Source organism: Arvicanthis niloticus, chromosome 15 (genome assembly GCF_011762505.2).
Source record: "Arvicanthis niloticus isolate mArvNil1 chromosome 15, mArvNil1.pat.X, whole genome shotgun sequence".
Lineage (NCBI taxonomy): Eukaryota > Metazoa > Chordata > Mammalia > Rodentia > Muridae > Arvicanthis > Arvicanthis niloticus.
Window position 1 is genome coordinate 9,237,248 of NC_047672.1, and position 143,609 is coordinate 9,380,856.

The 143,609-nt window shown below is 47.0% G+C and overlaps 2 protein-coding genes across 8 annotated transcripts; one reads left to right on the forward strand and one right to left on the reverse strand.

Moving 5' to 3' along the window:
- Positions 1-10,556: 10,556 nt before the first annotated feature.
- Positions 10,557-58,485, forward strand: Crhr2 (corticotropin releasing hormone receptor 2). Of its 6 annotated transcripts, XR_013104007.1 has the most exons (14): positions 10,558-10,759; positions 19,817-19,907; positions 25,882-26,007; positions 38,225-38,310; positions 39,806-39,915; positions 40,223-40,340; positions 41,776-41,929; positions 42,412-42,472; positions 43,263-43,335; positions 49,539-49,624; positions 49,813-49,948; positions 50,365-50,406; positions 51,380-52,266; positions 57,101-58,485. XR_013104007.1 is itself a non-coding variant. In XM_034519102.2 (13 exons), exons 1-13 carry the CDS (start codon positions 10,688-10,690, stop codon positions 51,518-51,520), a joined length of 1,293 nt encoding a protein of 430 aa, XP_034374993.1. In that variant the 5' UTR covers positions 10,557-10,687; the 3' UTR covers positions 51,521-53,076. The 6 variants fall into 6 exon arrangements, 5 of the variants coding, with proteins under 5 accessions (XP_034374993.1, XP_034374992.1, XP_034374994.1 ...); XM_034519102.2 differs by lacking the exon at positions 57,101-58,485 and having other exon boundaries at positions 10,557-10,759; positions 39,809-39,915; positions 51,380-53,076; XM_034519101.2 differs by lacking the exon at positions 57,101-58,485 and having other exon boundaries at positions 51,380-53,076.
- Positions 58,486-62,897: 4,412 nt separating this feature from the next.
- Gars1 (glycyl-tRNA synthetase 1) lies at positions 62,898-102,645 on the reverse strand. Of its 2 annotated transcripts, none has more exons than XM_076913311.1 (17): positions 102,378-102,645; positions 95,357-95,458; positions 93,734-93,836; positions 91,411-91,552; positions 89,398-89,486; positions 88,927-89,003; positions 86,144-86,289; positions 81,441-81,590; positions 79,171-79,333; positions 76,739-76,903; positions 73,956-74,064; positions 72,636-72,780; positions 68,968-69,053; positions 66,786-66,895; positions 65,222-65,315; positions 64,455-64,645; positions 62,898-63,175 (listed from the first exon to the last, which is right to left on the reverse strand). In XM_076913311.1, exons 1-17 carry the CDS (start codon positions 102,567-102,569, stop codon positions 63,050-63,052), a joined length of 2,190 nt encoding a protein of 729 aa, XP_076769426.1. In that variant the 5' UTR covers positions 102,570-102,645; the 3' UTR covers positions 62,898-63,049. The 2 variants fall into 2 exon arrangements, with proteins under 2 accessions (XP_076769426.1, XP_076769427.1); XM_076913312.1 differs by having other exon boundaries at positions 72,636-72,776; positions 73,952-74,064.
- Positions 102,646-143,609: the final 40,964 nt, after the last annotated feature.

The window sequence follows — 143,609 nt, forward strand, 5'->3', positions numbered from 1 at the left end:
TCATAAAACAAGAATGGCAGTCCCCTTGCATGAGCCACATCTCGGAAGGCTGGACGTAGTGTCTAGGCACAGTGCTCTGTCTGCTCAGGCCTTTCTTTGAGCTCTGTCTCTGACTGACTTCAGTATTGTTGATGCCTTGGCTTGTCTTGGGAAGGTAGGCAAGGTGCATCAGGATTCATTAGCTCTACCCCTCATTACCTCCCTGTTCCCTAAATGTACTTTTCAGTAGTTTGTCCTATTTCAAGAATTCTAAGGGCCAGGGGAAGACGGGAGAAGAGTGCAAGGAAGAGTGTTCCACTCTTCTTCATTGGCAGGTGGCTCGGGTCAAGGGAATGAAGTGCAACTTCCACCAGCCAGTGGAGCATTGTGATGCTCTGTATATCTAAGAGGCCACTGGCCAGCCCCTAGCCAGAGCATGGCCAAGTGAAAACCAGAGGGACTCTGGGTATGGAGGCCAGAGCCTTGAGAACCCCAAAATTCTTCAGCCTCTTCCAGGACTCAGGGTACTACAAGGCAGGCTTTGGACAGATAAGAAATTTGAGGCCCCCTGTGGATGGAGTCACTTTCCAAGGGGTCCCAGAAAATAAACTGTCCCATGAATTGGAATCCTCCATCCAGGCCTATGCTCTAGGCCAAGTGGAACAGGCAGGGGGCAAACCTCCCAAGATGCTGGTCTTATGACTCCATTCCTAGTCTTGCTGGCTATCAGAACAGCACACTGATGTGCATTGCTAGCTCCTATCACCTCAGCACCAGACTGGGCAATTGATGATGGTCACTGACATGTCTTGGCTCTGGTAACTGGAGCATCCAAGGTTGAGAGCCTGTCTCCTGTGTTCATATACAGAAGGCATTACATGGGAGAAAGTGAGGGAACTTGAAAGATCAGATCTCTCTTCTTCTCACAAAGCCTCCAGTCCCAAGATGGAAGTCTATCCTCATGACATTGTCTAACTCTAATGACTTCCCAAAGGCTGCCCTCCAGATACCATAAACACATACATTTATGTATTGCTTTAGTGAGTATTTCTATTGCTGTGATTGAACGCTATGACCGAAAGCACCTTAAGAGCTGATTTCATCTTACAGCTTGTATGTCCATCATCCAGACAAGTGAAGGTAGGAACCTGGAGGCAGAAACTGATCCAGAGGCCTTAGAGAAAGCTACTCACTGGCTTGTCCATCATGGCTTCCTAAGTCTGCTTTCATATAGCACCCAGCCCCACATGCCCAGGGCTGGTACCACTCTCAGTGAGCTGAGCCTCCCCACATCAATCACCAGTCAAGAAAAAACCCTGCAGACTTGCCTGCACGCCAATCCTATGAAGGCATTTTCCCCAATTAAGATCCCTTGTTCCCAGATGACCCTAGCTTGTGTCAAGCTGACATGAAAATGAACCACATAATTAAGTTTCCAATGCATGAACTTTGGGGTACAGTCAACCCACAGCATGGTTTCCTATGACTCTCTTCTTGTCTTCTTGTAGTCCAAGGAGAGGGCAGCTTTCTAAACACAGGTAACTCCATTAAGAAAGGCAGCCCCTTGCTTTGCCAGAAGGATCCCACCTGCCTATAGTCTTTAATCAATGGTTTTCAATGTTCCTGGGCCCGGCCTTTGCCTAATGAAGACCAAACTGAGGCCCTAGCAGCCACACAGGACTCCCACTTCTTCTGAGCTGATGTCTCAAATTCCTACCCTCTGGGAACCCCAAATCCAAGGCCCAGTAAGTCACAACACAGCAAAAACCTGGCTCACACATGCTAAGAGCCTAAGTCAGTGAGTGAACTGCACGGCTGTGGAAGCCCCTTCCAGCTCAAGGCCCCTGGGGAGTTGCATCTGGATAAGGATTCAGGGTACCAGCAATACTAATTTACAAGGTTCATAAGAGTCTCCTTGCCTCTGGCTGATCCCAGTCTGGCCACACTCTACCATGTTCCTGTCATTCCAGCTTGGCCATGTACTTGTAAATCCAAGACTTCAGCCAGATTGCCTTATACAGTTACATGCCTCATGGACTTGACTGTGCCCGCTGCCCACTTCACTCATACTTTGGAGTGAATGTGTACTCCCCTCACCAACACCCCAGTTTACATGTAGAAGTTCCAACTATCAACACAATGGAATTACAGGTAGATTCTCTAGACGGTAAAGATATCACATAGATGGCATCCTCACAAGGGGTTCGCTGCCTCTAATGGGCACTTTATGGCTTGTCTGCATGTGAAGACACAAGAGAAACAGTCTACAAATCAAGATGTAGGTCCAGAGCCAGGATCTGCTGGAACCTTCATCTTGGCCTTCTTAGCTCTAAAACTGAGAGCTAAATAAATGTCTGTGGTTTAAGCCCAGTGGCATTTTGATTTACTGGACCAAATTGACAAAGGCAGCTGCACCCACCTATCCAGGAGGGATCCCTCTCAGGCAAACCAGTCTTGTCCTGTCTCATTGACCCCAGGGACCCATTCTTTCATCACAACATCCCTCCAACTGCCCTCCCTCACCTTCAAGGAGCAGATCTATGAAGCTGCTCCCCCACTTTCTGACCCACTGCCTGGTGATCACTCTCACTCCCTCTTGTGGTCTTAGTCTGGTAACTTGTGTCCCCAACAAGCTGCAAGTCAGTGTCTTCTTGCCCTCCCTGCATCCTGCACTTAAGAGTTAGTTACTCAATAAATGAACTAGTATTAAATTCCAATGTCGAGACACTGGAGAGATGGCTCAGTGGTTAAGAGCACTAGAGGTCCTGAGTTCTTCTAGAGGTCCTGAGTTCTTCTAGAGGTCCTGAGTTCAATTGCGGACAAGCACATGGTGGCTCACAACCTTCTGTAATGGGATCTGATGCCCTCTTCTGGAGTGCATAAAGACAGCACACACACATACACACACACACACACACACACACACACACACACACACACATGCGCATATAAAAAAATTCCAATGATGGCTGTCTTCCACTGTCCAAGCTCCTGCAGGAGTCCAGAAAAGGGGGGAGCAGAGGCCTACTATGCGATGTGCTCCTGCAGTCCCTCTGCCCCTCTGTCCCTCTGTCCCTCTGTCCCTCTGTCCCTCACTATCCATGCCTCTTCTTGCCTTGAGACTCCTATGCATTCAATACTCAGAAAACACGTGCTAAGGACATGCTGTGTTCTAGGCACCCACGGCCATACCTCGTATGTGGTCTTGAGCATAGTAATTTCTAGGGTTTACTGTTGTGAAAAGAAAAGAAGGGATAGCCCTGCACACGTATTAATGTTCTAGTCAAGTAGGAACCACGTACCAGTGCATCCCTACTGGCACTGTCGCCAATTTAGGGTACTTTGTCAGGTTAGCACAACAATAAAGTCACCTTGTCACACATCTCTGAGTATGCTCCCATCATGAAGTAACACATGACCATAAATAACTATATTCCTGCACATTTCTTAGCACAGGTTCCTCCTTGCTCCTCTTGGTACCCTCCAAGACATATTCCTTGATTACTGTAGAGGTAAAGAGGCAGGTGTAGAAAGGGGGAAGGAACAAGCTGAGCATCCCAGGGTCACAACAACCAGTGGAGCAGGGGCAGAAGCAGGCCCTATAAAGAGGATCCTGGAAGCCCTGGACAGGTCACCTCCTTCCAGGGGCCAGTAGTGACCTGCCCTGCACTGCCCTTGGGATCCCTTTCACAGGCTTCTGCCAAGCCCTGCCTTTGGGCACTGCTCCTGGGAGGAGCCTACACATGGGACAAGGGGACAACTGTGAAACCACAAACATGACAACTGGAGCCAGGCTTAAGTACCATTCCAGGACCAGAGTACAAACCAGTCCAGAAAACACAAGACCTGCAGCTATTCCCAGGCCTGAAGTCCAAGGCTTCTTTGTGAGCTGGTAAAAATAAATAAATAAATAAATACATACATACATACATACAAATAAAATAAAAACCCTCTGCCAAGGCTGAATCGATTGCTGTTAATCAAAGACAGTGATTGGTTAATCTTCAAGACAGATGTTGGCAGAATTGCACCATAACTCATGTTTAGAGCCAGTGTTCCTGATCCAGAGTCTGGGGAAAGAGAGGGTAATATTCTGTAGAATCTTTGGAGAAAAAACTAAAGATGAGCAAAACCAGTGCCCATTCTGTCATCAATGCTATAGAATTATGTCTGATATCTCACAACAAAACACCTGCATGTGAGGTTAAATCTGTGTGACTCCCACTAGCATAACCACTTCACAGAGCTGTGCATGCCTCCTGGCAGCAGGCGGGGGCAAGGTGAGGAGGACTCCTTCTCTGTGACTCAGGTTCTTTGTCTGATGTCTTGCCAGAGGTGCCAACCAGCCCATTCTCCCTCCTTCACTTCAGGCTCTACCTTCAACCCAAGGCCACCCTGCAGCCAAGGAGATGTCTGGAATACTGTCCCCCAGTCCACCCCCTGCTCCAAGACATGTGCAATCCAAAGTCCTGAAGCCACCCCCACCCCCCCGTTTTCAAAGCCATCTTTTTCTTTCATAGTCACATACAATGACCTAACCATGTCCCTATCTTCTTAACAGAAAACCTACGATACCCTAAAAGTGCAGGTTCTAAGGCCTGGGGACAGTGTATCTTAAGATCTTCCTGGGAGCCATTTATGCTGAATTCTTAAAGCATTGCTCTGCATTGCTCAGAAATCCCTGGGGGATAAGCAGCTAAAACATATACAAAACTACCCCTAGATTCAGGAGAACTCATTGGAAAGCTCCCTCACTGGGGGTGAAGCAGGAAACCAGAGGATTGAAAGCCACATGGCCCTCTCACTATCTTCTCTACTCCCCTAAGTGTGGAGAGCCACACTGATGAACTGACTGAGCAACACGGCCCCTGGTTCTGTTTATGTGTGGGGGTTGGGGGGATGCACTCTCTTTGGAGTCTCAAGGCAGGATCTCATCAGGTTAATTCAGATCAGCTGTCCAGCCCCCTACTCACCAATAGTGGGTGGTGGAGTAAAGCCATCTCGTTGATCCTAGCCAGTCAGTGCTGAGAGGACCACAGCAAGCCCTCTGCCAGTCAGATGGCATGGCTGGAAAAGAATATGCATTCCCAATGAGGAGCACAGGTTCTTGGGAGGTGGGACACCCTTAGAATTTATAATGGCCATGCCCTCTCCAAAAACCAACTGCATGTCAGATACATAGTGTATCTGTGGTGTTAAAATATCACAGGAGAAAAGCAAAGAAATAATTGTCTAAGCTGGGCATAGCATACAACCAGACAGTGCTTGGAAGGCTAAGTAAGGCAGGAGGACTGTGATATTGAGGCCAGCCTTAGTTGTTTATGTGGAAAAGCTCAGTCTTGAGGAGGAGGAGGAGGAGGAAGAGGAAGAGGAAGAGGAAGAGGAAGAGGAAGAGGAGGAGGAGGAGGGGAAATAGGAGGAAGAAGAGGAGGAGGAGGGGAAAGAGGAGGAAGAGAAAAAGATGAGGAGAAAAAAATGAAGAAGAGGAAAAAGAGGAAAAGAAAGAAGACAAAGAAGAAAAGAAAAACAAAAAAAAAGGCCCTGTCTTTGTCCACTCTCTATTGCTATAACAGAAAACCTGAGTGTGGGTAATTGATGAGGGATGGAAGTTTATTTTACTAACAGTTCCACAGTCAGGGAAGTCCCGGAGCCTGGCAGTGGCATCTGGTGAGGTCTTCCTGATGCTCCATTAAATGGCAGACAGCATCACATGAGAGTCAGGCAGTTCATAATCATGAAGCCACCTCTGACCAGGAATCCCATGCCACAAATCCACTCATGGGTTAGCTTACACCTTTCTGACCCGATCACCTCCCAGTCTCCATACTGCCACCTTCAGCACCAAACTCCACACATGAAGTTGGGATGGGGGTACAGTCAAACGACAGCAGGATCTTTATAAGAATAATCTCAAGAAAGGAGTTGTAATGGAGAACTTCCAGAAAAGCATCATTCTGGGACAAAACAATATGGAGGCCAGCCTCCTACTTCCTTCCTCTGCTGACCTCTCCCAAACTTGTGTCCACCATGATGAGCACAGTGTAGTGCTTCTCCCTGGTTCACCAAGCTCTCCCAATGCAAGCTACTGTGTATCAAGAAGTCTTCCTTTAAAATGAGGGCTAGTGAAAATCACCACTCACTCATGTGCACTGAGCATGGGCATATCCCCGTCTACCCCTCCTTGTACCTTCCATGCGACTTCAGTCCCTACTCTAACATTTTCTCCCTAGAGCACAGACCTCAGTCTACCCCTCCTTCCTTAGTCTAGTCATTTTTGTTGCTTTACTTTAGGAAGAAAGTTGAGAAAATGCGGCTAAGACTAGTCAGGAGAACCTTGAAGGTGCATGGTTGTTTGCTTGCTAGAGCTGTGACTTGCTTCATTTTAGCACATTCTACAAAGGTCAAACCCAGACCTCTCTGCTCTCTGAACACATAAGCTCCCTAGAACCATTCCCCAGATCAGAAACAAGCATTCCTGTGCAGTGGTATGTAAAGGGGGTGCTCCCAAGAAAGGCAGATAAGAGGGGTGGCCAGTCACAGTAGCCTCAAGTAGAATACCTCTGAGACAAGGAAAACTTAAGACCTCTGAGGAAAGAAGCCTTGTCTTACAGCAGATAGGAACAAATTCAGAGACCTATAACAGTACATTATACAGAGAGATCTTAGAACACACAACTTTAAAGGAGATGTCTCTGTCAAAACCCTCCCCTCAGAGGTCAGGAAACCCCCATAGAAGAGGAGGAAGAAGGAATGGGGGAAACAGAGGATACAGGGGACACCAGGAAAACAAGGTCTGTTGAAATAAATTATCAACGCTTATATGGACTCATAGAGACTGCAGCAGCAATCAGAGGGCCTACAGGGGTTCTGCACCAAGTCCTCTGCATATGCATATACTATACAGCTTTCAGTTTAGTACTTTTATGGAATTCCTGAATGTGTTAATTAGCGGGACTCTGAGTCATTCATAAACTTGGCTGTCCTGGAACCTGCCACTGGGCTGCTGTGAGGTGGTATGGATGTGAGGGAGATGTTCCCTCCTACGCGCTCCCACACCTGCAGTACTCGAGAAAGCCAGCCCTAAAGATGTGAGAGCAGGAGATCTGACTTTGCCTTATGCTGATGGTGGCATGAGCTTACCCTGGTGGTGTTGATAAAGGGCTGACATGCTGAGCAGCTCAGCTAGTACTCAGGCCCAGCTCCAGGACTCCGAGTTGGCCTACCGCAAAATCTGTATCATCTGTGAACCTTCAGAAAGGTTCTCTATGACACAGGACAACAACAGGATAACCTGGAGGAGTCCTGGTGAGGTCACAGAAGCCAGAGATCTTGATCCAGACCAATGACTCACTGCAATGAACATTTGCAAGTGAAGATGTGTGGACAGAGAGGTATACTGTGAGACACACTGTGACACACTACAACTTCCATGAGATGTCTTCTATGCTTTGGTGTGTGTGTGTGTGTGTGTGTGTGTGTGTATGCTTTATTTTGGGGGAAGGTTGCAAGGACAAAGGGTAGATATGAGAGGAGAAAGAGAAGAGCAGAGATGGGGTACATGATGTGAAATTCACAAAGAATAAAAAGTTAAAAAAATAACATTATACAGGTTGTGCTTACATTTTTAAGGATGTGTAGTGTGTGTGTGTGTGTGTGTGTGTGTGTGTGTGTGTGTGTGTAACAACAATTAATGGGAAAGAGGCCATGATTTTGAAGGAGATAAAGATGAGGTGTGTGATCAGGTTCAGAGGGAAGAAGGAGAAAGGGGAAAATATAATTGTATTATAACCTCAAAAGGATGAAAGAGAGAGAGGGAGAGAAAGAGAGAGGGGGAGGGAGGGAAAGAGAGAGAGAGACAGAGAGACAGAGAGAGAGAGAGACAGAGAGAGAGACAGAGAGAGAGACAGAGAGAAAATATATGCAGGACAGCCAACAGAAAAACCATAGACAAATCTCCAGCCTGGTCACTTAGGGAGCTCTGGAGAATCAATGACACCCCCAGACAAAGGGGGTCTTGTTAGTCAGTGACGCTAGGGCTGCCCTGGAGGCTGGAAGGACAAACTGCTGGACGCTTAGGCATTCAATCTGTTTTCCTGTTTTGTTTTGTTTTGTTTTGTTGTTAAAAGGGGAAATCTAGCTTTTTGAATGTGGTTCTTCAAAAAGGGTATGGATGTGTATTTGGAAACGCAGGAAAGCCATACACTAGAACGTCTAACAGTTGAATGTGTATGTCCCTCTCCCCACATTCATGGTTTGGCCCTACTCCAAACATTTTTGAAGTGAGATCTTTGCAGGGGTGTGGGGAGGGTTTCAGGTTAGATGACGTTGTAGGGATGTGGCCCCCAGAGAAGACTCTTACTCTTAGAAGAGCAGACCATGAGAAGATATTAGAAGGCCGTCATCTACAAATCAAGAATTCCCTCACTGAGTCTGACAGCGGTGGCAACCACACCTCAGATTCCCCAGCCCTCAGGACCGCCCTGCAGATGGCATTGTATCATGGCGGCCAGGCAACCCAGGCAAACCTGTCAGGATGGAAAGTGTATTGAGTATCAACACCAGCCTGTCTCCCACTCTCTGGGCCCACACCGTCCATACCTCAGCTAGACTCTGGCCACGCTCTAGCCATTCTGTCCTGGCCCAGCTCCTGCCTACTGCTCAACTTGAATCCTCCAAATGACTGGAGGTCTTCCCTTTTCCATTGTCCAAAACCCTTCAAAGTGTGCCTGCAACACCTGACCCAGAAAGTCCCAAACTCACCACAGGAGCTTCCCAGAGTCCCTACAACCTCCTCCCTTCATCTCTTTTCTTTTCTTGCTCACCCCTTCTCTACATACCACTCCCCTTCTTTCCTCTTCCCTCCCCGTCTGTTGCCCTTCCTTCCCTTTCCTTGCAGCCTGTAATGTTTGTCCTGAAGACACCTACTTTGACCTTGGTGCACACTGTGAGATAGGCACCAGGCATGCTCCACAAAGTGGACTCAACAAAACTGCACACTCTCCTGCTGGTCCAGTCAACTCTCTTGGAGCCTACAATTCCAAATACTGTTGAGCACTTCTCCTACAAGAGCCCTCTCTGGTCAGGACCATTTGCCTGAGTCCAGTAAAGCCACTCCCCTGCCTAGGACTTAGGAAAGAAGTTCCCTCCCCTACCCACTGTCATCTCCAAGATGAACAGGAAATCCGGGCAGTTCTTCCTCAGCTTTTCCCTTGAAGATTCCCTTGTACCAACTGTCTTATCTAGGGTTATACGGCTGTGAAGAGATATCATGACCAGGGCAACTCTTATAAAGGAAAACATTTAATTGGGGCCAGCTTATGGTTTCAGAAGCTCAGCTCATTATCATTGTGGTGGGAAACACAGTAGGGTGTGATCTGAAGGTAGCCAGGAGGAGACAGGATTTGTTTCACACTGGGTGTAGCTTGAGCATTTTAGACCTCAAAACCCGTCCTCCACAGTGTCCTCTAACATGCTTTCTCTAACAAAGCCGCACCTCCTCACAGTGCCACTCCGCATAGGCCAAGCATTTAAACTCATGAATCTATGGGGGCCAAACCTGTTAACACCACCACACCAACCATGGGGCCAAGTTTTGTGCCAAAAAGGAGGGAAAGGTGAAGGGGAGACAGGAGGAGAAGGCCACACTCATCCAGGCAGGGAAATCAGAGAACAGTTCCAATTGGTGAGCCTTGGAAGTTCCCACTGAGGCCCTGAGATTGCAGAGAAAGAGACAGAGACAAAGAGAGGCAGGGCAGCAGGAGCAGGGGAGAAAGTTGCCCAGAGAGATGGAGAAGAGGCCCCAGAAGGCTGGACATATTCTTCTGGGCAGAAAGACCTAAGGGAATGGAGCTTCTGAGTTCTCCGGAGCCTCTACTGTATGGCTGTATCTCCAGGAAAAGCCTCTACCTCTTAATCACATTCCTAGAATGCCTTCCCCTCAAAGCCAGGGGACAACCACTGCTTAAGCTTTTAACCCCTGCACAATAGGCCCGCTTGTCGCTGGAGCAATGCCTGTGTGCTCCCAAGATCTGCACGTGTCACCACTGAGAGCAGAGATGCCCAGCCCCACCTGGTTCAAGTCCCCTGGAGTTCCCTCTCCCACGTGTTCTTACTGTTTTGCTTTTCTTGTTGTTGTTTTGATATCATTTCAAATGTACAGAAAAGTTGTACATGATTGGATCACACCCACATCCCCTTTGTCCAGGCCTCTCCCATGCATGCTACACCAACATGCAGATCTCCATGCTCCTCTAGGCTTGTGGGCCGGTTTGGAGACTGACTTGGGTAACTGAGACCTTTCAAACAAGTGGGGAGTCTTGGTCCGGGTGGTCTCAGCCAACCCCCATGAATCCTCGGGTCCATTCTGCCTCTCTATTAGTGGCTCCTGGCTCTGAGGAGCTACAGCTGCAACAAGGCTGGCGGGAAGATCGTACACATTAAGCCCTGCTCTGGGAACTGGAGTTTGTCCCCTGGCCGCCTGCAGAAGTTGCTGCCCAAAGCCAGCTATAAATAACCGGGAGGCGGCCGACTGTGGGGTGGTGTCACTGCTACCCTGGGGGAGGCGGGGGAAGAATGCCCTGGTGCCCAGGGTTTTACCTTGGCTGGTAGGTCGGGCTGGGTAGGACAGGCCTGGGGGAGGGGCCCGACAGACCTCCGTTGGAAGCAGCCACTTCTGGTCCCCATCCCGAGCAGCAGGGTCTGGTGTCCCATGGAGACCCCAAGCTCGCTTCCCAGTGCACAGCTTCTCCTCTGCCTATTTTCTCTGCTCCCACTGCTTCAGGTAAGTGGCTGAGTGGGTTTGCTGGGGCGTCAGAACAGGAGCTCCCAGCTTTATGATAGAGAGAAGGAGGGGAGTCTCATGACTTGGTGGCCGAGTAGCACCAGGGATCTATGTCTCTGAAAATGAGACAGAGTCTCATACCTAGAGGGGACAGGAAAAGAAGCAAGGAGACTAACATCATAAGAGAGGAAGTCCTGTGAGGACAAGCACGGGCTCTGAGGTGACACAATCCTGTGCAGAACCTGTCCTCCACGGGTATCCATGTTCTCACAATTCTCTGTCCTCCATGGGTATCCATGTTCTCACAATTCTCTAGACATTCTCTGCTGTTAAGTCTCCCCTCCCCCCCACCCACAACTCCTTCCACCACAGCTCTCTTGGACACCCTTTCCAACAGATCAGGAGAGAGTTTCCCTCACCCACCACTGCCTATCCCCACCTCTACTAAACCCCAGTATCAAATGAGCCATGAGCAGAGAAAGCCAGGAGAAAAGCTGCCTCTACTGGTCCTCACCAGCAGCAGTCTATCTGAGGAGCTGGTATGGAGGGTGGCAGGAAGGAGAGAGAGAGAGAGAGAGAGAATGAATATCTGAGGAAGAGGGTGGCCCCCAAAAGAACAAGTGTGGAAGCAATCAACTACCAACTGTCTTTTCATTTTACATGTGGGGAAACTGAGGCCCAGAAAGCAAGGTTACCTTCCTAAGACCACACTTTTCATGAAAAAAAAAAAAAACTACATTGAAATCATCCCAAGAGACAGAGCCCTGGAGTAACCTCAGGGATAGCGTCTTAAACCTCAGTGTCCCCAGATGTGCCAGGACTCACATTAGACAGTCATTCCAGACATGCAGTGAACGTCTGCTATCTGAGGCATGATGGTTTTTGCCAGCTTGGACAGGCTCCTCAAACTTACCCAGCCTCAGTTATGTCATCAGGAAAAGAAAGATACTCCCTCAACAGGATCGTCTTGAAGAAGAACTGAGATGACACATGTCAAGCCTTGAGGCATGCTGCTTGCATGGAGAAAATTCTAGTTGTAGGTGCCAGGGGTGAGGACACAAAGACCCTGTCCTCTCTGAGGCCTGGCTAGGACCAGGAGGTGGGTACCAGACTGAGGTATGGGCCATGAGACTCAAAGTCCTTCAGGACCAGCCCAGGACCATCTCTGCCTTCTCTAAGGTCCCCAGCTTGAGACAGAAATTAGTACCTTGCCCAAAATCACCTCAACGTATCAGCAACTGGAGAGTAAATACACCTTGGTCTTTCTGACCCCCAAGCCCAACCTTCATCGCCCTGGGCTTCTTGGTAATAGGATTGATTTCTGGGTGCTTGGCCAACTATTCTGAGATTTCAGCCCCCAGGGAAATGAGAAGTCGAGAGCCAGGCAGCAGTGTGGAGGAAAAGCAGCAGGAGCATGGTGGCTCACCGCCCTCTCATTTATCCAAAGGGGACTTAACACAGAGAGTAAGGACACAGCTGTGCAAGCCCACCCTGGGTGTCAGCCTTGGATCCTCAGGCAGAAAGGGCCCTGGCAGGAAGAATAGCAAAGAAATAGCATGTGTTTATAACCTTTGTAAATTGGGTCCGAAGAAAGAGATAAAAAGGTGTGAGAGACCCCAGCAGGAAGTGAAGGATTCTGGTGGGAGGAGGCAGATCAGTGTATGAAAGGAGGGCTGGGAGAGGCCATCAGAGGCCAGGACTAGAGGCCTTGCCTGTGGAGATCTGCACCCTGAGCACATGGGGAGACCTCTAAACTGGAAGGGAGCTGGGGCTGGTTTCCAGGATAGAGGTCAGGATAGGAGAATATTCCTTCTCCAGCCCACTCCTCCAGAGCCTGGAGTGTGTAGCCAGACTTTGAACTAGGACTTCGAGGGCCTCTGAGGACCTCGGAGAAACAGTGCACCCTGCATGCCAGGTCTTGTGCTGTTTTCCCAGACTAGTGGTCCAGACAGGGTGAGCACACTAGATGGCATACTCCTAGTTCCTTAGCTTTCTAAATCTTCCATTTTGGATTTCAAATTTTGGCATTATGGATGTTCCCTTCACTTCAGCCAGTGCAATCCATGTAAATATTCCAAATTCTGGGAAAATTCCCAAATCTACAACACTTGTCGTCCTGCAAGCAAGCATGTCAAATGAAAACACTTCACCTGCCTTTCCTCTAGTCAGCTGCACCTCTGGGAAGGCTTCAGGAGTTCAGTCTCTCCCAGCCAGTTCCAGCCCCTCTCCTCAGGATGAAGAAGCTGTCTCTTGAGGTCTCAGGACAACGTCCTACAGCCCCTTGCTGATTTTCATCCAGAGAAGGTCCAGCAAAGAGAGGAGACATGGAGAAGTCTGGCTGTCTTCAAACAGCTGTAGAAAACTGGACTTTACAAGATCTACTCCATCCTGTCCCAAAATTGAGTTCCTGGCCTTTAATGCCACCCTTCTGCATACCGCCCCCCCCCACACACATACACACTACCCCTTGCCAAGAATGCAGTATACCCAGAGCCATTTCCCAGAAGCTCTGCCATCTAATGCCTTTCTACCAAAAATTTAACTCCATTCAGAGTGTTTTCTAACCTAATCAGCTAATTTAGTCTCTTTGGCTTTGCCATTTTGCCAGTGTTTAAGTATTTTTTTTTTTTTCTGAAGCAATTTGCGGGACGCTGCCTACTGAGTTCCGCAGAACTCGGATGTCCTGAATTTGCTGCTTCAGAGTGATGGCTCGGCTCAGCAGCCTCCTCATTTACTTCATCTGATTGGAACCAGTTTGTTTAGTATGACTATTCAGAATTCTAACTTCTGCAGATGGCATCTTAGATCTACAGAGTCCGGAGGATGGCCTGCTCCACATCCTGACTTTGTTTGGTTTTCTGTGTATCTGGCCTGGGCATCGAATGTAGGGAGGGCTCCAGCAAGGTGCCACATGATTCCCTGCTTGAAGCTTCAAGACAACACAAGAAACCCAGACCTTAGAACCTCCCATCTCCATCTGTCAGTTGAGGAGAGGAGGAGAGGTCAGGGTTCATGGCCACTGCTCTGGTGAAGAGCAAGGCCCTCTAAAAAAACCAGTTACCTTAACAAAATCTTGATTTTAATGTCAGGCTAATTTTAGAACATTCAGACAGTTGCTGTCCGTCAGAGGGTGACCACCACTGGGCTGAGTGGACACTAGATGAGTTGACTAATGCAGAGAATGCTTTTAGACCAAGTGACCTATGCTAAGGTCTCCTGCTGGCCAGCTCCTCCCCACAGAAGCAGGCAACTCTTCCCTCCAACCACCACTTCTGGGCTGTAGCCCAGGTGGAAAAGAGAGACAGGATGGAAGAAAAAAAAAAAACTTGCCAGCTCTCAGAGAAAAGAGCAGAGTGAGGAGGCCAGAGAGATCCCCCCGGGGTGTGTGTGTGGGGGTTACTGAGGTAGTTTTGGGACTTGAAAGGAGACATCAAGGCATCTTAGGAAGAAGGGTTCACCGAAGAGCCCACGGGAACACAGCTACAGGAGTGAGAAGCCTACCAGAGGCCTCTGATGTCTTGGGGTGCTCAAATGAGGTGCCACATCCTGTAAGCTATATTTGAGCACTGAGAGTCTCCCATTAAGGTTGCTGGCCCCCATGCTCTGGAGAGCAGCCTGTCCTGTCCAGTAGTCATTCTCAGGAGGAATAGCTCCATCACTGTCCCCACCCCTGAATCCCAGTGGGACCCAGATTGGCTTCTCTTACGGCCCCTTTCCTTCTTCTCCACATCTCCGCTTTCACTTCTTCTTCCTCCTCACTTCTCTGTCATTTGTCCCCTACCCTGTCTTCTCCCCTGATCCTTATTATTCTCTTCTCCCCTTCCTAACCCTTCCCACTCTGCCCTCCCCCACCCCCTCCTTTCCTCCTCCCTCCTTTTCTTCTTCTCTTCCCTGACCACCTCTCTGAGCAGGGTAAATGGACACACTGAATAAGGCAGATAGTGGGAGGAGCTCTCCCTCCCTGGTTCCTTTCCTGACCTTGGACAGCAGAGAGAAGAGGCAGGGAGGGGCTGGTTCCTGGTCCAGCCTAAGACTCAAGGTCCATAAATCTGCCAGGCTTAGGCAGAGGCCTAAATTTAGAGAGAACTTGTCACCAGACGCAAGAGGAGGAGTAGGTCCAGCCAGACCCCCTGGCTCCTGTGAGGTGGCACCTATGTGCCTGACTGAACCCTAGGGCACAAGCTCTGTTTGGATAGGGCCCAAGCTCGAGAGGAAGAACAGCTGGAGCCTTGGCTCTGGCCTTCTATTTCCTTCCCTGCCAGGGCTTCCTCTGCCTTCTTCAATAAGGGAACATTCTGGGGGCTAGAGACAGGAAATGGGCTCCACCCTGGCTAACCTCTTAGGGAACATCAAAGCAAAGATAATCTGAGGAACAGTGAAAATTCAGAGCTGGAGTTCCAAGAACTGGGTGGGGTGGCATTGACCTTACCTAGCCAGGGTATCAGCGCTCTCCATCCATCCATCCATCCATCCATCCATCCAATCACTCAGTCAGCAAACATTTGTTGAGTACTTGCTATGTCCCAAGCCATGGTCAGGAACTGTGGACACATAAGTGTACCCTGACCTGCAGTGGAACTCCTGTGGCAGGGGTGAGGATGAGGACAGCTGTCTGAACCCAGGCTATCCAAGGGTAGTGTAGAAGCCAAAGCTGTCCAGTCAGAAGATAGGGTGATAGCCAAAGAAAACAAAGGCTGTTTTCTGCACATTACACGTGTCTCTAGTTCCCTGGAGTCCATCTGGACTTCTGCAGTTCCACACTGCCTCTATGGAAGGGGCATGTAGCCCTCAGTGAGGGCTTAGCTGGGCCTCTCGGGGAACAGTTGACTCTACCCAGGCTCCCAGGCTTCATCTTGTGGGGAACCCAGACCCCCTGACCCTCCTTGGAGTCCAGCACTAAATGAGAAGAGCTCAAGACCTCAAGGAAACATCCAGTCGAGATACCAGCTGACATGGAAGAGAGAGGACACAGATGAAGGAAGGTGCTGAGTGAGATGAGGTGGGGTACGGTGGGGTCCCTGGCTTCACAGCCAAACTACAAGTCTCTCAATGTGTCATGGAGACTGCATCCCACAGACAAGACAGACCATTAGCACAGAGGTTACTAAGGCAATCTGTCTTAGTCGGTGCTCTGTTGCTGTGAAGAGACACCGTCAACCAAGACAACTCTTATAAAAAGAAAACATTTCATTGGGGGCTTGCTTACAGTTTCAGAGGGTTAGCCCATTATCATCATGTCAGGGAGCATTACACTGGAGCTGTAACTGAGAGCTCCATCCTGATCCACAGGCTGAGAACTGGCCTAGTACATGCTTTTGAAACCTCAAAGCTCACCCCCAGTGACACACTTCTTCCAACAAGGACGCATATTTGAATCATGTCAAAGGGTCCCATTCCTGGCAGCTAAGCGTTCAGATACATGAGCCTATAGGGACCACTCTCATTCACACCACCACCACACAGTCCCCACCCATTTCTACCTGGGAACACATCTGAAAGTTCCATGCTCCTCACCATGACTCTGGGAGCTCCGAGAGCTACCTCATTAGAAAGAAAGGACACATCTGCCACTCTGAAGATAGCAAGGGTTTCAGGAGCTCCATGTCAGTAGACCAGGGACCAAGCCCAAACAGAGACTCGGTTCTATATCCCAACATCACAATGTACATTTCCCATTTCCTTGCTTGGACCTCTGACCTGCAGGCTGCACCTGCCTCCTGTGACCCAGATCTCTGTGAGGTCTCCCCACCATCCACTCTGCTCTTATGTGGCATGTGAGGGGCTTCTGAGTGTCACCCTTGGGCTGGTGTCCTACTGGCCTCTATAGATCTTACCACATGCTTATCTAGGACCAGCCTTTTATGTGTAAGGAGACCAGTCAGTCACATGCATAGCTCATCAGATTCTCTGGGCTGGAATCTTGCCCTGGGCTCTTACCTGCTGTGTGGCCTTGGCTCCCGTGAAGTGAGGTTATCCACAGCTCTCTCAGAAGCTGTGGCAGGGAGTAAATGAGCTGTCTTCTGGTCTCACTTTAGAGCTGTGCCCAGCTCATAGCAAGCATCACACAAGAAAGTGTCTATCTCCTACTGCCTCACACCCTCTCAACAGCCCCCCCAAACCAGGTTTTGCTAGCCTGTGTGCTCCTCTCACCAGGGTCTTCCCATTCCCCCCAAAATGTCCCCAAACCAGGTTTTGCTGGCTGCCTTGAGCCTTTGTTCATTTTCTTCCTGGGGTCACTTCTCTTCTTACTGTTCACCCTGATACGTCCCTACTCATCTCCCTCTTTGAATTCGACTCTTAGTTCATGCTTCCTAGAGCCTTAAATGCCTTGACAAGACAGGACAACTATTCATTATGCACTACTAAAGGCTGAGCATGTAGGTCATGTCTGCAAAAGCTCAGTGTCCACTGAAGAGATGAGAAGACTGGCCTCCAAGAGGTTCAGTAGCTTTGCCAAGGCCACGATGTATAGAAACATGTCCCCTAGAAGGCTGAATGCAGAGCTGTCTGAGTCTCCACACATACTACTCACAATGCTGCCCTTTCCCTACCTACTCAACGTCTTAATGGACACCAGGGATTCTGCTCAAAATAGGTACCCAAAGGGCATGCCGTGAGCTTGAACTGAGTCCATTGTAATCAGGTAGAGCCTGGGTGAGTGGGTGGGTGGGTGGAGTAAAAGAAAATTCTTGGCTATGCCAACTTTTGGGTCCCATGGAAAGAGGGGTTTGGAGAGACAGAGACAGGGTATCTGAAGATTCCAAAGCCCACTCTGACCAGCTCTTCCTGGCCAAAATGGAGCAATGCTCCCCTGTACTGAGCACTGTGCATCCCTGGCAATGGCTTTGCTCAGCTAGAGCTGGCACAGCCTGGGCCCAGGCATCCACATCACCCGTGTCCTGAGAACATTGCCCCCCTCCATGGCAGCAAGTCACCAAGGTCAAGGAGGAGACATCTGGGCTCACAAATATTATGGTGGGGTCTCTGAGAAGTGTAGATGGCATCTGAGGTGCACAATCCGGCTAGCAATGGTGCAAGCCCCTGGGCTTCCACTGTCTCTGTGGTCAGGGGTTCTCTGGAAGCCTGTCCCTCCAGGAAGAACTTGCTAGCTGACCCACCTCTCTCTCTCTCTCTCTCTCTCTCTCTCTCTCTCTCTCTCTCTCTCTCTCTCTCACACACACACACACACACACACACACACACACACACTCCAATGGGATGACAAAGGGGCTGTGCACCCCTTCCTTGCCCACTCTGCTGCTTTCCCACTCATCTCCCTTTAGGACTTGGCTCTAAGTCTTGGGGTCCCTTAGCCTTGACTGCCTTTGACGAGAGGCCATGTATTCATCATGCAGTATTGAAGGCTGAGCCTAGAGAGGGATGCAGAGGTTATGTCTTCAAGAGCCCAGTGTCCATGAAGACAAGTGATGACTAAGCAGCAGAAGGTCTGACCTGAAAGCTTCCCTAGCCACTTGGTGAGCAGTCCTTCTCCTGAGCAAGCAGGGTCTTTGCGACATCTAGGAGGCTGGTGTAAAAGAGCTCCCAGCAGTGTCCAGAGCCTGTGCCCAGAACCCCTGGCTCCTTATATCTTGGAATCATAAAGCATCCGGACAGCTCAGGATGCCCCTTGGAGTATATGCATTTGTGCATGCACATGCATACACAAACGTTCCTGAGCACCCAAGGCTGCCAGCGAAGTTCCAGTGTAAGTGACATGGGCACAAGCTCAACATCTGAGTGACAGGATTATTAATCAGCAGCTCCCAGCCAGCATGGGGAGACTGAGTTTTCAGCCTCCAGATCCAGCCCAGAAAACAGACTGAATGTGATGTTTGAGGGCTTCAGCCTGTGGGGACATCCTGGGGCAAATGGACCCAGCTGTCCGGGAAAGAAACCCTGACAAGCAAGAGAAAGACACCTGCCTGTTAAGGGAGCAATGCCTTCTGCAGTCTCAGAATCCAAAGTGACAGGGCTGAGAGGAACCCCAAAGCACACAAGCAAGCACGCACGCATGCATGCATGTGGGTGTACACACAAACACACACACATGCACACACACGCACGCATGCATGCACACATGCATGCACACAGGCGCACGTGCACACATACACACCAGTGTACACATGCATGCTACTTGCAGAGTAAGAAAAGCATGGTCTTGGGAGGAGCTGTAGGCAGGATTAGGATTTTTAAGGGCTTTGCTCTAATCCAGCCTTATGTCATTTTTCTCTACTTCTTCTGCCTTTGCAGATGCTGTGATCCCCACTTAGGCAGGGACCCTTATCAGCTAAGCAGACTCTTACTCACATGTCAAAACCCATTTCATCATGTTCTTTTCCATGCCACTACTCCAGAAAATGCCCCCACCCAGGGCAGACATCCTCACATCTGTTTTATCCACTATGCCCAGCAATCACTCTGAAGACTTTCCTGAAAGATGGGGTCCTAAGATGGCTTTGCCTTTTGGGGTTGGATTTCCACTGTCACATCTTCTCCTTAGTGAGTGTCTGAGCTGGGTCAGTGGTCCTTTCTCTCTTATCCACTCATTCTTTCGTCATCATACAACTCCTCCTCTTACAGGAAGCCCTCCAAGACCTCTCCCGTGTAGCAACCTTTATGTCTCTACAATTTATCAGGGACGGGAAAGCTGCAGCCTGCCTTTCCCCCCTCTGCTCTCTCCATATGCTTAGGATACATCCACCTTGCCTGGGACACTTAAAGTTGCCAGGGGACCTAACACACAGAAGGCCATCTGTAAACATTTGCTGGGATCTTTAGTGATAGAGGGCAGGGCGCTCGGTTGGTGTATTCCATCCAGTGGGGAAAAAAGCACCTTTGGGGACTGAGGGAAGGAGTAGACTACCGCCTCAAGGGTGTCCCTTCCTCGACCACTTCTACAGCCCTTGTGGGGCTCCAGGCGAGGCAGGAGCACTGCTTTCCAAGGGGGCTTGAGTATCTCCCTGTTGAGCTGCCCTTCTCTCTGCAGGAAAGGTAATAGAAGTAAGAAATGAGACATAACTGGGTGCCTGGACAGTAACCTCGCCTCTGCTCCCATAGGTGGCCCAACCAGGCCAGGCACCCCAGGACCAGCCCCTGTGGACACTATTGGAGCAGCACTGCCACAGGACCACAACTCGCAATTTTTCAGGTATGCATGCTTGCTCACTCCCAACCCATCCGTCCTGAGACCTGAGCGCACTCCCCTCCCCCCCTCCCCCGTGAAGCTTGAACAAAGGAGCACAGTAGGATAGCACACCGCAAAGCCCTGGTCTCTTCACTGGGGTCCTTCTCCATTAGAACCGTGGGCTTTTGATCAGTGACAAGAATTTGGGCAGACAGCCTCTTCTTGTTCGCTGCCCCTTCCTGGATACCTGAAAAAAAAATCGGCTAGACTGGTGTGTTCAGGAGCCCAGTGAGAGGATGACCCTTCTGCTTTCAAACTCAGTCAAAAGGCAAGACTAGCAGAAGGTGTAAAAACATCTTTGGTTGCCGTGGCTACAGGCATCACCCCAGTATGATACTGTGAAACAGCAGCCAGGAAGGCATAAAGGAGTTAAATCCCACTGCCTGCACCTCCGCTGTGCTGCTGTCCAGAACTCAGCTCTCAAGAGTCACAGACCAATCTTGTCCCAGCTCCTCCATGTAGCAGCTGTGGGGCTTTGGGCAAGATACCTGTCTATATAAGTTCCCTAGACTACTGTGACAAAGCGCTAGACATGGGTGACTTGATGGATTCAGACTCTTCTTCTCCCTGTTCTGGAGTCCGGAAGGGCATGGCTCGGGCTTGCTCGGGTTGGCTCAGGTTGGCTCGGGCTGGCTCGAGTATGCTCGGGTTGGCTCGGGTTGGCTCGGGTTGCTTACTCCAAAGCCTCTCTCTGGCCTTTCCTGTCCTCAGGTCTTCCCTCTGAGAGGATCTGTCCCACCTCCTCCTCTTAGAAAGGCCTCTCTCGTATGGACTGGGGACCTATTGGCAAAATTACATTCATATTATTTGAATCACCTCTGTAAAGACTCCAGACTCAATTAAGACCACATTTTGAGGTATTGGGACTGTGGATTACAGCGTGAGAATTTGGAGGGGCAGCACTCAGTCTGTGTCCCTGTTTCTTCATTCATTAGAGTTAGGCTTTAAGTCTCTCTATCTAAGAGGCACACTTTGGCAGAGGGGACAGACAGCACGGGCCATGCCTAACAGACATAGATGGGACCAGAGGAGTGCCATCCCTTCCTGTACTTTGTCATTGGAGGAAACACTGCTGCTCAAAGACACCCTGGCCTCTCCCTGAACTCCCTGCCCAGCTCTCTGTTTTAAAAGGTGGCATAGATGCCCCACCCCCAACCTGAGTTGAGGGAGAAGGCCCTCCTCTTGGACACCAGCCCTCCCTGCCTAATATTTAAGGCCTCTGTCTGCTGACAAAATGCACCCGAACTATTTATACAAAGTTTGGTTGACAAATCCTTTTGACTCCTAAGATAAGAGGTCAGTGTCTCACAGCGCAGCAGTTTTGGCGCGGCCTCGTGTCCCTTAGAAGTTCATCGTCCACACAGCCTCACCTTGCTTATTTTGATTTTGAGGTCCTTTGGCTTTTCATTTTGTTTTGTTTTCACCAGAAGCGAGCTGCGATTGTGGCCACAGCTTTCTAACCTGTGCTTCTCTCTAATAATCGAGAGTGAACGTTTCCTTGTGTCATTAAATATTCATCCACGGTGTCACTGGTGATGCTGCCTAGCAGCCACTATGAGGACACAGCATCCCTCATTAGCCACGGCCCTGGGGTGGACATGGGAACTGTTTGGGTGCCTGCTGGGTGGCAGAAATTGCTTCTGTAGTCCCCACTCGGAGGCAGTCTTTTATCTCATGTCCACTAGCTAAGAGAATGCCGAGTGACTAAAAGGTGCAAAATGAAGCGAAACACGTTCAACAACATTCAGAGAATTTTCCACGGGGGCGGGGGGGGGGAAAGAGAGGAGGAGTGACAAATGCAACATTCAAGATGGTGCTTCCTCTGGGAAGGTGGTCATGGATAAATATGGGCATGACTGGTAATATCTGCTCCAGATTGGGTGGCCAGCTCATTATGGTCACTGCTGTACAAAAGCCTTCACTAAAGAAAAGACCATAAAATAAAGTTAGGCCGCGTATATATGGGCTGATGAAGACAAGGGACCCTAAATCAAAGACTATGCCCAAGCTGTGCTGTATGCCCCTATGGTCCAAATAAATGCAAACATCCACATAGTCAGGAGAGCAATTATAACTTCCAGCAAGCCTTTAATGGAATATTCCCTTTTTATTCATCACGCATGCACTTACATATATTTGAAAACTGCTAGGGAGTTATTGGGAGGTATATTACTTATTCTATTCATAGACAATATAAGGGTCTAAAGGCATCCAAGGAATTTCTTAAGTACTTTCCAGTCCAGGATGCATGGATGCTCATACACAAAGACAATCATGGGTGCTCTCACAGAGAGGTATACTTCTATTAGTTAGAGGGGCAGGGAGTCTGGCCAGGGAGACAGAACCCTGGGTTTTCCTCAGCCCTAAGACAAAGGAACTTACTTGGTTTTTTAGGCTTTTTTGTTGTTGTTTTGCTTTCCCCATGTGATGGATCCCACCTCTGAAACATTCTGATGCGTGTTGGAGACTCTGGGGGAAGTTAGTGAACAGGTTTGCCCACCCCTGGAGCCTCAGGTAGGAAGAGTTGGCTAAGTCCAGGTTGGTAGAGCTTTGGTGAGACCTAGAGCAGCCCCTATAAATAGGGAAGCATCTGGAGCAGTAGAGGCTGAAGAGGTAAGACCACAGCTGCAGGCTGGCAGGGAGAGAAAAGAGGCTGCAGAGCTGCAGGGCATTCTAAATGGTGGGCAGGGCATGGCCGATGCCCAGGGGGCTCAGCCAGCAAGAGTGGGGATGGGGGCGGGGTTCACCAAGTGTCTTCTTTACAGTGCCAAAGACACTGGCTCCACCCTGGAGGCTATGCAGAGCTAATCATGGAAGTAAGATGACATGATCACAATCGTAAAGTCTTCTCATCTTCCCTGTGAAGGACATGGGAGGCCAGCTGAGGCACTGCAGAGATGAGTACAGCTGGCAGGTGGGGCTGGGGACTGGCTCTTCCTCCTCTGCATATCCTCCTGCCCATCTGTACAGTACATGTGTGGGGAGGGATTATCACTACAGCCCTTTCCTGGTCCATTGTTAGGCATCAGGACACCATGTCACCTCCTCTGTTCTTAGACAGAGTTGGGAGAGACATGGCTTGGAGCATTCCTCGGTGTCATGGTTTGAGAGAGATGCACCACACCTCACTATAACTTCAAAAAGAAGATCTCACTGCTTGTCCTTAGCCATCCCCTAAATAGACTTCCTGTCTTCACAGTGTTATGGAGGACAGCCTCTCACAGAAGCAATGGCTATAAACCTTGTTGCCCACTTGGCACTCTTGTGGTGGGGGCGTGAATGAGAGCGTGTGTAGTTTTGACTAAGCGCAGCACTCTGACAGTAGACTCTCTGTGGTCCTCTGTGGGCCTATTTACTGACTTGGATGGGACTGTGTGGTGGATGTGTCTAAGCTGGTCTGGCACTATTCATCATCACCATAGCTGTATCAGTGGCGGCCCGAGACTTGAGACACTGAGTAGCAGAAACACATTTCTCACCCCCGGTTCCTCACGACAGAACACTCCCTGGCACCTGACACACTCCCCTGAACCTACTCTCCAGTGTTCCTGGAATCCACATATTTTTCAAATATTTGTCCTTTCATGCCTAGCTTGGGTCTGTGATAGGACTGACTGGAAGCCCCAGAAACCTACGTCCACCCACCTCTTCTTTACTAAACAAACAGCCTCCACTTTGTTCTTATAGAGCCGGATCTAATCTAAGGAAAGTGTTCATTTACCCATCTGCCAGCATTGAAGTGAACTATGAAGCCCGTTGGCTTCCCTATGTAACATCCTAAATCGTGTACCAGTTGTGCCCGTAAATATGAGATTATGAAGAAATGCTGCCACACCCTGGGATCCTAGAGATATTAGATATTCATATATTTAAGGTGCACAGTAGCCTTTGGTCCTGACACTGAATGGATCACTTTCCAGAGGAAACTGTTAAGCCAGCAAGTCACCCAGACCAATCCCTATTCTGTAGAAATCTCCATGTGAAGGGGAAGGTCACAAAGGCTCACCACCTCCTTTCTATGGTGTGTGTCTCCTGAGCCCGGGCTCTGGTCAGGAATAAAGTCACCCTTTGAGTTTGACTTGGTTTCCTTCTTCTCTGTGCTATGACAGTATATGAAGGGCCCATCCTTTGCTAGTGAAGGAGATTGCATCCCTGTGAGGAGCGACCCAGCCAGTCATGGTCTGACCTAAGGCTCTGTCAAGAATTGGACCAGGGCCCTAACTGTCCGTCCATCCAGGAGGCAGAGGACAGACCTATCTGGTAGCTCTGCATGTCTCCCTGCCAGTTGGCAGATTCTGGAGAGTCCAGGGCTCAACCTGGTCTTACTGCTCACTCACTCTCTCAGGAACTCACTCACTCTGCTTGGGAGTGACAGCACCATTAATATGGAGGCTAGGAAGATGGCACAAAGACAAGGGCCTGTTCTCTGCCTTTCTCCACCTGGAGCACTGGCCTCTTTAGGATGACTTTGGCCTTCACTAGCACCTGGTCCCCAATGGAGAGTGAAGGGGGACGGGACTGGTTCTAGAGCCTCTTACACCATATCTATAGATGTTCTGGACTGTGAAGGAACTCAGAAAACATGCCACTGATGGAGAAAACCCAGGAAGTCCCTTGCCTCAGGGAACATGGCCGAGAGGAGAGGCAAAGCAGAATCCAGACAGAGAGAAAGACACACCCAGGCAGGTTCCTCAATCTAGGCCCATCCATTTCCCAGGCATGGAGTTATAGGCTCACTCTGAGGGCTCTGAGACAGTGAGGTCTATTCGACTAATCCCGAGGGATCCCATCACGGGGTGGGGGATGGGAGCAGAATCTCTACAGGGGTGCTCACTCCTCCATTCCTGCTGGTGGAAAACACTGGCTTTTCTCCCTTCCTCAGATGGCCCTGCATAAACCAGGAGAAAGACCCGTCTTCGTCTCTCACTCTATCTGGTGCCCAGGACACCAAAACCTTCAAGTCTTCCAGATAATTTTAATTAACTTCTTCCTAGATATCCTCATCTCTCTGCTGGTGGCAAATCTGCCAGTGTGAAACCTGGTGTTGTCACAGGTTCCTGGCCCCTGCTGAGAGCCATCTACCTAGTCTATATTTTTCTCCATCTCTGTTAGACCCTCTCTGGTTACCTCTCTGCAACCTTCCGGGACCCCTTCAACCCATTTCCCTCCCCAGGGCACAAATCTGCTGCCGGGCTGACTAGTTGCCCCTATCCATCTCTAATGTCCTCCTTTAGAAGAATAAATTTCTGGGTCAAGAGCAGACCAACTTTGGCTGGCGATGGGTATAGGAGGGTGGTGTAGATCTCCTGCAGCCCCGTGGCCTGAGACTCTCGGTCCTCGGAGGGGCTATTCGGCCACCCCAGACCCGTGGATCGCCAACTCCACGGCCATTCTAGGGACCTGTTGGGTCGAGAGGGTACGGAGGGCCGCGGGCCCGACGGGGCTGGAGACAGAGCCCCGCCCCCGCCTCTGCTATTGGTCGTGGTCGAGCGGGCGGCCCCTCAGCGCCTTGAGCCCATCGGCTTCTCTTAGCCAAGGTGCTGGGTGCGATCGATAGCAGCTCCCCGAAGCTGCCCTGCTGGCCGGGGTGGGCGGGCGGGGAGGAAGCTGGACGCTGCACTCTCTGGCCGCTCCGCGTCGCGCCCGCTCCCTCGCAGCCACGCGGGGCGCGCACTCCCACTCCCTCCGCGCGCGGCTCCGGGGCGCAATGGACGCGGCGCTGCTCCTCAGCCTGCTGGAGACCAACTGCAGCCTGGCGCTGGCCGAAGAGCTGCTCCTGGACGGCTGGGGAGCGCCCCTGAACCCCGAAGGTAGGCAAGAGGCGAAAGAACTAGCCGCACGTGGGCTTGCTCCGCAGCGGTCTCCTAGCGCAGGTCTGAGTGACGCCCCGGCCACCGGCCACCCCTCTGAGCCTTTCTGTTCTCCCTCCTGTCTCCAGGTTCCTACTCCTACTGCAACACGACCTTGGACCAGATTGGGACCTGCTGGCCCCAGAGCGCGCCCGGAGCCCTAGTAGAGAGACCTTGCCCGGAATACTTCAATGGCATCAAGTACAACACGACCCGTGAGTGCCCCTCGCTTGTCGCACGCTAGCCTCTCAGAAAGGCGGTTCAGGAGGAGGGAAGGGCTTGAATCGGACACCTGCCGAGGGCCTCTGTACCCTGAAGCACTTACTTCGGGGACTCTGTAAATGCGGGGGCCCACCTTCTGCCCCTAACTCTATGGTGCTTTTAACCCAGGTTAGGCGATGGTTTGACCAGAGTTCTCATGTTACGTTTGGTAAGAGCTGAGCAAGAGAGTAGGAAATGCGTCGTCCCCTTAGGAGCAAGCTTCCTCTACATTGTTTAAGTGCCTGATGTGCGTTCATTCGGGCTTCATTTCTGTTCATACAATCCTCTCCCATCTCTAAGGCGACAAAGCATATAGATGTTAAAGCCCCAATCCCGTATCCACGTTGTGACTAAGGGGATCAGACCCTACTACTGGAGATGAGAAATCACGAGGGGAGAAGGAAACGAGATGAGCTCCTATTTTGGGGAACATACTGAGCCTAGACTCCAGGAAGCCAGAGGAGGAGTTAGGGTATCATCTTTTCCCCTAACCCCTGGGAAGACTTGCTCACTGAGCTGGTGAGTCTGGAGCCCTGGGCAGCATCACCTCTGTTCAACCTCAGGCAACTTGTGGTTTTGGATGAGGTCCACACCTCCACTTCCCAGGAAAAACAGCCTGTAGCTTCCTTCCTCCTGGAGAACCCCCTGAGAGCTACATACTACAGGGAAAAGAAGAGAGAAGCAGGGGGTGGCATGGAGGGGCATTCAATCTGGGGTTTGTGTCAACATGCACATGTTAGCACAAATGGAAGCCAGGGTATTCGAGTCAGCACTAAACTCTGAGGTTGTGGGTAGCAATGGCTCACCCACTGGACACCCTCACCTGTCCAGCCCTACATGCTAATATGGCCCCGATGAGATTCTGTGGCAAGCTCTTTGTCTACAGCCCTGACATCCTAGCAGTAGTGTCTGAATTGTGATCTATCTCTTCCATCAGCACATGCACGTGCATGTCCCAGCTCTCTGAAGGCAAGGAGACCTCCTCCTTGTAGGCACTTAAAGCGAGGCCACAGTGCTTGCAGTGGGGCCAGGCTATGCTCCCTGGGCTCGAGGAGCAGCCTGCTCTGAAAAGGCTAATACTGGATGCTCCTAATACAAAGAAAAATCTATGGAGATAGAGGAGCCACTGATGAAGGTTTTTCCACATCACCCGAGAAGCGCCTGCTAAGCATGGTTAAAACAGATCTCATTGAGAGGTAGTGAGGACCCCGGCCCAGGAGGTATGCAAGAAATGCCTTCAAGTTCCCTCCCAGGAGTAACTAATGACCTTGTATTTTTACGGTGTGACCTCTGTGAAGGTGGGCAATGGAGATCAGGTACCTAATTTAGAGGCACCGAGGCTAAGGGGCTTGCAGGGCCAAGGGGGATGACTGGGCCTGAGGAAGCTCAGAGGGAGCTCTTACCCTGTTCCCTCCAACCAGCCTGGAACCCCACCTGCCCAGGCTAGGTCCTGACTCTCTCTTCCGCAGCAGGGCTCAGCGCGGCATCATATAACCAATTGATGAACCCCTACTATGTGCCAGCCGCAGCAACTGTTCTGTATTGAGGCTCCCCTTAGCACTTGCAGTAGACAGAAGAGTACTGAGCGTTAACTGCCCTGCTTCAGGAAAATCAGGGGGGTTATGGGAAGAAGGAGAGGCAGGGACATCGCATACCAGACCCCTCCTATCAAATCAGATGAGAAGCTGAAAAAAGGGTCAGGACTCCACTGAGGTTGATAAACGTGGTGGCGATTAGCCCTTGGTATCTAATGAACAATTAGCCCTTGGTATCTAATGAACAATTTTCTTCATTTGGACCAACGTGCTGTCTGTACCTTCGCTCCTGAGGAACACTGAGCTGGGGGTGGGGTGCTGGCTCAGAGAGATCCCTGGAGCTGGGGGGTGGGGGGTGCAGTTGGTCAGCCCTGGCTGGAATAGGGCTCCTGGCAGCAATGGAAATACCTGATAGATACTCCTCCTACCTCGGGCCAGCCCAGCACCGCTGGCCTTTTTTTTTTTTTTTTTTTTTTTTTTTTTTTTTTTTTTTTTTTTTTTTTTTTTTCCTAGTGGGCTCCTTCTTTAAACAGAGAAATGCACTGGGTGAGAAGCTTGAGGGAAGAGTTTCCTAATCTCATGGTGACACAGCCACACTGTCCCCTCCCCAATCCCTGGCTTCTCAGAAAGCAGATAGCGCTTGAGGATAGGAAACACTCTGTGGAGATGGCAGTGTCTGCAGAGGGGCTTGTGGTCTGTTAACCCCTCCGAGCACAGAGGACCTGGCACAGAACCTGTACGTGCTAATCACTGCCAGGTGCCAGAGTCACCAGGAGAGCCTCGTACCCACAATTCCACTCCTGTGGCTCCCTAAAGACCCACAGTTTTCAGACCCTGGTTGCAGAGCCCAGGGGTGGAGCACAACTCTTGTGCACCAGACCAGGCAGGAAGCCAGGACCCTGGTGCAGCAGCCTCAGGGCTGCGCTATATCCAGGAGAGACAACAGTTCAGTTTGCAGGGAGGGCCTGAGAAGACTCAAGCCTCCAAGTCTGCAGGGGTGGTGAGGACTCAGCCCTCTCGGCTGCACTTATGAGGCAGGTTTGGGTCAGCAGGTGGATATAGGATAGGTAGGTGAAGGTGTTTCAGGCCAGAGAGCCCTAGGACGCTTGTGAATGGGGTGTGCTTAGTGGCTGGGCACTATGGAGTGTTGTTATTATATGGAATATAATAGGACAAAAGGTAGTAAGACCAGAGAGGGGCATGGAGGACTGAAGTTTCACAGCACTGCAAGGGGCTTTGTTTTAGCTGTAGGAGGGAGCTTGAGCAAGATTGGGAGCAAAGGGGAACTAAGTTGAGGTCCCCTCGGTCAGGGGAAGAGCGATAGGAACGCTGACAGCCCTTTGATGGAGAAGACGCTTTAGGAGCAGAGGAGGGTTTCCATGTAAGTGGCCTTGAATGCTGTAATTAACAAAGAGGAAGAGGAAATGGCAAGGGACCAGGAATTGCAGAAAATAGGGGGATATACTGGCTTGGAAGCATTAAGGGGACCTCTGAGCAGAGGCATCCAAGAAGCAGCTGTCTGGGTAGCAACAGTCCAGGAGAGCACCAGGGCACTAAGGTGGGGATGAGGTATGGGAACATGTGGCAACAGGTGTCAGAGAGCATATCAGTGCTGTCAGTAGTCTCATGCAGAGTGTATCACCAGGTGCCATGGCCAACAATGGCCAAAGGAAAGGGACTCAGGCAGGGTCACACACTCGACTCCATGGCAGAATCACCTTAGAGCCCGTGTGTCCCCTCCAGTACACTGAGCCCCTGTGCACCTGTCTTTCCAAGTTACTTCCCATGCCTAGAAATGGAGACTTGGGGTTATCCTCATGCTACACACTGGAAACAGAGGCTTCGAAGTAACATCTCCTAGAGGAGCAAGGGTCCTAAACCCAGGCCTCCAGGAAACGGCTCTGCCAGGCTAATCACAGAAGGGCTTTGTAAAAGGGATATTGGAGGGCTGGGTGTGGTGATGTGTGCTGTGACATGTGCCTTCCTCATCATGCAATACACACACACACACACACACACACACAACCACATGATTATTATAAAATTAAACACTGGACATAATGAAGCCTATTATTTTATACAGTTAATATACACTAATTAAAAACAGGAACAAAGGGTGCTGGAGGACTTCTGGAGTCACTGAATTAAGGGACTAGATTTGAGGACCCAGCCAAGAACATAGGACCCAGTGGGAAGATCCCTGCTTTCCCTAGGTGGTAGATGCCATCAGCCCTGACCACCAGCTGGCCAACGCCATTGATGCTCAGTCTGGAGCTTGTCGTAGTGGTCTCTGGAGGGAGGGGCTTTCGTCTACTTTGAAGGTAGGCAGTCTGACAAGTAGAGAACGTGGTAATTTCTGCTCGCTTGCTCAAGCTCTGACTGCCAGGAATCCTAAGACTCCAATGAGAGGTGGATCAGTCTCCCCTAGACTTCCCAAGCCTAAGTTCAAATCCCAGGCAGTTAAAACCAATCCAAGCATGTATATTGAGGCATCTGTGAGGCAGGAAGAGAGGGGATATCTGCTTTAACTAACCTAAGGAGAAGACTGAAGCCTCACTTCCCATCCCCATTTAGAACCCCGTTCTAAAATGGAAACACAACCTAAGAAGCACCCAGGCAGAGAAACCTCCCACCAGGCTGTGTCCTTGGACAGGAACCCCCTCTTCAGCATCATGGGACAAAGATATCAAGAAAAGTTGCAAAGCCTTTGGCTTCAGGAGCCCTAGACAGCTTATAAACCAGACTTGAACAAACAGTCAGAGATTGGGATCAGAGACGTAGCACAGTCTGAGCCATGCCTAGCAGGCTTCCTGGAAGGCCTCAACAGCAAGCACGTGGCACTTGTAGAGGCTGCAGGTCGGAGGGTACAAGACAGAGCCTCTGGGGCAAGGAGTTAGAAACTGAAGATCTAGGAACTGGGCTGACTCTGTCTTTGGGGACACATGGTCACCCCTAGACACTTTCATTTTCCACAAGCAGGAAGTTTCCGATGTGTGAGGACTGTTTTTCTGCTGAGAGAGAGGGAAGGTAGGATAGGTTCCCCCATCACATTAGGTGTGGAAACAGTAAAGGAGGAAGGGAGAGAGAGCAGGTGTGGAGACTCTCTGGCCACCAGTACCTACAACTGTCCACGTGCCTCCAGCATCCTTGCCCTGTCACTTCATGTAGGAAAAGACCAACCACGCTCTAACACCCATTCACTTTGTGCGGAAGGAACCCAGAAGACAGAGAAGTCTGCCCTGAGGTGAAATAGCACTGATGGCTGCCAGAGTCAATGTGAGGATGGAGGGTAAGTTGGGAAGGCTTCCTGGAGGAAGTGTTTCACTGGAACTGAAAGAACTGAGGCTGTGATGTGTCATGTAGAGAGAGGGTATGTGAGCAGGAAAGAGGGGGACCATGGAGGTGCTGACTGCCTTCATTCTTGCAAGACACAAAGATGCTGACTGGCTGTCCATAGCCCACCGGTGAGGGCCCAGGAATTCTGAAAGGATGCTGCTTGATTTTCAGCATGTACCATCTGAATTTTTGTCCAAGGTCACTGGGAACCTTGGCTTGTCCTGTTGCTTTCCAGAATCATTCCTTGTCTTCCCTTTGACTGCCACCAACAACCGCAGAAGTCTAGAGCCCAGAAGTCCTCCATAAAGGAGGACACCTACCCTCCAGCACCCCAAAGGGCCCGTTCCTAGCTTTGCTCAAGTTCAGTCACTTGGGTCCTGCTGACCACCTCCAGCCATGCCCCATGGACAGAGAGATGGTACTTCTGCAGAGGCAGGGGGATGCAAGGAGCCGGTTGAGATGTAGGAGGCAGCCTCAGTGCAGGGCTAAGGTTCCCTGGTGACCGGCCGCCTCCTGATTCTTTTGCCTTCGTTTTCTTTCCTTTTTTCATTTTATTGACTTTTATAATTTTATTATTGTGTGTGCATGACGTGGGAGGTGGGGACACACGCTAAAGCTTACATGTGGAGATCAGGGGACAACTTGATGGAATCAGTTCTTTACATGGATTCCAGAGAACAAATTAGGTAGCCAGGCTGCCCGGGCAAGTGTCTTTATGCTTCGAGCTCTCTTCCTGCTCCAGTATGTTTTCATTAGCATATGCTATTAGTGTATTAGTAGGCTTTTGTTATTGTTCTTTTGAGGATATAAAAAAGTATGTTCTGTTGTTACTGTTCCTCCTCCCTGTCCACTCTCCTGCCCCCAGCAACTCCTTCTCAATTCCACATCATACCCATCCTTCCTTGCCACCTTGGCACACACACCTTCCTCAATGTCTCCTCCTGGTCTCCTATATCACTTCACAGTCTGTGCCCACTCTCAAATTCCCTTATTTATATTCGCACGAACAATAAAAATGATCAAGTGTGACATTTTGATCTTTCTGAGGCTGGGCCACCTTATTTAATATAATGCTTTCCAGATCCATTCATTCTTCTCTGAAGCTGGTTTCATTTTCTCGCTGTTGTTGATACTGCATTCTTAGTGCTCTTATCTGTGTGAGGAGAAGGCACTGACTTCATGAAACCGTGTCAAGGTGGAGAAGGAACAGAGCTTGTGTTTCCCTGTGTTCTGCAGAGGACAGTCACCATGGGGCAGGAGGAGAGGGGAGCAGACGCTATCTGAGGCCTAGAAAGAGGTGTATCTCTGTTTTAGGCATGAGGTTGGGACACCTCACACCATGGAGGTTGTCATTCTGGGATGGTATGGTCTCTCTGCATGTTGTCTTGGAAGGAAGCACAGTGTCCATCCCACCCGAGTTTGTCTGATGTCCAGAAGCTGCTAGGAAAAGGCAGGCCTTCAGAGGGCTGCTCTGTTTCTCGGGGCTGGAGGAGGCAGGGCCTTGCAGGCACAGGTCTACTTCAGCCATTACTTTACAAGAGCCTAGGGTTGAGAACCAGGCCTAACTCTTCTCATAATGGCTACTTTTCTTTCCTCTGGCAAGCGTAGCCCCACATTGAACCTCCATCTCTATGCTTTAGGAAGGTCCCTTTCCCTTTCATTTCTTGGTTTCAGAATAGCCTGTGCTTCAAGGTCCCCAACTCACCACCTTTTTAGTCCCTTCTCAGGCTAGCATCGTGGCAGACCAACATCATGGAACACAGGCATTGCTGGGATGGCTGGAACGAGAAGCAGAGGCTAGGGCACCATGTGGGGGGCTCTCCCATAGGTTCCTCTCCTGAGGAAGCAGTGATGTCCACAGTGAAGTGGATCTCACTCACCCCTCCCCTCCTTCACGGACCTAGTGTGACCACCATCAAATCGCTCAGTGTCTTCATAACTTAGTTTCTCCGTTGTCTCCTGTGAGTACAGGCGGCTGCCCTCACTTTGCTCAGTACAAGATGGTAGAACATAATAAGTAAAAAGCCTCATGGAACTAAGAAGCTTTAGGTCCAGTGTAGACAGTTAAAATGAGGAGAGTAGAGTCCATGCAGCATAGCAGCAATGAGGTGGGCATCCTATGGCCCTAGGTGTTATGGGCAAATGACTCCAGTGAGGCTCTTTCCAACCCAGTGTCTGACTTAGGCAACGGCAGATACCCAGATCTTCAGTCTAACAACCTTTCTGACCTAGAACAAGTGTGAACAAGTGTGAACATCCCCAGCTTCCCAGTCTCTGGTCACCTGCTTCCTAAGGGCTATGATAAGACCAAGTGAGGTGTGCAAGGGATTCGAGATCCAGTCCATCCTAACTGTGATGCAGCAGCATTGGGGTGTACAGACCCCTCTCTCGGGGTGGCACACCTCATGTGGGAGTCTCAGGGAACTTTCTGTTAACATCCTGACTAAGTCCCAACCAGCCAGCTCTGGCTATGCCTCCCCAGTGGTCTCGTCAACAGTTAGCTGCATCATACATCACCCTTGCCCAGGCCAGGCTCTGGAGGCTAGGTTGGGAGACGTTGGATAGACTTTATTCTCACCAGGCAAGAAAACAAGTCAGTCAAGATATAATATTTCAGTCAAGAAATGGCTTTACCTGGAGCAGCTGGACTTCGGGTGACAGAGAGATTGGGGTGGCCTATGTGGTCCCCAAGGCATTTTCTTCTCCGAATGTGGTCACTAGGAGTCTCACAGCCTGCAGAATGGCACAGTTGGTTGCAGGGATCTTAGGTGCAGTGGGGAGGGGGGAAGCCCGAAGCCCCTTTCAGATAAACTGGCTCTATGGCATCTCGGGACATATTCCCCAGGGGAGGCCCAGCCCTGGGGAACTTTCTTTCCCTCTTTGATCCAAAATAGACCAAAAGAGGGAGAAGTTTCTTTCCCCTCTTAAATTCTCAATGAGGTGCCCACTGACTCGGTTTCTAATGTGCTCCCCTCAGAGCAGCAAAGACTGTGTCTGGGAAGTAAAAAATGCTTCCAGAGGGCTTGCCATCTGAGACTGATGCCCCCGCCCCTCCCCAGGACAGGGGCTTGGACTTTGGTGACTAAAGTTCCACCAGTAGGGTTGTCCTGTCACTGGATGTGTGAGAGATTTAGTTGCCTCCTGCGCGTACATTGCTGTGGGGTGTGGTAGGGTTCACGCATCCAAGGCTGCCAACTCTCCTTTTGGCTTGCGCTGAGTCTATCACGCTTTGAGTTCCCCAGTAACCTAGGCAACATCAGCATCCTTGGTCCATCCCTGCGTGTTCAGCAACGTTCAGCATTTAAGAAGGGGCCAAATGAGAGGGAAATGCAGTCCTTGCTTTAGGAGATCTCTGTTTGAAGACAGAGGTTCTCACTGCAGGCGGCCTGTGGGCTGGGTGAGAAAGAAGGGCCTTTTAAAACAGGAATCAGCAAGAGAACAATCCTAGCCGAACATGGACCAGCGAAAAGTGAACAGCTGGACGCTTGGGGTCACAGACAGCCGCTGTGCAAACTGCTAGAGGAACTGGACTGACCACAGACCTACGTGGCCAGGAGCTCTCCAAGGTCTTCCCACCTACGGAAATGGTGATAGGCTTTGGGTTTGCTGTCCGTGGTGCTGAATGGTCCAAGCCACTCACTGACTTCTGTAAATGTCACGACTAGCCTCTTTCTCCCTACCATTACCTGCCCTCCTTATAAGTCTTTCCAAATAGCCAGGGACAACGACTCTCCTCCTCCCGACACAACCTCACTCACTCTCCTATATCCAACCCGTCTCAGATTATTTCCCCAAATGCTCAGTCTGCTCCACATGGTCCTGATCTTATGAGTGAGGATACGAGAGATAAAGGTGGTAATAGAGGGAGTGTTTAGAAGTAGGGATACTTGGACCTATCGGGATGGTTTCATGCTCAGCATTCAGCAAACTGGAAAGGCCCACTTAGTAAATAGAGAGCTTCCTGAAGATCACAGAGGTATCGAAGGGAAGCAATGGGAATAACTTTTTTCTGGGAGGGGAAACCAAAGAAAAGGAGAAAAGACTTGGCCGTGGTCATCTAGCCCCCCAGAGACAAAATTAAAAATAAATGATAGGCTCCCATCCCGGAGTCAGGCTTCTAAATCACCTCGGGTGAGTCTCTGAATGGGAAACAATTAGCAAAGCATTGGCACCTATAATGGGGAGAGTCGGTTGCTCAATAGTTCAGTGCCACTCTGGGGATCCCCACCTGTAGCATCCAGACCCTAATGCCCCTGGAAGGACACACTGCACACCATCAGCATTGATTCTCAGCAGGTGCACCTGTGTTGCTGTGGGAACAGGTACCTACTGCACTGTATCCAGCCCCACAGTTCTTGCCTGGACATCTGAACTCAGACTGTATGTGTCCATCCATCCTCCTGTGGTTTAAGGGGAGGAGGGAGCAGGGCTCCTCCACTCTCCTGTCCAAGGCTGTGCCTGAGGGCTTGGTGCCCTCATTAGTTGTAGCAGACAGATCCCTCAAAGAACAGGCACATCTGTCTTCCAGTCTTCTGACACCCAGTGTTGATATCCAGAAACTCATCCCCAGACAGCATCAGGCCCCAGAGGGAAGTCCTCTTCACTCCCACATCCCACATCTCAGACAATGATTTTGGAGGTTTAGCAAATCTAAGTCAGTTCAATACTGTCCACATGTCCTCAAAATCTTGCTCCAGGGGGGTAGAGGGTGGCACACAATGGCCCCAATACAAACCCTGCCTACTTGTCTGTCACCAGGGGGCTTAAGTCCAGTAGCACAGGAAAGAACTAGATTCAAAGTGACAGAGCCCACCCTGAATCATTGCAAATGCTCTAATATAGATTTTTGTTTTTCAACCCACAGATTGTGTGACAATAATGGATCATGAAATCGATTTTGTGGGTCATGACTAGCGTTTACGTATGAAACAAACAGATACATTAGAACTGAGTAGAACGGAAAACATTATAGCTGTGGTCAGACTAAATTTTGCTTTGTGAAACTGGATCCAAGCGCTCACGCGCACACAAGCACATGCGTGCACACAATAATACGAAAATGCCTGTGTTAGTGGAATCCAAGGGTAGTAAAAGGTGAAGCGCTGTGTTCCGAGAAGCGAGACTCTCGAGAAGAGGTACTTAGTGGGGGAAAGAACGAGGGTGTCAGCTCTACATTGCTGAGCCGGCCCTGCGGAGGCGACGGCATCGGGCTAGGTTGAGGATGAACAGGAGTTTGCTGGAGAGCAGAAAAAACAATGCAGCGTGTCTCAGGGGCTGAAGCACCATTGATCTGGGCATCTGCTAGGCCCATTAGAGCAAATGCCAGCTGTGATTGGGAGGCTGGGCAACCATGGTGTCTAGGGTAGAGAAATCTTACTGTCATGCCTAGAGAGTTAGACTTCATTCTTGAGAGCAATAAAACGACACTTACTGTTGATGTTTTTTCAGTATGCATGGCATTTAATCATGGCCAGGACCACTTTCCTTACCAACAAGTAAGGGAGGTGTCCCCTCAACATGCCAGGTAAGAAATATATCACTGGATGAAGGAACTCTTAGGAGTCTGGCTTTTTCTGCAGAGGACATCATCTGTTTACCTTGTAAAGATTTTAGTTTATCTTATGAGTATTTTGCATGCATGTATGTCTGTACACCATGTATGTTCTTGGCCCCCAAAGAGGTCAGAGCCAGATATTTGATCGCCCTAAATCTGGACTTTGGGATGGTTGTAGGCCATCATATGGGTGTTAGGTATAGAGACTCAGGTCCTCTGCAAGAGCAGCTTATGCTTGTAACCACTGAGCCATCTCTCATCTCTTTCTGATAGGGACTGAGCCCTGGGTGCTGGGGTCTCTCGTTGAGGGCTACAATCCTTGTGAGACCCACTGGCTGACTCAGGATCCTGACAGAGTTGGGCCTCATGCTGATGGCACTGGAGGCAAAGTTTTTCAAACCCTGAATTTGAGAACTCTGTGTTCAGAGCACTAGATTAAAGAATAATTGAACTAATAGAATCTCCCCCGTTGTTTTTTGTTCTTCAAAAAGCGGTCCTTAATAATCTCTTCGTTTTGAGCTCACTGTCATCTCAACGGAAGTGAGTTTCTAAGTAACTTAATTTTTTTTCAGAACTCACTGCTTCCAAAAAACAATCTAAAGTTTCCCCTCCAGCCCTATGACTCTGTGCTCTGAGCTATTTATTTTAATTAGCTTTATATTGTATATTTAATGTGAGCCAAAAAAGAAAACCCATGAGCCAGTAAGTAGAGCCCTGGTATAAATCATCCCCAAACAATGGATCATCTGGAATTGTAATCAAAGGAGAGGTGGGCTCTCTGCTAACAGTGATGCAGAGACTTGTGAAAGGCTTTGGGGGATCTCGGGGGAAAAGGCATCCCTCCTGCCTGGAGGGTGTTGGGACGAGTTACAGAGAGAGCAGCTTTGAATCTAGACCTCCAGGGTCACAGCTCAGGTTGAAAGCTGAGTCTGAATATTCTTGGCCTCATGCTTTGCCCCTGAGGAAGCCTCAGCTTCTGTTCACTGGACATGGCTCCAAAACTGTCCTATTAGGCATCACATTCAGCTTTGGTGTGGATATGGGTTCTCCCCACACATAGAATATGTAGTGGCATGCCAAGCAGTCAGTTTCCAGGCAGCAGCACAATCCTGCACCCCCAAACTTCTGTTACCCCAGCCAGGTGACCTAGAGGTCAAGCACACAAAACACAGAGCCAAACCTTGCCATCTTGGTAACCTCGATTCTCCCTGTGCCTCAGTGTCCTCCTCTGTAGAAAAAGGATCAGAACAAAGACTGAATGGCAAGGGCATCTTGTCCATTAGACTCAGCCAGAAGAGCCACCTGGGTGGGCAGGCACACACCATGTAAGCGGCAGCTATTGTGGAAATGCAGAGGCTGCTGTCAGGGAAGAGTATGAAGTGCACACGGAAAATGACCAAAGAAGGAACAGAAATTGTTTGTTGTGCTAAAAGCAGCCAATCTTCAGCCATAACCCAAGACTCACAATTGGGTCCAGTTTTGTAGCAGAGGAATAAAAGAAAGAAGCCGCACAAAGAGCTAGTCAGAGTGTGTCTGCAATGGGCCTTTCAGCCTCTGTGTAAGATAAAGCCCTGTGTGTAATTTTCATATAAATGATTCATATTAGCTTTCAGATATGCATTGTGTTTTCAGGTCCCGGGGAGCTAAAGAGTGTGGACCTTATCCTGCAGGTACCAGGGGAGGGATTTTGCGGTGAGAGCGAGACCTGGGCGAGACCTGATTCTCAGTGGTTGGCATCTTCTCTAGGGAATGCCTACCGAGAATGCCTGGAGAATGGGACCTGGGCCTCGAGGGTCAACTACTCACACTGTGAGCCCATTTTGGATGACAAGGTGAGTGCCCTGCCTCCCCCAACCCAGGTCCTCACACAGCGTTAGGACTCAGGCTGAGCACAAAGGACCTCGTGGGCAACAGAGCCAGCCTGGGTGACACCCAGACGCCCTTCTCTGCATCCCCTACTCTTCAGAGAGTCCCCCCTTAAAGAGAGCTTGGTTGGACTGGTGGGGTGAAACACAGAAAAGGCGCCGTGTAGCCAGTGCTCCCTGCAGCTAATGGGCTCTGTGAGTACTTTCTTTTCCCTTCTTCTGGGCCTTATGTTCCCCATCTGGCATTTTGCTTCTATCATTCCATGGAGAAACAAGTACAGACTCACCAAGACCATCATCCCAACAGGAAGCTGGGCCTGCCTGAACCTTGCCACCCTGCACTGGCTCTTGCTCTGGAAGTGGATTCAGTTCTGCTGGAGATCTAGCCTCCCTTCGCCATTGCATTTAGCACTGTGATCCAACCCAGGGCCCTCATACATGTTAGGCAAACACTGTCCCTTGAGCTCCACCTCCAACAAGCTTGGCTTCATTTCTGACCCAAAATGGTGCGTCCCGACTCCACACCTCCCCTTTATTCGCCAAGGAAGCTCTCAGTTGGTCTGGAGCCCTTCCACCAATGAAGACCAAGTGTAGAGGACAGAACATTGGCCTCTCCCGAGAAGTGGAGCCACAGAATTCGAGCCCAGGTGTTCCACAGGGAGGCCTCAGGGGAGCATGAGCAGAGCTCTATAGCCTGGCTAGAAAGAAGTCCACTCTCAACAGCCCTCTGGCCTTCCTCTATGTTCTCACGGCCCTCCTGGCAGTGAGACAAGGTGGACTGACTTGTATTCCACTTGAGTGGTATTCATAAGTGTTCTGCACTATACATCCTCATTGCTATGCTCAGGGGCCAATCCCAACCTACCCCTCTGCACCTCCGATAGGTCACTGCTTCTAAGGCAAGAGGGAAGGTTGGTCCCATAGTACACATGTCATAACTAAGAGCCATCTTACCCTCGGTTACCCTGCCAGCTGGGGTCTGAGCAGAGGCTAAACCCAGACGTGGCACTGTGGAGGACCAAGTTTTTAATCTGCATCTACAACCCTAGGATATCTCAGAATAGCTCATGTCTAAAACATGCCCCTAAAATGCATGTCGGGAGGCCTGGCTACAGTTTCTGTGAATGTGTGTGCGTTGTTGAGGATTAAACCCAGAACCACACATTCTAGACAAGCTATCTCTCACGGATTCTCAGCTCCAGCCCTATTTGTTTGTGTATGTATTTATTTAGAGGTATTAAGTCATCCAGGTAGGTCCTCCTAATCTCAAGCAGCTGGATTATAGTCTGTACCCCCAGGCTTTACACATTTATAATAATAGAGCCACCAGCAGAAAGATCTAGAAGCCTGAGGATATTCAGAGATATTTTTTGTCCCAAGGTCAGGGCAGAAATAGCTGGAGTACCAACCCTACTCCCACATAGCCATGTCTCTGTCTTCCCATGCCTGTCTGTCTGTCCAGCAGAGGAAGTATGACCTTCATTACCGAATCGCCCTCATTGTCAACTACCTGGGCCACTGTGTTTCCGTGGTGGCCCTGGTGGCCGCCTTCCTGCTTTTCCTAGTCCTACGGTGAGTCCACCTCCACCCTGCTTTCTCCTTACCTTTGTCTCTACCAGACATTGCCTCTTCCGTTCTGGGGCCCGGGAACAGTGGCTGGAAGTGTGTTTAATCCAGGCCCCAGGACCATGACCACCAGCCTGTCTGAAGGGTGCAAAGCAAGCCCAGCTCGGGTCACGGCGGTGGCGGGAGGGTTGTTGAGCTGTGGTCCAGCCCCACCCTCATCCCAGGCAGTGTCTTTCCCAACTGGTCCTTATCTTGCTGACCCCCAGCCTGAGCCCCGGTTGAACCTGGCTGACCCTGACCTCGGCCTCCACAGGAGTATCCGCTGCCTGCGGAATGTGATCCACTGGAACCTCATCACCACCTTCATCCTGAGAAACATCACGTGGTTCCTGCTGCAGCTCATCGACCACGAAGTGCACGAGGGCAATGAGGTCACTTCCGGGAGCCTCAGACTCGGGGGTGCCTGTCTTGATGCCTGTCAGTTCCTAGCCTATCTCATGTAGTAACCCACCTTGGGGCAGGCCTTGGGGGTTGCTCCCAGATGAGCTAGCACCTCATTCCCTGCCCCCTGCCCCCTGCCCCCTGCCCCCTGCCCCCTGCCCCCCGCCCCCCGCCCCCTGCCCATCTTACAAATCCAGGTGCCTTAGAGGAAAGGAACTGGCACTAACCTCTATCCAGGGGTTTCTTGCTTAATCTAAAGTGTAGGACTAAAGAGATTAATTTCCCCTTCACAGATGTGGAAAGTGAAGCACAGAGAGGCAGAGGTTACATTGTTGGTGCGGTGTGTCTACTCCATAGCCCCAGAGATTAGGGGTCCACCCTCGATTTGTGTCAACTGTTGCTGCAGAGTGTCTAAGTCACTGTCAAACTGAATCTGGAAGAGGGCCAGATCCATTCTCTGACATACCTACCTCATAGAGGTCTCAGTACATTGTCTTTAGCTGGCCTGGTCCTCAACACACACACACAAACACACCTCACTTCCAACTTAGCGTCCCCACCCTACTCTGTGGCTTTTTCCTGTCACTTCAGTTTTCAGGGTTTTGTTGTTGTTGTTTCTTGTTTTGGTTTGTTTTGTTTTAGTCTTTGTTTTTTTTTTGTTTGTTTGTTTGTTTTGTTTTGTTCTATTTGGTTTGGTTTTTTGTTTTTTTGAGACAGGGTTTCTCTGTGTAGCCCTCATTGCCCTGAAACTCACGCTGTAGACCAGGCTGGCCAATCAGAGATCTGCCTGCCTCTACCTCCAGAGTCCTGGGATTAAAGGCGAGCGCTACTGTGCCAGGCTCTTCTTCTTTCTTTTTAAGTGAAAGTTCAAAGTCTATCCCTAAATGAAACGCTAGCCGAAGGGACATTGAAAACTGTTCAGCCCCAGTCAGCTGGCAAAAAGCCAACCATTGTCTCTTTCTAGACTGAAAAGAGGTATCAGATGCAGGCCTGTAATCCCAGCTACTTGGGAAACTGAGAAAGAGTTTAAGTTCTGAGTATGCCTGCGCTACATAGTGAGTTCATAACCAGCCTGGGCAATTTAGTGAGACCCTATTACAAAATAAAAATGTTTTTAAATGTCTTAAAAAGCTAGGGTGGTAGGCTCAGTGACAGAGTGCTTGCCTAGCAGGTGGGGGACCCTGGGTTCCACGCCCTATACCACATAAGCAAAAGGAGACTGAAGAGGTGGGGGAGGAGAGGAAGTCAGAGGCACACGGAAGAGAAGCTGCCCGGAAGTGAGGGTGGAAGGCTGAGCTACCCCACCAGGGGTTGGTGTTTGGAACCCTGTCCATGAATGCCAAAGTTCTAGGTCCTGTGGCTCCCTGTGGGACCTGCTCTGCAGACCCAGCAGCCTCTCACCACCCCACCCCACCCCACATGCAGGTCTGGTGCCGCTGCATCACCACCATCTTCAACTACTTTGTGGTCACCAACTTCTTCTGGATGTTCGTGGAGGGCTGCTACCTGCACACGGCCGTTGTTATGACGTACTCCACGGAGCGCCTGCGCAAGTGGCTCTTCCTCTTCATTGGATGGTGTGAGGGTCCCTGGGCAGGAGGGCCTCCTGGGAAAGGGGCACAGTTGATAATATCCACTCCCCCCTCCCTTTCATCTTGAGGCCAAGGACTGGAGCCTTGCTACTCCCATGCAACCCCCCAGCCACTGCCCCCATGCAGTCTTGACCAATGCCCGAGTACAGCGCTGCCCACCACCCCTGCGCCGTCTAAGGATGCATCTGCTTCCACCATTATGCCCCCAAACCCTCCGGAAGTCATTCCACAAAGCCTTCCTCCTACCCAAGGTGACCAGCCCAAAGATACTTGTCCACTACACCATACTCTTCTTGGAGAGGATGGCTGAGGGTTGGGGCAGGAGCTGGAACAAGCACCATAGGGATACAGGTGACCTGTAGTTGGAAGATCAGAAACAATCCCAGGCCCCTGTGATGTCCTGCCTTGACACTACAAGAGCGTGTCTGTGCATGTGTCCATCCCCTGCAGCACGTGCCTCTCCTTTCAGGCATACCCTGCCCTATCATCGTCGCCTGGGCAGTTGGCAAACTCCACTATGAGAATGAACAGTAAGTGGGACAGGGTGGCCTGGGAGTTTTGAGAGCCCAGATGACAGCAATTCCCCCATGGGGTCACTTGGGCAAGAAATGGTAACTGGCATTTGAGTAGGGTCACATCTAAGGACCTTAGCATGAGGAAAGCTTCATAGAGACAAAAGGTGTTCAGGAAGTAGAGAGATGCCTCAGTAGGTGATAAGCTTTCTCTCAAGGGTACTCAAACAGAGACCAGAAATTTTGGGTGTTCAGAGATGGCCTGCACTGGATGACCTTTGTTGAAGAGGCAGAAACTTAACCCAGCCTTCCTTTCGGGTCCCAAAGCATCTCCAGCTGTTAGTGAAACTGGCCAGGCAGTAGGTGCCTTCCCTGGTTCGCAGCTCAGCTCAAAGACCAAAGACTGAGACCCGGGCTGAAGAAGGTCCCACATCCACAGCTGCAGCTTTCTGCCATGAGTGTCTGGCACACAGCACAGGTTCTACAAACAACAGGTGGCATGGGACAGCCATCCCATACACCAGAGAAGGAGAGCCCAGGTTTTCTTTGCTTCTTGTAATTGCTGTATGCCCAGTCCTGGATGCCCCACCCCGACCCCTGCCCCAGGCAAGCCCTGATACTGGCCACAGGAGACCAGCCCCACCGGATACAACAAAAGACAGGGAAAGGCCTTACTAGGGTAGTTAGTGTGTGTAGTCTGCTACCAAGAACTGCCCTGGAGACTGGGGCTCAGGAGGTGGGTCACACAAGAGAGACCTAGTTCTTAGTTGAGAATCTGTGTCCACCTCAGCTGCCTTATCTTTTGCAGGTGCTGGTTTGGCAAGGAACCTGGTGACCTAGTGGACTACATCTACCAGGGCCCTATCATCCTCGTGCTCTTGGTATGTCCTCTGCGGATTGATGGGCTGGGGCACTAAGAGCATAGCAAGAGATCCACCCAGGCATAGGCACCATCAAAGACCTGGCCTGGGCAACACCTTGCACCTATTCTGTACTGTTTCTTGCTCTGCCCACTGATTCTTCTATGAGCTCTCCCCATGGCAGCCTGCACAAGGCACCAGACTTTCTTTGCTATTGTGTTTAGGTGGAGAAATGGTCTGTCTGGTTGGTTCTAGCACCTTCCCGGGTCATATGTTCCTTGTCAAGTCCAATGCTGTACAGGAAGGTAGCCAAGCTGGTACAAGTGAAAGGTGAACCAGCTTCTATTCAACACAGAGCTCAGGTCCTCTGCCCCCAGGAACAGCCTCTAAGCCCCGCCCACCGCCCTCAGGCTGGCAGTAGATTCCAGAATGCGGTGTAATGAGCAATTGTTCCTAGGCCAGGCTCCCCGCCTTTTGCCAAGTGTATTCGCATCTAAGATATAATTGCCACCACATCTTTAATGCACAACAAGCTTTAATTAAGATGGAGTTTAAGTAGTAGCTGCATTCTGGGGGGAAAAAAGAGCCCATTATATATCATACATTTAAAAACATACAAAAGGGCCCCATAAGAAATTGGCATTTATGTAAGATTTATTTTAGGCTTCTATGAGTACCAGCTCTCTTAAAGGGCCATGGAACCCTTCTTTCGCACATAGCAAGTGCCTATCGGGTCTACCTTTGTCTACCATGGCGACAAGTACTGTCTATCTCTTCTCTTCCATTCACTGACGCTTTCTCTCCTGTGACTGTTGGTGTCACTGGAACACATCTTTGGAGTGTCCTTGATGGACATCCGCCGAAGATGACTGGGAAGGTTTTCCACCCACCTTCAGGGCTCCACTCACTTAGGCAGAAGCTGGTCTTTGTCAGCAATGAGGGAAAGATTGTCCTTGGACCAGCAGCTGCAGTGACTCACTCACCCCTCAATGTGAATGAAAACCTCCCAGCCAGCTGCCAGGAGCTCCTGTAAAGGACTGGGGCTTTTGATAAACCTGGGATCCAGCCAAGGAAGGCTGGCCTGGATGGGAAGCACAGGCTTAGGGATGAGCTCCAGCCTAACACTGTTGTCCAGGTAGTGAGGACATCATGAAGAATAGAGGAAACATTTGGGGGTTCAGCTCCCCACCACCCAAGTATACGTACCTCCCTCTCTGACTGCACATCCGCTTCCTTTGGAGCCAGCTGCTTATACTAGCAGAGGTTTCCAGGATCCCAGCCGAGCCCTCCTTCAGGTTCTGTTCCCAGCACTTTCAGATGCTCACACCTTTGCTACATAGGAGAAATGATATTCCCCATTGCTGAGATAAACCCAAGGTTACAGGCACAATTAGCAGAGCTGAGACCCGGGGACGAGAGCCTCCTGCTCACTACCCTGCCTGCATGGCTTGCCTGCCTCTCCTGTTCTTTAGAGGGTTGTCATCATTTATTTCTGGATTCTGTGAGAAGCCTGATCACTGCCTAGTGGCTACTGGGGGGCGGGGGGAGAAAAGGATGTTCATTCATTACAACCAACACATGGCTTTATAACCAGGATTGTCGCTATGCACCAGTCTTCAAGGCAAGACTGTGGTAATCTGTCTTGGACGGGTGAGGAAGCAGGCCACAAAAATGCAGGTGAAACCATGGGGTTTGAACCTGGAGACTCATACTTAGAGCCAAAGATGGTCTCGGGACCCACAACAGGGGATTACAGAGGGGCTAGGAAAGAGAGCAAGCTCAGGGTTACCACCAGGACAAACAGCCTTGGTCTCAACCTGGCACCCTGGAAGAGCTATGTACAAAGGTCTTAGACATGTCCTTTTGAAGGTGGGGGAGCCTGTCCTATTTATCTTCCCTGGATGTTGCCTCAGGACCGCTAACTCTCTACGCCTTCAGTCTACCCTGTTCTCATGCAGAACCAGCCCTATGACACTAGAGAAGGCTCCAGGCTGAGTACTGCCCCCTGCAAGTGCTCTGGGGCCCAAAGGCCACAGGCTAGACATCTACATCATGTGACACTAAGGTGGGACTGACTGATGCTAGGCTCGGTGACTCATAAACGGTGACTCCTTACTCTACATGCTTCCCCAAAGCACCCAGAGCTTTTGGCCATACCTGTTCCCAATGTAGATGCCTGAGGCCCCAGCCCGCTCCAGCAGCATACACATGTGACAACATCCAGGGGCTACGCACATCTGGGGTCCTGAATGTAACGTCAGGTGTGCACAGCTTCTTTGGGGGATGGGAGGAAAGTGTGCTATCAGAGCTCTTGGCCTGTCCTAGTCAGCTCCCTGTATGTAGTGATGCACTATTGAGAGCCAGTCTCCAGGGGTGTCCATCCTGAAGGGTCTATGGAGAGCAGACTGGTGCGGCCCTGAAGTAGGTGTGGTGCAGCAAGCAGCAAGATGAGTGAGTGACACAAGGAAGAGACAAGTACAAAACTTGGGATGTCCTGCTCAGAACCAGGAGAGGGCAAGCTAGAGATGTCTCCAAGGCCTGGGAGGCGGGGAGGTGGGGGAGTGATGCAGCTTAAAGATGGCAGGAGCCAAGTCTGAAGCCCATAGAGAGATGAACCAAAGTCACCCATTCTGTTGTCTGATCTTCTTCCCTGTCTTCAGCTTTGTCCCCTGCCTCCCTCTCAGCCTGTGCCTACAGTGAGAATCTGGTAAGAAACAGGCTCTTTGTGAACAAGCAAGCAGGACTTACTAAGTACTTTCCCCTCCAGAAGACTCAGGAGCCGTACTTACTGAGGGAACAGAAGCCGTGGGCTGGCTTTGCAAGGCTGTTCCCTGTGTCATATGGGACAAGTGGCTGTAGCCCTCTGTATGGTGTGAACCCGAGGGAATTCTGGCTCGTACCATGCTTCATGGGGTCCGTGTGAGGACTAGGGGGCACAAATGTATGCTAGTGCCCTGGACTCTTCCTCAGCATGTCCTGGAGTACACTAAGCCTCCAGGAGACATATAATCAATGGGAGGGGACAGGGCGGCTGGATGTGAAAGAGTAGCCAGCTGCTGTCTGCCCACATTTCTTTAGCCCCTGTAGGAGCAACGTGTAGGAACTAGGAGACGGAGGCTGTTGAAGCCAGCCCTGCTGCCTTTGGCTTGGCAGATCAGTCTATTGCACCTGTGCATCTGTTAAGCATGGCTTGTGATGGGGCCTGCCAGTTAAAGAAATTGTGTCTCGAGGGATAGCTGTATAGTGCTGGGGACTGCACCCAGAATGACGTGAACACTAGCTCTTCATTGTTGAGCCCTGGGCAGGGATAGGCCTCCGGGGGCCTGTCCTGTCATAAGATAATACAGACTGAAATGCTCACACTGTGGGAGTCAAGACAAGAGCTCCTCCATGGTGGTAATGTTCCTCTCACACAGTGGCTGCCTTCATTCCCACCACCACCAGACCCAGGCCCCCTCTAGGCCTGGTACCCACTTCACTGAGCTCCTGAGGAGAAGCAGATGGAATGCAAATGTCTGAGGCACTCACTGAGCCACCAATGTTGGGAGTATGGAAAGATAAGACTTCTCCATGAGAGCTTCTTAGGGGAGCTAGCCTCACCTGTACACTCCAGTACCTTAAGAACATTCCAGGGTGGATAAGAGTGTCCTCCAAGGGAATTGTTGAAGGACTTGGGTTTTCCTATGTGGACCTCCACCCGCTGGAGCTGGTCCTGGCTCCCACAAGCAGCATTACTCTGGCCCCCACAGGGGCTGGTTCCTTCCTCCCAATACCATTCTGTCCTCTCCTGGTCTGGTCTCTTGACTGGAAGGAAGCTTTCCAGTTTCACAGCTAACGCTATCACCGGTTCTCGGATTGTTTATTTTAGTGCCATTTCTCCAGCCTTTTCTGAGTGAGTCCCTATGAAAAATGTAGTCCCTCTCCATCAGGAACTAGGCCATAGTTCTCTGTGAGCAGACACTGTGTCTGCCTGTCCACATGCCTTTCACTGATGCCCCAGCGAAGAAGCCGGCATGGAAAGGTAATTGGTTGAGCAGCTGACAAGATATAAACAGAATGGTTCATTGAGGAGCTGCTGTTTTGCTTTGGGGTGTAGGGTCGAGTCTAATATAGAGTCCTGAAGAGTTTGGTGTGGTCTGGAGTGGTCAGAGCGCTCTCTGGAGAGGGAGGAAGTTATGGATTGGGGATGACATAGACACTATAAAAGGGAAGACTGGGAAATGAGCTCAAAAAGAAAGGGTAGCTTCCAGGGGACACAAAACCAGGTGGGGGTAGCCTGTTAGTGAAAGGGTAGGGCGGGGTCTCCTAGACACTCCACATCACTTTCCTGCCATCTTCACGACAGAGGACAGGGCCCCGCAGCCAAGCGAAGCTCAGTGACTGCTGGGTACATGAGTGGGTGGATGGATGGGCAAAAACAATGGGTGGAAAATAGATTGAAGTGTTTGGTGGGGGAGGGGGGTTGGATAGATGGATGACTATTCGGCGGGTTAATGGAGAGATGAAACATTTGGGTAGCTAGTTGAATGAACCAGCTAGTAAATTGAGTGGTATTCAATGCAAGAAATATTTATAGAAACTTGGATATCATTTTATTTCAATAGTCTCTACTCCCAGAGACGCCTGAAAGACCTGGAAAACGAACAAGAACTTTGTGTTACCTTAGGCTAGGTGAGCCCAGGCTGTGAGCAGCCTCTTGCTCCTCCCAGCTGTCTGTGGGCTCACTAGGCTCTATACTAGAGATGCATGCGACAGAGCAGTGAGGTGGGAGTCGGAGTTCTCCAGCCCCTCTACCGCCCAGCTTAGGGACAGTCAGCGACAAGGCCAATACATACTGATGTCCTTTACTCCTTGCCACAAATCTATATATAGTGTGGGAGAATTAGAAGGGCTGGCTCAATCTATAGAAGCAATGGATTTTTTTCTAGACACAGACTGGGGGGCATGTGTGTGTGTGTGTGTGTGTGTGTGTGTGTGTGTCCACACAGACAGGCCAGCAAACATCTCTAGGCTAATTATGTGTCTCCTAGCCTGTGAACGCTCTCTGGGGAAAGAACCCCAACCTGCATGTACACATCATAGTCTCATTTGCCTGCACTTAGCAATACATAAAGAGGAATGCGGGCACACGGTGTTCCCCGATAGACACATACGCATGGTCGCACAAGACCCACTCTGAGACAAGCACATATGGACAGTCACACAGGGCAGCATACACAGAGGGACAGCACAGCCACAGGGACCAGCTGATCACTTTACTGACCCTTGAGATTCCCCCTCAGAGAGCAAGAGACTGAGGAGCCACAGAGACACATATCGCAGGAAGCTGACTCGGGAGCCTGCAGACCCACAGCAGAGGTGGGAGCGTCTTTGATGCTCAGGGAAAACACCAAGTGAAGATAAATTAGCCCTTTCCCAGAGCTACTGGGCAGCCCATTTATCTTCCTCACCCATGGGTGTCTGAAGGCTTAGAAGCACCTAGGAGAAGGCGTAGGAGAGACTAATAACACCATCTGGCCTGTGTCCTTCTCCCCCAGGGCAGAGTTGAAAGTACCTTTGACCAACCTAGAGCAAGTGACAATTTGAGGGCCTCTGAGATCCTCCACCAATAAGTGGGAACCATGTGACCAAGAGAGGTAGATCAGAGATCTGGGCTGTGGTTTCTGTATAGTTTTGGAGTAAGGCAGGGGTTGGAGTTCTCAGTAGTGACTCCAGAGGAGTAGCCATGTCTCTCACTCTTCTTCTTCTTCCTCTTCTTCTTCTTCTCCTTCTCCTTCTCCTTTCTCCTCCTCCTCTTCTTCCTCTTCCTCCTCCTCCCACCTCCTCCTTCTTTAAAAGATTTATTTCTTTCTTTCATGTTTGTGAGTATACTGTCGCTGTCTTCAGACACACCAAAAGAGGGCTTTGGATCCCATAACAGATGGTTGTGAGCCACCATGTGGTTGCTGGGAATTGAACTCAGGACCTCTGGAAGAGTAGTCAATGCTTTCAACCGCTGAGCCATCTCTCCAGCCCCCCACCCATCTTCTTTACAAGCTGCCTGGGCCATGTGTGGAGAGCAGGCCCTAGAGTCAATGGGATGCCTTCCTGCCCTGCTAGGAAGGAGCAGAAGTTGGGAGACCAAAGCAGGTGCCTAGGGAGTTTGTGCCTAGGAGGCAGGTGTCAGGGATTCTCAGTCCACCCTCACTACACACCTTCCCGGGTCCCCCTCTGCTTTCTTCCAGATCAATTTTGTGTTTCTGTTCAACATTGTCAGGATCCTGATGACAAAATTACGAGCATCTACCACATCCGAGACAATCCAGTACAGGTACAGCAACGCCTGGACACCTTGACCTGGCAGGCATGGAAGAAGCAAGCCCTCCTCCCCCCAGAGCCCTTGGAGTCCCCACCCTTAGAGTTGCTTGAGCAAAGCAGGGCACCCCATCTTCCCCCCTGAGTGAGTCCTGCCTATAGGTGAGCTCAGGTTTGCCCTCACCCTCTCTCTTCCCCATCCAGGAAGGCAGTGAAGGCCACCCTGGTCCTCCTCCCCCTGTTGGGCATCACCTACATGCTCTTCTTTGTCAATCCTGGAGAGGACGACCTGTCACAGATTGTGTTCATCTACTTCAACTCTTTCCTGCAGTCCTTCCAGGTAGGTACCCCAGCGGCAGCACACCTCCCAAGCCTGGATGCTAACACTGAGTCAGCACGCTAACACTGAGCCGGCAGGCTAGGATCGGTTATATGAGCACTGAAACACAAGCACTTGCACATCCAGAACCCCACTTGGCCCCAGATGCTGACCAGGCATCCCTGGTTGTATCACCCCCATCCTGAGGTTTAACTATTGTAGCACTTCTGAGAACACCTAGGACAAGCTCAGGATGTTGAGGCAAGAGATTGCACCAGCTTAGAGCAGACCCTGGTGCAACTGCATCCCTTGTCTGGGCCCAGGACTTCTGAGTCCTTGGTCCTAGGAGGTGTGCCTCAGCTATCCTGTGTCCTCCCAAACCTCTAGCTGAAATGACCCCTCAGCAGATGCCTGACATCTCCTTCCTTCCTTTCTAGGGTTTCTTTGTGTCTGTTTTCTACTGCTTCTTCAATGGAGAGGTAGGAGACAGGGCCTTTGGGGTGGTCTAGGGGCTCAGGTCTCTTAGGCTGCGCTCCCAGGTGGTCCAGTCAAGCTGCTCAGCCTTTCAGAAGAGCTTCATCACTGGCTTTTCTCAACTCCATCTGATAGGAGATGGGGCGAGGAAACCACTCGGCTTTAGGGGACCAGGACTTCTGCAGAGCCAGTTTAAAGTAACTACACAAGCCAGAAACAGCACCCCTATATTCGATGTATGGCCTCAGAGCAAGGTGCCCAGATAGCAGGGCCTGTGGAAACCAAACAGAGGGGATGATCCACAGAGGGAAGCTTTCAGAAAGATGTGAGGAGGCATATGTCATTCAAGCAGTTCTTTGTGAGCTCAGCAGAGAAGAAGCAACACCCAAAACTCACGTGGTGAAAGAAGAGAATCTACTCCTAAATGAAAGGCGACCCTCATATACATGCTGTGGTGCTCATCGCACACACACGTATGCTTGCACACACACACACACACACACACACACACACACACACACACACACACTCAGGAAGAAGCTGTTGTCTTTCATTGCAATACAAACAGAAGGGACACAGTCAAGTGTAGAAATAATGAAGCCAGGAGCTGTCCCCCAGGCAACAGTAGAGAAGGCAGGGCTGCATAGGGGAAGAGGAGAGGCTTTTCCTGATGAGGAGAAAGCTGGACCTGATGCTGAGCCGAGGGGCTGACTTACAGAGCCATAGGTGCCCAATTCATGGAGACAGGGGAACTGGAACCTTAAGCAGGCCAGTGGCCTCTCCAGGAGAGGGAAAGAGAGGATGGGTCCCTGAAGGAAACTGCAGGGCAGGCACAGGGTTTAGGGGAGGACCTTAGTTTGGGACCTCACCAGCCCCTTTGAGTGCGGGTGGCAGGCCAAGGGCCATCCCAGACAACTTTAGTAGTTTTTGAGGTGGGGATAAGGGATGGCAAAGACAGGTGGCTCTCCTTCCCTGCAGGTGCGCTCAGCCCTGAGAAAGCGGTGGCACCGCTGGCAGGACCACCACGCCCTCCGGGTGCCTGTGGCCCGGGCCATGTCCATCCCCACGTCACCCACCAGGATCAGCTTCCACAGCATCAAGCAGACAGCTGCCGTGTGATCCTCTGTCACCCATCTGCCCAGCACTCCACCACTGAGGCAGTGTCCCCATCCTTTACAGTCTTCCCCTGGGTCCTCCTTGCTACACTGACCCTTGAGGTGCAGAAGGAAGGGCATGAACTCTCCTGCCTGGAAGGAAAGGAAATCTTTGAAATGGCAGCTCTGAAGGACCAGGACCCAGTGCAGCCACACATCTCCAAGCAAGAGGGAGCAGAGGGACATCACGGGACCCTCAGAAGGGGTGCATCTCACACCATCAAGCCTCTGTGCACCAGCCTCTTTTGTGGGATCCTCACTGCAGCACCTTTTACATCTGAAGAAACTGGGTCCCAGAGCAGGCAAGGGACCTGGCCAAGTCACCCAGCTACTTGCCCCACCCACAGCACCCACAGTTGGCTCTGCTCCTTGTTTTCCATCTCCACACATAGGGGTCGCTCTCTAAGGGTGAGAGAGACAAGAATGAACTTATCTGGCTTCCTCCCAGAGACCGTCTAGCAGAGAAGACTCCCTCTTCTGTACCAGCCCTTCACCAAGCTACCCCTCTTCTCCCCAGTCCTCCTGCCCATGTGTCTCCAGGAGAAATGCTGGCTTCCAGTCTGCCATCCCTCCTGGGAGACACCCATTCAGTCTGGGCTCAGTCTGAGGACCTAGATCATGGGAAGTGAGATAGATGGACGGTCACACTCTCAGGCCAATCATCTACACAGTGCCAGATGGAAGGAGAACAGAAGTGCCAGACAAAGAAGGGTAAGGATCCCCCAGATCAGAGTATGTCTGGGAGTGATTGAAACAAGGACCTTGGTGACATCAGTCAGGCATCTGTGGAGGTGGCCACCTTCAATTCAAGCAACTAGATATTGGAGAGATAATGTGAGCCAGTGATAAAGGCAGAATGTCTTCAGGACATAGCCATGTCCCTCTTATGTCCTGGGCCCAAGCAGGCCTTCCTGTAGCCTGTGGTAAGCCTGGAGTCTTTAGGTTCAAAGGGCCTGAATTATCCTTGTCACCCCAGAGGGTGGCATCTGCTCCATCCCCAGTGTAGAGTCTGCCTGTGCCAGGGACTAATATTCTAGAACCAGGAGGGAGATGAGGCAAGACCCTCAGTCTCCGAAAGCAAGAAGAAACAGGGCTAGATTCAGGCTCCACTTCCATTCACCTGTCCCTGGAGCAGATGGGGGCTGGGAGGAGCCGACAGACTTGAAAAGGCCCCTTGTCTAGGTACCCCACAAAAATAAACTTTGAAAACGTATCCAGCCTTACACTTTTTTTTTTTTTTTTTTTTTGGTTTGGCGTTTGATTCATTTTAATGCATGGAAAGACGTGGTTTCTGACATTTGGTACAATTTGAATTTTAAAGAAAACTGTCACGGCACTTTAAAACACGTCAAATGTCACCTAGACACTGCCTGATTCCAGGGCCACTGTCACCTGTCTTCAAACACTTTGTCAGCAGGTGGTTTGTGCCACCCGTTTTCTTTTTAGCCTTCTCCTTCATCCACTGTCCCTAGGGCATTTTCTTTTTAGTCTTGTTTGACTTATCAGACTTCTCTGCCTGGCTCTTGGTTTTTTTTTTTTTTTTTTTTTTTTTTTTTTTTTTTTGGTTTTTTGAGACAGGGTTTCTCTGTGTAGCCCTGGCTGTTCTGGAACTCACTTTGTAGACCAGGCTGGCTTGAACTCAGAAATCCGCCTGCCTCTGCCTCCCAAGTGCTGGGATTAAAGGCATGCGCCACCGCCACCACTTCCTGGAGACTCTTGGGATTTTTAAAAGTCTTCTAGATTGGCCTATCACAACTTTTATTTTTTGAATTTGCTGGACAGGACCTCACTCCTTAGCTCAGGCTGGACTCATTACTTGCTGAGTAGCTCAGGCTTGCCTTGAACTTAAAATCCTGCCTCTGTCTTCTGATCGCTAGGATTATAGACATGCTTAAAAGTATTTTTAAGTATAAACAATTTATTAAAGCCGCATTGGATATTGAAAACTTTTTTAAAAAAACAAACACTTTCTTATTTCATATGGGGGGAGTGTTTGTGTGCCATTGTTTGCGTGTGGAGTCAGAGGAAAAATTTTGGAAGACAGTCTTCTCTCTTCACCATTCGTGGGTCCTTAGGATCAAACTCGGGCCGTCTTGCTTTGGGGCAAGCACCATTACCTGCTGAGCCATTTTGCCAGCCCTAGATATTGACTATTATAGACAATTTTTATAAGTAATTGCTAAACCTAGAGTGGAAATCATATTGATATCACACCTCAAACAAATGCATGGAAGCTTAATTGTTCAGGAATCCATGGATGCATTTTACAACAAGAATGGAGATCAGTTTCTTTCCTTCTCTCCATCTTTCCTTTTTTACAGCTGTATGTGCTGAGGCTTTTCAAATAAACAAGCAGCCGTGGGCACGCCACTCACATTTATATGATGCTTCTGAGATGTAGGTCCCAAATCGCACAGCGATCTACCATCCAACATGCTCTATCAGACGCCTCTTAAGCCCGTTTTATATCGACTGAAAAGAATGAGCTGAAAACGACCCTGTGACAAGCTTTGCATCCCCACACAGCGTGTATTTGGCGACTGCTCCCCGATTCGTGTATGAGATAATGGTGGGAGCTGCTGAAGAGGCGGCTCCCACTTGGCAGTGCTCTAGAGTGCTGTGGGCAAGGTTGTGGCTCTGTTTCTCTTGTCATTGGGGAGGTAGGTGGCAGAAGTGCCTAAGCTTAGGTTTCTGCAGGGACAAAAGTCATGCATGCCCCGCAAAGTCTCCCTGCCTAGTTGGAGGAGCAGTGAGGGCTGAATTCATTAGCATCTCGGATGCTCTCTTAGAGCAAAGAGGTGTGAATGGCTTGCCCCAAGAGGCTATATGAAGAGCTGTTGAGACTGGAAGAGACAGGGGACTTTATCAGAGCCGATGCCACAGAGCCTCAGTACCACCCACCCATGTTCCTCAGATGTTCTCCTTGGTACCACCCATCAGTGCTCCTCAGATGCCCTCCTTCTCAGTACCACCCATCAGTGCTCCTCAGATGCCCTCCTAAGTATCACTCATTATTACTAGAGGGTTCAGGGGTCTGTGATCTATGCTGGTTGGGGCAACGCTACCCATGCCAGCACCATGAGAAGCCTCGAGTTATAGACCAGTTGGGTAGAAATTTCGCCTCAGCCCTGCTCTGCTCCCTAGGCCCTCCCTGGTCATGGCCCTGGATGAGTGGTGTCCTCAAAATGCCACCAGAGACATTAGGCCATCTCTCTGGGTCTCCACTCATTAACCTCCCTCAACATCTGCTCCCTACAGCCCAGTCAGTCCTGATTACCATCCGGCAGTCTTCTGTGCTGTTAGTCCCTCAACGAGTGGCCTTTCTGGAAAGAGGCCTCATTATCAGACTCTGTTAGAACAACTTCCAACACCCAGATCCTGCAGGCCCTCAGGCATTTGTTTAACCCTTCCACCCACCCTACTCTAGAAAGCTGGGAAAGACTAGAGAGCATATAGGGCAAATTCCTCATCCTAATCCAATGGGCGTGAGACTTCAGCCCCAGCCCCACCCCAGCCTGAGCCCCAGTCCCAGCCCAGCCCAGCCCAGCCCCACCCCACCTCAGCCCCACCCCAGCCCCAGCCCAGCCCAGCCCAGCCCCACCCCAGCCCAGCCCCAACCTAGTTCTAAGCTGGGGGGCGCTTCCTAAAGGAGGGCCAGAAAGTGCCTGCTGGGTTTGTAAATTATAATTGTGGGGAGTAATAGAGCATCTGTGTGGCATAAGTTGGGGGATGAGGAGAGCATTTCCCAGGGTGCTTTGGTAGAAAAGCTAGCTACTGAAGGCCTAAGCCTCTGAGAGCCCCAGGATCCTGTGGAAGGTGGCTGACATGGCATGGAGAAATTAGATTCTGTTAGAGTTAAGACAGTACAAAACAAACAAACAAACAAACAAACAAACACAAATATATACTCATCCAGAGATGGGAAAACAGGTCTCTCTAGAGTGGTGTGTTTGAAGACTCAGTGGACCTGGGAACCAGAGCTAGTACGATGCTCTGTGATAGCTGTGAGTTCTGAGCATGAGCTAACAGGAAGGAGGTCATTCCAAGTCCCTTTTCCACTGTGTGTGTGTATGGATGCTATAGAAAGCCAGGGTGAGACGGGCTTCTCTGAATCCTCTAGTGGATGAGGACAGCTGTAGCAGGAGCAGAGGAGACCTGTTTAACACATGCATTTATTTGTTCATCAGTATGGACAGTATGGTTTCTAGACTCTGCCCCTGAGGTCACCCCTTGTTCTCTTGTGGGGGGGAGGGTCAGCATCACTTAAAGATGTTAATTAACATGAGGAGTGGGCGGATCTCTCCACCTTTCAGGGGCGGATCTCTCCAGGTTTTCTAGCAGATGTCATAAGCACCGTAAAGTTCTCCACACAGGGCTCAAGCACGGTGCTCATCACAGAACCACCAATGGCCTCGGCCTCTATCTGGCAAAGCCTGACCAACAGCCCCTTTCAGAGATCATTACTTCTAGTCAGACATGGGCCTCTAGGTGCCCCTACAACAGATGCTACTGCTGGGCTAAGTATCCCTGGGGACTGTGCTGTCCCTTCCTGCCTCCTAGAACTCTTTAACCATTCACTGAACATCTGTCCCTTCTTAATGTTCTTATTCTTACTGTTCCACTCACAGCTGGGTTAACCCACAGGAGTCCAGTGTTAGCAAGGCAGACCAAGGGCACAGAGAAAGCAATCAGCATTGGCAAAGGGAAAAACCTATTCTTCATTCCATCTCCATCCTGATCTCCCACTGGAGCCAAAACCCAGTTCCCAACACAGCCTCCCCTCTTTCCCACTTCACAGGAATGACAGAAATGAGGATCTGGTGGGTATTTCTGTCACATCCCAGAGAATCTTCAGCAGAGGACTCGGGGTGTAGTTCTTTGGTAGAGTGTTTTGCCTAATACCAAAGGCCCCAGGCTTGACCCACAGCACCACTAAATAAATGGCATGACCCCTTCCTGAGGATGTAGTGGATTGCAACAGCAATCTCAGCACTCCAGAGGAAGAGGTGGGCAGATATTAAGTTCAAGGCCAGCTTGGCTATGTATCAAGTTCAAAGCCACAGTGATATAGTAAGATCCTGTCTGTATCTTAGCTATCATCTCATTGGAGGACTCGAGCCCCGATGGAACCTGACTTCCCAATGGCAGCGGGTGCAGTCTGCACTTCATCGGCATCTAAGGATGCCACCAGACAAGTTTACAACTGTGTCCTGGCCCTCTCATGTGTCCTGTTTTGAACAATAAATTAAATGTTCACCCCAAATTGTCTCACTATACAAGCGAGCACCTGCACTGTACATGCGGCTGGAATAAAGGAGTGGTGACCCCTAATGTCAGCACCTGCAGCTTGGGAAGCGAGCCGGAGTATGAGGGACCTTCCCAGGCAGAGGCCTGAGTCCCATCTCAGTACCTGCTGGTTGAATCCACAAGTAAGCATAGGCAGGGGCGAGCTAATGACTCTTGATCTGGAAATAAAATTGCCCATCACTGGAAATTTTGCTGGGAAGGTGTCAAAGTAACAAATTGCTCTCAACTCACTTTGCAGGGCACTAGGTAAAGCTTCCTCTGGTTCTCCAAGGCCCAGCCTCCCATCAGCACCTCAGCATCATGGAGCCCACAGAGGATCCTCTGCCTAGGAGGGCAGAACAATTCAGACTCATCACTGTTTGCCAGTAACCTCAAGTTCCATCCTCTGAGTTCTCTGAGGAAAGCCGAGTGGGGAGCCAGGAGCATCGCTGCAGTGGCCCTTCCGTATGCACCCTGACTACCCAAGTACCTGCTACTTACAAGAATTCACACTGCCGCTTGTCTCTCCGGAATGCACTTCGTGGAGACCATGCTGTGGGTCTAAGCAAATGGACACCCAGCCCTGATGTCTTCAAATGTATTTTATTTAAAGATAGATACACTTGAGACAGACTCTAAGTGACCCTCAAGCTCTTTTTAGACTTGCATGTCTAGGTCTTTATATCTGAGAGCATGAAGCGCAGGTACTAGAGAGAGTCACCCAAGGAGACATGTCTGGTGAGAGGCTCTTCTGGGACTGGCAGGCAGATCTGAATTTCCTTTGGGCTGTGAACACCTGGGAAACGCAACACCCTCTTCAACAGAAAAGTCCAGACTTTTATAGAAATCTTTAAAGGAGCCAGGAAGCCCAGTTTAGAAAGTGCCTCCTCACACTAAGGAAAACTTAAGCCAGTGATGCTCTCGCCTGATTAGTAGGAGCGGGGGAACTTTAGTAGCAGGTGGAATCATGGGAGCTCTGAGTCCCACTCAGACCTGAACTCCACTCAGGACACGTGAACTGCACATGAGCAGGCAACAGAATGAATTTCCAGGCCCTTTGCCTGTGTCCTGTGTGCCTTCTCCTTGCTCCTCCATGTAAGTGAAGACGGAGGACCAAAGGATTTACACGAAGGCTGTGAAATTAGCATAGAGAAAATACACATCAGCAGAGCCCACTAGGACTTGCTGGAACCATTGATGCAGGCACAGGGACACTCCAGAGTCTGAAGGTGACCTGTGACTCAGAAACATGTAATGGAGCACTGTCAGGAAGCCCAGACTATACAAAAGACCCCCAGTGTCTAGGATGCTGGATGCCAAAGCTCCAACCCCATACCGCCTGGCCAGCTAAGCTTCCCATTCTCTGTCCTTCTCCTTTGGAAATGGATCTTTTTCTAACTATCTCTGCTCTGCTGCTGCTTACCAACTGCCTGCTTTAAATGCAGGCACAGCTCTCACCTCAAAATGGACGCTACAGTTTATTCTGGTGTCAAATATGAGTGACCATGGTGCAGGAACACAGATAATTCATGCTACTTCAACAGAAAAGCAGAAAAGCAACGACAAAACATGTTCCAACATGGTAACAAAGCAAAGGGAACTTATCAAGGTCTTTAAAAATTATACATTGGTGGAAATACCAGGTGAGCGGATTACAGCAAATCAGAAAAGGCTCCTTTATAGACCACAGATGCTGTCTGATGACACTCTTAGTCTTCGGTAGAAGCTATTGTACACTCCCCAAAGGATTTTATCCAATAGTCACAAGGAAGGATGTTTGGTTATACTCAGAAGTGGGCAATAAAGGGTTACGTAGGAAACCAGAGACATCATGACAGTTAGTTCCAGCTCTCCCACATCCAGCTTTCCGCGATCCATCGAACAGCCCCATGGAGTCTATAACACACGTGTGGCATAGACTTTTGTTGTTGGCTTTTGTGTTATTGTTTTGTGTTATTGTGTTATTGGCTTTTGTGTGTGTTGGGGGAGTGGTGGGTGGAGTTGGAATCAGCTGTCCAATTCCTTGTTCCTGGCCATAAGAACCGGAACACCTCTGCATGCACCCACGAAACCCCAGTATCTACCAACATCAACTGCACCAGGTGGCCCTACTTTTCCAAGTCAGAGATGACATACCTCAGGAGCCACCCTCACAGTGGACTGGAGCCATTTGCCCAACCTGGCGAGGTATTGCAGGCAGGACCGCGTATAGTCCAGCTCCGAGAAGCCAATCCTGTTAACAGATAATCTACTTTTTCTGGGGTCCTCAGGCTCAGAGTCTTCTAGTGTCCACACAGAACCTTTTCTCAGAGCACACATTTTAGAGGGTCTTACATTGATTGCCTACATTTTGTGATAATTTTAAAAAAATAGTTTCCTAGTCCCGTCATTTACTTGTCAACTGAAAAGACGGTTTACGGTTCACAATGAGCTGAAGTTTCTCCAGCTTGGGATTTCTGAGGGATTGGTTTCATTCCCCTAAAAAGTAGTCTCCACAGAATCTGATCATCTGTCTAGTGGCTTCCAGCTTCCTGCTGGCTAGAGATTTGAGGTCTAGTCAAGGTTGAGGTGTATGATATGCAAGGGGCAGTCATTTCAAAGTAAACCGACTTTAACACCAAACACTGTGTATTGCTTCTCCTTTTGAATGCTTTGGCCCTTTGGGTGAGTTCACCTCAGCAGCAGTGGTGACAGGAAAGGGGCATGAGGTTCATGGGCAGCAGGAAAGGGCCCATGGGGGTGGGGGGTGGTAGTGGGTTAGAGAGGGATAGAATACAGTGTTCCCTCCCAGAGGGAAATGAAAATCAGAGTTTAAGGGCAGAATGAAATCATTGTATTACTGTGCGTGGTGTAGACTGTGAGTGACAAGGAATTTAGACAAGTCTTTCCAATAAAACACATGGTGATGATGGTGGTGAGACAGAGGTGGCTGAGAAGGCGGTAAGAAGGCACCCAGTTTATATCTGGGGTACAGGTGGGTTAATGGTCTTCTTGAGTCATGAGAGTCAGTCCTGAGGATGGATAGGTCAATGGGACACATGAATTTGCAAGCTTGGCTCAAAACCGCAGTCCCCTAAATGTTTAGGTTAGATTTTGTCAGTGGAGCCACCACCCACCCACACACACAATTTTATTCTACTTAATCTGCCACTTAATGCACTTGGATGCAAAGCAGTGAGCTTTGATGAGCCCGGAACTGTTTTAATTAGCCTGAATTGTTTTAGTTAGCATAACCATTTTACACTCATTGTTGGTGATTGAGTTGTAAGATCTATCAAATGCAGAGGAAGATCTATACTGGCTTCCCTGTGCTGAGTCCAGGTGCGGGGAGCTGGGCTCCTCTTCCTGGCCTGAGAGGGAGGCACAAGAGTTAAGGGAGGCTGCCTTGAGGGATGCTGGGAGAGAACTGGAAAGCAGATGCTTCGGGCACAGATCCCCCTCTACTTCTCTGCTCTCTGAGTCTACCATTCCAACCCAGCAAAGATGAAGCTCCAAAAAGACTCTCAGGGAAACTAAAACCCCAGTGCTCATCCCACTCATGAAATTCAGCCTAAAAGACCTGTGGCAGGAGCTCGGCCTTCCCAAAGCAAGAAAGTCCCCTAGGGCTACAGTAGTAAGTAGCAGCTCTCTGAGGGACCTCCTCAAGCACTGGACACTCAAAATCCACCCTAGAAAAACTTCCTAGTGGGGCTCAGAAGACAGTGTTTTTCAAGTTCGAGGTGTTCCAACACTCAGCCAGGGTTGAGAATCACAATTGGAAGCAACGGAGCTCAGAAAGATGCATTCTTCAACATACCCACCTGGGGAAGGGTTTGTAGGCAGGAGGGTGAGGCTGCAGGGTGCTCCTCTCAGGCAAACCCTGCTACAGCTCTGAAGTCAGCACCCTAATTTCCTGAGAAGGCATTAGTTCCATCCACATGACTTAACACGGTTACTGCTTAGAGGCAGCCAGATAACCAAGACTTACTGGAAAGGCAACAGGAGGTGGATTTTGAGGCAAAGCACGATTATTCGTTTACTTACAGAATCTTTTAATTCAATTTCATGTCCATGTTGGCCAAATGTCCCAAACACCTTCTTAAAACAGACTTTCACCAAGGGTGCAAACTGTGTGGTAATGGTACCAATACAGCCTAAAGTAACTGGAGCCTTTCTCCAGGGCATGTGGTCCTCAGGCACACACTCTAGAGCCTCTCACTGAGATTACAGTTGTCAATGTCATCCTAAGGTATAGGATGAAGGCCTGGTGACCGTGTTCTCATCACCTAGATCTGGAAGCACCACCACCTCATGACATCAGCAAGATCGGTGTTTTCCCATCTTGGTAGCAAGTCCCTTTCTGGAATGTCTATCTATACTCAGTGCTTTGCTGCCATGGCTTGCAGGTATCGTTAAGGTGTCAGACTCCCACAGAAGGCAGACATACACTGTACACATAACTGTTAAGCTTGGCCAAGTGACCTAAGCCCAACCTAAGCTGTAAAGAAAGAACTCTTACTACTGGGTGGAGTTTCATGGAATCAGTCCGAGTCACTGCATCACTGTTAGGAAGGGAAGAATGGCTTCTGAGCCAGGTAATCTAGCTATGTTCAGCTGGCCACTTGACGCACAGGTTTGAAACAAAAATGTTTTTTAAAAATCTAAAGTCTTAAAAGAACATCAAGAAATATGTGGGCTTTAAAACACCAATGGGCATGAGCAGAAATGTGTGCAAAGGGCCTGTTCATCTAGAACACAGTGCTTTGCACGCCTGTGCTTAAGTCCAGTTGAGTAGGGTGCAAAAGCAATCAACGGTCAGAGCTGTTGTCCATGGTCTTCTCTGGGGACATCCATCTCAGAGAAGGCATAGTTCTCTGGGGAGGACTGCACACCTGCACCTAGAGGGAGGGCAGAGCAAGGGTGGCCTTGCAGATCACGCACAGACTGTAGCTCGAGATGAACGGGTCAAACAGAAGAGAGCTTTAGCTTTGGCTGGAATCCCTTTATGGTGCAAGGCACGTAAATCCCACGGTAGGTTTACTCTATTGACAAGCTCATCAGTCTGAGCTGATTGTTTTGCTATGGTGAGACGTACTGTAAAGCACATGGAAGAAGGGAGAGTGCTAGTGTATAGTATGTGAGGGGAGAGGGGGTCCCTGGACAGTGAGTTCACTTAAAGTACAGTTCATTCTAATTTAATAACAAATGCTCACAGAAGCACCAGAGAGAAAGCAAATCAGCCCTGGTACAAGGATTTCTTCCCAACAAGGTCTGTTTATAAACTCAACGCTGAGGGCTAGGGCTGAGGCTTTGTTAAAAGGCACAACACCCCAAGCTCCAGTCTCCACCCTGAGTACAAAACTAGTCCCCACTAGTCCAGGGTCTTTGCCGAGACCCTGGCACCTGCAGCACTGTGGTCAGCACAGCAAGGGTGGCTGGGGCCAGCAGTCCCAGACCTGGACAGGAAAGAGCTAGGGAGCCAGATGAGGCTTTAATTCTACAAATTCTACTTCCTTGAAGTTATTTGTTCCATGGTGTCTCAGTGTTCTACACAAAAAATGTACTAGCAGCAAAGCACACAGACAGAAGCAAAGCCCAAACTACAAACAACTGTAAGATACTGGGAACTGCTAAGGCAGACAAGCAAGCTGGGGCTCTTTTGGCCTCAAGAACTCAGTGACTTCTAGAGTACAGAGTAGACAAAAGTCCTCCAGCCTTCTCCATGCAGAGTCTTTCCCAGCAGCCACTCTCCTGGCTGGAGACAGCGGTCTCTCTGGCACAGAGGATCACCTGCTCATCGACAGGTAGCCGACTGATGGCTGCTGGGAGCTGAGGTGGCAACGGAAGCTTACGACACACGGGCATAAGAATCCTTTGGGCTGTAATACTCTAAAGATGGACTGTGGTTGTATAACTATAAGTACGTTAAATTGCATACTTAAAATAATTTGTAGCGTACGAACAATACTCCAAAAACACTGTTAATTTTAAAAGATGTACCATGCTAAACACAAGCACATCTAAACAAATGTCTGAGAAAACGTCTCGCTAAAAAAAATGGAAACACAACAGATGGATTATAAATGTGTTCAGAATTCCTTCAACTTTAATTGTGGGGGTAAAATCAAGCAGCCACTGAGGAAAACGTCCCTGGAAGCAGTCACACTGTCCTGTGTAGTGAACATGATGAGTTATTTATTAGCAGGTGGTCATGAGCTGCCAGCTGTCCTCACTCCTCTACTGTCTCCTTCTTGCCAGTCTCTTGCCCTTCAAAGAGCGGGTACCTGGCCTCCACATCAGCCCAGGTGATGTTGCCATTGGCCAGGTCACGGACCACACTGGGCAGTTCAGAGACCTGGGAAGAGAAAAGAAGTCCAAGCATTAGCCAACTTTACATTTGTGAAGAGTACTTGCCCTGAATTATATGCAGTACAGAGCAAAACACCATCTATCTATGAATATACTGCATACCATGTATATATATATATATACACATACACATGATGCTGTCCTTTATAAGCTGTGTTTGTTTCCTTACTTACGCCCACTCCCTCCCAGGCTGGGATCTTTGCCCAAGTCCACTAAGCCTATGCACTCCCCCCACAGCTCGGCTCTGCCAGAAGCTTCTCATGCCATTCTGTATCTCAAGTTATTTCACGGCTGTTACATTGAACTCCCGTATTTAATTAAGTCTATGCAGTGCAGCTGGGCCAGCTGCTGCCCAGCCATACGCAGTGACAGTGGCCTCCGGCAGTGGCTTACAAAGTCAGGTGTGGAAGAGCAGCCTAAGCAGAGCTTGTTAAGCCGTTCTGCTACCCTTCCCTGTCCCTGGCTAAAGGGTGGGCAAGTCTGGGGTGGAGGTTTTGAAACTCTAGCAAGTTCACAGGAAATGCTGATGTTGGGGCTGATCTGGAACTCACACTGAGAGGTGCAGCCACTGGGGATGGAGGCAGAGCAGCCAGGACTGCTGTATACAGACAGACAAGCCAGCCATGATTCATGAAACCCTTTCGGATAAAAGCAGTTTTTATTTCTATTTTCCTTATTATAAAACTGTATCAAGCTGAATACTAATTAGTACTCTCGATAAATACCTGTTCAAAGCTAATACATGAGCCAGGAGATTGCTAGTGACAGTGCCCCCTCCAGCCACACCCTGAACCACTCAGCCACCCTTCTGTGCTTGTCCTACCCCAGTGTTCCCTCTCTTTACATAAAACTACAGGAAGATTCCATCTCCAATGGGCTAACACTAAGTTTATACACATTTGTACGTTTCTATAGAAACATGATGATAAAGATGCTAAGTCCCCAAAGCTCGCCGGTAGAACTATGGCAACAGCCTCAGAGGATGATACTTCCCTAGCCTAATAAACAACCATGTGTAAAGACGGACTGACGGAGAAAGGAGCGTGAGCAATCCAAACGACTATACAATATTAGAGAAACGTTAATGGGAATTTTCATAATTAAACCAACAGTTCTGGGAATCTGGGCTTTGTCTGATACAAACTGATAATTAATACTACAAAAAAACAAACCCATGAATATAAATATAGCTAAGTCCAATTCAAGCCAGGAGGAAGCTGTGAACATGTCTAAGATTAAATAATGTGTCAGAGAAGATCAGTCACCTCTGCCCTTATCTGTCTCATGGAGTCTCGGTCCCTCAGAGTTGCAGTGTGTGGGGTCTTGTTCACTGTATCAAAGTCAATGGTGATGCCGAAAGCCACGCCAATCTCATCAGTTCTTGCATAGCGCCTCCCGATAGACCCAGAGGAATCATCTACTTTATGAGACACGCCGTTCCTGGTCAGAGCTTCCGCTATTGAAAACAACGTAAGCCAAGAGTGAGATACTGCAGTAACTCTCAGTTCAGTCATCTGAACGCAGGCCCGGAAGCCCAGGAAACATAAGGACCCCGAGACAAGAAAGCAGTAGGCCCAGCTACACGGGTGCTTACTAAGTCCCCTGCAGGAGCCCAGACTGCCCTGTTATCCCATCCCCTCCCGACACAGCTGCACAGGAAGGAGGCCTTAAGGTGCTGAGGTGGGATGCTGCTTTGCATCCCTGACTGCACATCCCCGAGCTGCTCATGCAGAGGTAAGGGGCCAGCACTCCTGGGCTCCTTTGTGGTGCTGTAGATCCAGCAGGGCACTGCATTCCACTAGGGTTTGGGGAAGACAGTACCACAGTCAATAAGAGCAGCAAGGAATCCTTAAGGCTGATTCCTGACTCACCAACGCCAAGACATCTGAGCAAGTAGGCTCTGTTATAAGCAGAAGCTAAAATCCCATTTATTCAGTCAATCTATGCTTTTACTCAAACAAATGATACATTCTGTAAAACTGAGAGTGCATGACAGTGTTCCCATGGAGATTACCCAACTGGATTTGCTTACATAATTCCTTGACAAATGGCATAAACTCTTGGTTCTGGCTCAGTGGAAGGACAGAACATTTGAATGGAGCAACCACAGCAGGGAAACTGAAGAACTAGATGGTTTTAAAAGAAAGAAATTCAAATGTTAGTTTATAAGTAATTATTATTGTCCCAAAGCACAGTGTAGTTATACTCAGTAGGTAACTTAGACCACTTCACTAGCAAAATACCTGTATCAGCATACAGGGAGTAAATGGTCCAGTCTCCTACGCTGTGCATGAACTCAAAATCAAGGAGAGCAGATGTTCTGCGGCAGGTAAGCCAGCTTTTTCCGGACCATTTTGGGTTGAAAATGAGAGCTGAAGGCAGTTCAGCTCAAACGGTACTTGTACAAAAGGTTCATTTGAAGGCAAGAACACACAACTTGGGAGTGAGTGGATGTGTTCATTAAATCACTGAATGACAGAGTTGAGGCTAGCTCCTGCTTAAAGCTTAATGACCACCAACGCCCCACCCCCACCCCCAACGGCAAACAATACAAATATCCCGCTACAAGGGGACCTGGTGCTTGGGCAGTGCACAGGCTACATCATAGGACATCTGGGACCCAGCTTCCTCCTTAAGCCTGGGATAATTCTATTTTACAGAATCAAGCAGGAACTTGCCTTTACAGATTTTTTTTTTAATTTCACTAGAAATGTTTTCATACCAAATTTGTAGGCAAATGGATTAAGTAAGTGGGTGCTAATAATTCAGAAACATTTTTGGCTTCCCACAGCCTAATCAAATTTCTCTTCATGGAGGGACTATGCAATTCGTAATCGGGTGACTAATTTATTCTTGTTTACCCTTTATAAAGTGTCTATTAAAGCTCTAGTTGTATCAATATTGTTCAATTAAAAAAAAAAAACAGCCAAAAGATTTTTTTCTTAAAAACTAAAAACCTTTCTATTAGAAAAATAAGCAGAAAAACATGAGGCAAAATTGACACCTAAGCAAGCCCTTCAGTTAGGCACGCCATCACTCCTCGCCATGGTTGTATCTGCTGTCTGGGCCAGGTTCTTACTATTTGCCAAACGAAGAACAGCTACTCCCTCATGTCAGGCTGAAGATGCAGCTTCAGTGCAGACATTAAAAGGGCAATAGTATTAGCTGCGTAGTATAATAGTGTGTAAGACTTTCTAGAACTCGGGCGGGCACCAAGAATTCACCAGTTCACTCTTCAACGCCTGATGTTTCACAGAGAACTGTGGGTTGATATCCACCGTTCCCTGTGTGCTCCGCTACATGTGACTGAGACTTCCTTTAACCAATAAGACAGACAACAGCTCTCTCTTTTCTGGCTAGCCTTTTGATTATCTTCCTGGAGATCTGCTAGCAGCTACAGGAGTACACCTTCCACAGACAGTAAGATGACAAAGGCTCACAAGGTGGAGGAGAGAGTGGAGGGCATGGGGCCACGAGGCAGGGTCATCAAATGAAGAGAAAACCTGAGGGTTGAAAAGCTTTTTATAAACTCCTACTGCCTCAGCACCTGAATGCCAGGAAAGCTCCACCTAAGAACTCATTCCAGGGCAGCTCACCGTTCTCTGTTCATCTCCCTCTCGGATATGGAATGTATGTTCCAATACGGTGTACATGATCCTGCCCAGGCCAAAGGAGGGCTCAATTACACTCGGAACAACTTCTTCCACTGCAAAAAAGGAAGACAATTTAGTAATACTCTGTCAAGAACCACATGATACAAGTCAGAGTCCTTAACAATCCTCGGCACTACAATTACCCTAAACCTAGAGGGGGTGTGATCTCTGTACGGCAGAAGAATACACTCAGAAGAACTATGTGCTCATAAGAAACACGATCCCTTTAAAGGGACAGTTAAGTCAAAGAATTTTTAACCTGACTGTTCACATATCATAAAAACGATGCTTGTGTCCTAGGAGCAGTCCTTCTAATCGACAAGCTATGAACAATAAAAACGGCAACACTGTGCTCTACTATCTACTGTCTTTCTAGAAAGCTAATAGACCTGGAGCTTTCATTAAAGAATTTGTGAAATCAACTACTGGGGACTGGAGAGATAGCTCAGCAGTTAAGGGAACAGCCGCTCCTTCAGAGAACTCAGGTTTTGTTTCCAGCACCCACACGAGTACTCACAACTGTTTATGACTCCAGTCCCAGGGACTCCGAAGCCCTCTCTGGTCTCCAGGCACACATGTGGTACGCACACATACATGTCCAGGCACACATGTGGTATGCACACATGCATGCAGGCAAAACACCCGCATACATAATTAACAAAGCAAGTAAACAAACAAGCAAACTCAAATACCTTAAGACAGGCCTGGTGATGCAAGCTTATAATCAGGAGGCTGAGGCAGGAGGATTGCTAGAGCAACTTTAAGGCCAGCCCTGGACAACTAGGTAAGACCGAGTTACTACCACTCTAGAATCAGGAGACACTGAAGGTAGAGTCTGCTCAGGCCAGTATCCTATCAAACATACGCCACAGTGCCCTTCAACTCTCCCTACAGGCTACACTCAGGAAATGAACTGCTAACTGACTACGTGGAGAAACACTATCCTAGGCCTTGGGGAGCTCCTTCTCTGTGAGTAATGAGATAATTAGGGCCAATGGTTCAGTTGTAAACAGTTCTTTTGCTTGACTGGTTGGCTGTGTTTTTTTTTTAAAGACAGGGTTTCTTCTCTATGTAGCCCTGGCTGTCCTAGAACTAGTTCTAGAGACGAGGCTGGCCTTGAACTCAAGAGATCCACCTGCCTCTGCCTCTCTCCTGAGTGCTGGGATTAAAGGCATGCATCATCACTGCCAGGCAGTGAGGGTGTTTCTTTTGTCTATGATAAAGGAGTCACTGTTACCACACGCTTGCAATGAAAGTGCTTTTCCTTCACATAAAATGTGCTTCTACTACGGTCTCTCCCTCCCTCATCATAAGATACATCATGCTGGCTGAGTGCCTTCTTGTCAGAGACCATCAGCACCGCCAGTATAATAAACCGTGGTGAGAGTCATGTACCAGTACAAAAAAGAAAGAAAGAAAGAAAGAAAGAAAGAAAGAAAGAAAGAAAGAAGGAAGGAAGGAAGGAAGGAAGGAAGGAAGGAAGGAAGGAAGGAAAAAAACCTAGAAGAGTACAATGTGGCTTAGGACACTTGTCCACCCAACATGAACATGGCCCAGCTCAGAGGCAAACCAATGCATCTTAGAAAGACAGTCAAGGTGCCTTGTCTCCCCACCCTCAGTATCATCTGAGGAACGGCCAGCAGAGGCTTGGGGGCAGCAGGTACACAGTGCCGCCCTGCTCTGCCTGTGCTGGCTCCTAGGCCAGCTGACCATTCATAGCCATAGCCTTCAGCAGGTTCTGGAGCCTCGCTTCAAAGCCTAGCAACCTTCACGTGTGCTCTAGAGTGTATACTGCCTAATTCAAAATCTGCCTGACCAAAACCCCCAACAATGTCGAGCAGGGGAAAGGAAACACCTTCACTCAATAAAACCACTTTTTTTTCCTGAAAGTAGTGCTGTTTTCAGAGATTTCATCCTATGTCCCCCAGGCTGTAGGAATACAAAGGCAGCTTTACTGTTCAGTCCGAGCACAGCGGCTTTAAAGAGACAGTGCCCACGTTTGTCACACCCATCAAGCTGCTTCTCTCCTCAAAACTCATGAAAAATTAATGTCACAAAACTCCTAGTTTTTTTTAAGTTCAGAAATAACGGCTGTTTTTATTTCTTTATTGTTGTAGTAAGTTACCATGCAGTGTTTTCTGGAATCTCTTCACACTGACCATGTCTTTCGTTAACTGAAATGTTTTCCCTTCAGTTTCAATAGTGAATTCCCTACAAACAGAGAAAAGAGACACAACACATTAAACAGTAGTTAGAACACATACCCCTTTTCCAGGGTGCTGAACCATTCTTCATTTTAAATGCCAACAAATCTGGTATTCTCTCCAGAAGACAACTCATGAAATGACCACCAAATTAAGTATTCCCCATACATGGGCACCAGACTGCATACCCCAGAGAGGTTCTCCAAACATGGCTTATTTTATACAACTCCTCAACTGATTTAATACCAAAGTCCTCTGATCTTGAAGTCAAGATTAAATGTACCAACTTAAAAGCAGAAAACAAAAAATAAAACTATCTTAGAGTAATCACATTTGTCCAAAATAGTTCTGCAATTAAAGTGACCACTGTTCTATATACTATCTCAGCAACTATAAACCCAAAACAAAGTAAGTGGAGATCAATAAACCAGTTTTCTGACTCTTTGCTATGTGAATACAGAACATTCTCACCATGGCTGCCAAATGTTCGTGTCCTGACACCAGTCACAGGTCACCAAGGGCACTCTACAAGGCCCTACGTTCCAGCTACTTGCTCCCATTATAAAGGCCAGCTGGCATGTCTCTGGCCTGATGGCAGCTCAGGTAGGAAACAGAGCCCTCATGTGGTTGTCTCAAAGATTTATAAGGAATCCTTGTTACCATTACATTTTGCAGGTGCCTTCCAGTCATAATCTTCTGTCTTATCTGGATGGTTTCCACTGATCTCCTGTGATAACTACTGGTTTGAAATCTGTTTGTGCATAGTGTCGTGTACTCTATGACTAGTCTAAACTGTACAGTAGAAAATACATATAGAACGATTAGCATTAGCAAGAAGACAGCTACTACTTGAGATTAAACCCAGCAAACAGTCTTGCAGAGTCATGACAGTCATTAGTAAATGATACACATACACACACACACACACACACACACACACACACACACACACACACACACAATCATGATTGCCTCAAAGTTCCCAAGTCCCTCTCCTCTGTGTCCCTACTCTCAATTACAATTAATAATCTACTTTCCATTATAAAGTGTCTTTCCTAGGCTCCTACAGTCTATGACAGGCTTGGGAGGCAACCTGTCAGTAAAAGAGAAGTCACAAAATATTTCAGGGTTTACTGAAGTAGTTTGGCCCTATGTGCTTTCTTGTATATTGGTTTTTTTGTTTTATTTTGTTTCACTTAAGTATTTTTGTTGTTTAAACCCACCTCCCTGAAAACAAAACGAAAAACAAACAAACAAACAAAAAACAAAAGAGGGAGAACGACAGTGCTCTAGTGCACTTTAGCGGCCGTTCTACACATGGCAAGAGTCAGCTACTAACAGTCTGTGTCCTGTAATTCCCACTGTGTTTGTGTGCTGCTCAGTCTGCTGATTTGCCGACAGCAGAAACCCACAGTAACTGAAGTCACCTCACTGTCTTCAGTTCTGTCATGTGTGTGTATCTTAAGTCCTGGTTTTCAGTTGTGTACTATGCAGGAATGATATGACGTCATTCATCCTTATCAAGCGCCCTTTGCTTACATAACACCCCTTTCCTGGAGTTTACTTTGATACTAAAATAGCATAAGATATTACATGTTAATATGTAATATATAAATATGTTATACATAGGAAATATTTTCTCTATATACATTTCCTTTTACTTTTAAATTTATTTCTGTATTACCACTGAAATCAGTTTGGTGCCAATGGCATGAATCAGGTCTGGAGCTTGTGAAGTGTACAGACGGACAACCAGCAGCTGCTATCCCAGCATTTACCACTTACTCATTTTATCTACTATTTTAACAACCAGACATTCTCTCTGCTCTTTGCTCATTTTCCTCTTTTCCAGTCTTCTAGGGGTGCTGTTCTGGTTGGTTTTTTTTTTTTTTTTTTTTCCTAAACTGTATTCTGTCTTTACGCTTGTACCTGGCTTGTGTGCTTTCTGTGCAGGCAACAGTTCTACAGTTTAGCCTGGGCTTCAGTACAGCTGTCACTCCATCTATTTATCACAGTGCAATCCCAATCACTGATTCTTACTTTGGTATGCATTTTACTTCCATGCATAAATTCTATAACGACGTTTTTGCTTTAAATAGTTTGTTCTGCACATGCAGGATTGTCTATGTATATTAAGGTCAGTAGTTATGTGGAATACCTTCCTTGAGCCCTGAAATCAGTAGTGCTGGGGTCACAGATGCACTGCACTACCCCTAGCTTGTACATGGGACTTGGAGATGGAAACTCACTTCCTCATGCTTGCACAGTACACAGCTGGTCCACAGAGCTATCCGCCCAGTGCGCAATCCGCTGTCTCTCTAAAGACCTTATCACAGGATTCATGCTAAGCCTGTACTCCTGTACTCTACACTTCATGGAGCTTTGGCTTTGCTTGACAGTACTGCTGAATCTAGCATGTTCGTATTCTCGGCTCTAGACAACTAAAGGCCCTAACCCAGCATTATGGCTCCTATCACTTTGATAAGAACTCTAAATTATGATTATCTTTCTTGTCTGTTATATGATGACTCTTTCTCCCCCACTGGCTGCTTTAAAGATTTTTGTCTTTATACATGGTTTTTAGCAATTTGAGTTTTATGTGCCATTTTGTGATCTGTCTCCAGCCTGCCTGGGTTCAGCTCTTAAATCTGACACTGTTTCTTCCTGCCACCTCATCAGATGTTTGCTCTATGCACTGTGACTATCACACATGTGCTTATCTGTGTGGCACTGTCCCATGGCATCCCAAGCCCCTTACTTTTGATGACCCATGGATAGCTTCCGAGGCCACATCCTTAAACTTAACCATGCCTCTGCACCGTTCAATCCACTGGTGCCCCATACTGTGAGGCAGCAACTCGAGACACCAGTTGGGGCTCGTGTTTATGCTTCCACTTCTTATGACAGTTCATGTTCTCCTTCATATTCTTTATTACAAACTTACGTATGTGAATGTATGCGACATGTGGGCAGAGAGGACCTGGAAGCAGCAGCTCTCCCTGCTGAGCCACCTCGCCAGCCCTTCTTTTACATTCATGAGTGCATAAAACACATTTATAACTATCTTACAACATTTCTGTATTTACTAGTCATGTCTGTTGTTTCTGGGTCTTCCTTTGAACTCATCATTATGAGTCACTTGATACTGCTTTTACAGAAGTACAATAATTTTCTATACTATAGCTTCTACACTATTTGGTTCTGAATTTTGTTGTATTTCTTTAAAGACTATTCTCTGTTGCTTTTATATTTATGTTTATAATTACAGAGTATTCCATGCCTCTTATTCAAAAAGTTAGATTAGTTTCTAATCTAATTTAAGACAAGTAATCTCCTCCATGAAAATCACTAGAAAAAAACCTGTTCCTGCTTGTTCTTCTGAGATGTAGGGATTAAACCCAGAATACTGTTCATAAAGATAACAAAAGGATCCTACTTGTTTCAAATATATTTCTAGGGTATAATGTCAGAATTCTAACAAGGAGAGTTGTTTAAATACAACTAAGATATAGATAGCACTTACCTGCCAAAGGCCTTCTAGACACAACTCATCGTGCCCTTGCTCTCAGAGCCTGGGAGAGGAGCTTACCCTTTCTCGTTCAGGAGCAGCTCCATCTCTGAAATGTAGCATTCATCACAGGCACTCAGGTACTCCAGCACCAGCTTTGCATCTTTCTTGTACGCCTTGCCCACAGCTCCCTTGTTGGGCTCAAACTGTACAACATTAACTGTTTTGTATGAAATAGTCAAGGAATCGAGACACAGCACAGCTTAGGATTTTGAGAAATTATCTTAAAACACTCAACCACACCAACTTAAAAGCCACCACCCCGTCCTGTCAGCATCAGCACCCCAGACTCTGTTTATTCACAAGATGAACTAGATGGGGGTGGGTCAGTGAGTAAAGTGAGTCCCCAGGAGCCTGGGGATCTGGGGTCAAATGCTCAGCATCCCAGAAGAACCAAGTGTGGCTGTCCATGCCTACGACTCCAGCACTGGGAGCAAGAGACGGCAGCACTCCGCAAAGCTGCCGCGTAACCAGTCTTGCTGAAATCAGTCATCTCCATTTTCAGTGAGGGACTATCTCAAAAAATATGGTACAGGGCAAAAGAGGAAGACATTTTATGTGGACATCTGGTGTGTGCACATATTCATGTGGGTGCACCCCCCCAGATGAATATGTACACACACCACACATGAGGAAATAACAAAGGAATATCATAAACAAAGACTTCTAAGGTTACAGTGAAATAAAGGATTTTATCTAATCTGCAATATATCTCAATCCATAGCATAAATTCATCTGGTAACACCTTTAGCCAGTGAGGTGGCTCAGTGGAAAAGGCACTTCCTTCCAAGATGATAAACTGAATTAAATCCCTAGGACCCACATGATGAGGAGGGAAGTGGTTCCTATAAGTTGTTCTCTGACCTCCACATAGCTGCTGCACCAAAAGCACAAACAATAAATTTTAAAAATCTGGTTTTGTCAGTATTCAATCCTAAGAATGGGTTCACAATCTCTGTACAAGATAGAGAAGCAAACTCCTATTTGATTTTAAAGAAATAGTGAACTAAACTATCTTAAAATGGCTCTAGGCGTTTATGAGAACAACACTTTCCAGATAACCTTTACCTGGAGGTGCATATGCAGAAAAAGGAATGTTGGAAACATCTGGAAAAAGTAGCACCCCAGCAGACATTCTGGGCATACTTCTGAACATATGTCTTTCAAGGTCTAACGCTGTGGTTATTCATTATACCTTAAATAGGGACTGGGAAAGAAGCAATGAGGAACACCAACCAACAAGTTTAAACAACCCCAAACCTCTCCAGTCATCCAAAGAACAAGGGATAAACTGGGGCTCACACATCTTTAGCCTTAATTTTGGAGTGGCCAGAAAGGATATAGGTTCTTTCAGGGGTTTCTCAGCTACTAGTGGAACTTTGGTGGCTCGAGCATGACAGGAGAGGTCATAGCAGGAACGGTCAGCACATCCCACAATCTCAATCCAGCCCTAGGAGGAGAGAAGCAACAAATTCACTTACCGCGCACACTGGCTTTGCTCATGAAAGCACGCAGACAGTAACTAATCCTTCCAGATATTCCAGGACAACTGAATTATAGAATCTTCAATTGGATTTTGTAAATTATTAAAAGGAGAATAGTTTCATACATGAAGCAGTTAACAGATCTATAAGGCACACAGAGAATTGACACTGTATGTGAAGTGGTTTTATTTTCAAGGCTGGCTTACAATGTCATATTACTATCCAGTAAGTGAATAATCTATAAGTTGATTATGAAAATTAAACAGGTATCTGACTAAAACCTATAGATTTGGCTCAAATTTATAGCCAGGACTCAAATATGACAGAAACTACTCCTTCCTCTGGATGACATGCCATCAAATGGCCACCTGAACATGGCAGGGCATGGCTGTTAAGTCCTGATGCTCAGTTAGTTCACCTGAATGAACAGAATGAAACATATAAAATATGGGTAAAGGTTCAGTCACAGAGGAACCACAGGTGTCAGAGTCCATTTCTTTTTAATACCTAGGGTACCTAATTTAAAAAACAACTGTTTTCAAGTAACATACGATGGACTGATTGCCAGTATCACACATAAACTCCTACAATGAATGGCATCCTAACTTCCAATGTGACAGCACACACGGGTGCCTTTAGGAAGTCACTAGGTCACGAGTAGAATTCTAATCGCTGGGTAAGTGTTCCTCACTAGAGAGCTCAGCAGAGCTATCTGCCGTCTTCCCATGGGGGGAGACGAAAAAATGGCAGTCATCAACCCAATAAAGAGGTCTTAACCAAACCAGAGCATACCAGATTCTGTTCCTGGACTGCTACCTTCTAGAAATGTGTTGTATTTTGTTATAAGAGCATAATCCAAGACACAACCTTACAGATGTACTATGTAAGAACAAGAACGTCTATAAAGCCTGAAAGTCAAGAACTGAAGTCAGGCCGTCTGGACTGTAGCCCAGCTCCACTACTGGCAGTGTAAGGCCTGGGAGGCCTTATCTCTAGCACTTGAGCATCCCCAGAAAGAGAAGAGATGCAGAGGACTGTATAAGATAATGCAATGCACTGAGAAGGAGCACGGCTTGTGACAGCAACAAATGTGAATGAACAAGAAAGTAAAGTGGATAAAAGGCAGGACAGGACAGGATCGGGATCTCAACTGACACCCACGTGCTCTAATGCTACTTTAAATTAAACCAACAGAATGGGGTGAAAATGAGAAAGGCAGTAATTACTCGTTACACAAAATCAAGAAATATTTTATGGTTTTATATGAAAATAAGAACATTCCAAAAAATCAGGAGTGTCGAAAGACATGTGAGGACATCTGAACTCTTAAAATAATTACTACCCATCTGGCATGTTCATGTCACTGTCTCCTCCTCCTTCAGGTCAAGCAGGCCCTCCTGGAGGGAGCCAGGAGATCCAGAGGCTCACAAAACTCACCAGAACTTAAGATAACCAGGAAGCTCAAATAACTCCTAAGACTCAGGAGATAAGTAGGTAACCCCAATAATCTCTTCAGTTTGTCTGCCCTCTCTGTGGTAAGTACGAATTTCTGTATGATTTCCCAGGAAAAGCAACACAGCAAGCAGTACATATACCAAACAAGCTTGCTAAGAACAGATTTTAATATGTCTTATCTAAGTCTGCAAAGGCAAAAAGAAATATTCAAAGCAGCATCAATAACAGCTACTACAAGTCTGTAAGCCCAGCAATTGATAGAGACAGGACAGGTCTAAGGCTAGCCTTGACTACATAGGTAATTTGAGAATAACCTGAGCTATATGAGATCCTGATTCAAACAAACAAAAAACCAAAATCCAGACACTAGATAAATGCACATTATCACACATTTATACATGCATGTTATCCACAGAAAAATTATCTAGAAACCAGGAATGCTGGAGACCTGCTTATAATTCTAGCACTGAGAAGGCTAAGGCAAGAGGTTTACAGCATATGCCAGCCTGTGCTAACATAGATGACTATATTAGAAAAGTCAAAGTTGTTTTATAAAAGTAAAACACAAAGCCAAGGACCGCATGCAAGTCTCAGACCCTGAGCTCCAGCAGCTTCTCTCTATCGTGAAGACGGCTGTCCAACATACAGCAGGAAGGCCAGGCACGCAGGCCTGTGCTCAGCTGCCTCCTGAGACCCTACCCACATAGAGAGAGAGCCAACTACATCTTGCTGCTTTTCATTCCGAAACATGGGGAACGGAGCTCATGTAGAGGAATGGAAGGACACGACGGGGACACGGCGGGGGTCATCTAGAGATCTCTGGATTTTATCAAATACGAAGAGAGAAAGAGACCAGAATCTATGTCCTAAATGTACCAAATAGTTCTCTAAGCGGAAATGTTTTTAAGCCTATCACCACTGCCAGTGTCTGCAAGATGCCTGTCAGGAGGCTGGCCCGTCTCAGCTCCAGTGGGGAATACTACCGCACCCAGGAACAGACACCTGGGCCACCCCACCATCACCCTTCCCTCCCTACCTAAGGCAGCAATCTCTGTCTCCCAAGGGTCTTCCAACACACAGGCTGCCCATCTTTACAAGTCAGCTGTTGTCTGGTTAGTTTCTTTGGTCCGCTCTGGCATGGACAGCAGTAAGCAATGGCATAGAGCATCACTGCAGGCTACTCACATAGGACGTTTTGGACTCGGCATCCCAGCAGTCGCAGGCATAATGGGCCATCTCATTCTCCATATGCTGTCGGAAGCGGAGTTTATCAGGAGATATTCCAACCTTCGTGAGGTAGAGGTAGATTCGGCCAATGAAATAGCCTAATACTGAGTTGTTAATCACACCCTGAACAAACAGAAGTGCAGCAAGGAAGAAAGTACACGTTAATACTGCTGAAGCCTTAAGTGCTCTCTGTCTACCTGCATATCTACCTATTTCAGTCTACTGAAAACAGGACACACAAAGTAAACCTTCTTCCTGCTGAAAGACAATTTAAAATACCCACAAGGTGATCTTGGTTATTTCTTAAATGTCAAGGTAACAAGTTAATAATAAAGTTGTTCAAAATATATCTAAGACGTTGGGTTCCAACACTTGGGAGGCAGAAAGAGGCAGATCTCTGTGTGTTCCATAGTGAGCTCCAGGACAGCCAGGAATAAACAGTGAGACTTTGCCTTGGACAAACAACCAATATGTCTAACATATCTGTCCAACTGACTCAGCCTTATACACTCCCTAAATCCAGTTATAAATAAGCCCATTTAAATTAACAGACTAAAGAGATATATTGAGGTTGTTTTGTTTGCTCTAAAAAACTATATTCTTGCCCACTGAAGCTCATCTGCTCCATATAGAGCGTATCAACTTACAGCTTTAGTCCGGGGCCTTAGAAACCATCTCGATACCTCCATCACTGCGAGGACGTCTGCTGGTTAGTTTTATCAACTTGACACAAACCTAGGTATCCCTGAGAAGGAATCTCAACTGAGGAACTGCCTTCAGCACACGGGCCACTGGGTATTTTCTTGATTGCTGTCTAAGGCATGTAAGTCCTTGTGCTCACAGACAAGCTCGACGGAACCAGGGCCACTCATAGGTAGGTTGTCTTTTCAAAGGGAGAGATGTAGAGCCTGCTTTCTACCCAGAAGACTGAACAGAGAAAGCTGGGAACAGACTAGCTAATAGCTGGTGTCCTCTGTGCTGTGTGGCCAGGCCACATCTGATCCTCCTAGACTCTTATCTTGGGCTTCTTTGTCTCAGTCAATCTATGGCGCTATCCTGTCCCAGACCTTTCTCTTGAGCCTGTTTCCTCAGTTAATCCTTATGGAAGATGTAGTCGTGTCTCAAGCCTTGTTGTGCACATAGGATTGAGTTAATTGTCACCAGGAAGCTTTTTTTTTTCCCTCAAATTGTGGTATGCTTAAATCTGCCTTGTGGTCAGACAATGTTTGAGCCAATACTGACTACGGAGTCATACTGAGCTGAACTTATCTCTTGAGGACAGTTACTCTGCTGGCTGTGGTGGACACAGGGATATGTCACACAATATGTTAACTCATATTGGAGAGCCCAGTCCACCACAGGTGATGCCATCCCTGGGAACTAGGCCTGAGGTGTGTAAGAATGGTTGCTTAGAGAGCCAAGAGCAGCAAGCCAGTAACCAGCATTTCTCTACTGGCTTCTGCTTCAAGCTCCTACCCTGGCTTCCCTCAGTGATGGACTATAGCCTATAAATAAGTGTCTAAAATAAACCCTTCCCAAGTTCCTCTGCTTATGATATTTAGCACAGCAGATTATTTCTGCATTTTTGCATACTTCTAAAGTCGGATGGCTAAGTGCTTCTCCAGGCAAGTCACTCACTACTGGGAAGCAGCTAATGAGGATACTCACTCACTCATTTCTCCAGGCAGATATTTAAAGAAATTCAGAAATATACAAGGCCTATAAGCCCATGCTGTGGGCAAACAAAGGGGCTTGGATCCAGAGTGTTTGCTTTTCCTGAGTAAAACTCTGTCTCTTCCAAAGTTGCAAAATGTTAAAGTAGAATCGGTTAGATACAGGACAGTTCAAACTAAGACCATTTTTTTAAGTGTTCTGCTCAACAATGATTTTGATTTTAAATTTATGTGTGTGGATAGAGGACAACTTGCAGGAGTTGGTCCTCTCCTTCCACCACGTGGGTCCTGGAATCAAACTCAAGTCATCAGACTTCACAGCCTGTGAGACTGCTGAGTCACCTCCCAGACCCACCTGCGAAACGTTTTAATGTGAGATCCTGGGCCAGAATTGGTGGTTCAGATAATTTTCTCTTGATACTAATACCATAAAGTAAATTCTATATAAAACAAATACTATATGGGGACTGGAACTGTAGCTTAGAGCTAGGTCACTTGATCAGCAAGGACCTAGGTTTTGCTCACCGGTACCACAAAGACAAAAACTGTCAGGGCTGAGAATACAGTCCATGCACTTGCTTGACCTACACTGCTGCAAAATAAATAAACAAAAATATTGCCAAAGTCAAATCTTTCATCACTCAGTGCACAACCAAGTTGCTGAGTCCTGCCACTGCTGACTGGGCATCATCCACACCAGCTCCCCCCAAATCTTACCTGTTCAACAGCATCTCCCAGACGCATCTTCCGAGCAGACTGTCCAGTGACCTGGGCTTTTGCTGAGTACAAATAGAGGCAGAGGTCAGCCACACTCTGGAACTTGGGATGCTCTTTCTCAGTGGGATCTACAAAGTGCTCAATCTCTGCCATTGTGAATTCCCTGAGGGAAAAAACAAGAACAAAATCCGCATGCGTAAATATAAAACTAAGTCAGTCGACAAGGCTCCCATTTCCGGCTGCTCACTCCTCCAGATAAAGGGCCTAAACCACAGGCTTTCCCTATCACCGGCTTCCTAAGGAAATTACCCAAAGGTTTCTGGATTAGGTTTGTGTAGGAGATTGCTCTTTTAAGAAACATCAATAACTGGCCTAGGATACAACTTGTGGTAGGAAGCACGCTCTGGCATGCTCAAGGCCTCGGGTGTGAGCCCTAATAACGAAATAACCACCACAACAAAAATAATAACTCCTTTCAAATATCATTCCCTTCTATATAGCTATACTCAAGTACCAGCTATAAATAAAAGTAATTTTTAAAATCAGATTAATACATCCTTTAAAATAGGAAACCAGCAAAGGCCACATACAAGAGAAACAAGATGCTAAATAGTAACATCCACATAAAACGATTCTGCTTAAAGTGTCAGGTCTCTGCATAAATATGTCCCAAAGAAAGCCACAGACATTTACTTTTTGAAGAATAGGAAATTAGAAGTGAACTGAAATGGTTCTACAGGTTTTAAAGCAGGTTGATTGACTGTGTTTTATAGCTCCAAACAAGTAAATGACTGATAATGGCACCAAACAGATGGTCTCCTTAGAGTAAGAGCTTTTAAATAAAGCGTTATTCCAGGCAAAGGACGCTGGGCATGAACTGAACAAGCCACTATCAAGCTCAGCAGATAATGACAAAATGAATATGCACAAAGCAATGGCTTTCCAAAGAGATTTCTCTGAATTGCAATTTAGTAGCTATTACAGGGGAAGGGAGAGTGTTTTAAGTTAATTTTATGAGTCAAAATCTTTTTTAAAAATGGACACAATCTCACTGGTGTGCTCTCAGGATTATCACAGATGCTTTAGAAGCCACACACAATTACACAGATTGGCCCTAAACACACGACATGTACTGCCAAGAGCTCCGGGTTTTTAATTTTACTCGTTAATGGCACTTTTTTTTCTTGGTCCCAGAGCACTAAGTCTTAATTATCTTTCAACAACTATAAATGTGTCTGTGCACATGAAAATGCAGGTGAATATGGTGCTGTGTCCTCATAGAACTTATACAAGGGCTAACAGAAATCAACTTTTACTGTGCAGAGAAGACAGATTAAAGGTCCTACCCAGAATCCCAAGTGGTGCTGCCAAAGTCTTCCCCTGTGTTCTATAGAAACCTTCATGTTAGCTGCAGTTAATAATGCAATAGTAATATTATCACCTCAGTACCTGCTGAAAGGATTAAGGTTGTGACCTCCAGAGTAACAACTGAAAGGCAACGATCTAAAAAAACAGATTGGTTAAAAGCTTGCCTTTGGGCATCAGTCCAGGATGTCTGTATGGCTGCACTACCTATTTTTGTATAGAATATATTACTTAGAATGATGACGTCAAAAAGAAATGTGGAAATCATAAACTTAAATCATGATAAGCTTCTAGAGAAAGAGACTAGCCAGTGCCAGGATGCCTCTCACACATGCCTGGACACACCAAACAGAGCAGGACATCAGACAGGCAGGTGTCTGAACTCAGCAGTGTTGGCTAGCCACCTGCCCAGTCTTAAACCCATATGAATGCACAGGCTGCATCGAGGACACACCCTCCAGCAATCAACAATGCCACCTGCCCAGAACACTTCCCCCCCTTTGTAAAACACACAACAGAGAGAGAGAGAGAGAGAGAGAGAGAGAGAGAGAGAGAGACAGACAGACAGACAGACAGACAGACAGACAGAGACAGAGAGAGAGAGTGTGTCAGACAGACAGAGGGAGGACCTGTAACTCCATAGCACTGACATAAATGCACTGGTTTTAACATCAAGATCAGTATCACGATCTCTACATCCTCAAGAGGTGGTGAGCAAAGAAAAGAATTTGGACCAAGTGGGAACCATAAACGTCTATGCTCTTTCCTTTCCTTTATAAATCACTCCTCAATCAAAAATGCCACCTTCACCCGAGGTTAGACTTGGAAAAACCAGAAACAAGCTGTGACCAAGGTTAAGCACAAGTGTGGCGGTTTCCATCTCCAACCCAACGCCAAGTTAGTACCTGACTCGGATCAGTCCAGACCGCGGGGAGATCTCATTTCTAAAGGAGTTTCCAATCTGGGCAGCAGCAAAAGGCAATTTCCCTTGGTTGAATTCCAAAAGTCGTTTGAAATTCAGGAAAATTCCCTGTGCAGTTTCTGGTCTCAGATATCTAAAAAATTAAATAAACCAGTCTGTTACAAATAAGAAAATGTGCTTTCCACTAAGACAAAGTCTGTTACAAGTAAAGTACCACATCTATCTTTTCCACAGCAAAGCTATGCTTAAGACCCAAAATAAAAGATTTTAAAAGGAAGAGATCCTGTCCTAAATACCAAACACTCCCACAGAACCATGGGGACAGACTAAGAACTTGGGATGGCCAAAGTGCCATCGAAACTGTCCTTATTTCTTTACTCCAGGTCAACTTCTCTGAGTGTCGCTATGGCGGTTTGAATGAGAATGGCCCATTCACTCCTAAGTTTGGATACTTGGTACCCAGTTGATGGGACCATTTGGGGGAAGTATTGGAAAGCATGGCCTTGTTGGAGGAACTGTGTCACAGGGGATAGACTTTGAGGTTTCAGAAGACTCATGTTATTCCCAGAGTGCTCTCTGCCTCTTGTGGTTGGAGTGTGAGCCCTCAGCTGTTCCTGTCAGCATGCCTTCATTTCAGCATCAGACTCTAGACCTCTGAAACCTTAAGTAGCTGCATACTCTCTTTCATAAGCTTCCTTGGCCGGCTGTCTCTCCCACATTCCCTCACTTGTTCTCTCTCCCATCTCCATTCTAGTTCCCCCTTTCTCTCTCCAAAAACACTACTTCCCCACCCTTCTGTGACTACTTGGATTACAGTGTATAATTATCAAAATACTAGCATCCACATATAAGGGAAAAACATGCAATATTTGTCTTTTTGGGTCTGGGTTACTTTACTCAGAATATTTTTTTTTCTGATTCCATCCATTATCCATTTACCTACAAATTTTTCTTTCTTTCTTTTTTTTTTGGGGGGGGGGGGTGTTGGGTTGAGACAGGGTCTCTCTACAAAGTCCTGGCTGTCCCGGAACTCAGTGATCCATTTACCTCTGCCTCCTAAGAGCTGGGACTAAAAGCCTGTACCTTAATGTCCAGTAAGTCCATTTATCATAACAGCTGACTGACATTCCATTGTGTAAATGTAGCAGGTCTAAGATCTATTTGGAGTTGTTTCATGAGGGTGATACATAGGGATCTATCCGCATTTTGCACCATGCAGCCATCTGGCTTGACCACCTGCATGCTGCACCATGCAGCCATCTGGCTTGACCAGCACTGTTATTGAAGACACTGCCTTTCGTCCAGCGTGTATTTTTGGTTTCTTTGTCAAAAATCAGGTGTCCATAGGTGTGTTGACTTGTGCCTGGGTCTTCAACTGGATTCCATTGATCAGTGTGTCCTTTTTAATGGGGATTGCATTGAATTTGTATAGTGGTAGGACAGCCATTTTCACAATATTATCCTACCGAACAAGGGAGGTCTTTCCATCTTCTAGAAGTTTTTATTATACAAGTCTCTCACCTGGTTGGTTATCCCAAGACTGGTTTTTTGAGGCTACTGTGAAAGGTACTGCTTCCTTGGTGACTTCTCAGCATGCTTGTTATTTGTATAAAAAAGCTGTCAACTTCTGGGTACTAACTGTATCCTGCTTTTTTGTTGAAAGTGTAGAGATTTCCTGGTGAAAGATCCTAGGATCTTTTGGGGCACTAACACTAAAGGCCTTTTGAAGAGGCATATGGTGACCCACTACTGTAGAAGCTTCCTTTAAAAGAAAAAGTCAACATATAATGGGAGAGGCAGTAACTAAGGAGACATCTTACACTACCAGTGTCTGGAATGGGTTATATCTGGTCATTGGCCAAAGGGTCTCGTGGGCCTCCCCAAATATCACAAGCTATTGGCTGCTCTCAACAACCTTACCGTAAGGTCCTATGCTCAAGACACAACTTACTTATGTCATCAAGCATGGAGAAATTGAAACTCCAATATAAGGCCTACGTCATGAAATGGAAGAATACTTGATACTGCTAACGTGGCCAACAGCCAAAACTACACAGGTAATAGGCCTAGGGGAGACTTAATACTATTACTAAATGACAGCTAATGACACACTGCTACACCTAGACATCAGAGCACTCAGCCCACACTAGAGACGCTTCTTTCAGAGGATGGTAATTATTAACGTGGAGACCACAACTAGACAATGTGCAGACTGAGACACTCTGGAGCACTCAGTCCTAAGTTTCATTACAACCCTCCCCTTCGCAGCTCAGACATCTGTGTGGGAAAGGAGGTGGAGAGATTAAAAGAGCCAGAGGTGGCAGGTAACTCCCAGGAGACAGTATCTTACAGAGACAACAGGGCTGCTGCACACGGGAACTCGGAGACCATGGTAGCATGTACAAGGTCTGTCTGTACAGGTTCAGGCCACACCGAGTCCCAGCACCGAGAAGGGGAAGAGGGCACAGAGTCCCACCCCTAACCAAGAAGCTATTTCCAACTGATACCTACCAGAAAAAAGAAAATTAGTTTTTTGCAATGGAGTGAGTGTCACTGGGTCTATCAACCACACTCCAGGGAAGGTCACATGCCCAGGAGTAGCTGTGTGTGTGTGTGTTGGGGAGCTTTTTGTTATCTTAGTAGATTTTGTTTTGATTTTCGGTGCATGTTTCTGTTTTGAAAGAGTAAGAACATGAAGTTAGGTGGCAGAGAGGTAAGGATGACCTGGGCGGGAGGTGTCAGGGGAGGAGAGAAACACGATAGAAATATAGTGTATTAAAAGTCTTCTTACTTAACAAAATGTTGCCCTTTTCATGGTCTCTTACTACAGCAATAGAAAAGTAGCTTAAATAGCCGGTAGGGCCTCTCAACAACCACTACATGGAGGCAGACTCCAAACTTCGTCCCTTTTAAAAATAAAACTTTTGCCTAAGCATATTTTTAAATTTATTTTTGAAATGTTGACACACAAAATAATGGTTTTCATGACGGCGTCTTCATGCACACGGTCCTGTCTGTCTGTCTGTCCCCTCCGTCTGCGTCTTCATGCACACGGCCCTGTCTGTCTGTCTGTCCCCTCCGTCTGCGTCTTCATGCACACGACCCTGTCTGTCCCCTCCGTCTGCGTCTTCATGCACACGGCCCTGTCTGTCCCCTCCGTCTGCGTCTTCATGCACACGACCCTGTCTGTCCCCTCCGTCTGCGTCTTCATGCACACGGTCCTGTCTGTCCCCTCCGTCCACTGCTCTTCTCTACCCCCCCCCCCCCCCCGCCGTCGGTCCCTCTCGGGACCCACTCAGCCCCACCTCTTCCGCACTCTTCCACACTTTCCCTGCCCATTTCCCTAAGATATTTTCCTCCATCATGGCTAAGTGCCCCCTCCTCTTTTTTTAAAAAAGATTTGTTTATTTTATGTGCTTGAATATTTTGTCTGCATGTATGTGCGCCACATACATGCAGTGTCTTCAGAGAAGAGGGCATCCAGTTCCCTAGGACTGGAATTACAGAGAGTTGTTAACTGTCATGTGGGTGCGCACCAAACCCAGGCCCCCTGCAGGAGCAGCCAGTGTGCAGTCACCAACCGCGTCAGGTCTCTCTCTCACATCTGTGTTCTCCGCATTGTCCTGTCCACCAATGTTTCTGTCCTTCTCTATCTTAAAGATAAAGCCAAGCGAATACGGCTGCCTTAGTTACTGCTGTAGGGCTGTGAGGAGACACTATGACCAGGACAATTCACAGGAGAAAAGCATGTGATGGGGGCCTGCTGACAGTTTTAGAAGGTCCATCCCTGACCACCATGGGGGGGGGGATGGGTGGCAGCAAGAGGGCATGGTGCTGGAGCACTAGCTGAGAATCTACATCCAGATCTACAGGAAACCTTGAATCCCACAGAGCGACATGCTTCCTCCAACAAGGACACACCTACACCAAGGATCCTTTCCAACAGTTCATCCGCTGGGGGCTAAGTATGCAAATCTGTAAGACCTAGGGGATGTACTCACCCAAACCACAACAGTGTTATAGCCAGTGCTGTCTGTCTCTCTAACTTCACAGAAAAGACTGCAAAATACTCACTTAAAAAGTGTTCCTAGAGGCTTACTTCAAATAGTAAAACAAATTTAAAACCAAGAAAAAGAACCCTAGCCAGGTAGTGGTGGTGCACGCCTTTAATCTCAGCACTTGCGGGGCAGGGCAGAGGCAGGTGGATTTCTGAGATCAAGGCCAGCCTGGTCTACGGAGTGAGTTCCAGGACAGCCAGGGCTACACAGAGAAACCCTCAAAAAAAAAAAAAAAAACAAAAAACAAAAAACAAAAAACAAACCAAAGAAAAAGAAACCCTAAAGTTTGCTGTTTTTCATTCTAACAAACCAAATAGTCATTTTTATGGCCCTTTCCAGGTTTCATTAATATATAAGTGCAGCTACAGGGCATATTCTCAATCATTTCTAAATATAGCGTATAAACAATGATATTAAAAAAAACCAAAAACCTCTCTGCCCCTCCCATCCTATAAAGCTTACTGGAAGGTCTGATGATCACAGACTTTTGCAAACACAAAACCCCACCCTGCTTTAGCTTATGAATGTGTGAATGTGCAGCCTTCCTCCTTGGCTGAGTTTCACCTTTTGTCACAGGCAATTTTAGTAAGTGTGTTACATAAACAAATAAATGAAAAGCAATACATACCCAGGCATATTTCCTCCAGGCCCGATGAAGGTCTGGAACATTAAGTTAAAAGGTACTGGAGGGGACAGGTCATTGCCAGTGGTGGGAGATTTTACATTATAGTTCACAAAAAGATCTGCAAGTTCTTGCTGTCCGTAGTTATCAAGCTAGAGGGCACATAAAGAAGATAATTAGTACAGTCGTCACAGAACAGGGCGCATGATCAAGTACTATCTACAGCTGTATCCCTCCACTGTGCCAGCCACACTAAGTGCAGGTCACCAGCCCAACATGTGACCAATAAAAATCCACTAACAAGGACAAGGTCTGCTTAGAAAAAATGGCTGACTCCAGGTCTGAGACATGAAGCAAACACAATGAGCCTAAAAGTATCTTGTCACATCAGTGAGCAGGAAAGTTACTGAGAAGTGCTACGGTGCGTCTCAGCAGACATTCCTGCAGCTCAGTCCAGACAGTCCAGCCATCAGGAAGTGTGATTGACAGCTACCACTGATGGAAAAGCACCAGTCTTTAACTCCTAAATCAGAACCATGAACAGCACGAAACCCTCAGACGTCCATTTGGGCTTTATGAAAATGATGGCTTGTGCATTTGGACAGTAAGGATCAAACCAATCAGTTAAAACAAGACAGAGGCATGGATCAAAGACAGAGTCTCTATTTTCTTTATAGCTGGCAAGAGACGCTTTCCCAGTTTCTTTAGTCAAAAATTCAAGCGCAGAGGACAAAATCACATTGAAACGCTCATCATTCAATGGGCCTGCCCCATGTCACAGTGACTGCCCATGGAGATGATCACAGAGAATCAGAAAAGCATTTACCAAATGTCTAAACTCTAATAATGACACAGACAAAGATGAACACTCAGGACAATGTGAATAGTGACTACATTTTTTCTCTTATATTTATTCATATTCCATAAAGTTAGAAAATTAATTTCAAGGAATTTTAAAGGATTTTTTTTACCTTTCAAGTATATTTTCTAATTTTATATTTTTTACTTTTTTTGCAAAAAAAGGCTTAAAACTTATTTTACAAGTTTCTATATGCAGAGAAAGGTCAACAAAGACTGGGGGGTTGGGGAAGCAGGGGGAGTAAGTAGTCACAGTTGAGAACACATAGACACAGACAGGGGAACAAGGAAAGCAAGTTTCAATGGTTGAGTCTTCCTACTGAAGGGTGGACCTGCACTTCAGAGGAGCGCCCGCCCACAAACCCACAGTGGCACTGGAATCACTGACATGAACTAGTGTGGCTTTGCCATGACATGGCTCCATATCAGCTCGGCTTTGAGCCGTGAAGCTACAGAGAACATTTCTGAGAACTGCGTCAGCTCCCACCCCTCACTCTACACTGAGGTTTTCTATATAACAACAGTAACGAAATTCATGCCCTGAATATGAAAGCCTTGCGTTCAAACTGCAATCACAGCTCCCCAGGCCGGCCACCCCCAGTTCTCAAAGTTGACTTTACTTGGAAATGAAAGCAACAGGTAAGATCAAAGACACTCCAAGGCATATATATGGCAATATCCTTAGTAATCCTGAATGGAAAATAAGAAATCGGTGGGGTAGGGGCGGAGGCAGGCATAGTGGTACACAGCTTTAATCCCAGCACTGGGGAGGCAGAGGCAGGCCAGTCTTGAGGCCAGCCTGGTCTACATAGTGAGCCAGGACAGCCAGAGCTACATAGTTAAACCTGTCTCCAAAAATAAAAAAATAAAACAAAATAAATCAAGGGCAATTAGAGGCATCTCTCATTTCCCTTTAATAAATGTGAAGCCTTTGGAAAAGGAAGAAAATCAAATGGACTCGTGGGACCGAGGCCACAGTTCCACAGTTCCACTCCCGGCACTGGAAAGAACATGCAACTGTAGTAGAATTGTAATTAAAACATAATAATAATAACTTTCTAAACTTAACATTAGCATGACAAGCTTCAGGAAAGGGTCAAACTATGCCCCACAGGGACTGACACTGTTGGATGGGTGAACAAGCAGACGAACACGGTTTTCCATTTAAATGAAGAAAACGTCACAGCTGATGCTGGAAGGCAAAGCTACCCACCACAGAGAAGAATGTGCTTAAGAGAAAAGCAGGCGAAGGGTGCAGAGTCTGCCAATTTCCATGAAGAAAAAAAGCAAAATGTTAAAAGTAAGCATGGTGCAAAGGCGAAGAGGAATCCCAATTCAAGAAGATTTTAAAACAAAACAAAGCGAACAAACAAAAAACCCAAAATGGGGCAGGTGGGACGGTTCACTGGGAAAGGGTATTTGCCACCAAGCCCGACGGCGTGAGTTCAAGCCCAGGGATCTCCGTAGTGGAAGGAGAGACCCAAACTGAGTCCTCCGGCTGTCTGGCCTCCACACTCCGCCTCAGCAGGAGCCCCTCCTTCCTCACAAGCTCAGCACAGAACCCGGTTACAAAGCTCTCTACCCGGGTTTACATAGAGCAATGGAAGAAATGGGTTTAGGCTAGGCGTGACAGCTCAATGCTTGTAATCCCAACAACTGAGAGGCTGAGACAGGAGGATCACTTCAAGCTGGAGGCCAGCTTGGGCTACATCGTGAGATCTAGACTACTTTGAGCTAGACAGAAACTTTGATGAAAACCACAGGAAAAAAAGAAGTTAGGAACACAACTGTCTTTAGCCACAGAAGAAAATGTGAGGTACGCTCAAGGGACTTCACGACTGACATGGAGTAAGAAAAACTGTAAATGCACTCTGCTTAGGCGGAACTCCCAACAGATGAGGGTGGCTCTGATGTGTCTCCCAACTTCTCACCTGGGCCAAGACACTTTCCATCTCGGATTTCTTCTCAGCAGAGCACTTCTTATCCGACATCAGTTTCTGTAAATGAGCTGGAAGAACGGTGCTGGTGAGCGACAGTTTCCAGCAAGGAAAAGGGGGCACATTCTGAGCACCAATGCCAGGCGGTTAAGACAAATAGGACGCCAGTGTTCCTATCTTCTATTTGTTCACTGACAGTTTAGCAGGGCGGCCTGGATGCTACCTAGGTTGCCCAGGACTAACATGCTAAGCCGTCTACCCCTGAGCTACAGTCCCGGCCCATAATAATGTCTTCATCACTTGCTGATTAGGAAAGTTATTATCTGAATATAACTAAATCTGTAAATGACTGTAACATAGACTTGAAAGGTACATTTAATTTGAATATATTAAAACCAATGCAAAAACTTGAGAACTAAGTTCAACCTTGTTTTGATCAAGCACAAGCAAGATGCAGACACATACCTTTCAACAGGTGGTCCGCGCGGAAGCACTCTCCGTTCTTCACGTCCTTCACCATGAAGTCAGCAAATTTGTCTACATGGCCAGAGGTCCTAAGTGAACAAGTAAACCCACAAGTGAACACAAGATGTCATCTCAGAAGAGATCCCCTATGGAAACTTCTAGTTCTTTGCAAAATTAGTTACAAAATTAGTTACGTCAAATGATGTTTTGCTGGGGCACACAAGTGAGGGGATGTCTTGCTAGAGCAAACACGTGAAAGACTGGTTTCCTGAAGCAGACACAGGTGAAAGGACACTTGATAAATATGATCCCACAGACAGTGGGGGATGAGCACTGAGCCTTGGTTAGGTTTGCTCCACCTCACTATTCTTTGCTAATGACAGGCAAGGGTTGGTTCCCCTTACATTGCGTTGCTGAGCTCAACTTGTGATAACTCCGACATTGAGAGAAGCTTGCCCAAGAACTGCTCCTGAGATTCCTGCAGAAGCTTTCAGCTTCTGCTGCCTCATCTCAGGCTGGTTGGAGAGACTGGCGGTTTCTTCAGGATTGAACTACAGTTGCCTGCTGAAAGGACTGGACCAAAGCTGTTGGTTCGAGCCTGATGTCTGCCTGCCTAGAGGACTGGTCTGCAGCTGCTGAGTCATATTTGGTGCTTGTTACAGAACTGAACTGCTGCCAAAGAAGACCAAGCTCACCCCCAAAGGACTACTGCTGACCTTCCACTTCCCCCACATCCTAATAACTTTTCTCTTCCACTACCTCTGCTGGGTGGTGGGTTAGAGGAGAGATTGAACCCTTATTAAAAGTAGGTGCAAAAAATGTATGACTACAAGTATGTTTACCCAGAGTTTAGATCCATGTATGTCAAGACGGAAACTACAACTAGACTAACAATATACGGCAGACAGAGACACACACCCTGAGAAGACTCCGCTCTTATCCCCTCTCAAGTATTTCTCTGCCATGGAAAAAGAGATGAGCTAGATTACACACATTTACAAACTGTCTTAAGGCTGTATGACATTTCAGGATAAGTCAAGTTTAGCCAAGGCCAAAGTCATCAGGAACTGGATGAGCTAAGGATCCCAGCTCAGCAGATCCTCACCTACGCTGACATTAGTGTTTAGTTACTGTAAGTGGGACAAATAGCTCAATGGATTTATCCAGATCTTCCAGACTCACCAACAGGGACGCCTCTCATCTTAATTGGCTGTGATTATTAAGAGAACCTCAATGAGGATAATAATAAAAACTGGCCCTTCTCAGACAACATTAAACAGTAATAAGGGGGAGACACAAAGTGGTAAGAATCCCTCTTGCACGGTTACAGAAACCCTACCCTACCTGCAATAACCTTGAATCTTAACCTTTGCATTGGGTGAGAATGCCTATTATACTAGCAATTTACACCATGGAGATAAACAACCCAGGGAATATCCACAGTGTAGCTATGCAAACACAAATTCAGAAATACTTTAACTTAAATCCCTATGATAACACACTAAACTATGTTATATTCATAAATATAACATATGTAAAATACAACACTATGCTGTCATCAAAAAATGCTTTTTAAAATTAAAATGACTCATTCACTGTGTGTCCGTATGTGGGTGTATGTGGCAAGGTCAGAGGGCGAGCTGTAGGAGTCAGTCTACCCTCTATACCATGTAGTGCTAGCGAATTAAACTAAGGTTATCAGCTCTGGCAGCAAATCTTTTACCTGCAGAACCATCCCAATGGCTCCAAGAATGCTGGCGACAGATTGAAGTCCATAAGTAAACGCTCACTTACATTGCATGGAACAATGCAATGTGTTGGTCATGTTCAGATAGACCGGGACACACAGAGAACGGAAGGACAGACAGCAATTCCAACCTGGCCATCTGTGAGCAGCAGGCATATACTGCTTCTGTTTGTTCTTCACTAATCTTCTAAATGAGCACAAAGGTTTGTAATCAAACAGTTAACTATTAACGTTTAAAGACCCTCTCCCATCCAAGCGATGCTCACTTTAAAACTGGCTCAGGGGTGAGCATGGTGCAGTCGATTTCCAGGATCTGCTCCTCTTGGATAAAGTGCTGCCGCCAGGTCTGGATGATATTGTTCTTCAAAGCACAGCCTACCGGCCCAAAGTCATACAATCCACTGACCCCTGTGAGGAAGAGACACAAACATTGTTTTTCCCATTACTCTCACACACAGACACCGCCCACAGAGCAAGCCCTCTGTGCTAAAGAGTGTGACTTACAGCTGGCTGTCCAAAGGAAACCTGAAAGCTCCCTCCACTCACTATCGGTGCTGTAATTTCATGGAGGGGCAGCCCCAACTTACACAGAATGAAGCACCGATACAGGCACAGGATGAAAAGGCAGACTGCAATGTGTATGGAGAAGCAGCCACACAGGCAGGGAACAATGGCCTAAGGGCCAGCACTGTATTCTCTGATTTACTGTGGGCACCTGGACTGTGAGTTAAACCTCAAGAGGTAAAACATTCAAAGACGGGCTTAGCAAATCCAGGCAACACACAGTGACAACGTACTACAGGCTGGCTGGAAAAAACGTGTGTCATCTTTCTGCCTGAAGAATACTTCCCTGACCAATGCCCACAAAGAATAAACCAAGGTCCACGTATGACAGCAGTCTGTGAGGAGGGGAGCCAGGCATCAGAGCTACAACAGTGCTCTACACACTGGGGCACTTGCAGGCCTTAGTAAGAATGCATCAATATATACACGGCCATAGCAAACGCCTGATGTCTGAGCCTGTAATCCCTACCCACTAAGCGAAAAAGAGCTCCAAGAATTCTCAGATGGAGTGGGCGACCTTGACACACTCAGCCTTTTCCCTCCCCTCAGGTCTCAGGGAACTTTGCAGAAAAGGAGGCAGAAAGAGTGTAAGACCAGAGGGGAGGGAGGAAACCAAGGAAACCAGGCCCTCTGAACAACAGGAGCAGCACCTATATGAACTCAGAGACCGAGGCAGCGTGTACAGGGCCTGCATGCAGACAGGGTCCTAGAGCTGAAAGAAGCAGACACGAGTCCCCATCCCTAACCCAGAAGTTTCCAACTGATAGCCACTTGCAAATGAAACTTTAGTTCTCTCCAAGGGAGTCTCACTGGGATACAGAAAGGGAGCTCAAAGGTCTCTTTGGAGGCTCCTTGTCTCATAATGTCATGCCAGGGTGTTTTCTTTTTCCTTTTGAAGATTTCTTTCATTTTTTAATTCTTTTCATTTCTTTCTTTCCATCCTAAGAGTCCTCTGTGCACATATTATGGCTTCCAGTCTTGTGTTCTTATGGGATTCCTGAGTGTGGGTGAGCGTGTCTCTGTGTCTATATCTGCTTCTTGGGTTCTTCTCCTTCTGTTTGCTTCACTTCATTCCAATCTGTTTGGTGTTTATTCCTCTCTTATTACATTTTATTTTATTAACCTTTGGCTGTCTGTTAGTTTTCCAGGGAGAGGTTGAAAGAGGGTAGACGGGAGGAGAAGTGAGGACAAACTGGGAGGAATAGAGGGAAGGAAAACTGTAGTTAGGATGTATTGTATAGGAAACAATCCATTTAAAACAAACAAACAAACAAACAAACAAACAAAGCTGATGGAGGTGGCACAGATCTTTAATCCCAGCACTCAGGAGACAGAAGCAAGAGGACCTCTGAGTTTGAGGCCAGCCTGGTCTACAGAGTTCCAGGACAGGGCAGCCATGGCTATACAAAGAAACTGTCTCAGAAAAAAATAAGTAAGTAAGTAAGTAAGTAAATAAATAAATAACAAAGAAATAAATGTTAAAAGGAGAGGTAATTAACAGAGCGGGGAGTACTAAGAGTGGGTGTTAAGCCAGATATTAACTCTTGAACAACAAAAATGCAAAACATGACCTCTCTCCTTTATGGATCTGACACAACTGAATTGCTAACATTAGTTAGCAAGCCAAGCTCTTCACTAAGCATAGTGTGGTTTGGATAGGTCTGGGCCCCACAGACCCACATTTGAAAGCTTGGCCTTATTGGAGGAAGTGTGGGGATGGGCTTGAGGTTTCCCATGCTCAGACTCTTAGCGTGGAGAGACCCTCCTCCTAGATGCTTGCAGAAGACAGTCTCCTGGCTGCCTTCTAATCAAGATATAGAACTCAGCTCTTCTCCAGCACCATGTCTGCCTAGATGCTGCCACGTTTCCCACCATGATGATAATGGACTGAACCTCTGAAAGCCAACCCCAATTAAACGTTTTCTTTATAAGAGCTGCCTTGGTCATGGTGTCTCTTCACACCAGTGAAACTCTAAATAAGACACATGGTAAGACCACATCATTGTGGCTTCATTCACCCCTTACCTCCATAAATAGCAAACGCTTGATCGTAGAAAAACCTCCTCTTCAGCGTATCCTCCATTTTTGCTCTATCTACTATGTCATCTTTGGGCTGCAATGCCAGCTCCTGTAAGAGTAAGCAAGAAGAGAGGTAAGTGGAGTTCTAACATTATCTGAATTTGGTAGAATCGAGTATAAAATGCCAGAGACACGAGACATTGAGGAGCTGAACTGGAGGCCTCAGTCCCCACAAACACTTTGAGGGACAGAAAAGAAGCTGTTATAGTTTGGACCTTAAAGTCCCTAGTAGCTCTTTGTTGAAGGCTCATTTGCTCTTCTCTCTCTCTCTCTCTCTCTCTCTCTCTCTCTCTCTCTTTCTCTCTCTCTCTCTCTCTGTGTGTGTGTGTGTGTGTGTGTGTGTGTGTCTTGAGGCAACCAACTGTGTTCTTCCCCCATGTCATTTGCACCACAGGTCTAAGCAAACAGGCTGAATATAGACAATCAGCCTGACACCCTAGCCAAATAAGCCTTTGGTTCCTCTCAGGTGTGTCCCTCACAGCACTGAGAAGCTAAACAATGCAGACCCTTCTACTTGTGTAGCAAAGAGTATAGTTACTTAAGATTGGAGAGACTAAGCATGGTGGCCCATGCCTACAATCCCAGAATTGAGTTATTGAGCCAGGAGTTTAAGGCCAAACTGGCTACAGTAAGTCTTGGTCTCAAGAAAACTAAAAATACACAGGTCTACTACACTTCCCCAAATGCAAATGCTGTGAAGTAATTTAAGCAAAATCTCAGTTTTTAATGTATTACATAAGATATCACTTTAAAACCCCAGATTCAAGGCTCAGAAGACAGCACAGCAGGTAAGTGCTTTTGACTAACAGAGGCCTGAATTCAGCAGCACCTCAGCACAGTGCGGTGGCATGGATCCTGTAACCCCAGTATTGAGGAGATGGAGTCAGAGAATCCCAGGAGCTCACTGGCTAGCTAGTCTTGCCAAACTGATAAACTCCAGGATCAGTGAGAGACATTTGTCTCAAAAAATAAAAGGGACAGCAAGAAGGGACCCAACAGGGACCTCTGGCACAGATGTTCAAACACAGAGACACCCCTCCCCCAATCCAAAACAAAACAAAACAAAACAACCTCTCAGATATTTAAATTTGACATTAGGAGGTTTACAGGATCTGGAGTTAAATATAAGATGGATTATAATACAACTATTAAATCTAATCCCAGGCGAATTCTTACAGAGGAGCAATGTCTTCTGGGAAATTCATGTATTTTATTATGTCTAGGATTTGGGGGGACAGTGAGAATGTGGGTTCAGGAAGTGGGGAAGCTTTAGAGAAAATGTGGCACTGTAAGCTGCACTTCATTCTTGAAGTACTAGGAGTCAAACCCAGGGCCTAATGCATTAGGTAAATGCTCCACCACTGAGCAACATAGCCCTGAGCTGCTCTCAGAGAAGATAAGACGTTGGTCAGGTAGAGGAGGAAAAGACACACCGAATTTAAAAAAATGAGAACAAATGGCACTTGTTCAGAAAGTTTTCAAGATCTTTCCTACATGAAGAGATTTTAAAAAAGAAGAAGAAGCCGCCTTCAACTACTGCCGGTTCTGTCTCAGCATCCTAAGACTTACCTTTGCTTCCAGGACCCTCTTCCGGGCCTTGAGCTCAGCGACTGCTCTGTCCACATCCACCTGTGGGGCTTTATCTTCTTTTAACTTCCGCACAAAGTCTCCCTGGCCAACAGACAAGCTACAATCAGGATTGGCTTCAGGAATCAGGAAGCACTAGTTCTCTATCTATGTTTAAACATGCACTTAACGAGTATTTGTACACCAATGACAATTTCACATGTTTATTCTCTAAGTCTGAATAACTGAAGGCCTGCGTGCGTCTGCAGCATGCACAGTCCAGAAGAATGCAAAGAATGCGTTCACATGGTGAATTTGTGGGGAGAGAACAGAGCTCACCTTGATATGAACTACTGACACTGAATGTTCAGACTGGTTACCAGCATATCAGACACAGCTAATTAGTGACCTAAGAGACAGACTAAAGAAATCGCCTAAAACAGTTCAGAAAGCCAGAGTTTAAACCCTCGGGATAGTAAAGAGTGATAGTCTAAAACATTCAACTATAATGTATAAGAAAGGAAAAAAAACTTTTAAGAGGCAAAATTTGGGAAGATGGTTGACTATAAAATGTCACCAATTAACAGATCAGCACAAGAAAATCCAAAATACACACATAAGATGCAACACCCGGACAAGCCACAGTAAAGGAGGCTGGGGTTGAAAGACTCAGCTTTCACTTCCTAACCTGTGAAGCCTGGAACTGAACGTCTCTCTAGACTCCTGAGTACAGTAGAGCCCTGCATTCTCACCCCTACCTCCTGGGCAATTACAGAAAACCAGGTATTGCAATAGTTCCCAATAATAGTGCAAGATGAGTGCAAAATGGCTGACAGCTTTTGTTCTGCTGACAGGTACCTCAACCTAACTGTGGCCACAGATGCTTCAAGCCAAGTCTGTTTCCCACTGAATCCTTTTCTCTCTCTCTCTCAGGAAACATCAAACTCTGCTTCCTTAGCTCCAACACCTGACTGATTTCACTTCCCTATCTAACCTCTCCCCCTCAGACGAGATGCCAGCTTGTCCTATCTCAAATCATCTAACACTGACATGAAACTAGTCCCAAATACCCTGAACTTAAGCCAGTCTCATTGTCAACCTTTACTTTATGAACATAAACTGTCCTTAGCTTGGTAACTGTCCCTACCTTGTGCTCAGTGTGCATCTTCCTACCATTGTGTTTCCCCTAGCTTAGCAACAGCCAACCATATTTCCAAATACTCCAACCTGGCTGCCTCCAAAGCTATCCCGGGGAGAAGCACCTTTTCCTAACATATACAAAGGGCTGAGACGGTAGCCATGTTTTCTTTACTTTACTAACAGTTAAGCACTGTGTATTTCAGCGTGTAAATTCTGGGTCTGTCTCCTGGGAGCTGTAATGAAGTAAGCAGATGCTTAAGCCACTGCCCAGATTTACCCTGCTGCAGTTCCTGTTCACGTGCTCTGGTAAAGGCATCATGTGTTCCTTGCTTAGATACTGGCAGCATCGCTTTTTTTTTTTTTTTTTTTTTTGGTTTTTTCGAGACAGGGTTTCTCTGTGTAGCCTGGGCTATCCTGGAACTCACTCTGTAGACCAGGCTGGCCTCAAACTCAGAAATCCACCTGTCTCTGCCTCCCTAGTGCTGGGATTAAAGGCGTGCACCACCACCGCCCGGCTAGCATTGCCATTGCTAATGCTTGTTTTTTTCCAAACATTTAACAACTTTTTCTCAGTCAACAAATACTTTATAAAAATTACCCACAACATAAGGTATGGTCTTTATGTCACATTTTACTGTGCTAACTCCTAGAAAATGTACTAGGAGATTCTGAAGGACAGAAGTAGCCGGCATTCGGTTCTGGTGTGTGTTGTTGCTTCTTGTTTTGTTTGCACTTTCTGACTGGAATATTCTAGAGAACACTGGTTCTAGAAGAGACTGTCATGAATGAAGGGAGATGCGTGGACTTGGCAAGCCAGAGGAGAATGCTCAGGATCCCTCCAGGGCCTAGGATCTCAGGAGGGAAAAAAGTAAAGAAGTAAAACTTTGGTTTTAAACCAAAAAGAATCATAGCGATGCCTTAGACTCAAGGATTCCTACTAGCTATTTTTCTTCAGCACCCGACTTCATCTGGGGGCTTCTGTGAACACAGTGAATGAAACTAACCTGCACTGCAGCAAGACCTTGTTCCCTGGTGGAAGTTTACAACACACACACACACACACACACACACACACACACACTAATGCTCAGTGTGACACAGAAAACTTCATTCCAAGGGACCACATCCTCATTGCTCCTTCTGGGAGACGCCCAAGTCATACTCAGCAGCCCAAGAAAAACACAGCACCATTTCCTCACCGCTGGAGAGTGCCTGGCTTCACATGTGGCTAGCAGGTTCTCGCTAAGGTCAATGAGTCCATCTTAGATTTCCAAATGTTTTATAACGACTAAAAAAAACTTCATAAACTTTTCATTTGTCCTTTGTAGGTTAGACAAGAAGTTTAAATCACTCTTGACTCAGAAAATCAAAGCCAAGAAAGACTCAAGTCTCCCCACAACTAAGAAGCAGGTTTCAGGGTCCCTCACCCATTAGAGTGACAGAGCCAAGAAGGAAATTTTGAAAGGTCTTTCTGTCACCTTCTCAAATTTAGAAGACATTAATTTTCACGCATGGGTTCACAATGCTATCAGACTAAGAATCTAAGAAAACACGTAAGCTTTCCAGGCCAACAGCAGCTTGGAACCCGTGTTCCGCTGGCTAGTAGTCCACAAGGACGCACTTGGTAAGACGTACTGTGTGCTGGGGCAGGAGGTGCAATACTTTACATGAACCCATTGTCATGTTTAAAACTTTTCTGTACAATAGATAAAAATGTTCAGCTACTGAGGGCTAACTAGTCACTTGCCTAAAAGCGAAGCTATAAAAAAGCAAAGTCGCAGTCTCAACTTCAGAGACGGTATTCGGAATGACAAGGTTATGTTGCTACCACAGTTTAATCTTTAAAATGACCCCCCCACACGCACTCGCGCGCGCACACACACACACACACACACACACACACACACACACGGGGGCGGGGATAAAAAGGCCTGCCTAGCAACTCTTCAAAGCTTTGTTATATGGACAATGGTTAGGTTCCACCTTAGCCTTTAAATTAAAAAAAAAAAAAAAAGCCTCCACTACAACTTCTCTGTTGTAGCTTCAAGCCACACCCACACCCTCAAGTTTAGAGAGTAACAGCAAAACCTCATTAAACTGTTCCACCAGTACCTATAACCTCTAGACCAGGCCAGTCACCTCCAAAGATCCTGCTTGTACCAACAAGTATGAAGATCCACAAGACAGCAACCATGTAACCCTGAATCACTGTTTCGACAGAATCCTTCCTTTCATGCTCTTGGGTTTTTTGTTTGTTTGTTTGTTTGTTTGTTGTCTTTCCCCCTCTCCCCAACCCACACACCCAAGAAAGGGTCCCTATGTAGCCCTGGCTGTCCAGGAACCTGACTTTGTGGACCAGGCTGGCCTAGAACTCAGAGATCCACCTGCCTCAGTGCTGGCATTAAAGGTGTGTCCTACCATGCCTAGTTTTTTTTTTGTTTGTTTCTGGTTGTTGTTTTCAAATGAGAAAAGCAACCTTGGTAACAAGGAACAGGACAAAGCTGAATGCTGGAACAGGAAGTGAGCACAAAGCTGCAAGGCTGGTGGTGGACGCCAGGCCGAGTGCAGTGGACAGAGTGGGGAAAGCAGGATGTGAAGACAGCACTCCAAACCTAAGACACAACTTCTAAAGCCTGTGGACTCAGGGCCCCCAGGGTACCCTGAGGAGTGGGGCTCCATCTGCGCCACCCTTCCAGCTCTGGAATCATACAAATGCTTTTTTCATGGACGCTGAAGATCGTACTCAGGTGCCTATGACTACATAGCAAGCTCAGTACTGACTGAGCCATCTCTCCATCCTTAGGGCTCCTCTTTAACCATCAGAAGTCACAAGAATAAGAGCTTCTCTGTGAGCTTTTTGCTGAACAGCCAGGACCTGACTTAAGCTTTAACTTACACTGTTTTCATCTTGGTAGAAACCGTGCTTTAAATGTTGAGGTTCTACTGTTTCTCAGACCGGAGATATACAGGATACTCTTGGGATGCCGGGTGGCAGCAGCAAGCTGTAGGTAGCTCGCAGTCAGCTAACAGATCAGAAGGGTAAACAAGACACTCCACAATCACCTGGCTGCTAAGCTGGGGTTCTTAGGTAACTTAGGTGTTGTTTATCAGGCAGTTTCAACTTATCCTATTTACAATACACAAAGAGTTTACCAGTCTACATTGTGGGTAGAGGAATACTTGTATTACAAAATAAAATGGAAACTGGGAAATTTTAAAACTTTTAAAAATTATTTAAAATAAAAAGCCAATATAACACGAACATCGTTCTGAAAATAGTTATTTTCTAAAGCAAAATAAAAAGTTTTATGATGATTTGCTAATCTCTTACCTTCTAATTTGTCACACATATTACTATATATGTTATATATTATGACATACAGTATTAAGTATTTGAAAGTACTTTTGAGGTAAACTCTATTAAAGAAATCATACATAGCAGAATTCTAAGTCTTTTCTGGTAACTGTGAAATCCGTTGATCAAATCTCTGACAAACAGCAGTTTCTTACAAGTGATTTCAAAAGGTCCAGTAAGATGGCTCAACCAGTAAGAGCATAGGCTGACAAGACTGACAGCCTGGGTTTGATTCCCTGGGACGCCATGTCGTAAGAAAAGAACATATTCCTGCAAAACTTCCACATACAGTAACATTAAAGAAAAAGAAAGAAAGAAAGAAAGAAAGAAAGAGAAAAGAAAAGAGAGAGAAATGATACCCTGAAGATTTGTCTTTTGATCTCCAAATGAGTGTGTAGCATGCATGTGTACATACATACAGAAAATAAATAAAAATATATGAAAATATTTTTCAAGTAATTTCAAAGGACTAGAGACAGCTCAGTGGTGTCTGCTTGCCTGGCATGCAGAAACCTTGAGGTTCGATCCCAGCCCCTCTGGAGGTGGAAGCTGGAAGTTCAAGGTCATCCTCCACTACATGCCGTCTTTGGGGACACCTTGGGATACAAGAAACCCTGTCTCTGAGAAAAGAATCTCAAGTTTGAGGCCACAGAGTAGGACTTATCTCAAAAAAGAAACAAAGTTATTTTAACTCAGAAACCACAGCACTGAACTTTTTATCCTCGGTTACATAAACCCAGGAATGTATTTTAGGACTCTGAAAAAAAAAAAAAAAATCTTTTCCAATGCCCGTTTTCATCACACTGTGTCCTGGTCATCTGGAGCTTCATTTATCATAATATACTTTAAAAAAAAATTTGTTTGCTAATATCACTACTTATCTCATAAAAAAATTCTTGAGGCACTGTGAATCTGTCAAGCTCAGACTTAAACAGAAACCAGTTTTCCAAAACTTTAGTTTTGAAAAAGCTTGAATTTTATTTTGGGGCCCAGCTACTGTTAACACCCTTCAAAATACATGCCACTGTTAAGAACAATCCTTTAATATCGTCCAAACGACACTTTAGTAAGTCTTCAATTGCACAAGCTTCACAATGAAAACTTGTGAAATGGACAGACTGTATTCCATTTTTCCATACCTGTCCCAGTGACACTGGACTCAGTATGACTCAAAATTTCCAGGCAACTAATCAATGTATATGTACTTCTGGAAACTTAGAAAAAGAATCCAAACTAACTTAAATAAATCAATTCAACTATTCAAAAAATATCCCAAAGTTAAAAAAAAAAAAACCTATCAAACAGACACACAAAACCAAAAAACAAGCCAAAACAAACAACTTAACAAAGGACACAAATGTCACAAGTAGTAGAGGAAACCTCTCCATGATCAATGCGTCCTGAAGTTAACTAGATCCAGTCTTACTACAGATGGATACTATGTACTGCAGTTCCAGGCTAACGTGGCAGAGGGAGGGGTTTGCAGTGTGTGCTTTTCTTCCCCAAAATTAGATGTATTGTTCCAAAAGAGGGAGATTTTAAGTTACAACACGAAAACAAAGGAATTATACATAATTTTATGTGGGGAGTGGAAGGTGGATGGAAGGAGACTGAATGTACAGAACATATAATTAAAAAAAAAAAAATAAAGCCCATAGTGAAATTCAAAATGAAAGCCTATTAACTGAGTCAGGCTCAAACGAGAGCAAAGTGGCAGAATCCCTCGAAGCTGCAGCAGCTCAGCTCCAATGAATTCTCTTTAAAACAGGATTCCACCGTCCTTAGCAAGACAAACGATTGCATCAGGCGCTAGAGCAGGAGCAACCCGACCGGTGTTTACAGCTAGTAGGTCATGGATGCCCGGCCCTACTCAAAGCTCTGGGCTCTCACTGGGTGTGGGTATCATCCGAAATACTTTTCTCCTTTCCCTCTCTTAAGTCTGATCACCACCACTCAGTGCTACAGGAAAAAGAAGGTCTGCATTAAGTCCCCAGATTCTCCAGCTAAAAAAACCTCCCTTCCCTTCTGCAAAATGACATTTTCAGGTGTTCCACCCTAAGACTGGATGACTTCACTCAGTGGCTCAGTCAGTCCACCTACAATTTCCAGCTTGATCCGAAAGCTCGCTGGTTTCCAGACACCCTCTTCAGAAGGCAGGAAGATGACAAGAGAGAGGGATCATGAATTCGCATCAGTATTGGAGAGTGGGGGGTTCGACACCTCCCCACAGCCACGTTTCAACCGTATCTTTGAGCCAGTCCTGAGGCTGAATACAGAAGCAAGGAAGGTGAAGAGAAGGGGGAAGGCTTCCCAAAGCATCCCCCAAGACTAAAGAAAAGAAGCGCGCAGCATCAGCTAGCCGCTAGCCGCTGAACCGGGCCACCCGGGTGCTCAAAGAGGGAGGCGAAGCCTACGGGTGTGCAGCGAGGGCACGAGGCCCAAGGATCACCGACGCCGACGCAGCGCGTGGACAGGGAAAGGACGGGCGGGCGAGGGGTGCCGCGCGCGGATGCGGGCGAGGGTCGGTACCTGCTGGCGCACGGCTAGCCGCAGAGGGGCCAGCAGCTCCTCGGCGCTGTCCATGCTGCTCCGGGAGGCGGCGGGCTGCGCGGGAGCGCTGAGGAGCCGCTGAGACGCGGACGCTGCGACCACTCGGGGCGGCGACAGTAGCGGCAGCGCGGCGCGGGTGGCTCTGAGCAGCGCGGGGAGCAGACAGGGCATGAGCACGCCGCCTAGGCGGTGCGCAGGGCGGCTACGGAAGGGGCGCGCGGCCCGCCCGGTGAATGATGAAATAGCGCAGTCAGGCCGCAGGCGCGCGCAGCCGCACTTCCCGCAGGCGCGAGCAGCCGCCGCGTCTGCAACCGCAGATTCGACAGGGAACCCGGAAGGGCATCTACTTGCTCCAGACTGTGTGAGGAGGACACTCCAGACAAATGCACAGAAGGATATGACTTCTAAGAGTGCAGACCTAACCTAGATAGATGCCCGAGCACCTTCAGATCATCGGCTTCTCCATTGTCCCAGACGCTCGAATCGCCCCACTGGAACACACATACTTCTGCTTCTTCCTCAGCTAAGAAGAGTATTTAAAGTCACATGAAATAGGGACCTACAGTTGATCTCAAGCAGGCATGGTGATGCACGTCCGTGATCCCAGCACTTGGGAAGATGAGGCAGGAGGATCGTAATCAAGACCAGCCTAAAATACACAGTGAGCCCCTGTCTTTAAGAAACCACCACCAACAACAAAAATGCTCAAGATCCAATGTTCCTCAGACTATTAATAGGAATCAGGGTTGCTGTTCTTCGCAGGGCATGACAGTTAATTTGAAAGACACGGTATGGAGGCAAAGAGAAGGTGACTTTACTTGGGAAGCCAGCTCATGGAGAAGCCAGGGGAACTCTCGTCTCAAAGTTCTTACAGAAAGCTGACTTAGGAGGTATTATATAGGTTGGATGCTCCCAAACTTGTGAACACCTCCCAGCCAGTCAGCCAGATAGTGGGCCAAATGAAGTACGTCTTCTCCCTATGGCCCAATCAGTTGATACTACCTTCCGGTTCCACAAATATCAAGAAAACCATCCTTATCCTTGTGCTATTGTTGTTATTGGTTAGCTATATTTTACACAATGGACAGTCTAGAGGGGAATGAACCTAGCCCAAGGCCCTCTTTCAGATAGCCAAACTCTGTGCAGTGAGAAACCACACGTTCTCAACTCCCCAAAATCTTTGATGCTGGTTTGTAGGGTGAAGAACCAGGCACAATGTCGTTACTAGTTTACCCAGGGTGCCCAAGACAAAAACTGAGCAAGAGGAGGAGGTTTGTGAAACTCTTCATTGGCTTCGAAGTAGCTTTTACTACCAATTTTAGGGATCACGTGAATTTATATTAGCTTTCCTGAAAATAGCACCTGGGGCACCATGGCAATCCTTGTGTTTTTCAGGAACTGAAAGGTGTAAACCAGTTTAAGTGACTGGTCCTTTCCTGTGGCCTGCACAGATATCTACGGGTGACCTTTTGAGGTTAAAATTTTCACACTCAGAATATGCTAATGCCACCATTGTTTAAAAACATATATCCTGTGAAGTGGTTGGTTCTGACAGATCACTGATGCGCCCTTAATCCTCACCTACAACCACCTTTCTGACACCTCAGACAGTCCTGCTTCTTTGTCTATATATAACCCCAAACCCTAGTCTCCAGGAGTCAGGTCTGAAATTCGTTCTCATCCTCACATGCTTGGCAGTCTCTCATGCATAATTTTTTTTCCAGGGGCTGGCATGATATGGGCCTGTTTGAGCAAGCCAGGAGCAAGTCCAGACAAACCTTTACCCATGGTTTAACAGCTCACAGTGTGGGGGAACCCACAGACTAACCCAAGCACTAACCAGACCACTTGTCCCAGGGACATAGCCCATTGCTGCATCATCTCCCAGCACTGAGTGTATGGAGACAAATGGATTCCAAGGGCTTGCTAGCCTGCCAGTCTAGCTGAAACAGTAAATACCAGGTTAAATGAGAAGTCCTATGTCAAAAAGTAAAATGCAGAATGATAGAGGAAGACCCTCAACATTGATCTCTGGCTTCCACAGGCACAGACACGTACACCTCCCCCGTGACACGAACACACATTCATACATCACAAACAAAAATGAAAAACAGAGAAAGAAAATGAAGAAGCCAGCTATAAGAGACCAAGGCCCATTACAGTGTTCAGGCCAGAGAAAAGACATGTCCTATGTGGTAAAGATGGCTTGAAACACACCTTCCTGCCCATGGTCTCTTGTCCTTCTTCCTGTCCCTCCTTATAAATCCTTTTGTTTTTCTGAATCCCAAGACAGTGCTTTGAGGAAGAGCCTTAAAGCCCAGTTAGAGGAAAAGCCCAGTTCCACTGTCAGCCAGTGTGGCCAGTGGCCCAGTGGCTCACGTGAAAGTGTCAGGAAAAGAAAGAGCTTCACCAGCACCTACCCAGGGGGCAGGGGATAGGAGGATGGGGATCACAGGGAGGGGGTGGGAGGATGGGGATCACGGGGAGGGGGTGGGAGGATGGAGATCACGGGGAGGGGGTGGGAGGATGGGGATCACGGGGAGGGGGTGGGAGGATGGGGATCACGGGGAGGGGGTGGGAGGATGGGGATCACGGGGAGGGGGTGGGAGGATGGGGATCACGGGGAGGGGGTGGGAGGATGGGGATCACGGGGAGGGGGTGGGAGGATGGGGATCACGGGGAGGGGGTGGGAGGATGAGGATCATGGTGTTTGTTGGGGGGGGGGCTTCCAGCTAGATTCCATCTTGCCAGAGCCATACGTGCAAAAGCTTGTGTGGCGCTCTGGGGGAGCCTAATTGCAGCTATGTCCAGGAAGATGGTGAGATGGTCATTAATCCTTGTGGCAATCAAGTCTCTTGGTGCAGTTTTGATGCTGTCCACAAGTGTTCCCGTAAGACCAGAAAGATGACTAGTTAGGTTGTGTGACTGGTTGACATTTTCCCTAATCTTAATTTCAGGTCAAGCTGAGTATTGGCTAATTATTTGGGGAGTGAGGTATAGGAAAATGAGACAAAGCAAAAACCCATGCCAAATAGACTTGTTGGTGCCAAGAGGGCTTAGTTTGGGTTTCATTGTTGTGAAGAGACACCATGACCAAGGCAATTCTTATAAAGGAAAACATTTAATTGGGGCTGACAGTCTCAGAGGTTTAGCCCATTATCATTATGTCAGGAAACATGGCAGAGTGCAAGCGGACATGGTGCTGGAGGAGCTGAGAGTTCTACATTCTGATCCATAGGCAACAGGAAATATCTTCCACACTTGGCAGAGATTGAGCATAGGAGCCGCCAAAGCCTGCCCCCACAGTGACACACTTCCTCTTACAAGGCCACACCCACTCCAACTAGGCCACACCCACTCCAACTAGGCCACACCCACTCCAACTAGGCCATACCTCCTAATAGTGCCACTCCCCATGGGCCAAGCATTCCAACATATAAGTCTATGGGAGTCATACCTATTCAAACCACAAGTACCTTAACCCGTTTGCCAGTTCAGTGATGACAGGAGAATACTGAGCCACTCGCAAGCTTCAGTGATGCTAGGAGCATCTTAACCCATAGCTCCAAAGGTAAAGGATCACTTTAATCCAGCCATTAGTTTCACCCCTATAAAATCTAAAAATCATCTAAACCCTCGAATGAATCTACTTCTTCCCTGCCAACTCTTGAATAGTCTCTGAGCACTAGGCAAACCACTCAATTCCATTAACAGATAGAGACCTGGAGGTTGGCAGATAGTGGGAGCTGATACGGAGTAGAAGAACCAAGAGATTCACAATGTTGGGTTTATCTAGGATGTAAGAATAGCTTTCTAGAGCAGTCTAGGGTGGAGAAGTGCCCAGAGGAACAGAGATGAGCTGTCCCTGAGGGAGGAGATTAAAGGCAAAAGGCTTCTTGGACAGAGTCAGCATTCGGTTTAAGTAGTTAAAATACTTCTCAACACCAGAGAGAGAGCGTCTGTGTTTTAGACTTGCAAAGCTTGTTTCCGCTGCCTCCACTGCGCAGGTGCAATTGCCTCAAGGTGGAGCCGCTGAACTCCACTCTCATTTGCCTCTTGTTTAAAGAGTCTGGAATTCGCCAAACTGGGACGTTAATGGGGGTGCTGGGAAGTGCTTGCTGACGGGAGCCTGATACGTCTCCTGAGAGGCTCTGCCAGAGCCTAACAAATACAGAGGCACATGCTCACAGCCAACCTTTGGACTGAGCGCGTGGTCTCCGATGGAAGAGTTGGAGAAGGGACTGAAGGAGCTGAGGTGGGTTTGCAGCCCTTTGGGGGGGGAACAACAGTGTCAAATGGCCAGACTCCCCCCCTCCCAACTCCCAGGGAATGGACCGGACCACCAACAAGAGTACACATGGAAGGACCCATAGCTCTGGCCGCATGTGTGGCAGAGGATGGCCTTCTTGGACATCAGTGGGAGGAGAGGCACTTTGGTCCTGTGGGTGTTCCATGCCCCAGTGTAGGGGAATGCCAGGGCGGGAAGGCGGAGTCGGTGGGTGGGTGGGGGAGCACCCTCATAAAGACGGGGGAGGGGCAATGGGATAGGGGTTTACGGAGGGGAGACCTGGAAAGGGGATGACATTTGAAATGTAAATAAAGACAATATCCAATAAAAGAAAATTATGGAAAAAAAAGACTCTGGAATTCTTGGAGCACTAACAAGAATCACAAGAATCACGATATGGCCTCCATATCTACCAAATTTAAAAGCAAGTCAGTCCTCAGTTGTTTTGTGGCTAATGTATGGCTCAAGTACCTGTCAGGCACTTACAGGAGAATGGATAAGTGAAGTGAGCCAGACTCAGAAAGACAATTGTCCTGTGTTTTCTTTGATGTGTGGAATCTCAACTTAAATTTGTGTGTGTGTGTGTGTGTGTGTGTGTGTGTTTATATATGTCTGTAGGTCATGAAACTAGAAAAGGGCTCCTGAGAGCAAAGGAGGAGCTCGTACGGGAAGTAGATCTCCTCATCCTGTGTGACTCTGTCCCAGAAACCTGAGTAGGGTAAAGAAGACAGTTTGGACCAGGTATGTTGTGCACACCTGGTGTGGTGTGGTACACACCTGTGGAGTGGTACCAACTGTGCAGCCACGTGCCCCCCCCCCCATGTTTACTGTGTTCAGAAGAGAGGGAGGAGTTAACTCACTTTGGGAGGTGTCTGTAGGTGAGTGGTTGCAGATTGTAAGTAACTGGTAGGAGGAGGCTGTAGTAGTTAAGTGTAGGAGGAGCTAAGGTGGGAGGAAGAAAGAGGAAGAGGAGGAGGAAGGAGAGGAAGAGAAGAAGGAATAGGAGGAGCTAGGAGAGAGACAGAACGAGAGAGGGGAACATGGAGGCTGATGTTCACTTGTCTGTAGCAGTCAAAGGTAGTTGGTATATCTAGGTTGGGTATTGGCTTACACTTCTGATTGTATAGGCATCTTGTTATTGATCATTACCAAATATATAAGCCTTTGGATAATCTAAGCATTAGAGTCTCATCTGTACCGAGCCTGTGTGGTTGTCGGGATAGTCTGGTCAATGCCCATGCTGGCGTCTCATGGGTGGCAGGGCTGGCTATTTCTAGCTGCAGTGCACACGTGCCTCTGGCCACCAAACATGGTGGCAGAGCCAGGCAGAGCCAATGCAGCTTAGATAGTCGGCTTTATCAGTGGCTGTTTTTTAAATAATTACTACAACAGTTAGGGGTTTTTGCACACACTAATCACTCATTCCTAAACACTCATACGCCTCCACACTGCCAACACTAACACATGCACCAGAAAAAGGCTTTGTCATCCCTCTGAGTCTGATTCTGACAGAAAAGCTTTGCTGATTTCTTATGGGTCTAAGGCCTTGGTCCTTGACAAAGCCAGCTCATATCAAACAATGCACATTCCCCTAGAATTTCACTAGCTCAGGACTTCATCTGTTTCCTACAGGTAGGAAATAGGACACTGGAATACAAGTACTTGGAAAGCCGAAAATGGCTCTGACTGGGAAATGGAAGGAAACAAGCTAAAGGCAAGAAGGAGACATGGACAGACAATAGGTGTTGGGAGCCAACTCATAGCAGAAAGCGGCTATCAGCTTTGCAGCCATCTCAAGCCATATACCCTGACGTGAGACTTGTTTTTCAACAGCCTACAGCAGCTGAGCACACTCTGATAAATATCTTGTTTATCCCACATATCTTGTTTTGCTGTTTAGTGCCCCCAGCTGCAAGGCGCACGTGGTATCCATGCCTGCAAGGCATTCGGGTCACGCGCTATCCACATGCTATCCATGACATATATGCCTGCAAGGCGCACTGTGCACATGCTATCCATGCTATAGACGCCTGTAAGGCTTATGTCATATCCACACCTGCAAGGCATGTGGTATCCACGTGCCTACAAGGCACGTGGCAAAAGCGTATAAACATCCCAGATTTCCCTTCAATAAAAGAGACTTGATCAGAACCTCTGTCTTGTCTCCATTCTTCGTGTCTCTTCCCCTTTATCCCTTCTCTCTCTCTCACTAGATCCTGACCCGCAGACCGAAGAGGCAGAACGGTCCGGGACATTTTGGCCCCCAATCGTGGAGCCAGAGAAGGCCACAACATTTTGGCCGCCCAAAGTGAGGCTCCTTCATGGTTCTCAACAAATAGGGAAAGAAACAATATAAAAACAAACTGTAATAACTCAGATACATGAAGATGCCATGACGAAACCCATTAAAAAAATACGCAAACCTGTCAGTGAGGTTGTCACAGCAAAGAGCCAGTGACACCTGAAGGAGAGATCATTGGCGGTCATCAGCCACCTGAAATGCCTCTCAGGCCAGGTTCCACCCTGAGGTTAACTTGGGTGCGGTCCATTCACCTCTAAAGGTGACATTGTGAACACACACACACCCCACAATCTCTTTTTATCAAAGAGTTGCACTTCAAACTGCCTTTGTCACCCAAGAAAAACAGAGTCCTTCTTACAGGTTCTTAGTCTTGAAATAGAAGGTTTTAAGAAAGGAGTCAGAAAGAAACTGAAGGATAGTTTTACTGCAGAGTTAAGAGAAAAATAACAGGGCGGTCAGCTGCCAGGAAGAAAGAGAGGGCAAGAGAAAAGTTCTGCTTCCAGAGATAGAGACCAAAAGCAGGCAACTCAGCAATGAGAGACTTCTAGCAGCGGCATGGAAAGGCTTCCTCTATGAGGAAGGAATGCCCGTGTCAGGGCAAACAGGATGAAGATTTGGGTTAGCGTTCAGAAAAGGACAATGGAAAGAAGGGAACAAAGTTCTGAGTTCTAACACAGAAAGCAGCGGGCTTAGCAGTGACAATCTGCACGCAACTTCCTGAAGTGGGGATATTTATATGGGATCTAGTTGGGGGCTGCTCCTCCCTTTTTCTGGTCATGTCTTCAGGTGTATCATGCTTCATTTTACCCCTGGCTTCAGGCTGATTTCCTCCTATGGCAGAGGGTATCCAGCATTGTCTGGGCCTGGGAGGCATTCGTTGTTTATATCAAAAAAGTATTTCCAGCCGTTGACCGAGCAAGTCAGCTGTAAAGGGGACCGCTGACCGTTAGCCATCCTACACACCTCCAAGGCAGCTGGCATATTGATATTCATGTCTCAAATGGCACCTGGAAAGTAGATGCCAACAGTGAATGGTTAGTCTTTCCTATCTTGCTGTCACTCTCCCTATGTCATGCCATAGCGGTGGGAGAGCCCTGGTGTTCCAGTCTCATTCAAAGGTTTTGTCACTGTGGCAAACATCCAGGAGAAGTGGTTTAAAGGAAGGAAGATTCCTTTTATCTCACTGCTTCTGAGGGGTCAACCCATGGTCACCTGGGTCTGAGGTAAGGTTGAGCATCCTGGTGTCACTAGTCTGTGAAGTAGAAGGCTGTGCACCCCCATGGCAGCCAGGAACCAAAGAGTATGACTTAGAGAAGGAGAGAAAAGAAAGGGTACATTCTTCAAAGGGATGCCCTGGTTAGCTACTTCCTCCAGCCAGTGCCTACCCACTGATATCAAATGGAGAATCTATCAATGGGTTAACTCATTGGTGAGGTTGGAACACTCCTGACCCAGTGACAAAAGCATCCCTCAACACTAGGGCTTCAACACATGGGCCTTGCGCCGCAGGGCACACATCATGTCCAAACCAGTGTCTTTCCCTTTCTTCATTGGCATTTTTCTCTTTGGGTCCTGGTTTTCTGGAATCCTGATGCTGCCTTGAGAATGGACTCTATCTGACAGGGAGTCCTTTCCAGTCCTTACCACATACCTCTCCCAGGCACCTTAGCTCCCAGATGCATATGTTCTGACGGCATACGCCTGTAATCTGAACACTTGTGAGACTGACACAGGAAGATAAGTTTAAGGCCAATCAGTGCCACACTACTGTTGCAGGATATCCGATCACCCTGTGAATCCTCAAATTGTGTTATTTAATGGGGGAAAAAAAAACCTGTTTCTAGTTGTGGTATGGCTCAGCCCTAGTGTACACCTTTAATCCAAGAGCTGTCTGTTTATTGTAAACAGGATTAAATAAAATCAACCATAGACCAAGGCACAGAGCAAACAACTTGTTGACGGGGGGTGGGGGGACAATAAAAAAGGGTTGAACACAGGCAACAACAATAGAGTAAGAGGAAGTCAGGAGGACAAATAGAGACACACAAGAAGTAGAAGGGAGGGACATTCAGTTTGAAAGAAAGGTTTATGTGAGACAGTGTGGAGAAGGAGAATTTCCTTTCTCCTTTTCCTTGTGGGACATCGTCAGTGGAGGCTTTTTCTGCCTCTCAGCAGGCTTTGACCCTCAGCATCTGGCTCCTGAGTCTTTATTGCTAAAATCTAATGTTGATGTCTGTGCCACACCCCCCAACATAGCTGTAGTCATTTTGTTCCATACCTGACAGCTATTTTATATTGTTTCTATAATATGCCTGTCAGTCATTGATGCAGAAAAATAACTTGACTCAGAACAGGGTCATGCTGACCATGTTATATGTTCTGTATGAGATTTGTTAATCTTATGAAGTTCCACAACAATAGGACCTATCAAATTACAGGTCAATATGAACTGTTATGTCTAAAATGGCTAGAGTCGGGGCCAACCAGCAGGCAGCACTTCCAGCACCTGTGTATGAGCTCATTGTAGTCTTTTCAGTTTTAGCCTTTATAAGCTGTCCCTGAGAAATGTCCAGCATGCAGCTTTCAGCCATTGCCCTGGTCAATCAGTCCCTCCCCCTCCTTTTTTTTTAATCAGTCTTGAGATGTGTGTTCAATAAACCATCCCTGTCTGACTGAGGTCAGTGTTCCTGTTTGTGGTTTGTGGGGCAACTCCTGGACCCCAACATCTAACATTTGAGATTTTGTTTAAAAACAACATTTGGTGCTCCAACACATGGCAGGACCACAAGGACAGAAAAATCAGGCTAACCTTGAACAAACTGATAAACCATCTGATTTGGTAAGGCTTCTGGGAAATCCTCAAGAAGAGAGTGAAGGATGGGAAATATTATAATATAAGGTGCAGGGGTCTTGTATAGTGCTACTTTAGATGGCTTGAAATAGAAGCAGAAAATTAAAAGCTAAATGACTTAAGTGAAGTTGGCTCAATACTGATTATGACTTATCAATTTTGTCGTTTCATTGTTTATCCTTAATAGCCATAGTGGTTTTCTGATCAGCACGGGAGTTTTGACCTGCTCCATTTCCGACCTGGGCCAGTTCACCCCTCCTTAGGCAACCTGGTGGTCCCCCGATCCCGGGAGGTCACCATATTGAAGCTGAACTTAGTGCGGACACCTGATTGGCATACGCACTACAGCCCAGAACTCCTGGACTCAAGCGATCCTCCTGTCTCAGCCTCCCAAGTAGCTGAGACTACAGGTGTGTGCCACCACGCCTGGCCCATAGTGGTTTTCTATACTCTCTCACAGAAAAAAAAAAAAGCTTTAGAGATAATGGAATCAGAAAAATATGAAAAGTGGATCAATAAGATACAAGCACTAAAAAGACTTATAAATGAAAATAAGAAAAATACTCAGAGGAATTTAGATAAGAACTACTGCACCCCACATGATGAATGTGAAGAGGGCTGGCCCAAGGTTGTTGAGAATCAACCTTAGTTTATCCAGTTGCTATGCAAGATCTACCAGCAGACAATAACTACCCCCATGTTATGAAAAATTTAAATGAAATCCTACAGACAAGAGGCAGGTGGATTTCTGAGTTCGAGGCCAGCCTGGTCTACAGAGTGAGTTCCAGGACAGCCAAGGCTAACAGAGAAACCCTGTCTCAAAAAACCAAAAAACACCAAAAAAAAAGAAAGAAAAAGAAAAAAAAAAAGAAATCCTACAGACATATTAGATTTGAGGAGATTTAAGGAAGCTATCATCTCATATGGTATGCATTCACCCTATGTGAAGTAGACATTAAATTCATTGGCAACTCAACAGAATTATCCCCAAAGACTGGAAAGATTTGGCAACAGCAATACTGGAAGCTGGTCCTCAGTTATAATGGTGAGCATGGTAGAAAGGAGAAGCTATGGCCATAGAATAACAAAATACTGATAGAGGTATTAATATTTCCCAGGATCAGTTGCCGGTGAAGGTCAGTATGCTGAGTTACACAGCCAGATTGAATTTGACAACCACACCTTAGTGCTATGCTGTTTAGCAGCTTTAAATACTTGGAACAAGGTTGAAGAATCAGGAAAGAGGTCTGAGTCATTTACTAAAATTATACAAGATACAAAAGAAGCCTCACTTTTTTTTTTTTTTTTTTTTTTTTTTTGCAAAGATTGACTTCAGCTGTAAAGAGTATCAGACTCAGAAGTCAGAAAAATACTCATAGAATCTGTGGCTCTTGAAAATGCCAGTTCAGAATGCAAAAAAGTGATTAGATCTTTAAAGGCAAGATCAGCACCAATAGATGAATGGATTATCAATGCAGCTAATGTTGGACCTCATGTTTATGATGCTACTTTGACAGGGGAAGCAATTTCTAAAAGTATTAAGAAAATTTAAAATGTCAGATGTTTTAATTGTGGTAAACCACAATTTTGAAAAGTGATCGTAGGCAAGGCATTCCTAGAAATATTTTTTTCCTTAGAGATAATCCAAAAAGAAGGCCCCAGCCTTCTCAAGTGTGCAGAAGTTGTGTCAAAGGCCAGAATTGGACTAAAGAATGCAGAAGAACAAAGAACCGGCAAAGTAGCCCTTTGCCATTGGAAAATGCCCTAAGGGGTCTCCTGCATGCCCCAATATCAAATTAAATTAAATTATTCCCCATCAGCATAGGGAAAACTCATCCACAGAGGAGAGGAATTAAAAGATTTAATGCTTGTTATTAAAAAATAACACTGCTCTGGATATAAGCAAGGACAGAACAGCTTCAATAGATAAAAATTTCACAAGAGACCAGAAAACAAATATTGTGGCAAACTGCATAAATGATCAGAGACCAAAGCAGAAAATACAAAGAAATGGCATTGAAATTGAAGATTTAGCAAACACAAGCGCAAATGTAACAATTATCTCACGAAATCTTGCAGATTGGCCTCTTCAGGTCGTAAATGTTCAATGTGTAGGGATTGGAACTTTATCTCAGGTAAAACAAGTGCAAGATGGGTCAAGTGTATAGGGCCAGAAGGACAAAGAGGGAAAACTAAAGCCGTGTTTAGATAATAATGTCATGAATTTATGGGGCTGTGATTTGTTGCAGCAAAGGAAAACACAGGCTAACATTCCTCCAATCTCAGAAATAAACCATAAAATAAATGCTTCTGAAAAAAAAAAATGTCATTTTCAAGTAAGACTTTGCCAAAGGCAGACTTGCTAACTGGAATGAAGTGAAAAATGGGTTTTCTAAAACTACGTGACTTAATTCCATCTTAGGATGTCAGAGTTGTTGAGGCCCACTCCTTTTAACATAACAGTAACCATTTTCTAGTCAGTTTCCAATTTGCTCATAAGGTGAAATTAAGTTCAGGTTCTCAGACTCTACTTCCCAGAAGTAATTATCCATAATGACACTAAAGAATGCTAGTAATAATCCAAAAAGTTAGGGCTGAATCACCTGCACCCTGTTATCTCAGTGTTCTGAAATTCTCCTGTTCACCACCTGTCCACCACCCTTCTTACCTCACTCAGAAACAATCAGCGTAAAGATTTGCTGGCTCTTTGTCTGGTTAGCCAAAAATGTTGTACCACTTCATTGCTTGCCTTTGAACTTTTGAACCTGGTTTTTCCTATAAAAAGCCTGCCCTGAGGACAGACTGGTGCCACATTAGGTTTTTCCTTCTTGTGGTTCTGAACACCCAGTATTATGGTGTGTGTTCAATAAACTATTCTTGCTTAACTGAGATTAGTGTACATATGATTTGTGTGGCAATTCCCAGACACCAACAGAGTATAGATTGTCACATGGCCCACACCATCTTAAACATCAACTTTTGAGTTTTTTTTTTTCTTAAATAAAAAGGGTGTTTTTATTGTTTGGTATTAAAAACACATGATTTAAAATATTTTTAGTAAATTCAAAGGGTTACCACATCCCAGACTTGCTTTCTAAATCTCTAAGAGTTGGAGTGATTTGGAGCTAAGATAAAATATTTGAGCAGGGTGATGCTCATACCTTTAATCTCAGCAGAGACAGGAAAACCTTGGTAAATTTGTTGTTTTCTAAATGCTAGAGTTATAGCGAACAAGATGGAGGTGTTGCATATGAAAGACCCCAAAGGAGATTCCCACTCAAGTCTCAGGACGGCGCGCACCCAAGGACTCACGAGAGACTGGCTTGCTGCAAACACATGAGGCAGTTTAATGGCAGAGCGCTCCGGTCTGACATGTATCTTATGAGGGAGACAGAGGAGTCGACCCAGAAGCTCAAAGGTTTGTGGATTTTATAGACAAAGGATGGGGGAAGTGGGAAATCTTTGCGAGGTTACACACTATTGGTTGATATATATATATATATATATATATATATATATATATATATATATATATATAAACATTAGCAGGCTGTGTGATCCAGTGCTTATCTAAGTCAGCAGGACATCCGGTTAAACTGGTTAAATTTATGATTTCCTGGAACGAGGAGTGGGCCCAGAGGGGGAGGTTGGAGAATACCAGGTGGCCCATTACTCATTTGGACATATCTCTGTTCTTTTAAGGATGTCCTTGCATACTTTTTATCTTTCATGGCCAGCCAGTTCCTTGGATGATTCAACAGGCCTTTGTCTTATAACTCCACATCCTTTGTAACTAATTAACTGGGCCCAAACCTGCTGACAGGCATTTTTAAGGGCCCTGTTATTCTTATTAGTTTGAACCTATTTCAAAATTTTCTTTCACATGCTTTTAATCCCACTACCCAGGGACAAACTCAGATACAGCTCCTCATTGGGAGAAATCACATACCATATTTACAAATTACTACAAAAACCCCTCTACAGGGTTACTAGAAAGGCACTTAATTTCCAATGGAGACAGGAACAAAGAACAGCTTTTGCTACTGCAGGTAAACTTGTCTTCATGCATGCAATCCAACTCTCAGTTCCTCCAGAACCATGCCTGCCTGGATGCTACCATGCTTCCTACCTTGGTGATAATGGATTGAACTCTGAAACTAAGCCAGTCCCAATTAAATGTTGTCCTTATAAGAGTTGCCTTAGTCATGGTGTCTGTTCATAGCAGTAAAATTCTAACTCAGACACAAGGAGAACTTTATATTCAGTCATTGCCAACCACTATGGTCATAAGCATACCCCTTACAATGATGCATTGGATCTGGTCAAAGGCAGAGTCCTTTGCAGGCTTAGCCATGGAAGGAAAGGTATTACAGTGGAATTAGTACCTATCTGAATTCCTTCATGACCAGATGTGATAGCAAAGGGGTCTTTGCTTTCTTCACTAAGGAAATAGCTCAGTTGCCTAAACTGCTCAACCCTCCCCCAAAAGAGGCACCTATTGAACTGTGGGGACCAATGGAAAGGTCACAACATTTGGCTAATGCATGGTTTACTGATGGTTCATCAACCACTGTTGGAACCAAAACTAACGGACAGTGTCAGCCTATAGACCAGGGGATGGAATGGCCAGTACTGAGGAAGGAACCACAAAATCAGTGCAAGATCCTATGTCACCGATGCCAGAGCCTGGGTTCCTGGATGGCCACATGCAAATCGTGCTTCCCTCCTCTTTCCAGTGAGCTCTGTGAACTGTTGACATGAGTGGATAGCCTTGACTGGGTCAGTGGCTATGTGCTATATTACACCCTGTAACCATGTGTGGTGTGGGTGGTAAGCGCTACAAAAACTGTGTGCTGGGCCAGGCAGTGGTGGCGAATGCCTTTAATTCCAGCGCTTGGGAGGCAGAGGCAGGTGGATTTCTGAGTTTGAGGCCAGCCTGGTCTACAGAGTGAGTTCCAGGACAGCCAGGGCTATACAGAGAAACCCTGTCTCGAAAAAAAAAAAAAAAAAAAAAACAAAAACAAAAAAAAAAAAAAACAAACAAACAAACAAACAAAAAAAAACCAAAAACCAAAAACAAAACAACAACAACAAAAAAGACAAACAAAAATACTGTACGCTGGACACAGAAGGGAGGATGCGTAGAGATAACTGGGCTTGTAAAACACCTACCTACACATGGCTTCTTGGGAGTTTGGGGTAGGCAGGGAGGAATGCCTCACATAGTCTTGGGAACAGTTTTCCTCTGAGGATGGACTGATTGCTGGTCCTGGTTCAAAGATTCACCTGGGTCAGAAGATCTCTACTAGGCGTTGGGTGGCCAGAACCTCTGTGCCCTCTCCTTCCCCAGGCTGTCCTGAAGACTAAAATATTTGCTGCCTTTTCAGACACCCAGGCCTGGGCTCCTAAGCGTGCCACACTGAAGAATCCTAAGAGATGCTACCAGGATTCGGTGCTACCAGAAGGGCTGGTGTTTCATTTCTAGCCCCAGATTCTCCTCCAACTTATTTTTTTTTTAAGATTTATTTATTGTGTGTGAATACATTGTTGCTGTCTTCAGACACACCAGAAGAGAGCATCAGAGCTCCATTACAGAGCTATAAGTGCTCTCAACTGCTGAGCTATCTCTCCAACCCACCTCCAACTGTCTTGAAACCTTAAATAATGTCTCTGTCCTCGATAGCCTCGGCCCCAGTGTGAATAACCAACCGAGGAGACCAGAACCCACCTGCCTTCTGGACTTTTCCTACTCTAACTGAACATTTGCTCTCTCGTGCAAAGTAGATTTCACTTTGCCCAGCAGAGGGGAGCAGTTCCCTGTGGACCAGCACCTCTGCAGTGCCAGGGCTGGGAAAGCTGGGCAGAAGTTCCATGTGGGGACATTGTGTGGAGTACTAGCCGAGGAGCTGTCTCTAGAGAGAGTGCCAGAAGTCCTTCAAGCCCCCTCTTCACTTTCAGGGCAACCGAGACACAACACTCCTCTTCTGTAGAAGAATGGTGGGTCAGCCATCAGACAGTCACGTTGCCCTCTCTGGCCTTGCCAGGTCAGCTGGGGAGAGGTAACTTACTTAAGCCAGAAGAGCAAAATAGGTAAAAACAAAACCAAACAGGTAAATAAGATCCATGCCAAGGTGTGATGTGTGCACAGGGGACTGGCTTCTCCCCAGTCCTCCTCCCAACCCGCTCCCTTTAAACTGTCTAATCCTGGCTCCCTTAGAATGTCCTCCATGATATGCTTGCCTGATACACATCCCATGCAAACAAGTTCGAGGTTATGGTCATGGACCAAGACTGGGCATGAGGTACCTGGTGGTCAGATAAGAAGACAGGGGCATGGCTCCCTGATAGAGCTCACAGACACAGCATAAGATACTTTACTGCCTCAGGAAGAGGTTACCCAGTAAGGAAAATCCTCAGGGGACAGTGCAGGAGAGGGACAAGGTGGTGGATTATTTAGCCATCATAAACAGAGATATGAAGACTATACATAGTGATGGTAAGTGGCCTGCTAGAGAAAACGTAAGTCTCCACTTAGAATATTCCATGTTTTAATTTGATTGTTTGACGTCTCCACAGCCACAAAGCCCACCGATGACATCCCATATTCAGGTCCAAGTCCATCCTTGCAGGGGCCTATTGTCAGCCTCATGTCTAACCAGTCCCCGTCACACTCACTGACATAGACCCTCTCACGTCCTCCACACCTAACCTGTACCTCGTGGTGGTGAGATGTCTAGGGAAACCAATGAGATCTGGGCAGCTCAGAAGGCAGAACACAGAACCAGAGTCGGTTAAATTCTGGCAGACAGGTTCTAGAAGAATTGGACCAAAACAGCCGAGCAGTGTGCTGTTAAGTTTCAAGAAATTCCTTTCCCCAGGTCTGGCATTGAGACAAAAGCCAGCATTCCCTCGGGACTTAAGATAGTTTCTACACGCTAAGAGTCATTCTCCATATCCCTGGCAAAAGGGACATATGGCTGCTCCATTAATTGTTGGCTGTGGTGCCTATTAGCAGATCAAGTTCTCTGCTAGACTTTAGGCTCCCTCAGTTCCTACTCACAAGTACCTGTTATAGTCTGGAGCCTTCCAGATGGCTCTGGATCCACACTGCCTTATATGTATAATAAACCCTTCTTCTTGCCCTTACCTTAGAGCCATCATGTCCTCATTTTCATTCATGTACTGCCTAGACACTGTGGTCTCAAGTCAGAGATTGGAGGCACAGACATAGAACACACAGAGAGGGGTGTAAAGTTGACAAGTGCGGGGCCTAAGGGTACAGGGCATGAAGGCAAGAAGGTGAGATAGCCATACCACACGGGGACCCTCCTCCTCAGGAGCTCTCTTCAAAGACTGTTGGATTATCTCACTGTCAGGTGGGGCCATAGTGTGTAACAGTTACTCTTTCCATGTTAGTGTGTCTGGGCCACTGTGCTTGTCAGTTTTTATTGTTGTAACAAAATACCTAAGAGAAACAAGGAAGGAAGAATTTGTTTTAATGTCAGAGGTTATAGTCACTACCTGGCTCTATCCTTTCTGGGCCAGTTGGCAGCAGGTTTGTTGTTGTTGTTGTTTAAATTTTATTTATTTATTTATTTACTTATTTAATGTATGCGAGTACACTGTAGCTGTCCTCAGACACACCAGGAAAGGGCATCGGATTCCATTACAGATGGTTGTGAGCCACCATGTGGTTTTGGGAATTGAACTCAGGACCTCTGGAAGAACAATCAGTGCCCTTAACTGCTGAGCCATCTCTCCAGCGCATGGGTAGGGGAATTTAATAACGGCTGCTTATCTCACGCAGCTATGGAGCAGGGAGAGAAGGAGCTATAGGAAGTATAGTGGGGTCCCATCCTGCCAGCCCAGTGTACAGATGTTGGTCTCTCTAGTCTTTGCGATCATATACTACATATACACTCGTGTACACACGCACGCACACACACACACACACACACACACACACACACACACACACACACACGCACACATACATCCTGTTGCTCCTGTTTCACAGGCAAACTCTGAAAAACATGGGGAAATGGTTTAGCTTTGGGTAGTATTGGGCAACAGGGAAGGGACGGAGGCTATTTGGTGAGTGATGGTTTGACTGCAGCACTAGAACACGTGGTCCCAGCTGGTGGAGCCGTCGTTTGGTGGAGGGGAAGGGCTTTTAGGAGGTGGGGGATAGCTAGAGGAAATTGCTTACTGGGAGGTAGGTCTTAGAGAGGTACAGTCCACTCTACCCCTCTCTCCTCTCCTTCTCATGCCTCAGTCTCCCTGCCCTACCTTTCCTTCCTGACTAATGTTTCTTAACCATCTGGCTTGTGAGCTCAAAAGTGCTGGAGCACGGAGTCACCCTCTGCATGTCTTTCCCACCACTGGGGACTGTATCGCCAAACCGTGAGCACAAATGAGCTCTTCCTCCTTTCTTTGATTTTTTTTTTTGTTTGTTTTGTTTTGTTTTGTTTTTTGAGACAGGTTTCTCTGTGCAGCCCTGGCTGTCCTGGAACTCACTCTGTAGACCAGGCTGGCCTCGAACTCAAAAATCCTCCTGCCTCTGCCTCCTGAGTGCTGGAATTAAAGGCGTGTGCCACCACTGCCCAGCGAGTTATTTCTTGCCAAGCAGAAAAATGACAGATACAGTAGGTCCCTCACAGCTTAATTTTACACACCCAGTGCCTTGTGACAACACAGCTCCAGCAGGTCCCATTGTCCTGAGAGGAAAAGCAGTTTCTTTCATCACTGCTTTTCAGCCGCCAAGGGACACTGCTGCTGGTGTCTGTTGTCTTGTGAGAATGTGCCCTCCCTGGCTGTTCTGGGTGGAGGGATGGAGGCTCTGGGTTATGTCTGCTCATCCTTTTGTGCTTTTTTTTTTTTTTTGCCTCCTGTCCTTAGGGTGCTAAGACTGAAAGACAAAAAGATGGGACCTGTCATTTTTCAAGAAAAAAATATTGTGTCCAACATTGCTGTTTCAAAATGACACAGAAAAGTCTTATGTTGTGCATCATGAGAATAATTCAATTATTATTTCTTTATTTCTGTACTGATGTTTATGGGCTGTGTTCTGCCCATTCTTGAGGTTTCTGCTCCAGCTAGTCCAAACAAGCCACTTCAGCATTGATTGCAGCTGCTTTAAGAAGCGCATTGAACTTATCCTTTGTCCTCGTCGTCAATGTAGTCTTGCAGGATGACGGTGGAGCAGATGCAGATGAGGGCGGAGTAACTGGTGATGAAGGCGGAGCCGATGCAGGTGAGGGCGGAGTAACTGGTGATGAAGGCGGAGCCGATGCAGGTGAGGGCGGAGCCGATTGTTTGGGGACGGCTGGCTGAGTACTAGTTGCTGGGTGAAGCGCAGGCCTCACACCAACTTGGCTTTAGCTTCCATGGAAGAGTCTTGTAGTGTTTTTAGAGATATTGTTTTACTATGTATCCCAGTGAGGGACCAGAACTTAGATGATTCCTTAGAGCCAGATGTAAAGGGAGGCGCCACGGTAGATAATGTAATGGCAAACTTGTGAGTTCTTTCTCATACTCCTGACCAGAGACTAAGACCTAAATGCTTTTTCTCCAAAGGCGTGTTTACCCCAAAGTAGTGGACTTAACTGCCTCACAGTGTTTGTTTAAACTGACCAACTCTAAATAAGAGTAGAAAGGCCCTTAAAAACCTCAGCCCTCTAGACTTAAGTCTCTGCTTTGTGGAGGGTCTTTCTCTCCGAGAGCCCTACCTGTGTGTTTCTTTGCCCCTAACTAAACCCTTTCTTTTCTGGTCACTCCTGTGTGCTGTGTCCACTACCTGTCGCACTTGACATTCTCCTGCCTTTTAATCCTTTCAGTGACAGAGAAAATGAACCCAATCAAGACCCACAGATGATAACACCAGGTTGGCTTGAACTCACCCTGTAAGTTACACCAACCTCTAGCTTCCCTCTCCCAAGTGCTGGGATGATAGGCATGAACCCCTCATCTGATCTGGGAAACATATCATTTAGTAAAAAACAGTGAGCAAGTCCGCTCGTTATTCAGAGTGGGGGAGACGGTGTCATTAAAGCAGTTCACTTGTTAGCACAACCTGAGAAATGGCCCAGGCAAGGAGCAGTTGGGGCCTTGTAGTCCTGCATCCAGGAATAGTCTGAGACAATCCAGAGGTGGATTGTCTCTCACAAAAACCTGCCACCAGGTCTGACAGATGTTTGGCCAAATCGAACTTCCCCTCAGCTGCTTTGATTTACCTGACAAGTACAGGCTGGGATCAAATCCACTCACTTTGATGCCGACAGCATTTAAAACTGAGGCTGGGTTGGAACATAGCACTTGACCACAGCTGTGACCCTGCATTTGGAACAAGAGCAGTCCCCTCAAGGAACCCAGATTACTTCCATCAAGTGATACCAGGATAGTGACTCCTCTGAAACCTTTGAAGGGCAAAACAGATCAATAGGTCGGATCCCTGCCTGGCAAAAATACCAGCCATGTACATCTGCCTTTGCTAGAACTAAACCATACCAGCTGCTCAGGGCTGATGCCACTTGTTTGATTTTGTTTTTTGTGAAAGAAACAACAGGTATGTCATGCTTGGCCCATCCTCCATAAAGAAGACCTTGAAGGGATGCAAGAGCTAAACAATAGTAGTTGGCCAGCACAATAGTGGTAAGCCTCATGAAGGAGAGAGAGAGCTCAGGAAGGGGGCTCAGGAGGAAAGGGTTCCGGGGGGAGAGGGAGGACTGAGGAGGGGGGGGGGGGGGAGGGGCTCAGGAGGAGAGGGAGGGCTGGGGGGGGGTCTTAGGAGGAGAGGGAGTGATGTGTTTATAAAAGGATAAAGAGAATGAGAAATGTTCTTTGGAGGTATGTGGAGGACTGGGGGAAGGGGATGTCTCAGCGAGCCCATGCAGAGGCATCCCTTCCTCCTGAGGGACCAGCCACACACCAGTATAGTATATAGTATAGAATAGAGTTTATTCAGGGCATGGGAAGGGGAGTTGAGAAGGTGGGAGAGAGAGAGGGAGAGGGAGAGGGGGAGGGGAGGGGAGGGGAAGAGAGAGTGAGAGAGAGAGAGAAAGAGAGAGAGAGAGAGAGAGAGAGAGAGAGAGAGAGGAAGTAGAGGCTGGCTATGAGCACATGGAGAGAGGGGGAAGGGAAGAGGGAAGGGGCAAGGGGACAGAGGGACCCAAGAGATCAAGAGAGAGCAAGAGAGGTGCAAGAGAGAGAGGAGGGGGCAAGCAGCCCCTTTTATAGTGGGCCAGGTCTACCTGGCTGTTGCCAGGTAACTGTGGGGGTGGAGTTTAGACAGGATACTAACAGGGAGGACTCAGGAGGGGGGCTCAGGAGGAGTGGGAGGGCTTAGGAGAGGGAAGGCTCAGATAAGTCCTTAACAAGATCACTGTTTAGAGATGGGTGAGGGAAAGGAAACATACACTGAGATCCAAAGTCGAAGCAGCTACCTTTGTATGTCTCTTTAGGAAACGAATACTGACCACTATGTATCAAGGGCCATGTTTAGTGTGTAAAGATCCTAAAATAGCTAGGCTACCACTCAGCTTCGGCTACTCCCTAGACAAGGGTGAAAGCATTTGGATGTTTAGGGAAATTGTCAAGAGTTGAGATCAACAAGCTATTATTACATTTCATGGTTTGTTTCGTGACATTCAACAATGCTTGGTGGCTATACCCACGTGGCTCAGTGCTAGAGCACCACAAGGTGAAACCAATGCTTGCTGGAGAGAATCTGGAAGATTAGGAAATTTAAAACCGCGTCTCCGTCTGTCACTAGAATAACCACCATTCTCTTTTTTTCTTTCTTGCCTATGGTTATAATAAGGTTATGAGAATGAGCACTGAAAAGGTAATGTTTATTCTTGGCCAGAGAACGGGAGAAGCCTGGAGACCAACAGAGCCCACTAGTCAGCTGCTCCCTGAAAACTGACGTGTGGTAGGGTTTATGGTGGCCTCATTTCAACCATACCTCTCACCGTGAGGCCACCACAGCCCTGGCTTTGCAGATGAGAGACATGAGACATCAAAAGCCTAATAATGAGCCAGTCTCTTAACCAGTAAGTGGCGTCTATTGGACTCACCCCAAATCTCTTATTCTCAAACTTTGAGGCAGCCCACAGATGAGAAGAAACAGAAGCCCTGTCACTTTCTAAAACGACAAATCCATGATCCACATGGTCCCAGAGCTCAGACTTCGTCTTCAGGAGACTGTGGGATACTATGGACGGATAAGGGCTGAAAGAGATGTATCCTCAAAAACCAAACAAACTAAAACAAGCGAGCAACAACAACCTGCTGGAACCTGGTCTCTCTGCCATCTCTAACAAAGATGTAAAGCAGAGAAGGGAAAGCTGTGGAGTAGAGAACGCCTGTGCTCGCTAGTGCAGTGCTGCCCCCTAGTGGAAATAATGGTGTCGAACATGGTTCAGCATGACAGGTTCCCAGAGATGCTCCCAGAAAGTGGGAAGGCTTGGAGTAACTCCCATTGTGTGAATTTCCCGGTACGGTTGATTTGGGCAGCACTGGCAGTTGAATCTAGACCGTCTGGCATGCCAGGGACTCTCTCTACCACACTCCATGTGTCACACATTCTCCACTTTTGTTGGTACCACCTTTGTTTGGTTTTTGATACAGGGTCTTGCTATTGTAGCTCAGGCTGGCCTGGAGCTCTGGATCCTCCCACTCTACCTAACCCAGATCTTCCCGCGGTCCTTTGGCATGTTTCCTTGTATTTTTGTTGTTGTTGTTGTTGCTGTTGTTGTTACAATGAGCTTACCTCTTACTTCCCATCTTGCAGTGCTTCAGATGATGACTAAAAAGCACCCAGCTGTCTGCAGGGCTTACAGGACAGCATCTGAAAATGTAGTCACCTATAGTGATAGAAGGCAGTATAGAAGGTGGGGGAGATGGGAGAGAGCCGGCCAGAAAGGGCATGAAGGAGCTTGGTGGGGTTTTAAAATTTTCCCTAAGAATTTTGGAATGGTGGTTACACAGGTGCACACACACACACATACAGATGTACTCACTGCAAACTTAAGTTTTGTGCGCTTTGTATGTTATTCACGACAAAATCCAAAAGTAACATGTGGAATCTATCAGCTGACGTGGAGCAACTGCCTCACATTCTGCAAATGTCAAGCATCGTTTGTCTAGTGTTTTCTCTTAGTAGATACTGCCTTGCCCCAAGTCCCCTGCCAGCAAAGCCACATAGGGCCCTTGAGAGTGGAGACAGGTGCTGTCTGCTGTCCCAGGCCTGCTGGGATCTGAGATGGGGCTGGCCCCATGCCCTTTGCTGAAATGTGGACTGCCGATTTGGGATCAAGGAGAGAAGCAAAGTACTAAGTGGGAGCTCGGGAAGGTCCCTTCCTACCCGAGAACACCGGGGGAGGAGCCTGAGTGGAAGTGGCTTGCAGTCTACACAGCTTGCTTGGATCTTGTGCAATCTGCCTGCCCTGCCCACCTTAATCTGAGGTTGTGCCTAACACAGCTCCCTACTTTATGGAAGCTCTAGTCACAAGAGCCAGCAGGTGGCACCATCCAAGTGTGCCTTCCCAGCTGAGGAACAGGGAACAACATGTGCCGAGTGGATTATTATTCAGACATAAAAAGAAAGTGAATATTGTTACACAAATAACACAGAAAGAGCCTTGAGGATATAGGGCAAGTGTGAGAAATCACATACAAAGAGACAATCATCACATAATTTCATTTACATGATGTGGTGACTAGTTTAATGTCAATTTGACACAAGCTAGAGTCATCTGAGAGGAGGGAACCCTGACTGAGAAAATGCCTCCATAAGATCAGGCTGTGGGCAAGCCTGTGGGGGCAATTTCTTAGTGATTGAGCTGAGAGGGTCAGCTCCCTGTGGGTGGCGCTACCCCTGAGATGGTGGTCTTGGGTTCAAGAAAGCAGGTTGAACAAAACATGAGGAGCAAGCATGTAAGCAGCATCCTCTAAGGCCTGTGCATCAGCGCCTGCCCCTAGGTTTCTGCCCTGCCTCTTTCCTGTCCTGGCTTCCCTCTGTGATGGGGTGTGACCTGGAAGTGTGAGCAAAATAAACCTTTTCCTCCCCAAGTTGATTTTGGCCCTTTTCACCAAAGCAAATAGAAACCCTCCCAAGACATAGGAGGTATTTAAAGTGGTCAAGCTCATAGAAGCAGAACGTTAAATGTAGGTGACCAAGGGCTAGGAAAGATTCTAAACATCCTGGCCACATGGTCTGCTGCCTCCTAGCTTCTGTGGCTTCAGATGAGGTGACATCTGGATATAGAAGAAAGTCAAAGTAATAGAATTGATGTTATGAGGGATTTGCAAATATTTTTGGTTAGGAGACATTAAATCACACAACTAGTATTAGCTAAGAATTTTGCACCAAGCTGCCCTTGAGTTCACAGATACTAGCTGACCACCTCCAGACTGCTGCTATTAAAGGCATTCGAAACCACAGTTGGTCATGATTCTCTTAAATGAACTGTAGCATGCAACCATACTAGACCTGGAAGTTACAGAAGCCTCAAAAGAATTATGGGAATGCCAGAAGGAAAAAAAGGAGACACTAGAGTCTTCCTCCAGCTAGGTACAGGCCAATTAGGATGCTGGATACAGAGTGGGTCCAAATGGCTTTTTGAAATTGTATTTTATGACGCAGCCCAGTGTGAAAACTCCTCAGTGGTCTGATGTCCTGCTGCTTAAATGATGCTCTAAGTGCTTTATCTCCAGCCGGTATCCAGTGGATGATAACTGCATCAAAAACACTAAGCCAGGAGTGTTTTGCATGCCTGAATCTAAGCTATCCTCAGAATAAGGGCATCTGAGCAGGTCCTTACGATGTGTGGCAAATACTTCATTAACTAAGCCACCTCCCCGGGCCCCAAACAGACATCTTACTGCTTACTACTGGGTATTTACTTTTGTAACTGCTTTGCTTCTTTGGTGACTGGGTGGTTGGAATGAGAATGGGTCCACAGGTTCTTATATTTAAACACTTGGCCTTGAGTTGATGAAACTGTTTAAGGAATGATTGAGAAGTGTGGCTTTGTTGGAGAAAGTTTGTCATTGGGGGAGGGGGCGGGCATGGGCAGGTAATGAGCTATGGGGTTTCAAAAGCCCATACCAGGCCCAGTCTTGCTGTCTCCCTGCATCCAAATTACCAATAAGATATAAGCTCACAGCTATTGCTTCAGTGCCATGCCTGCCTACCTGTTGCCACGTTCCCTGCCATGACGATCATAGACTCACCCTCTGAAATTGTACACGAGGCCCCAATTAAATGCTTCCCTTATGAGTTGCTTTGGTCATGGCATCTCTTAGAACAGTAACCAAGCCAGTGGCAATCTATATATGATGGATGTCCTTCACATGTGAGTGCTTTAAACTAACCTCTCTGAAACATTCTTTGCAAAGTTGATGCCAACATGAAGGATGCGGGGAAGTGGGGAGACTAATTTAGAAGGGGGTTAAGGTGTGGACCACACAGAATTGTGGTACCTGTAGGATACACAGGAGAGATGTGATGAGGAGGAAGGATGAAGGCAGAAGGGAGGATTGCGGAAGGTGCCTTGCCCGGGAGCACACAAGACAAAATGCCGAGTCATCACGATGGTGTCCATCCTGCCTTCTCAGAGTAGCTGAGAAGAAGGAGGAAGGAAGAGGACTAAGCGGAGTTGCTAGAACCTTCCACAGGGTTGTCTTAGTCAAAGTTATGATGACTATGATGAAACACGAGGTCTAAAAGCGGGTTGGGGAGGAAAGGGTTTATTTGCCTTACACTTCCACATGGTAGTCCATCATTGAAGGAAGCCAGAATGGGAAGTCAAGCAGAGCAGGAACATGAAATCAGAAGCTGATGCAGAGGCCATGGAGGAGTACTGCTTACTAGCTTGTTCTCCATGACTTGCTCAGCCTTCTTTCTGCTAGGACCCAGGACCACCAGCCCAGGAATGGCACCACCTATAATGAACTGGGCTATCCCCCATCAATCAATAATTAAGAAAATGCTCTACTGCTGGTGGCTTAGGGTAAGCGTTTTTTCAATGGAGGCTTCTTATTCCTCTCTGATGACTCTAGCATGTGTCAAGTTGACAAAAACTCTTCAGCACAGGGATGCTTCAGCATGAGACTATAAAGCTCCATGTAACCAGGCCACGATGGAATGCAGAAAGGAACAAGCAAGTTTACTTTGATTGCATTTAAGTGTGTTGGTTGATTTGAAAGCATTCCCATTTCAGAAACCATAAGAACACAGCCTGACTCGAAACGGATGGCATACAGCAGAGTGTGGCCTGGGAAGGAGGTGGTAAACCCGGGAGTCAGGCAGTTACAGGGCCTCAAAGAAGGGCCTTACTCCATCTTGGTAGGCAAGCGCATGCAGGACTCAGGGCTCTGGGTTGCCACAGTAAGAGGTGCAGAAGGAGACTCGACATGTTGACGACTTTGGCAAGAAATGGAGAGAAGGGAAACCGTGATGAAGCTTGTGATGAGCTAAGAAGAAGAAATAGAGAAGTTACCGGGAGAAGCTGACATGTGGGTCAGAGGCAGACGTGTATGAGGCAGTGCAGGCTAAATCAGTAGCAGGAGGCGTGGCTACTGCGTAAGGCAGGGGGCAAGGCTATGCGTAGGGCAGGGGGCGTGGTTATGTGTAGGGCAGGGGGCGTGGCTACTGAGTAGGGCTGGGTTTGCTACTTCTTTAGGGTTGTTTATAGTTCTCTTTTTTGTTTGTTTGAGACAGTCTCACTATGGAGCCCAGGCAGAACTAAAGCTCACCGTGTTGCTCATGCTGCCCTCGATTGGCACAGCTGTACCTAATGGGAACAGCTAAAGTCATAAAGCCAACACAGCTGCTTGACAAAGATTCCCCCAAAGCCGAGCTGAGTGATGCAATCATCTTCTTGCAGTCTTCCTCTTCTGGGCTTGATCTCCACGTGTTGCATACTTAGTGGAGGGCTTTCAATTTTTGTTCAGCTTGGGATATTGGGTTGATGGAAATTTTCTTATGAATCATTTACGCTTCTCCCAGGAGTCCTGCTTCTAAGCTTCCCCAGGAAAGCCCTGAGCATGCTATTAAACCCTCCTGGTTTCAGTAAGATATCCTTATCTGGCCCTACTCGAAGGCCTTCCTTGGAGGTTGTCACTCAAATAAAAGGTGCAAGAGATCTCCTTATGAGGCTCCGCCTCCAAGATGCTCTTGGAACATCTGTCCCCGTCTTTATTCAGGAACAAGATAATCAGAGCAAAGTAAACTTATAAAGTTAAGCAAGATTTGGTGGGCTGGAGGAGTTGGCAGCAGATGAAATTAATTAAAAGCCTCTTTCTACTACATGCTCAGGTGAGTATGTGACGTATAAGATTGGGGGCTGCACGTGGTATACCCCCCAGGAAAAGATACAACAATGGAGTTAGATTGGCTGAAGTTATCTCTGTCCGACTCTGGGGCTTATATTGATGGACAAAGAATGGTGAGAATAAATGATTTTTAAAAATGAAGTATTAAGACGTCCTTTCCTTAGAAAAGTTAGCTCATGCAGGACCACTGTGGTGTAGTATGACCAAGGAACAAAAGCATATCAAGATTAGACATATAAATAAATTCCACAAAGACATAAACATTGTATATGGCAGAAAGTGACTAATAACTGCAGCAGCTTTAGCCTGAGACTTCTTTCTTGGACCTAGTGACAATTAACATTCTAACCATTATGATTAATAATATACTTCTTATGACATTACAATCTGCCCAGGCTGGCTTGGAGATTCCTTTCTGTCTAGTGTGCCCTTGAAACTGCAATAGCTACCCTGAGCTACCCTGAGATCCAAGCTGTCACGATTTGGCAAAATATGCTTCCAGATTCTTAAAAGTTGAGTTATGGGTTTGATGAGGGAAAATTGTTGTAAAAGATATCTCTGTTTTGTCACGGTTTATCAATAATGACTAAAATTATGACCAAGAGGAAGTCAAAACACATGTCCGGAGACAAAAATTATGTGATCTATGTTTTGAAACATGAATTTATCCCTGCCTACTGAGTTCTGTATAAATAAACACAATAAACAATGACTGCCAGTCAGTCAGGATGCAAGATCTCCACTCCCAACCCCCATGCCTGACTCGTTCCTCCCTCACTGACTCTGTATCATCTCCTCTGTGGGACCTGGCTATCACCAGGGTTAGCTTCAGATACTTGATGATCCTACTGCCTCAGTCTCCCAAATGTGGGAAGATGGATGTGTGCTACATGCCCAGTGAGGACTGAGTTTAAATAGAAAATTTTACGATTCATATGACACTGACATCTCAAACTTTTGGGCCGTTCTTGCCTTCCCCTACTGTATGGAGCTGTATAGAGTTGAGATTAACCACATAAAATAGGGAAACATAGTGAAAGCTTCATGAACAGGGCCTACTACTGAGAGACTGCGGGAGCATCATTAATGAACTAAGTCCTGGAAGAAGGAAGGATGGGTGCAGGCTCACAGGTGAGGAGTTAGCCCTGAAAAGGAAGGGCAGCCTCTCTATGGTGGATCTAAAAGATGTCCACAAATTCTTTAGTACACCGTTATTCCAGAGAGCAGAGTCTATTTCCCCTCCTTCCAAAGGCAGATGGTGTTCAGTCACCCCCTTCAATTAGTAGAATTTGGAGGAAGTTTTTATATGCAACTTCTGAGTGAATTACAGATGACATTACAGTTTATACCATGCTGTTCTCTTAGCTCACAAGGCTGGCCAAAGTGCGCGCGCACGCGCACACACACACACACACACACACAGAACATCCAAGCATATCCTTTGGAGAGGTCCAGGTAATGAGGGCCTCTTTTCAACAACCCTGTTAATGTGCCACCTTGGAAAATAATCTCCACATGATAGTGGCCCAGTGACACCTTGACTGTGAGCCAATAAAAGGCTCAGAGCCAGAGCTGCCCAGTAATTGACTAATTGACTTGCAAATTTCCATCTCAGTGGGGTTGTGAGGTCATGAGTGCCTGGTCTTTGTAAAATATTTGTGTGTGTGTGTGTGTCTGTGTGTGTGTGTGTAGCTATGGAAACCATAGATGACACTGTATCCTCTGGAGTTAGAGGTACAGGGTACATGCACAAGATAGGTGTTGGGAACTGAACTCCAGTCCTTTGGAATAGTAGTCAGTGCTCTCTTATCCACTGTGCCATCGCTCCAGCCACACCCCCTTTAAGCTGTTAAATTGGGAACCAATTTGTTCTACAACAATAAATAGCTAATCTACCTTCATTTTCTGAAGTGTAAGGACATCAGAGAACAAGAAGAGGCAGGCGTAATATGGGAAGGAAAGAAGGAAACGGCTAAACGGCGTCTGTTATCTCTGTGAGGTGTTTGTTATCTCTGTGAAATTAAATGTGACCTTTGTCACCTGACACTGAGGTGATGTGGCCAGGCAGGCAAGGGATTGGAGTAGCTGTGCAGAGTGGGGAATCGACTTGTAAGGAACGTAGTCAAGACTGATGGCCTCTTTGTGCCAAACCCAATCACGGGTATCACGGCTGCTAAGGAAGCTAGGCCAGAGACTATAATGAGATTATGTCCCACATGTGAGATTCTAAGATGGACTGGTCCAAGGCAACCCAGGGACTCCTTTGGGAGCAAGCTGCTGATAGCAAGTTCAGGCTGATGATGGCCCTGGCAGTCCTGGGAAAAGTACTCCCCACTGTCAAAAGTAATCTGCACAGCCGAGAGTCTGACGCATTACTCATGCAGGGGATAGACTACCACAAGACAGAAAGGTTATGCTGCCTGTCTTCCTCAGCAAACCTTCTGCAATAAGGGGAGACATTGTCCCACACCCCGAGGCTGTTAGCAGCATTGTCCCACACCCCGAGGCTGTTAGCAGCAGACCCCTGGGAATCAGCTTGACTCAGGCAAGACTCAGAAGTCTTCTGACTTCTCAGACCGAGACCGAGACCCGTGCTCAGACACACATATAGAAGGAACCAGACCAGGTCTGCCATCTGCCACAGTTCCTTTAAGGATGCTCAAGGCCCAGTTCCTCTGTTCTTCTCCAGCTTTCTAGAAACTGCATGGCTGTGTTGCCCCGCAGAACGCCAACTCCTCACTTCTTCCTAACGTGACTTTTCTGTGCTGACTGTTCTGTTTGCAAATCGGGGGACTGACACTGCCCCGTAAAACGGTGCCTTTTCTACTCACACAATAGAGCCTATTCATCCACAGTGCTTTCCACATACTCGGCTATTTGATTACTTGGCAACCAGTTACTGAATGCCCGCTCAGTAATCACACTGCATGTTTCCAAGGCCAGTGATAAAAGGTGAGCACTGAGTGCTCCGGGGGCAGCGTGTAAAAAGCACTCAGCTTTACCCAGTACATGTGAACCCAATTGTATGTATTGAGTGGATGATAATTTTGTTCTCTTGGGCATCCTGATGAAATAGGAGAGGAACATGCAAATGAAAACTTTAAATTCTTTAATGGTAAAGGATGGATCAGTATAGTACAGCACACAGAGGAGCCAGTCTACTGGAAGTTAAGGATGGTTTGAGACAAGAGGTAATATTTTACCTCAAAGAGTAAATATACATTCTCTAAATAAGAAAAGTTCTTTGTAGGTGTTTCAAAATTACTCCTCCATCTCTCCCTCTCCCCCCCCCTTATTTATTCTCTCTCTCTCTTTTTTTTTCATTTTCCACATAGGATCCTACTATGTATCACATGTAGCTCAGGCTGGCCTAAGCTCCTGATCTTCCTGCCTCTGGGTCCCTGGAGCTGGAGTTAGAAGTGGGAATTCCCAAGTCCAGCTCTACAGGCTCTCTTTAGTTATCTTGTCCCAGATATTGTTCTTGTTAGAGCCTAGACTCTGGCAACTCTAACTAGCTAGATTTGGCTACCTGGTCTTCACACACACACACACACACACACACACACAGACACACACACACACACACACACGTGTATATATACATGTAAAGTAGAGGAAGATTGGTTCAATGTAGCCAGAGAAGTTCAGTGAATACTTATTATAGGTTTGACAGACTCTAGAACTGTGTAGAAGATCAGCCCCTGGGCACGCCTGTGAGATGCTCTGATAACTAGACTGGTCTTCTGAGTAGGTCTGTGAAAGTTCATCCAGACTAGGCTAGCTGAGGTGGAAAGACCACCGTGACTGCCAGAGGTAAAAAGGAAGATGTGGGAGTTGATCTTAGCATCTGTTGCTCTCTCCTTCCTAACTGTGGGTGCAGTGTGACCTCCAGCTCCCACGCCATGGCTTCCCACTGTGACCTACTATACCTTCTGTGAAATGAAATAAACATTTTTATCCCCCCCCCCCTTTTTCTGTCAGGGAAAAAGGGATTTTTTTTTTTTTTTTTACAGAAGATAATAATGCACCCAAGTCCATCTCTGGGGTCCTGATGTGAAGTTTAAGTAAAATATTGGGCAGAAGTATGCATGTAGAATTGTGCAGCCCTGGTCAAGGTGTGGTCTCACCCATCACTGTCTCCACTCCAAGTCTTCCCTGGAAGGTGCTCTGACAGGTTTTCAGAAATGTGTGAAATTCCTTCCTGTGAGACAAGTAGGTTCCCCTTCTGGCTGACTTCAGGCTTTCCAGTCTCCTGGCATGGAATTTCAGGAGACACTCCAAATCCGTTGGGACCATGGTTCCAGCAACCTGCTAGCATGGCAGGACACACAGTTTCTTTCTTTCAACATCATCCTACCTGCTGGGGCAGCCACAGCCACGGACCCTTCAGTTTGCTTATATGATACTTGTCAATATTTTGTTGGATTTTAAATCTTTTTGAGTTTATCTGTATTATAACAGGTTAGTGAAACCAGATGCAAAACAGCTCTACTAAAGAGATTACTTTGATAGAATTGATGAAATTTGAGAAAAATATATTCTGGTTTTCTTCCTGAATCTTTTCACTGTTATTTTAAAACTAGGTGAAAGACAGTCTTCTTTAATAATAACAATCTCAGCCGGGCAGTGGTGGCGCACGCCTTTAATCTCAGCACTTGGGAGGCAGAGGCAGGCGGATTTCTGAGTTTGAGGCCAGCCTGGTCTACAGAGTGAGTTTCAGGACAGCCAGGGCCACACATAGAAACCCTGTCTCAAAAAACAAACAAACAAAAAAAAAAACATAACAATCTCTTCAGTGGTAACTTACCTGCCGCTAGGGAGTCCCAGGGTTTCACTCTCAGCATGATGATTTTTTTTTTTTAAGTGTCTTTACTATCTTTTTACCCAACCTTTAGTTGAGACACTGCATCCTCTACCCTGCTCCACATGAGACCAGTGTTTTCTGTTCTTGGCTCACTTTGGAATGGTTCAGAGGACCATCAGACACCACACACACTAATCCACAATGGCAGAAGGACTTGGGACAGCAAAGAGCAATAATCTAATTTGTCACTATCAATTCACTAGTGATTAAGTACGCCGAGAAAATTCTTAACTGCTCAACAGCACAGAAAATTACCTTACACGAGGGGCCAAGCTTGCTAAGGCAATAGGCTGTGGTGATTGGAATTCGGAAGGAACTCTTATTTGAAGCAACATGGGAGGATCAATATTGACACTCACTGAAAGAATTTTAATGAAGGAGCCCTAGTGCATCTCAAGATCCAACCAGCCTGGCAAGATCTGCCTGTGTTGTCCATGTTAATTAGGTGTGTCCTATGCTAGTTAGGTGTACCCCATGCTAATTAGGGGCACCCCATGAAGTTGTCCAACTTACTCTATCCTCTTGTAAATGATTTGAAAATCGTAAAAGAAATACAAAGGAATAAAGAGAGAAAAGTGAGGACACCTCCCCTGTGAGGAGCGGGTGCGCTCGAATGCTGCTTCTTGGCGGTTTGCGCACCACGTGCTTTTCTCTAACTGAGCCACAACTGCAGAACTACTGCACAGACTTGATGCCACGCAGGATCAGGCTGTTTGAGGTGCACCAATGAGGCATGCCCACGTGGCAGGTGCTGATTGGGACAGGCAGGGGTATAAAAAGGACGGCCGTTAAGGGGCTGAGACAGAAGGGCATCCAGAGAGAGGAGAGGACAGAAGGGCTTCCAGAGAGAGAGGAGAGAAGGGCTTCCAGAGAGAGAAAGGAGAGAAGGGTTTTGAGAAAGAGAGTGGTTAAGGATCCTGAATAAACTGAGTTGAGAAGAATTCCGAGTTGTGTCGTTCCTGTCTGCTGGTCGGATAGAGAAGCGACACTCCCCCAAAACCCACCTCAGTCCTTACTCTTAGCCTGGCCATCAGATTATTTTTGCTAGGCTGCAACTATTATTGTGTCAAACAGAAGTTAATGAGCGTTTTTGTACATAGTGCTATAGTTTCAAACCAACTACAAAGCCTGCAACCAGCAAAACTATCAACATTCTTGACTCCGCCTTGTACTAGAATGTTCCCCACCACTAGCAGAGCCAGGGCAAACCAGATAGGACAGAGATTTGTGACTCTTCCCTTTTCACCTAATGCATTATTGCAGGTTATCATTTTTTTTTTTTTTTTTTTGATAATTTGGGATCCTAGTGAATGATTCTTCATGATCCAAATACTTACCCCGAATGAATCTTGGCAGGTGCGACTCCGATCAAAGCATTTTCTATCCTCTTGGTAACTGGCTTCTCATATCTGAGTGGTTCTGGAACAAGGAGATTCCAGGCCCATGGGACTAAATGGACTCCACAGGCCCCTTACCGTGCACGCTCGCAAGTCTTCACGTGGTCACGAATAATACTAATCTCCAGAAGATAGCCTGTAGTCAGTGTCTACGGCTTCCACACTTTCAATTTCAGCCAACCATGAGTCAAACACATTGGCAATGACTAATTTTCTCTTCCTACAATGCCCACCAAGAACTTTCATTGTTGGGTAAGGTTTTGAGAACCACCCATTTCAAACCTTCTTATTTGCTGAGTGCAGAATACACAGGAATAGAGTGACCTGTCTATGAATCTCAAGTCTTTTAAATCCCCCACCCCACTTGAAATCAAAGGCTATTAATGTTCAAGTGTCCACAAGCATTTTCCCCTGACTCACAAATACTAAAGGTTTCTGTTGTCTTTATTGAAATGAAATTTACATGGCATGCTATTAACCATTTTAAAATAAACAACGCCATGTCAGTTAACACACCCACACCATGCAACTATCACTGCTTTCCAGTTCCCAAACATTTTTATGACCCCCAAATTAAAGTCCATACTCACTAGGCAGTTAATGAGATCCCTCCCTCTAGTCTTTGGTGATTCCTAATCAGCTTTCTGTTTCTGTAGGCTTACCTATCTGGATAGTTCATACTTGGAATCATCTAATAGGCGACTCTCAGCCTCTGCTTCTTTTAAATAACAATGCATTCATCAACACTATAGCATTTATAAGCACTTTGTTTCCCTTTCTGCCCAAATACTCTTCCTATACGAAAATACATCATTTGTCCTCTGTAGTTACTTAGACCTCTCACTGCTGTGAGCGGGGCTGCTACAAAGATTTGTATACACATGTGTTATTTTCACTCTGTTTAGAGACATACCTGAGATGTGAAATAGCTAAATCACAGGAAGGTTTCGCTTCTACCATTGTGAAGTATAGCAAAGCAAATAAAACATCTGCATGGTTTTTGTTTTATTTTTAAGACAAGGTCTCCATATATAGCTCAGGATATCAAGTTGGCTGGAAGTTATTACATAGTCCATAGACTTCTGGCCTCTGATTCCCAAAGGCTAGGATTACCTGGGCCCAGTCTGAGTGCATAAAAGTCACTTTCAAGAGGCTCTAGAACAATGCATTTGAGCCGGTTTCTTCTCATTATGTAGAGCTCACCTGGTTCTTTCATTAGTCACTGCTGATTTTGTGAGCCATTTATTCTGCTACTCAGTGTAGGAAGACTTCTCCTAATTATTTGATTGGCTAATAAAGACAACAAGAAACCAATTGCCGGGTGAAGATAAGGAGGCAGGTTTTCCAAGTCCAAGAGAGGAAGAGGAGATGAGAGAGAAGGGGCAGTGAAGAGAGGGTGTGCAGGATGTAGGCTGGGGAGATGGTAGGCCCAGTGGCAGCCTTTGTTACCCGAAGAATTTCAACATAGAATGACTGATGAGTTTAAGACAATAGATTCCACGGCCAGCAGTTGTGTCATCTGGCTGATTTTAAATAATAAGATTGTCTGTTGTAGAGCAGAGACTGAAGGAAAGGCCATCCAGAGACTGCCCCACCTGGGACCCCATCTCATATACAGTCACCAAACCCAGACACTATTGTGGATGCCAAGAAGTGAATGCCGACAGGAGCCTGATATAGCTATCTCCTGAGAGGCTCTGCCAGAGCCTGACACATACAGAGTTCGATGCTTGTAGCCAACCATTGGACTGAGCATGGGGACCCCAATGGAGGAGTTAGGGAAAGGACTGAAGGAGCTGAAGGGGTTTGCAACCACATAGGAAGAACAAAAAAATATCAACCAACCAGACCCTCAGAATTCCCAGGGACTAAACCACCAACCAAAGAGTATACATGGAGGGACCCATGGCTCCAGCTGCATATGTAGCAGAGGCCTTATCGGGCATCAATGAGAGAAGAGGCCTTTGGTCCTGTGAAGGCTCGATGCCCCTGTGTAGGGGAATGCCAGGGCCAGGAGACAGGAGTGGGTGGGTGGGTGGGTAGGGGAACACCCTCATAAAAGCAGGGGGAGGGGGAATGAGATGGGGGGTTGGGGGGGAGGACCGGGAAAGGGGATAACATTTGAAATGTAAATAAATATCCAAAAAAAAAAAAAAAAAGATTGTCTGGTGTTCCATTTCAAAGACAGCTGTGGGGGCTGGGCAAGACCATGGTTGCTGGCACTAGTAAGATGTTAACACACTAAAAGCAGAGCTACCTTTGGGTAGCTTTATGATCATGAGGTGTGTTCAGGTGAAGGCAGAAAAGGATGCAGAGAAACAAATTCTTTTAAAGGTGACCACCAACACTGGGTCAGCTAAATTATAAAGTTAGAAATATTCAAAGGTTGTTGTCTTTGCTTTGTAACTAGCCAACTTGAGTGCATGTGTCTCTGGGAGCAGTCAGTTATTAATTAAAAGTTGTTAGATAGAGTGACAGCAGGAACTCCAAGCATATTAATTAAACAGAGAACACAAGCATAGTTTTTAATTTCAAAAGCTAGGAAATCAGAACATTACTAAGGCTTAAACTAGACCTCATTCCAGAAGTCCTTTAACATGGCATTACATAAGCTCTAAGTTCTTAGCTAAGCATTATACGTGATGTTAACAACTGACTGGGTTTAAACTCCTTTCTAGAAAAATAAGGCCAATCCTCAAGGAAAAAAAATGGGATTTCCACTGAAGTAAATCTACTTCACGGCTGCAGTTGTCAGCAACAGACAATAGACAACAATTTTTCCTTTGTATTTTGATTGCAACTGATTTCCTATGAACTTTTGAAGTTATCCAACAGTATAATTGGTCTTATTGGGGGCAACTGATGTGGGATTTAAATTTAATTTAAAGTGTTGCAAATACCATAAACATAGAGCTAAGAAATAGATATATTGCCATTATGTTCTGAGAGACCTTGCCATAACAGTCATCAATCCTGGTACGTCTGTCTCAGTCTGACAATATTGTCCTAGTTTGTTGTGAATTCTTGCTATAAACAACATGACCAACAACAACTGAGGAAGAAAGGGTTTATTTAGCTTATATGTTCTAGCTCCAGTTGATCACTGAGGGAAGTCAGTCAGGGCAGGAACTCAAGGCAGGAAGCTGAAGGCAGGAACTGGTGTGGAAGTTGTGGCGAGACATTGCTGACTGGCTTGTTCCACATTGCTTGTTCAGGTGATTTTCTATATCCCCCAAGGCCTCGGTGGTCTGGGCCTTCCCACATCAGTCATAAGCTAAGAAAATACCTCATACACTTGCCCACAGGCTAATCAGATAGCCTCAACTCTCAATGGAGGCTCTCTCTTCCAAGATGACTCTGGCATGTGTCAAGTTGACAAAAGGCTAGCCAGCACAAATGCTAAAGGAAATGACATACAGAATGCTAAATGGTTCTTTCTGAACCGTCTGGAAGTAACTGCGAAGGCTGGCAGCAGGATCTAGAACAGATATACTGTGGTTCTCTCCTAAAGCCCATGGAGACGTCTGGCTCTTATAGTCAGAGAACTGCAGCCTCTCCAGATAGTCTCATTAGTTTGTAAAGCAAGACTGACTGGATCCAGCCTGATTATCTGATTGACATGTTTCATGACACAACACCCGGGGAATGTGTTCACTGGGTGGGTTTCTCTTAGAGCACTGTTTTAAGTCATCACCCTCCTTTTATCTATTTGACATCAGAGCTCTAAATAGACACAAAAAAATCTGTGAAATATTATTTATTGTAAATGTGATATCTGTATTTTTAAAGATATTTATTTTATTTGCATCGATTCGTGTTTTGCTTGCATGTATGTCTGTGTGAGCGTATCAGGTCCCCCGGAACTGGAGTCACAGGCAGTTGTGAGCTGCCATGTGGATGTAGGGAATTGAACCCAGGTCCTCTGGAAGAGCAGCCAGTGCTCTTAACTGCTGAGCCATCTCTCCAGCCCCGAATACCTATATTTTAATAGTTTTTATTTATTTATTGTCTGGAGATAGAACCTAGTACCTTGTATAAACACTCTATTACTGAGCTATATCCATTTCCCCACTGTGTGTGTAATAAAAGCAGACAAAAATCTTCAAAAGTACCCAAACTACAAAGAATACAACTAAAAAAAAAGTTGAATGCCTAGTTGGTTCTGGTGACATGAGCCATACAGGCACTTGGGAGGCTGAAGCATTAGGACCACAGCCTTGAGCTGCATGAACTGCAGAGTGAGTTGAAGGCTGGCCTGGAGAACATAGGACCCTGTCTTGGAATAAAGTGAAAACAGAGGGCCTGGGCACAGCACAGCAGTGAGTGCTTACCCAGTGTCCACCAGGCCCCATATTCAATGTGTAGTGCAGATGAAACCTGCTTCTGTTCACCTAGCTCTCCCCTCTCACCCCTGCCACTCCATCCCGTTCCATTCACCCTCAACAGAGAAGCTTAGGTTCAGCCTGGGCCAGCCTTCCTGAAGTACACAGTTACGGAGACACCCGAGGATCTGTTTACTAAGTACATATTACAAGTACCCATCAGAGTCACTTTTAAAACAAGAACACAGGTTACCCATCACACACTCTGGGAGATGGCTATCTGCTATACTTTTAACAATGAAATCTTTATTTTATTTTCTCTCTCTCTCTCTCAGAGAGAGAGACAGAGAGAGACAGAGAGAGAGAGAGAGAGAGAGGTGCATGCCACGGAAAGTGTGTGGTAATGCCCCAAAGACAATTTTCAGGGTCTGCTCTCTCTGTGAGTTCTGGTCATCCGGCTTATTCAGCAAACTCTTATACACAGAATGACCTTGCTGCCTCACTATAATTTAGTGTGTTCCGCCCCCAACCCCATGCTGACATTGCCTATGCTCTTGCACTTCCTGCCATGGGCCAAAACACAAGCTAGAATATGCAACAGCAATACTACCATGTCTGATACGGTTTGTTTAGAATATGCAAAAATATTAGTATGAAGCTTTAAATCTTAGCTTATAAGACTTGCAGTGTTTTTCAACCCGTGGGTCACGACCCCTTTGACAAACCTCTATCTCCAAAAATATTACATTATGATTCATAACACTAGCAAAATTATAGTTATGAAGTAGCAATGACAGCAATGTTATGGTTGGGGGTCACCACAACATGAGGTGCTGTATTAAAGGACCCAGCAGTAGGAAGGCTGGCTTACAGATAAAGGGCAATTGCTTCTCCATAAATCCAGGGAACCAGAAAAACCCAGAAAGACAAAGAATTGGGGAGCTAGAGCAAGTTCTTTTCACTCTGGGTCAATTAATCAGCAACTACTTAGTATTCATCTGTGCTGTGGTAAAGGCTGAAGGCCTCCAAGGTGTGGTCGCTGACTACAAGAGTTTGCCATCTGCTGGGAAATCAGTTGGGTAGACGGAATAGAATCAGATAATGATGGGCTTACACAAGAGCCCGAGTTTGGTAAAGTAATAAAAAAACAAAGATGCTTCCACAGGGTTTTACAGAACGGTGGGATATGATAAGATCAATCTTGAGTAACAGGTCTTCACTCTGTTTCATCCCATTTTACAACCACTACTCAGGCTCAGGCTTGCCTGGCCTTGGCTGTTGTAATGAACCTACATCCAGCAGTCTTGCCATCTCCCCAGCCTATCCTCTCCCAGGCCATTTTGAACATACAGCATCAAAGATGAGTTCTCAAAGGCATACAAAGGACACTGCTTCCAAAGAAGCAATGACCCTTCCAGGATCACCAAAGAACCTTTTTAGTTCCTAGTGTAAAATTGAGAATTCTCCCACAAACAATGCTAATGTCCTTCCAGGGCTGCCTCTCCTTCCCTAGTCGGGCTCTGGTGATTTGTAGAAATGGAGCCATTCACCATTCTCCAAATCCACATTCATATTCCCTCCCATGTACAATTCCTATCCCCACCCCCTTCCTGGGCCGTTTTCCTTGCCACAGCGGGCAGAATCAGAGAAGGAAGCTCTTGGTAGGGAAGTTGTTGGCTGGCAGGGAGAGGCTGGCTGGGAGAGGCTGGCTGGGGAGTGTGCCACAAAGAGTCAGGAGGAGACAGGGAACAGCAGAGGGGGAACACTGGCTACTTAGGTTGGGAGGGAGAAGCTGACTTAAGAACGAGCTCATTCTGGCTTTTAGGCAGCAAATGGAATTCTCTCCCAATACTTCTTATTCCACATCCTTGTAGTGACCAGAAGTGATCATCTCATATTTCATAAGGTGAGACCTTATGGAACTGCTGATGAGTCTTCTATTCTCTGCATCACTAATATGTGCTTACACTGATTTTTACACGTGGGGCGGGGAGGAGGCGAGACGTGTGTCTCTGTGTGTGCACAAGTGCTTGTTTGTGTGTGCGCTTGTGTGTGGAGGACAGAGGTCATCCGTGGTTGTTGTTCTCCAGGAGCTGTCCACCCTGTTTTCTGACAGGGTCACTCACTAAGACCAGGGGCTTGCTGGTTGGTCAGCCAGCTCCAGAGATCCACCTTTGTGTGCTTTCCCAATGCTAGGATTCATAAGTGTATGCCTCCTAGACAGGAATTTTTTTCTTTTAAAAATATAAGTGTGGGGTATCAAACCCAGGTCCGGGAGTACTCTACCAATTGAGTGACCTTCCAGACCCAATATTTAGGGATTTTTTTTTTTTCAGATTTTATTTTTATGTGTGTCTGTGTATGTCGGTATGAGTATATGCTACGTGCATTTGGGTGTCCAAGGAGGCCAGGAGACTGTGTCAGATGGCTGGGAGCTGAAGTTACAGGTAGTTGTGAGCCAATCTAAATGGGTGCTGGGAATTGAATTTCTCTGGAAGAGCAATAAGGGCTTTTAACTGCTGAGCCATCTCTCCAGCCCTCTTTTGTGTGTTTGTGTATTTTGTTGTTGTTTTTTGTCTTTAGAGACAACAGGGTTTCTCTGTGTAACTTTGGCTGCTCTGGAACTCTCTCTTCCTGTAGATCAGGCTTGTCAGGCTGGTGAACTTAGAAAGATCTGCCTGCCTCTGCCTCCCGGGTGCTGGGATTAAGGTGTTCGTCACCACCACCTGGCACAGCACTCTTAATTTTATTGTTATTTGAGATTGGGACTCACTGTGTAGCCCAAGCTGTCCTTGAAATCACAATCCTTTTGCTGTAATCTCCCAGTGCTGAGATTACAGGTGTATGACATGTATACTTATTTTAAATAATGCAGACCCAGCAGTGCACTTTCCTGTGGGAAGTAGAGCTCTTTAAGGCACACCCTAAATTACTGCTGTGAAATTAGATGTATTACTTTTCCAAATCACATACATTTAGTAAGAACTGCCTGGTGTTGTTGTCCACACTTGTTAACTCCAACATCTGGAAGGCTGAGGCAGGAGGACTGTAAATTCAAGGCCAGCCTGGCTTTCATGACAAGCTTGAGGCTGAATGATCTAGCAAGACTCTATCTCAAATAATAATAATATATCTATGCCTTATTTTCATTAACAGTGTAGTTTGAGGGTAAATCTTCGGGGTGTCTGTGAATTCGAGTAGGGAACGCGCCTGGCTTTGGCAATGGCTTGGGTAACACAGCAATGTGACCATGATGTTTCCTGTATCTGCCTTTTCTGGTTTGGTTGCTATCTGCTTTCAATTCTCTGTTGCAGGGTCATCTTTATCTCCTCATCCACCTGTCTCCTCCACAAATTCCAAGTCAAGGCTGAATCACGTAGACTCAGGTTCAGGTGACTGGAGAAAAATCACATCCCTTTGATCACCACTTTCTTCCTCAGAAGAAAAACCGAGAATGATCACGGTGAGAGTGGACCAAGCATGGAGTCACAGCAGGTCGCCCTGCAGGTCAGGTCAGCTTACCCTCGTGAAAACGTTCCACATCAGCCCTTTCCTTTGCAGCGTCAGTCCCTCTACCCTAGTCCCCAGTACCCTGCCAAGTTGTCAAAGCTGGGCCATGGGTGCGGGTTGGTGATAAGAGTGCTTTCCTAGCATGTGTGAAGCCCTGAATTCAACCCTCAGCATCACAAAAGTGAAGACCAAGTTCTCTAACGTTTGTAATAGCTATTGTGCCTCTAAGCTATCAACTCTCTCATCGGCACCCAGAATCACTCAGTTGAAATAGATCTCAGGTCAGATCCCCACCTAAAACATTCCACTAATTTTTGTTTGTCTGTTTGGTTGGTTGGTT

Bases quoted from the DNA above. Each gene is read 5' to 3' on its own strand.
- Crhr2 (XM_034519101.2), top strand. From the start codon at position 10,688: ATGGAGACCCCAAGCTCGCTTCCCAGTGCACAGCTTCTCCTCTGCCTA. The intron at 42,473-43,262 runs GTAAGTGGGACA...TATCTTTTGCAG, and splicing joins CTCCACTATGAGAATGAACA to GTGCTGGTTTGGCAAGGAAC. The intron at 50,407-51,379 runs GTAGGAGACAGG...CCTTCCCTGCAG, and splicing joins ACTGCTTCTTCAATGGAGAG to GTGCGCTCAGCCCTGAGAAA.
- Gars1 (XM_076913311.1), bottom strand. From the start codon at position 102,569: ATGCCCTGTCTGCTCCCCGCGCTGCTCAGAGCCACCCGCGCCGCGCTG. The intron at 89,487-91,410 runs GTGAGCATCGCT...TTGTTCACTTAG, and splicing joins ACCCCTGAGCCAGTTTTAAA to GACCTCTGGCCATGTAGACA. The intron at 74,065-76,738 runs GTGAGTAGCCTG...CTCTCCTCCTAG, and splicing joins CCGAGTCCAAAACGTCCTAT to GGCTGGATTGAGATTGTGGG.